Source organism: Mustela putorius, unplaced genomic scaffold (genome assembly GCF_011764305.1).
Source record: "Mustela putorius furo isolate JIRA1106 unplaced genomic scaffold, ASM1176430v1.1 tig00000421_pilon_pilon_pilon, whole genome shotgun sequence".
Taxonomy (NCBI): Eukaryota; Metazoa; Chordata; class Mammalia; order Carnivora; family Mustelidae; genus Mustela; species Mustela putorius.
Genome location: NW_025421375.1, coordinates 10,208,955 through 10,353,133, shown reverse-complemented (window position 1 = coordinate 10,353,133; position 144,179 = coordinate 10,208,955). Strand labels below are relative to the sequence as shown.

Genomic DNA, 144,179 nt, shown 5'->3' with positions numbered 1-144,179 from the left:
GCAGTGCTGACTCGGTCTGAAAGAAAAAAATAGAAAGAGTCAGGAAAAGAGAGGGAGGGGTGTTCTAGGTAGAAGGCAGAGCACAGAAGCAGAGGCACAAGTGTGTGATCTGATGGAGAAACCCAAGCTGGCTCACAGTGGATGAGGCACTGAGGGTACCATGGGGGAGGCAGTAGGAAGTGAGGCTAAGGAGATAAGCCAGGGCCTGGCTGCCGAGGGCCTGGCAAGAGATGTTAAGGAGCCTGACACTAATCCCTTAGGGCAGTGGTTCTTAATCTCAGCTGCACTTGAGAATTGCTCAACAGCTTTCAGAAACCTCCAGTGTGGAGCCTGAATTCCACCCCCATACATTCTGGCTTAATTGGTCTGGGCTGGGGCCAGGACACTGGCATTTCTCACATTTCCCCAGGTAATTCCAGTGTGCAGCCAGGGTTGAGAGGTATTGCCTCAGGCAATGGGAAAGCTTTTGGAAGGTTTTAAGCAAGGAAGTAACAAGATCAGATTCTTTCTTAACCACCTGCACATATTTCAGTGTAAAGTGAATTTTATGGTTGATGAGGCCTCCTTGGGGAAAGAGGCCCTTCTCTGTTCTCTGAGACTCAGTTTGTTCCACTAACTTCACTAAAATGAAGATACTCCTCACATACCTCAAGAGCCATTGTAAAGATTGCATTTCATCCCCGCTCAGAGCAGATGGGGAGTCTCAGTCCTTTGGTCAAAGGTGACAGCGACTGAAGAACTGTAGGTGGGGGCCCTTGATCTGCAGGGTCCCCGGCGGCCACGGCCACAGCCACAGCCACGGCCACGGCACTGTGTTCACCTGAGAAAGACGGAAGCAGCCTTCTGTCGGTGTGGCCGAGGCTTCTGAGCAGAGCGCCGGCTGGGGGTCGGCGGCTTTTCTGGCCTTGGCACTCTGCTGGGATCAGTCAGAGTCTCGTTTCCTTAACGGAAGACTTCCTGATGAGCAAGATGAATTTACAGTTTGTTTGACTGGAATGAAAAGTAAAAGCTGAGGCAGCTGTGCGTGATAAGGATGAAGGAGAGTGAGCGAGGATGAAGGAGAGTGAGCGAGGCGGCACCTGCCTGCTGACTTCATTGCGGGCTCCATGCTGTGGCAGCGGTCGTGTGGTGTTTGCTTGTTTCCATCTCTTTCTGGAGCACAGATCCCATAGCAGAGCCCTTCACCTGCTCCCTTCCACCGCTTCCCAGGAGCGGCGTGCATGACTGGGTTCAAATAACAAAGAATAAGAAACCTGATTCTGAGTTGTAGCTTTTCTTAAGGAACAACAGCCCTTAATTTTGGGGAGTGTGAGTGGGGGTGTCCTTTTTTCTTCGCCTTTACCCCCCTGAGGGCCTGAAATGTGTCTGTGGTCATTTTGCTCTTTGAGCCCATTAGGTGGACCAGAAAAAAGTGCATTTGGTTGCTTGAGAGCAGTTAGAATTGACTGAGCTAGGAAGGGAGAGGATTGAGGGTTACCTGAGGGGTCTTGAGACCGAGGGAGGAATGCAGGGGCATGGTTGGTCTATGTGTGTTTCACTTCTCCTAATGTAAGTTAAGAGAAAGATCTGGCTGTTGTCCTATGTGTGGGACCACATTATATGTTAAAGTCACTCCCAGAGGGGTGAAATCTCAGGCCTCTCCCACCCCATTGATAGTAGAGCCAAGCTTGATGTGAGGTGGGCACCCAGAAACACCAGCACCTTCGGAAGCATCTGCCAAAGTCTTGCTTGCATATCCTTGACATTCTGCATTCTGGGGTCACATGTACAGTTCAAATCTGCTTTCTTCATTTCTGTAAGCAGTTAAGTAATTGATGTCTGTTTGGTGGGGGGGTGCTTCTAGATCCAGTTGCCTGAATGTTAAAGGGTGCAGTGTTTTTGTTCTCTCCAGATTGGAAACCTCCCCTTGTTAGCTGGATTTATTTTTAGATTTGGTACCATTCTTTCCCAAGAAGCTGGTTCTCCGTTATTTTTAAATGACACTGTGGGGGGGCACCTGGGTGGCTCAGTGGGTTAAGCCTCTGCCTTCAGCTCAGGTCATGATCTCAGGGTCCTGGGATCGAGATCACATCAGGCTCTCTGCTCAGTGGGGAGCCTGCTTCCCCTCTCTCTCTGCCTGCCTCTGCCTACTTGTGATCTCTCGCTCTCTCTGTCAAGTAAATAAATAAAATCTTAAAAAAAAAAAAAAAAAGACACTGCGGGGTTAATAGTGCTTTCAGGGTATGTGTTTGAGCCTGTGGCTGTCCCTGGGACAGTCCTGGAGCCTTGGCCCGGGAGGGGACCCTGTGATTCCTAACCTCAGTAACAGGGCCTAGCCATGCATGCGTGCTCAGAGGACGGCCATCTGGGCCCTGCCTTGTGCCAACTCATAAAGTACTGCTCTTGACAAATTAAAGGTGAGGAAGCCTCGGGCTTCCTAGCTCCTTGTGAACGGGAAAGTGGTCCCTTTGAAGTCAGGCGAAGGTGAGGAAATAAGAGAAAGTGTACCCGACGCGCTCATCAGTTCCTTCACTGAATCCTTGTGAGAGAGGTATTTGTATCTGTATTTTACAAATGAAGAAATGAAAGCTTCCTATGACTGAGTAACCTGTCCAAGATCTAGGCTAGACTGGCGGCACCCAGAATTCAAAGCCAGGCAGGAGTGCTGGGCTCTTTGCCTGTGTTTCTTGAAATGTCAGCTATTGACATTTTGATAAGGCAATTCTTTATCTGCTCTGTGCCTTGTAAGGTGTCTAGCAGGATCCCTGGCTTGTAGTCTGGGTAACAGTAGTACCCCATCCCCCCCACCTCAGAAGTAACAACCAAAACGGTCCCTAGACATTGCCATTTGCGGGAAGTTGGTGGGCAAAATCATCCCATTCACCAGGTTGAGACCCACTGTCCTACGTTAATATGTGTGTTTTCTCAATTCTTAAAACAACCCTATACATCAGGTACTATTTCCTCCTTGTTTTTCGGATAAATGTTCAGAACCTACAGAATGTGAGTTGACCAAGGTCACACAGCTAGAATGAGTCGGTTGGGAACACACAGCATCTGAGTCTCTTCTTTATTCCTAAGTACAGAGTCGAGGATCCTGTAGTAAGACCAGGCTAGTGTAACACCAAAGTCTTTTGTTCTTTGCCACTTTACCAGGAATTTGGTAAGTTTAGTGTTTGTTGAAATAAACCAGAGATCTTGTTAAAATTCATATGCATGATAGATTGAAATCCAGTAGACCTGTGAAGAGGGGAGACACAGAATGTGTATTATAAAACACATTCACAGTGATTTGGGGGTGCTGTGGCTCAGGGAGCCTGAATTGAGATACACTGAACACTGTACTTGGCTGTGTTTGAAGTGACCCTAAGATAAAAACTGATGAGAAATAATGGAGATGATGAGTGGAAGGGTTTGGAATGAGACCTGATGTGTAAGTACTTGGCGGAATCTGGTTTAATTGCCAGACTTGGATGGTGATGAATGTGTGGTACCAAGTGACCGGCGGTGCTGGCTGGGATAAGGGATATCTTCTAGACCTTGAGATAATACGGCCAATGCTTTAAATCCTATCCGCCCCCCTAATGTTGAATCCCAAGGTTGAGTGGGCTGCCTGGTTTGGAAGCAGTGCATCCTGAAATTCTAAAAACGGTTACAGTTAAACAAAAACAGCTGTGTCAATTTCCAATTTCCGCTCTATTCAGATTCACACTCTGCCTCCTCTCTTCTCTCAGAAGCTCTGGGGGGGGACACAGGCACGCGCGCACATACACACTCACACACATGTCCACACACGCGCGCACACACACACTGTTGCCTTTCTCTCACTCACACTTGACTTCATTTCTCCATGGAGAGGGAACGTTTCTAGTTTTCCAAAAAGGAATCACAATCAAGAGAAGCCACAAGAGCCCAGACTACAATAAAATGCTACAATATGCTTTCAAGCTGGAGCAACTAAAAAGCTGGGAAGGGAAGGCAGCAGCATAATGCCTATTTTTGTCTTCAACTATAATCTACCCACTTGTGGTTTCATAGCTGTCAGGAGGCAGAAAAGGACACGTAATCAGTTCTCTGCTCACATCCTCCATCCGTGTGACACAGATGTGGTTGTGTGCGCACATACACACATATTTTAAAACAACTGTCAGAGGGTTCGATTGAACTCACACCTGAGGCCAAGGTTTGTTTGTTTGTTTGTTTTGAGAACCTGTCCTTTTGTCCATTATTTCTGGCAATTGGAAAGTGAAAAGCAGGTGGTTAAAACCCATTCTCTAGATGTCGAGGAATAATGGTTACTACTGGGTGGCCAGAAGGAACAGCGGGCACCTCTTTAGTCTTGATCAAGCTTGGCCAGACTGGGTCATGGGCATGGCCTAACCTCCTGGACACTCCTCACTGAGTCTGGAGATCACCTCTCTCCTATGGAGGCAGTGAATACAGACAGGTGGAAATGGTAGCTTAGGAATCAAGAGGCTGCCGTGTCCAAGCTCTGTGACCTCTAGCATGTCACTTACCTCTCTGGGACCTTAGCATCTTCATCTGGATGGAGGAGTGCTTGTACCTGTACCTGTATGGTGGGTAGTTAAAAGAAGTCAGTAATAAATGCAAACACCCAGGTGTTATCATGTGGCAGAGGCTCAGGAAATGCTGCCTACCGGTTTTATTATTTTGCAATTTCTGTTTCGTTTGTATTACTGTCTTAATAGTAGTAGAAGAGGAAGTAGTATTTGGGGGTTGATCTCTGCATCTGTTCCCTAGTCTTTGTTATTTTGGTGGTTACTCTCCTGTTTTATTTGCATAGGGTATTGGTGACATTACTCAGCATTCCTACAGCGTCATCACAGACAAGTCCCAGGAATGACCTCCTTTAAGGTATGATGGTAAGATATTTTTGAAAGTCTGATCCCCTAGCATTTTCCCTTTACTTCCTGGCAGATAAGGGACTTAAAATCTTCATGGGGAAGCTCCTTCCCCCTTAGGCTTCCTCCTTTGCTGTTGCTGTGACATCTCAGTGTAAATGGAGGAGCTGGGAGTACGTTTGGTGATAATTCCTCAAGCGCCATGACACCAGGAATTACACAGAGGTGGATCTCAGTGCCATCCTGCCTTTTATTGGCCACATGAACTTGGTGGTTGTTGTTGAATCTTTTCAGGTGACAGTCTCATCATCTGTGAAATAATACCTTTACTGGGTCCTACTAAAGTTCCAAGTGTGAAAACACTCTCTAAACTCCATGGTTCCAGGTATCCTCTAGTTGGGCTCTTGTGATCATTAAGGATGGCTGCGGGACGGGCCCACTTGCGCGAAAGGTGAAGTTGCAAGCATCATCTTAGCTCATTTGGGCCCCAAGCCAGTTTCTGCAAATGAAGTGCTGTGATTTTCAAGTGTGGTTTTCGGCCTGAGCTGTACCTACAGCCTGGGTGTGTGGAGCCCGCCCCACATGCCACACAGTCAGTTCTTTGTCCGAAAGCTCGTGAATGCAGGCACCCCTTGATCAGTTGGGCGCGTCTAGCTCACTGAGTGGGACACAGAGGTACCGCTGCTACGATTAAGTGTTTGCAAGATGACAGATTGCCTCAATGAAGTGTCCATGTGCTTCTCCATTAGAATGCCTCAGGTTGAGAGGTGGGGGCGGGGGAGAACAAACACCAAAAACATTCACAGATTGGCAAGTGCACCATTTGGGGGTGTTTAACACTTCAGCACATGCTCCGTGACTGTGCATTCAAGGCAACATGTCAGAAGAAATTAGTCTGCAGCAGGCCACATATGTCAGCCAGCCGGTGGGGGCACGTGCCCGACACTCAGGCTCGGGACTCCGAAGAAAAGGCTGCTTACGTTAAAACGCCCTCGTGTTGAGCGTGTTGGCAAGATTGTCCAGCATCTCCCGCTCTGGTCAGGCGTGGCTGAGGAGGAGCACGAGTATGGGTAAGGGAGAAGTGGGCAGTGCCAAGGAAAAGAAATGGAATCCTGTGTCCCTTACTCAGAGTTAGGCAGAGGGAGAGGTGCACCGTGCACACTAGCACACTTAAGACAACAGTGCTGCCAAGTGGGCGGAATGGATATCTGAATTTACACTGGGACGGTCAAAGCTCAGAGAGGTCGCGTGGCTAAAAAGTAATCTGAGAGTTCCCCCAAAAGAGGTCTTCAAATGTGGAGTGTACTGACCTTTTTTGAAGTGAGTGCCTGTAAAAGGGATGGGGTTGATTTCCTTTTTGGGCACATATACCAGCACTCACGGACTTGACTCTCATCCACAGTGCAGAAACTCTGACAGGTGCTACTCTGTGACTGGTGTTCACATTCAGACCTTGTTGGGTTCCTGTCCAGGAACGTTCTTCCTTATTCTGAAGAGTCAGTAATGGTTACAGCATCTTGCAGGTGGGTTTGGCAAGTGGTCACAAGTGGTCAAGAGAGTGATTAGGATTCTGTTGTGAAATTTTGGCCGGGATATGAGCTAAGGTCAAGGGCAGTGGTGGTGTAGAGGCAAGGGCACACATGAGGGAGAAGGAAAAAGGTGCAGTGAGCACTGTAATAAGAGAGGGGAGGGGAGGAGCGTTTAAGTGGTGTTGACAGTAGAGCAGCTTCCTCACTGAATATAGGAGGAAGAGGAATGGTTTCCTTGAGGGCATGCGGGGTTGGGTTGGAAAGGGCTCAGGCAGAATGTGCTCCATTTAAGACTACAGGCATGCTGCTGTAGGCTCAGAAGTCAGGAGGCAGTTCAGAGCTGCTCTTAGGGTTTGCAGTTGGTCAGTAAGCGATCAGAGGAAGTGTGTGTGTTGCATAGTGTTCTGTCAGCCAGACTGGGCAAAGGGATGCCCAGATTGCTGGTAAAGCATTATTTCTGGGTTCCTTTGTGAAGGTGTTTCCCGTTGAGATTAGCATTTGAATCAGTAGACTTAGATAAGGTGGGCATCGTCTAATCTGTTGAGGGGCTGAATGGAATAAGAAGGTGGGGAAAGGGTGAATCCTCCCTCTCTTCCTCTCTCCCTCCCTGTTTCTTGCTGACCTGGGGCTTCCATCTTCTCCTGCCACGGGCATTGGAGCCCCTGGTTTTCTGACCTTCAGATTCCAGGACTTAACACCAGCTGCTTGTACCCCACCCCACACTGTCCCCCTATCCAGGTTCTTAGGCTCATAGCCTCAGACTGGGAGTAACATATTAGCAGCCCCATTATCAGACCCCCATACTCTGACGGCATTACACCACCGGCTTTCCTGGATCTCCGGCTTGCAGACGGCAGAACGTGAGGCTTCTCAGCCTCTGTCATCACATGAGGCACTTCCTATAAAAAAAAATCTTCTCTTATCTATATCTGTATGTATCCTGTTGGTTCTGTTTCTCTGGAGAACCCTGACTAATACACCACGAGAGCAGATAAGATGGGGAGAGCAAATGGTGAAGAGAAAAGAACACTGAAACGTAATGCTGTTTAGAGGGTGTGAAGAAGAGGAGAGATGTTAGTGACTCCTGAGTAGCATCACTCCTGTTTCAAGCATATTGTTGCAGACCGCCAGATTGAACTTGACGTAAATGTGTAAGAAGAGGAAGAGGAACATGATCATATTGTTTAGGCCAGTCATCTCCTCCAGGCTTGGTCTTACGAAAATCATCAAAGAAAGTGGGCTGATGCTTAGTGACAAATCAGTTGCTGATAGGCCTGTGTGCACAGTGCACCTCTCTGCCACACAGTCAGCTGAGTTGGGCTACACTAGTTGAACTCTGCTTTTTTTTTTTTTTTAATTTTATTTATTTATTTTAGAGCGAGTGAGAGAAAGAGAGCAAGAGAGCCCACATGTGGGAGCAAGGGGAGGAGCAGAGGGAGAGGGACCAGCAGACTCCCTGCTGAGCACAGAGCCCAGTGCAGGGCTCAATCCCATAAACCCAAGATCATGACCTGAGCCAAAACCATGAGTCAGATGCTTAGCCAGCTGAGCCACCTAGGTGCCCCTGAACTCTGCTTTGGAGGATAAATTTGGGAGAGAAAAATTCAAGCAGATATTCCATCCTACTTTGCCTAGCTCCGAACTGGCCTCAGTTTATGGAAGGTAGGAAGGGAGGGTGTGATGTTGGGCATCAGGACAAGGTGTCAACCACGTTGACCACAGAGCCCTCCTCTTTGGCTCACTGGCGCCAAGGCAGCCGCTCAGATTAGAGTTCTTCTTTATGCTGAATTAATGGTCTCTTCCTTGGATGGGGATGTCATTTGCCTAAACTGTGGATTGTGTGTCTTATCAGGGGCTGGTGCTAAAGGAGCTCAGACAGGGGAAGACAAAGGCAGAGCGAGACCTCAGCAGCCATGTATGCTTGGGCAAGTGACTTCAGTTCTCTGCGCCTTACTTTCCTCCATGTAAAATGAACGCTTTGGAGTGGTTTCCTCATTTGACCCCATGGAGATGTCAGAAAATATGTGTGAGGCTTAGTAGAGCATGTTCATACATGCACACATACAGACCTCTTTATACAGCCGTTTCACAAATATCCTGTTCTCGCTAATGTGAGGTTACCTAAACAAGGTCTCAATATGGCACTCGTCTCTTTATTTACTGAGTCCCAACAGATCTTACCTCCGTCTGTTCCCCAGATTTTCCCAGGATCCCCCAGGCTTGCAACACTTGCGGGAAGGAGTTTCCTCCTTATTTGTTGCCTCCTTCCGGGAGAATTGAAACTCTGATGTGGCCCTCAAGGCTGCCTGCCATCAATGTGAACATCTCGGCAAGTAATGAGATTCATGCTGGAGCCCTGGAAGTACCAGGCCAAAGGCTCCTGCTTTCCCAGGGCCTTGCTTGAGTCCCTGGAGACCTAAGCATACCCCTCCACAGCTTCCCTCTGTGGACGTGGCCCTATTAACCATCCCACATCATTTCCAACCTCTGACCCCTTCACACACTCTCCTTCAGCCACCCTGGCCTCCTTGCTTTTCCTTGACCGTGCAAGCATACTCCCACCTCAGGGCCTTGGGACTTCCTGTGTATTCTGCACAGAGGGCAGATGGCTACTCTTGTCCAGTATCACATAGCAGTACCTTCATTTCTCTTCGGTCTCTGTTTACATGGCACTTCCTTAGAGAAACCTTTGCTGAAGACCCCATATGAAATACCAACCTAAGTATCTTTTCTTCATCCATGCCTTTATTTTCATCCTGGTATACCTGGCATTGTTTTGTTCGGTAATTGGCTATCTCTGCTTGCTAGAATGTGACCTCCAGGGGTTCCGGGATATTGTTCATTGCTCAGCACCTGGAACGGTACCTGGCCCAGGGCAGGTGAATAATTCATGTTTTTCAAATGAATGAAAGTGTAAACGAGCAAATAGGGTGCATGTATGGCTCCAAGGCTTGTCTTTCTTGGTGATATGCTCTTTTCACCTCTTTCCTGTCGTAACTGAGAAAGAAAAGAGTCCCATTTTCATGGAGATTATATTCTGATGGTAGAGGCACTACATTCTTGGAGCACGTGGAGGGCACAGTCTGGTTAAACGTTTGACTCTTGATTTCGGCTCAGGTCATGATCTCAGGACTATGAGATTGAGCCCCACATGGGGCTCCACGCTCAGCGTGGAGTCTGCTTAAAATTCTCCCTCTCCCTCTGCAATCCCCCCACCCCTAATGAAATAAGTAAATCTTTTTTTAAAAACCTGTACATTCTTTAATTTCGAATGTCGGTAAGTGCTTTAAAGAAATAAAGCAGAGAAATAGGAAGGCGTGGCTGAGTTGGAATGATGGAAATTCTCTTACAGGGTGAGGGAATGGGTGTAAAGCTGCTGAGTAGGAATAGGTTTAGTGTATTTGAGGAGCCCCGAGCCAGTGTGGCTGGAGCTTAGTGCATGGGAAGGAGGGCACTAGGCGCCTAGGTTGGGGGCTGGAGGTCCAGTCATTTAGGATCTTGAAGACCGTGGTAAGGAGGTTAGACTTTGTCATGAGAAGTCATCCCTGGAACTTGGTTGGCAGGTCAGAGGTAGTTCCCACTCCAGGATGCACAGCAGATACTTTGCCTTCAAGTCCACTGAACTTGCCATGGCAATTGGATTTGGTCACATAATGAAGAGCCCCACCCTCTGGAGAATTTCCTTTCTGAGGGTATATGATGTCCTTTTCCATCATCTGCTTTTGGTGACAAGAAGACAATCCATCATCGAGTTTTTAAATAAGTATTGTTGACATTCACCTGGAAAGAGTTGAGGGCCTAATCCTCATTCTCTCCTTAATACCAATAGCTAAGGAAAGAGTGATACTTCAGTGTCTATACAGCAGACCGTGCCCTTGAACTGCTAAAAATGTTAGTTCCTGCTCCTATAAAATGTCCCTAGTCTTTTTGGCTCTCTCTGGCTCTCTCAGCTCTAAATGTCTGTATGTCTCCTGCTTTTCTGGCAAAAGACCCTTTTTGCTTCCTGCATTGGGTTTCTGGTTTAGGATTGCATATATTTATCTACTGTTTCAGTGGATTTCCATGATTTCAAGCCACTGACAAGAACTTGCTGGCACAGGAATTCTAGAGATGTGCAGTCCATGGACTCTCAGGTTTGGAGACATCCTTAAAGATTTCCACCTTTAAATGCTGTTTCAAGTAGGAGCAGGTTATTGGTGTAACTGGGTAGCAAGCTATTACCATTGTGCTTCCTTCTTACAATCTTGCTAGGCCTCTACGTTCCTGCTCTTCCTGGTGGGTCATCCGGACCCATTGCTTTACAGCCAACTGCCCAGTGGAACATGGGGCTGAGGTGGCCTGGCATTCATCCAGAACAGTGGCACCTCTTTCAGAATCTACAGGGGGAAAAGAAACATTTTAGAGAAAATAGTTTCCTTAAAATCATCTCCCAAAATTCATTCTTAAACTCTGATGCCTGCGACCACTTGTCTGGTGGGAAGCACTAGCAGATGACCAAAGAAATGAACAAACAGCAAATGAATATTAATGGGAAAATTCTGAAACAGTTGATCATGCCTGGTTTGACAGCTTGTTTCTTTGTGGACATGTGGGCTCCCAGTTCCACATATAGAATTTTTCTCCTAGTAGAATTGTGCGTGTTTCAACTGATGGAGCTCTCACTACGGTGATATTTTAAGGTGGTTGGCAGAGCAGGGCGTTTTGCAAAGAGCATTCTTTATTCCGGGTTCTCCTCTTTCATAACTTTGAGAACCATTCTGTTTAAGGGATCAGCTGAGGTCTCTTAGGAAGTCCCCAAATCAGATTCTGCCTCTCAGCCATCAGAACTTTAGAGTGATTTTGCCAGTTTGTACAAGGCTATGTGGAGGTGTGGCTGCTTCACCGTGTCCAGAGGTTGAAGTGCATGTTCATCTACTCATGTATTCAGCAAACGAGGCCTCCCCTGTGTTGTGCTGATTTGTCTGTTGTCAGCTTGAAATCTCCTCCATGCACTCCTGAGGTCTTCTGGAGGAGAAACTAGGAACTGTACGTCTCAGGATCCCCTTCCCTATGTGGTTCCAAGTTGGAGTCTGCCAGTGAGAACTACCCAAGTGAGATTTAGGAGATTCAGAGAAAAAGAGACCAGGTAGGCAGTTTAGACAGATGCATGGACAGGTGGCAGACTCAAGCCTTACAGAAGCTTCTGGCAAGTTCCTGTGAGTTACCTGCTTTGTGCTCTAGCCAGTGGAGATAGTGTGACTATTTCTGAGTTCTTGATTGAGTGTCGCCAGCTGATCAAGGCAGCGGGGGCTTCCTGGAGGTTCTTGACTTTTGCAGTAGCTACTTGGGAGCCACCTGTTTTCACCGCTGTAGGCAGAGATCTTCAGCAATGCTTATCGGTTCTTTGGCAGCCATTGCAATAATTGTGCAAGCTTCTGAATACCCGTATTCAAACCCTTCCTATTTGGAACCCTCAGAGGTTGGCAGTTTAGAAACTGGAGTGTGGGGTTTGTCCTGTCAGCCATTTCGACTGCTGCTGACCTCCACGATCCCACCGGATATCATCAGAGGGGTCAGATCCATCCTTGGACCAGCCTAATAACCCCCTTTGACAGCACCATCTTTGTGAAAGATAGTCTCTCTCTTTCACCTATATCTCGAAGGACTGGAGAAGACACTAATCTGCTTAGATTTGACATCTTTGGGCTTATCAGACCCTCCTTGAACCTGTTTCCATTTTCAGTGTTACCAGCATTTGGGAAATAGTTCCACTTACCTTCGTTTATTTTTCCTTAAAACTATCGGCTTTCATGTCAAACTTGGCTGGTATCACTATAACAGTTCTTTGGAGACTCTGAGTTAAATAGATGAACATGGGCAAACCAGACTTTTCTCAAGAATATCCTTTTGCCCAGTATCTGGGTTAATTGTGGTACTTATACCCTGATATAACAGACATCCACTGCTGCCCCCAAGTTCACTCATCATGCACTTGATCCTATAAAAATATTGTCATTTTAGCTCTTTCACAGAGAAAAAGCAGCATAGAAGTTCAAACAAAATACATTTTAAAGTAGATGGAAGCAGACTGAGGGGTTAGTTCTGTCGCTTGAATACTTAATGGATGTAGGTAGGCTCAGAGCCATCTCTGCCACCAATGAATTCTGCTGAGTGGACCAAGGTCTCTGGTGAATCAGCGTCAGGATGGGCACTGGTATTGGCATTTACCTCTGCGGTCCATGCTCTGTGGCTAACAAACCCCTCTCCTGATCAACACACCCTAGACATGTTAAAACATTCCATGGAGTTGTATAGTCATAGTCCAGTCATGTTTTACTCGATATTTAGGGCCAGTGTTCCACTGTTGGATCACTTTTACGTCTCTAACAGTTTTTAAAATGTCGAAAAGCTTTCTTCCTCGTGGGTCGTCACTGCTCTGAGTCTTTATTGTGGTAGACTTGAGCTGCATCCTGTGTTGGCCGCTTCCGGCACCGTGACTGTGGACACTTGAATCTCCTTGGGTCTTAGTGCATTTGTTTCAAAATGGGGACAATTTTTAGGGTATTTGTGAGAAGCAAATGAGGCAAACATATATGCAAAATACATTATGCCAGATTGATAGCTAAAACCAAAACCACGGAATAAGCAGATTGCTCTTCAAATTTCATATCCTAGGCAGTGTGAAGATGTGGCTGAGCAGGTGTTACTGGCCAATGGCATTTTTATATTGTGATATTTTTCTGTTAGTTTTGGTGATGGCCTTTTTTTTTTTTTTTTTTTTAATGCATTACCATACTGACTGAGGGCCTTCATGTTTTATGAAGGTCATGTCCCAGGAGAAAGGAAATGAGATCCAGTGATTTCCTTTACCACTTCGAGGAAGAAATGGCCACGGAGAATGGATTTTTTTATTCCTATTCTGTGGCCTGGGACACCGCTTCCTTGGAAATTGTCTTAGGCTTCCTCAGTTTCCCAAGTGCGGCTGAATCCTTGCCAGTTCCACGGAGACACCCAGTAAGGCAGGTGTGAGTTGACCAAGTTTCCCCCTGTGCAAGCTCTCCCTCCAGTCACGAAGCCCTTCCCCATTCCCACAGGCTGTCTTCTGTGACTGTTTCTGGAACTCAGCAGGGGGAAGTGCTGCCCTTTTAATAGTGAAGGTTTCATCATGTGGTCTTCTGAGTGCCTCTTGAACAATAAAGTTTATTTCCTCTACTTGCATGTGTAGAATATATGATTCTTTATCTTTAAAGTCCAGGTTACTAAGAGTAGCCTCAAAGGCCAGCACAGGTTGCTTGGTAGAGGCTGCCCATTTATTTTGCTCTCTTCGGATTCTAAGGCTACAATTAAGGCTGTGATAGATGAAAGTATCTGTAATGGGTACAGGAAGGGATAAACACAGTGTACCTATAATGCAGTTTCCCACCCTATTTTATAGTCCCTTTGATTCTTGTTCAGACGGAAACGTTTTTTTTTAAGGTACAAAATGGCAGACTGAATGAATTGGAGGAGCTTTTCTTAAGAAAATGATAGATTACAAACTAAAGAGATTGCCATTCCTAAGTGAAATATTTTATGATTCCAGATTAGAGGGTGTATTGTCGTATGTGCAAGATGGGTTTTCTGGTGCTTATGTCAACAGGCAATGGAAAGAAAAATATGTGTTTAAATGTACATAATCAGTATGCCCTAGTTTTACCTCTATCTGCTTAAGTAGAGTATATATATGTGTAAAATTTTCAGTCTTTTTTTTTTTTTTTTAAACTTTCCTTGGGGGTGTTTACAGGGTGTTCTCTCCCACAATGGGATGCATTAATTTCTTCCTTTCCTTTTGTAAGCTGATGTGCTGGGAAGCCGATTAATGGTATCTTGCTGCTGTAGGCACTCATGGGAGAAGTTGGATGTTGGTAGCAAGGATGTCATCTCCTGATGCTCCAAAAGTGTAGGTCTTCCAGGACCGGTGGAAATGCTCCTCAGCAGGGAGACGGCCCCACCTTCTGTCTGTGTCATATTTTGTATCCTGGGCATTAAGGCAACACTGAACTTAACCCAAAACTTCTGCTTCTGCATGCTGACCCTATCATACGGGAGACTGATCACCCAGGGGACTGGTGAGGTCTAGATGCCAGGCTAGGCTTCTGTCTTTTGGGTGTGCCCACCATATTTCTTGCAAAACTGTTTGTGCAAATTTTCAGTTGATGGGTCTGTCTCCAAGGGACATTAGCACAGTTAGAGTTCTTTGATGTTTTAGATTATAAATATTTTGTGATTTCAGGTTTTCTTTCTAATTCCTCACAGCCATTTCACTTTCAAGTAAAATATGGGTTTTACATAGCATGCTAGAGTATCTGGACTAGCTGGGGTGTGGAGGAAAGGTTTGACATTTAGATCAGACAGTCTTCTTTCAGATTTCATTATATTCCCTTTTGTTAATTTGTACCATTTGTTAATTTTTTATTCATTCATGTATTCAACATTTATTGAGCTGCTCTGATGTCCCAGAGAATAATATTGAGTCTTGAACTGATAAATATGAATACTAAAATCTTTGCCTTCAGAAGGCTTTCACAATTTTGCAGAGAGTGGGAGATAAACGTGAACCTGAAATTCTATCGATGAGTGAAAAATGAAACATGAAAGCATTTATGTCTAGAGCATAGCCCTAGGGAGGAAAAGATTAATCTCAGGCAGATGAGGGGGAATAAATGACTAACTTTGCCACCCAGCCCTGGACACCAGTCTCTCTGGGCTGGTGTTGACTTCACCCAGCTCACAGAGGCATCATTAGCAAGCACTGGACTGCCAGTATGGTTTAAAAGCTAAAACAAATTTAACAACATCCTGAGCTGGAGGAAATCTTCACTGAAAACTGCAAGGAATAGCTGCCTTGGCATAAGCTGTGGAATCTTAAAAGGGAGCAGGTTTTGAGGCCAAGATTTATGTTCAACAGCTAATGCTTTAGAGACAGAGTTATATGTAGAAAAGCTGACTCTGTGATTGTCCCTCATGGATGCAAATAAGAGGCACATCTGTAATCCATGCTTTTTTAATTTATTTTGTTCCGATCCTGACCTATTATAAAAAGGTGAGCATCAGGCTAGTCCAGAGTACCAAAGGTCTGTCTGCTTACCCCATTGCAGGATGAAATATGGGAAGAGAGGAACAAGGACCATGAAAGTCGGTTATCACCTTGCTCCTAACTGTAGGGGTCGGTTAGCTGTAAATGTCAATAGTTCTAATGAAGACTGTGGAGTAATTTGTTAAATAACTGAGTGAGCATGCCAGTCAGAAGCTGCTGGATGAGCGTGCAGCATCAGTTAGAGGTTAGAGACAAAGGAAATCGCTCACTTTTCTCTGCATCGAGTGGGCCCTTGGAGGCTCAGAAGTAGCTGGTCCAGAAAAAGCAGAGAAAGCAGAAGAAGGAGTGGGGGTAGATGAGACAACTCAGCCTCCTGGAAGTCTGAGGGGCGGTAAAGAAAGAGACCCCTCAGTCACGCTGGGAAAGCACACAGGACCTGAGCTGAGGGTGGAAAGAAAGGCCTGCGGTCCCCAGGGAACTTGACAGAGCGCATCTGACAGCCAGACTGAGTGACCAGCCTCACCATCTGCTCCCACATGTCTCCCCCCAACAATGGGGACTTCTGCAGACCTTCTGTCCCCACCCCTCCCCCACCTGCAGCATGCATTTAAATGAGGCCCTGCAACTGGGGGTGGGGGAGTCACTCCCATTGTGATCTCTCACACTGAGGGAGCCAGCCTAGCGCCCAGAATGGGAGGCCTGAGGGGAGAGGTTAAAATCTCAGCTGCCCAGAGAGATGATTACGGAGCTGCTCCCAAATTAAGCTGCTTCACTGCTGGTACTTGGGCATGTGTTGGGATAATTGTGCTTGAATACTTAATGCTTGATTGACTTGGCTGTTTTGTGTTTGACCATATTTTGAAATGCGATCTCACTGTTGGGGTAGGCAATTAGCATCGAGCCCACGGGGTTGGAAAGAGTGAAACTGAGTTGCTTCTATGGTGATTTCTGCTTCTTTCCTGGATTCAGCACAGAAAGCGGAGTGTTCTGCTGGGGCTCGTTTGCCTATATTTGGATCATCTGGAATTTTGATCTTAAAGAGGAAGTCTCTTAATCCTGAACTTCAGTGTGGCTGCCAACTTTGATCTTTTGCGCCTTTAGTTACAGCCGAGTTTTGCTTCAATTCCAAGTGACCTTTGTTCCAGTTCAGCAGTGGAAGAATAGAATAGGAGAGGAGAGGTCAGGGCTCAGGAAAGGGAGATTCTTGCCGGCTATTAGAAAGGCAAAGACAGAATGTGAGTGATAAGTTATGACACAGGCTCCAGAATTTCTAGATGGCAGTCAGCTGAGTGGCTTTGGTGCCCTGTCTTGTTCAGTTCAGTGGGTATGTCTTAATCATCTTTGTATCCCCAATGTACAGCACAAAGCCTGGCTTTTAGTAAGCATTTGGTATTTATATTTGTGAAACAGGTATGTTAAAGCTAGCTCAGTTTTTAGGAAAACAGAGAAGGGCAATTAGCTAGTTTTAAAAAATCTGTTTAATTTCATTTTCAAATAGCAATCTTGAGCACCACTTGGGCTGTGTCTCATATTATTGGGATAAAGTGTTCCAGTTAAGAATTCTAAAAGGAAAAAAAAAAATTCTAAAAGGCAGACAGTGTATCTCACAGACTCAAGATCACTTTTGGGATATTTGAAACTACTGACTTCCTATTGTAAAGGAAGGCCAGGTTTCTATACATTTGATCCCATTAAAAGCAGCATCAGCAGATACTGATTTTTTTAAAAAAGAAGAAAGTTAACTATGGAATAGTCAGTTAACTTGATGTGTCTCACTAATTCTTTGAGGAAGATAATCCATTCCGTAAATGAATGCATCACAACCCATTTGTTGATTTTATGAGAAAAATAAGAACCAAGGACTAATTAAATGTATTACAAAACCTAAGTATCGGGTCTTTATAGGACAACTCCCTGAGTACAGAAACACATGGGCTAAGTCTAAGGTCAAATGTTGATACATGCATGCGGTTGCAGTCTCTGTATCACCTTGGACCTCTGAGGACTAGGTATTAGTGAAATGAAAGGAGTCACTGACTTGGCTCAACGGTGTGAAGTTCAAAATATCTGGGATATGCAAACTCAATTTATTTGTAAATCAACCATGAGCATCACTCAATCAAGGCAGGAGTCCTATGTTGGTCTTATTGTTGTCACTGTTTTCAATTAAAAACCAAGAACGATTCTTGGGTTTGTATTTGTTCCATGTTCTTAACCCATGAAAGATTTTTTCCTATCCTGAATGCTTAATCAACTCTTTCAGAATTAGTCATTGACACTTTTGTTTTTGTTTCCTCATCTGTAAAATGGGGATTTTAATAATATCAACTTTGTGGAATTGTTTTGAAGACTAAATAATGTATGGGAAATGCTTACATTGTGTCTGTGGCCTAGTGTTTACATATATTTGCAATGATAATATTTGCAATTATTTAATTTGAGCACCTTCTTACTTGTCAAGGATACAGTCTCATTCATATTTCTTTTCTGTTTAAGTATGTGTGAGTCTGCTTAAGAAGACTGTAGACTTCTCCAAAAGATAGTGCAGACAAATTTATTATAGTAAATACTTTTGTAAGGTCACATAATGAAGTATAATAATTCTCAGTCACTGCCCTAAATTTGAAATTCTAATTATACAATTATCATAAATTCCTAGCAGCTGGGGAGTCTGGGTTAAGTATTAACAAGGCTAAGTATTTTAGTGCCTCACGTAAGGCAGAATAGAGTAGTGAATAAGCAAGTGGGTTTGAATCTTGTCTCTTTCGGTTATTAACCTCTTTGAGCCTTGAGATTCTTGTCTTTTAATGGAGTAATAACACCTACTGCACGAAACTGGTGAAAAGATTGAATAAGAAAAAAAAAAAGATTGAATAAGATAATATGTGTAAAGGACTTAGCAGAGTGTTTGGCCTATATAGAGAGGACCCAATAAGTGAATAAGTGATGATGATGGTGTTGATGATGATGATGATGATGATGATAGCTGCTGTGATCATTACCTTAGGTCATAGAAACTGGAAGGTGGACCTTTTTTTACTCCTAATGGGGAAACAGCATTCAAGAGAAGCTTACTCAGGACAATCTGGCATCTTAGCGGATATGCTATGGTTTATTGCCAGGAAGCCAGAGGGCATGGATTGGAATTCTCAAAATGAATGCCAGGCTTCCAGTCCCTTCTGGAAGGCTCTATGGAGCTAAGGATGGCTTTGTGGCTATAGTAGCAAAAGGTGATCTCCTATGCCTGTACTCTGACCCAGTAATCACAGCTATAATCAGAATAAAGGCACCATTTATTGCCTTCCTTCTACATGCAAGGACTTTATTAACATTATTTTTAATCACTGTAAAAAATGCAATCTGCAAGCTAAGTAAATTATCCCAATTTACAATTGTAAAAAAAGTCATCTAGCCAGTGGGTAGCAGAACCAAGGATTCAAGTGGGGTCTTCTGACTGCTAAGCCTGAGATTTCACCATTGTTTTCTGGCACACATTTCCACCTTAGCGCCATCTCAAACTTTACCCTTAACAAAGGTCTCTAAAAACAGTTATAAAGAAACATTTTTGAGAATATATTTTTTTTCTCAACTTGAGTTGTGTTTCTCTTCCTCCCCTACAGAGTACAAAATTATCAGAATCCACACATATACACACTTGTGAAACTATGGTGCGAGTCACTACTCTGAGTGGTGTTACATGTAGTTTGGCTGCAAGAAAATGAAACTGCATCAGGAGATGGTTCCTAAGACCAGTATTTTTATTTTTTATTTTTTGTATAAAAGCAGATGCCAGCAAAAGAGTGAATCCAAAAAAAAAAAAAGTCTCTCAACCACAGATAGTAAATATGTATAATATTAGTTTAGGGTTCTAAAGAGGTTGCTCAGGGTTGGTCACACAACAGGTCAGTAATGAAATTGGAATTCACCCTTTGGATATTCTTTCCAGACCTTTTTCTTGACTCCTCAGCAGCTTCTCAGGTTTGGGGTTGTAGCACAGAGAACAACAGAGCAACTTTTTAAGAAAAACAGATTGTTGGGGAAAGTGGTTAACACACTCCAGGAATGTGTTAACTGAAGAGGGTATCTAATTTTTGAGCCCTTTTAGAGATTGCCCATATCCCCAGATCTGTATATCATGTGCATAAACAGTGTATTTAGCTCCAGGCCCTCGCTCAACCCTGAGCATCTGCTACACTGGGCATGTTGCAAGGACCAATGAAGGGGCAGGTGGAGATGTAGCGAGATGTCTCTGGTGGCCACCCTCTTTTTCTTTCCTGGTCCTCTTACTCCTTTTGATAAACCTACTAGCCCCCTGGTAGCCTCTGAAATCCTGTTGGTATGTTTTGTTACTGAAGAGTTTTTACTGACATGAAAACTATATTTTATAAAATTCTATAAAAACTTACCTGCTAAGAATAATCACCTGCATCTTAAGCTCATTCCACTGTATAAAGTATCCACAAATGCATTATTTTATTTTTCTTGTTCACTCTGCCAGGTGGACCAAAAATGGGGGTTATCCACATTTTACTACCATTATAAAAACAGGGTTGGAGAAGTGTTTTAAAAGACTTGCCCAGAGTCACATAAGCTACTCATCAGTGGAGTCACATCAAACTTAGGTCTTCTGAGACCCAACAGGGCATTCATCACTGAGGTGTATTTCCTCAGAGAATATTTTCACTTCTAGAGAAGAAGCCTGAGAAGATTGAAAAGTGCTTCATGTAAAGACTCCGGTTCGGTCATGGAATTTCAGACTTCATGGCAGAAATTAGGCAGAGACAAACTGGGTGGGGGGTGGGGGTGGGAGGGAGTCACCTCTTGCTTCATACCAGCGAAGCCTAAAACTTTAATGACAGAAGGTCATCGGAGGCATTCCCTCCCTAAGGTCTTATCCCACAATAAACGTCTGAGAAATGTCTATCTTTGGAAAGAACAAAATACATTTTTGTTGGTGTCAAGGTTAAACAAAAATCAATGTCAAGCCAAAAATACTCAGTATTTCTTCCACTTACCACGTTCTAGAGCCTCTTTATTAGAGGATTTAAAGTTCTGAAATAGATGTTAACCACCTAAATATATGCAATAAAATTTATGGGAAATTTCATAAGCAACGAACATGAAACACTGACATTAGCTACTGGTCATATGTTTGTTGTGCATCTGTTGGTTCACAAACTCAAGAATTTCCTGGGTGAAATCTGTAACTGGCACTGATCATGGAGATAACTAAAGAAAAAGGAGGCCACTCCAAATTGGTAGGTGGCAGTTTTAATAAGCAAGGGAACTTACATGCAAGTCTTGTCTTCAGCAGCCACAGATCAGTAGATCTCTACACCTGCCCTCTATAATCTTAATATAGAATTTATATAGAGACCTTAACTGTGGTCAGTTCTTAGGGTCTCAACAATACCTTACTCTCTCTAAGGCTGTGTCCTTGGAACAGCTCCTAGTGGGGGAGTGGTGGGTGGATCGCACATTCTAAGTACAGAGGAGGGGGGTGAGGAATCTCCAGTTGTTGGGGTCCAGTTCCGAGGTCAACCAGCAGTCATGTCCTTTCAAAGACCTCTTCCAACAACATCATGTTGGCTGTGGATCCCATAGAAGATTTGGTTGTATAACATTTCTTAGATTCTTTGGAAAATGAGGGCCAGTCCTATAAATACTCTCAAGTGGATGTGATACCATGGTCCTTACGGAGCAAACAACTTGTGTACCTTGAGGAGGGAAAGGTGACATAACCATAATTGCCAGTTATATAAAGTTAATAATGTAAGAGATAACGTTGTTAATAATTGTTTTCGTTTTTCATTTGGCTCAAGAGACTTTGTAATTGCTTGTAGAAGCATTTTTATGAAGCCTGCTTTAAAATTCTTGTCAGATAATTCTAATATCCGATTACTCTCAGTGTCGGTGGCTGACGATTGTCTACTCATTTAAGTTGTGATTTTCCTGGTTCTTGGTATGATGTTTTTTTAAATGTACTCTGGCCATTTTGTATATTATTTTATGAGACTTTGGATCCTATTTAATCTCTTTTTCTTTTTCTGGTAGGTAGTCTCCCTGTCGAGATGTAGCTTGAGGGCTGGATGGGTGTATATGTCTAGCTTCCTGATGGGCTCTGCCAGTAGCAGAAGTAGAAGGATGACTCACACTGCTTCCTTGCAGGAGCATAGGGTGGGAGTTCAGCTCCCCATTTAGTCCTACTGACACCTTCCTGGAGAAAGCAGGGCATCAGTGTGTGCTACCTCTTTTGCCTCTGTGTGGTATGGTAACATTGTACCCTGCTGTCACCGGGAGGTAGGGGGGTTGTGGTGGGCAGCTGGCTGACTCACCTGCTTTTTGCTGCCAAGTGGGGCAGACACTGGGCATCCTTGACTTCAAGGGAAGGGAAGGGGGGATAAGTGGTGAGTGCTAACTAACCTCTTCCAACCTCCCTCCACCTCACACTTCGTCTCACTGCCTCATGGATGACACGTGGGCATAGAGGTTCAGCTCTCCACCGGGGTCCACAGACACAGGGGTGGTGCAGTACTAAATTCACTACCCAGCAGTGGTGGGGGCCTTTGCATGTCACTGGACCTCACTGGAGAATCTGTGCGCGCCCAGTTACCGATGTGGGGAGAGTGGGGTGGAGGTGGCAGATCAGCTCCCTACTTAGCCCTCCTAAAACCACGGGGGTGGGAGAAACGCAGTTTTTCTTTTCCAGTTTCCCAGAGGGAGGCAGTATTGCCAAAAAGGTTTTCTGCTGATAGGCTACTATTTTCCTACTCTTTTGGCTAGGGAAAAATAGGCTTTTCTTAGAGTTTTTTGGGGTGTGTGTGTGTGTGTGGATAGTTTTTGTTTTATTTTGTTTCGTGTTTGGTCTGTGCATGTTGATGGTTGGTGGTTTCTAGTTAGGCTTCTACAGCACCATGTCTGGGATATATGGGGGAGGGGTGGTGCCATGTGGTTCCTCAAGGCCTGAGATTCCCAGGCAGGCTGTCTTCCTCCCACCTTTCAGAGTCTTTCAGCTTGTTTGTGGTGTTAGGTTCATGAATTCTTACCTGTGAAAGAGAGGACCTCTGCTTGTGTAAAAGGGAGAACTGGGGCTACTCCATCTTAGAACTAGAGTTCCTGGAACCATTTTTAAAGAACTCTATGACATTCAGTTTGGTCACAATATTTGCATGACCTTGCCAAAGGAGTCCTGTGTGTATGTGGGGTGGGGGCAGCACGTACAAATGCAAATTTGAATGACTGAAATTTCCCTTCTTCCAATACTCATTATATTTTGCCTTCCTTTCATACACACACACACACACACACACACACTCACATACACACACATTTTGCGTTGTTGTTAATCAATCTATCATGCAAGTTTACCTGCACTTTTGCCGCAACTCCAAGGTCATTCTAAATCTTGCCCTGTGATTCCGTGCCTTCGGTTGGATGTGAAAGTCAAGGGTATTTACTCGTGTCACCAAGTAATCCCAAGTATCTACCCATTATTTTACATCTGTTTGATCGTGTTGTCTGGTATTGTAATTTATCTTAGTGATGCAGGGAGCTTTAGCTCAGAACTCTTGACTATTTATCTTTGTATCTGTAGCACCTGGTCTCAGTAGCTGAGACTTCACAGGTTCTCAGTGACTAGTTGTTGAATACAGTGCCCATGTAAGCATATCATCCATTCACTCCTCTCCCTCTAAGGAAACCTTTCTTTGCACCTCCTAATTTGCAGCTTCTTAATGTATTTGAGAGTGAAAAGTATGGCCTACGAGATGCTAAATTGTCCCACTGTGTAACCTTGGGTAGTTCAATTCTTAAGTTATCTGTTGCTGTGTAATAATTGCAGTGTAATAAGCTTAGTAGCTTAAAACAACAACAGTTTTGCAATTTGAGTAGGGCTTAATGAAGACAGCTCATCTCTGTTCCATGTGCCATTGGCTGGAGTGTTTTGACTTACTCTGGAGAATATACGTCCAAGATGGTGCAGACTCATAACTAGCAAGTGAATGCTGACTGTTTGCAGGGAGCTCAACCGAAACTGCTAACCAGAGGTCTTGATTATTCTCCATGTGGTTACTTCAGCTTCCTTACAACATGGTGGCTGAATTTCAAGAGGTAGAAGCTGCCAGTCCTACTTAGTCCGTGGCTTGAAAGGTTCATAATATTTCCTTCTTTGCATTTTATTGGGCAAATCAGTCTTAGACCCAGCATAGAGTCAAGGGGGTAGGGAATAGAAACTCTACTACTTTATAGGAGTTGTAGCTTGTATGTAGAGGGAGAAGCTGAATTATTTAGGGCCATCTTTGGAGAATAACTTTAATTCTCAGCTTTCATCTTTATGTGTAGAGTGTCAAATGGGCATAAGAAAACATACATCAGAGAGTTGCTATGAAAATTATAAGAGAAAATGTATGTGTCAAGTTTAGAGTAATTACCAGCACATAGTAAGAAGTGAATACGTTTTAGTTACTTTAGCTGATTTTTCTTGATAGGAGAATGGAGAATTGCAACAAAACATACCTTTCCTCCATGGGGATTATGACCTATTCTCATAATGTCCAGTTAGACGATTTTAATATTTCCTTTGACAACTTCAGTTAATGCATTCTCTTTGATCTGCTGCTTCCTTTTAAACAACTGATTGAGATTTAAAAAGAGAGAGAGACCTCAAATCAGTAGCCATCAAGTGAAAGGAATAACCCACAGTTTTGTTGTCTAATGACTTTTGGTGTCTTTGTTGGAACCCTTTTTATTTTTACACTCACTTGTGGGTATTTTTGTTCTTGATATCATTTTTCATTTCCTCTATATGGCACTTTGAAATAGTAGTCCTCTCGAGATATAATGAAGGATACTGGAATGACAAGCCCTGGGAAGCTACTCTTGGTCCTCTCTTTGGAAGCACTCATGTGCAGAGTTAATCCTTCAGAAAAGTTATATGTAATCAGAGGTCATCAGCTGGATAAAATCCTAAGTATAACCAGATCACTTCCAAGTTAAGTCATCTCTGCATTTTAGCAATTCTGACAAAGTAAATTCTTGTTACTACAGGTAGGGATTAGTGCAATGTGCTAATATAATTACATTAATTCATTATTTTGGCAGTTGAAATGTTCTCCAGGTCAAAGTGCCTGGTGCCTTTGTAACTATCTTGATTTTCTATAAAAAGATCTATCAAGTTTGTGCTAGGTTCTTTTTTTTTTAAAAAAAAGATTTATTTATTTATCTGACAGACCGAGATCACAAGTAGGCAGAGAGGCAGGCAGAGAGAGGAAAGGAAGCAGGCCCCCCACTGAGCAGAGAGCCCAAAGTGGGGCTTGATCCCAGGACCCCAGACCAGGACCTGAGCTGAAGGCAAAGGTTTTAACCCACTGAGCCACCCAGGCGCCCCTGTGCTAGGTTCTAATAGCACTGCTAATCTCATTCTTTTGATTCTGTATGTGTCCATACCTGTAATTTTTCCAAGTGATTAAGACTACAAGTTATTTCTCCTACAGTTGACATATGTGATTATTCATCTCTTTAGTTCTTTTAACAGCCACAGTTTATTAATGATCATTTACCATGCAGTAATAAACTCTGTATCATTTAGTCCTTCCGGAATTTTCTGATCCTTGATTACAGTGTAACATATTGCCTGATTAATTGCTCATCATTGGTGTTTTCAGCTTCTGTGTATACTAGTTAAAGTTATTTCTTCCCTTTTTGGCTTTACTATTCCCTGAAGACTTTCATTGTCAACAGCCTTATTAATTGTCTTCAACTTCTCTCACTTCCTTCTTGTATTCCCTATTAGCACAGAACATACACTGACTCCTAGCAAATGGTTACCATTTACTCTTGTTCCAGTCTAGCATAGTGGTTCTTAGATTTTCATGTGCCTTAGGAGCACCTGGACGGCTTGTTAAAACACAGATTGCTGGATTCCTCTCCCAGAGTAGGTCTGGTATGGCCAGAGATTTTGTTTTTCTAACAAGTTCCCAGGGCTGCCCATGCTGCCTGTCCAGGACCAAGCTTTGAGAACCACTAGCATAGCAGATTAGCATGGTGATTATGAGCCTAGGTCCTAGATTCAGCTGATACGAGTTCAGGCCATAGTTCTGCCACTTAACTTTCCCAACCATGTGACCTTGGGAAAGATAAGGTTTTATAGCTTAAACTTTAGTTTCTACATTAGTAAAATCAGAAGAGGGCGAAATTCTAGACTCCTTGTAAGAATGAGATGAATTAATCTATATAAAGCACTTAGTATAGCAGCAAGATGTGAATGCTCAAGAAATGTAAGTATTGGTATTTTTTATAAGTGTGAGGAATTAATGTTTGAGCTTAATTATCAAAGTTAAGAAAATGTGTTTCTTTTCACAAACTGGCCATTTTTCTTTGGCTCTTGATTTTCTATACTGCTGAGTTAGAAATGGTTTTTTTTTTTTTTTTTTTTTTTTTTTTTTTTTTGGATTGGCCATGTGGACAGAAAGATGCAGTAGAGAGATCATGAGATTTGGAATCAGGAAAACGCCTGGGTTCTAGTCTAGACTCTGCTATTCCTGGCTTTGTGACTCACAGCAATTTGCTTCATCTCTCCGATCCAAGTTTCCTGTAAATATCTTCTAAAGTAGTGACATAAATGGTAAGAACTGTTACATGGTTCAAATGAGCTAGAGTATTTGGTAAATTTTTTTTTTTAATTTTAATGTTCCATACAAGTAGTTGTTATTGTTATTTTTGTTGAGCATAAGGGTCTAGAGCAATGTTTTATTCGCTTATTCATTATTTTTGTGAGAAATCATGCTTCTGCGGAGGGACAATTATGGGGAAAAAACCTTTTCTATTTGCATTATTTTGAGGTGGTAGAAACTAACCAGGAATTGCTGAACACTTGCTTGGATGTGTGGATGTGTTATTTTCTTTCCTCCCCCTCCCCCCAAGATTTATTTATTTATTTATTTGACATACAGAGAGAGAGAGAGATGCAGTGAGAAAGGGAACACAACTGGGGGGTGGTGGAGGAGGGGAAAGTGGGTTTTCTGCTAAGCAGGGAGCCTGATGTGGGGGCTTGATCCCAGGACCCAGGGAGCACGACTTGAGCTAAAGGCAGACGTTTAACAACTGAGCTACCCAGGCTACCCTGGCTGTGTTATTTTCTATTCATGATCTAATTAGATGTCCTTCTTATTGACCGAAATGCTAGCTCATCTTCCAGACTTTTTACCTGGAGGGAATTAACATCCAAATGGCCATATTTTAAAATGATGCTGAGGGAAAGAGAAACAATTAGTTATATCTGATAATGATTGGAAAAAAGCACACTTAAGAAAACTTTGTTCTCATAGTGTGAGTTGCCGAGTTTTTATACAGATTTCAGACAAAAATCAGGGACTTCTTTTTAGTTGATACTACAGGGTTCTTTCAGAAGAGGAAAGAAATTCCATTTAACCAAAAGTCTTAAATGTTTGAAGATACCAAAATGAACCACTCATGTTTCATGCTTTTGATGCTTTTTTCTCTTGAAAGAAGCAGAATGACATACAAAATGTCACTACATACGTCCCAAAGAAGGCGGAGTCGGAGAGCTGAGGGAGAGAGATTGTTTCTGGCTGGGAGATCAGCACCCTCCTGTTCTCAAGCCACGTGCTGAGCCACAGTAAGCCGGTGGTGTGTCTGAGTATCATAAGGAGCCTGAAAAGGACTCTGTGAGCCCAATTTATTGACCTTCACAAAGGATTATATTTAAACCATCTCATACAGATGAGACTCTATCCTCCATTGTGGGAAGAAATCCTTCCCTTGAAGGAGATTCTATAACCTTCCTTATTAACTCATTTCAGTATTTACCATCCTTTGCTTCCTGCAGAGAAACCTATTTCAGCTGCCACAGGAACATCAGGATTTATCCACTCTGGATTTGCTGAACACAGACATCTTTATGTAGCCAACCATCATAATATCTCCGGGGCCCCCATGTCTCTGCTTCATCAGTTGATTACACAATTAAATAGTTGAGGAATTGAGAGTAGAGAGGAAAAAGAAATGGCTTGAAAGAAAGGTAGTTTTTTTGTTGTTGTTTTGTTTTGTTTTTGTTTTTTTTTAAGATTTTTATTTGAGAAAGAGAGGGAAAGCACAGAGGGAGAATGAGAAGGAGAGGTAGAAGAAGCTCCCTGCTGAGCAGGGAGGCCCCTGTGGTACTTGATTCCAGGACCCTGGGATCATGACCTGAGGCAAAGGCAGACACTTAACCGACTGAGCCACTTAGGTGCCATAAGAAAGGTAGGTTTTACTGGGGAAGTGTCATGACTGGCTTTTTTGGGTTTGGAAGGTTCTTCTGGAGGTTTTGTAGAGCATGATGGGCAAGTGTGGAGACAGAGGGATGTGAAGCAAAGCTATTGAGAATCAATGTCAGCTGAACGCAGGGCAATAGCAGCGTACTTGAGAGCAGTTGATGGAAATGACAGATTGATGGTTTCAGAGTCCTAGTGATGGTTGGGCTCAGACAAGAGGTTGATGTACGTGGACTCATGGGTATGTGGCTTGGGCCCTGGTGGATGGTCCACTGTTACCTGAGGTACAGGAGATTGGAGGAATGGAAGGAGGAACCTGGGACATGCAGACAGGGTGAGAGAGAGCTGAGGAAATAATGAGTTGGGTTTGGGCAACCTTGCTGTGGTCTAAATGTTTGTGTCTCTCCAAAATTCATATGCTGAAGCCCTAATCCCCATGTGATGGTACTTAGAAGTGGGGGCTTTGGGGAGGGAATCGAGTGTAGATGAGGCCACGAGTGTAGAGCCCTCGTGATGTGATTGTACCCCTCCAAGGAAGAGGATGCCAGATCTGCCTCTCTTCCTTTGAGGACCCCGCAAGGAAACATTGCATGCAAGAGGACCTCACATCTCTAGAACCATAAGAAATGTGTGTGTTTAGAGCTAGACATGGCAACATTTATGGAGTGGCAAACACAGCTTCTGCCCTCCTTTTGTTATGGAGAGAAGTAAGGGGTCTGCTTTTCTGACCACCAAGATAAGAATGTATGGGAATCATCTCTGCTTTTCCAGGTGAGAATAGTTCTGGCCATTGTCAAGTGGTTGAAAGTGTTTTGTAATGACTTTGTAAAGCTTCGATTTTAGAATATTCCCCGCCTTTGGGAGAATCTCCTGAGTCAGGCTTATTAAGAGCCTAAGGGGCTTGAGCAGATCTAGGAGAGTTAGCCATGGAAGACTTGCCCATTACTAGAATTCATGTTGATCAGTAATATTGGTTCTGAAAATAGCTGACAGCTAAAAATATCTTTCAGAGAGAGAAAAATTTATAGGCCCATCAAGAAGGGAAAATGCGAGAAAAGGAAAATGCCACGTTTTTCTTGAGCTTTCTAATGGCATCAGCTAATATAAATCACGGATGAGTGTGGGAATAGGAAAAAGGCATGGCTGCTTGAGTCTTTTCAAAGAACAATCTCCCTGAGTCATATTGACTGATTACTATGTGTAATGAAAGATAGGAATGTCACTGATGATGGAGTTTCCAAGCCTGCCTAAGTGGGGAAAATGTTGGTGTTATTGATGAAGGAGAGGAATTTAGCATGCTGAGCCCAGTGTGGATGGAAGGAAAAGGACAAGCTCAGTTTGGCAAGTGTTCATTTGAGGGAAGAAAATGGAACAGCCAAGCAGGAGCGTTCAGCAGGAATCAAAGACAACACAGCAGGGGCTGGATTGAGAGAACAAGGTGGAAGGTAGAGATTGGGGTGTCATTTGTATGGACTTTATCCAAGAAGCAGACAGACCATTTGTAGCACAAGAAAGAACTCCACACCCAGGTTGAAATTTCAGAAATGCTCAGCGTTCAGAGTTAGGGGACAGGAAGAAGAAGTGAAGGCAGAGATCAAGCAAGGGGGTAGAATAGCTTATCTTGGAAGTGGGTAGAGGCCATGTCAAGGTTTCAAGACAAGTGAGCAATATATTCTTGAGCATCTTTTTAAGAAATATGTTTTAAAGGAGAAGCAATAAGATTACAAAACAAACTGAGGGTTGCTGGGGGGAGGGGGTTTGGGAGAAGGGGGGTGGGATTATGGACATTGGGGAGGGTATGTGCTTTGGTGAGTGCTGTGAAGTGTGTAAACCTGGTGATTCACAGACCTGTACCCCTGGGGTTAAAAATATATGTTTATAAAAAATAAAAAATTAAAAAAAAAAGATTGTAATGTTGCGGGGAATCAAGAATTCATTTTTAAATTTCTTTTTGCTATACAAAAAAAAAAAAAAAAAAAAAAAGATGGTAGCTAGAACTGACACCAAAATCATACTGAGATTTTCTTTCAAGGTGAAGGAGAAACACACAGGTTGGGTTGAAGTCTATGGGGAGGGAAAGTTTGAAGATGCCAGGGAGAGGAAATATATATAACGACTATATCTCTCATATGGGATCTAGCTTTAGAGAAAAAAGGAGGACACAGATTCCTTTGAGCTGGAAAGGACAAAGGGTTAGTAAAAATGAGGGTTGAAATAAATTTTTTTAAATGACAGTGTTCGTGGGGGCACCTGGGAGGCTCAGTAGTTGAAGTGCCTTAATGCTTGATTTCAGCTCAGGTCATGATCTCAGGGTCATGGAATCAAACCCCACATTGGGCTCCATACTGTGGGAAGTCTGCTTGAGAGTTTCTCTCTCCTTCTGCCCCTTCCCCGTCAAATAAATAAATAAATCCTTAAAAAGTAAATAAATGGAGATGTTATGATAAAGAAGGAAATCTTTGGAGTTGCTCACTAAAAATGAAATGGGGTGTTATTTATCAAGTAAGAATGCAGATCTCAGAAGAATCAAGAGATTTTGAAGTAGCTGTTGGTAGACATGTGAAGTTATCATCCCCAAAATGAGGAAAGAACTTAGAGCTAAGTTCTAAGTGGTGAATGCTGAATTTGAGTAGCAATCACAAAATATTTGTTCAGTTCCTTCTGTGTGCCAGGCACATGTACTTGAAGCCACAGTTCAGGTTTACCTCTCTCATTAGCAGTTCTCTGGGACCAAGGCTCAGAGATACAGAGTGGAGGGAGAGGAGTTTTAGAGTGCAGGAGAGGACCACACTGAAGAACAGGCCAAACAGGCAGCCAGAGAGCCATGCCATTCAGAAAGCACTGTTCTCGAGTTGAGTCTGATAGTTGTTCTTATTTCATGCTGACTGAACTTACCACCTTCAGCATTCCTCAGAAATTACATCTCGGTATTCATGAACTCGAGTCAGGAAAAAGGAACAGTTCTCAGAAAGGGGGACGAGAATTCTTGGAAAAATAAATACATGGATAATTTTTATTATTTTTTAAAGACTTTATTTATTCATTCATGAAAGAGTGAAAGGCAGAGACAGAGGGCGAAGCAGGCTCTCCTCTGAGCAGGGGACCAATGGGGAACTCCATCTCAGGAGCCCAGGATCACGACCTGAGCTGAAGGCAGAGCCACCCGGGCGCCATAAGTGAATAAATTTTAATAGGTAGCTTTGATCTCCTCAGCAGTTTTATGATTCACTAGGTATGGGTTTCTTTGTATTTATCCAAAACATTCATGAATCAGCAGAATGGTAAGTTGTACACGGTGTTTACACAGTGGGATATTATACAACAAGGAAAATGAACCCATTGTAGTTATACACAATGTAGTATAATATGTATACATTGTGTGTATACACAACAGCATGGGTGAAGCTCACAAAGGTAATGTTGAGGGAAGGCGCCTGCATGGCTTAGTGGGTTGGGCCACTGCCTTAGGCTCAGGTCATGGTCCCAGAGTCCCAGGATAGAGTCCCGCACTGGGCTCCCAGCTCTGTGGGGAGTCTGCTTTTCCCTCTGACCTTATCCCCTCTCATGCGCTCTCTCACTTTCTCTCTCAAATAAATGAATAAAATCTTAAAAAAAAAAAAAAAAGAGAGAGAATGTTGAGGGAAGAAGACTTACACAAAAGAATTTATACAAATTTCTTTTCATTTAGAAAGTTAAGCTGTGATGTTAGAAGTCAGGGAAGCTTCACTTTTGACTCAGGCGAGAGAGTACCGAGGGCTGGTAATGTTCTGTATTTGATCGAGGTGGTTTCCCTTGGGTGTGTGTCCTTGTGCTAATTCATTAAGCCGTATACTTCTAAGTTGTGTGCTTTCTTTGGTGTGTTAAACTTAAATAAAAAGCTTTTCCTACAAAAATGGTTGTTACCAATGGGAAAGAAAAAGAAACCCATTTGAGTTTAGTGTGAAGAAAGCAAGTTGAGCATCTATTGAATATCACCGGTAGGATGGTCCATCCCTTATGTTACAGGCTAAGAAACCAATATCTAGATCTATTAAATACCTGATTCTAGGTCTCAGAGAGAATTCATAAAAGAGTTAGAATTGAAGGCTGTTCTTGAATTCCAAATCAAAACCCAGAGCTTTCCACCAGTCCGTCATATATAAACATAATATGCATAAATTCTTCTAGCTCTGGGACCAAAGACTGCTTTCATCCATTCATTCATGTGACATCTATTATGAGCCAGCCCTTGTGCTAGGCTTGGGGGTCTGGTGGCTTTTGCCCTGCAGCCCAGTGAGTACTGTAATGCAAGATAAAACAGACGCTGAGGAACACATGTAGGGAGCTGCGAGATCCTAGGTGGATCGGGTGTCATCCTAGGGGTGTATCCGTGTGCAGACTAGATATTCCGAGAGGCACATGTTTGGTGGTGAGGGGGGTGAATTGGTGTAATACTTTGGAATTACAATTTTGGAACTGAAACCTTGGGCCTACCATCTAACTGTAAGGCAGTATGACCAAGCTAGATGACTTCAGGTTGGTCCCATAATCTCTCTGTGCTTCAGTTCTCTCAGCTGTCTAATGGGGTTCAGTTACGGGAGTTGATATATATAAATGCTTAGGAAGGTCCTGGGCACAGACAGCATGTACCAAGGAGGAAAGGGAGCTCAGCGGGGAAAGTCTGCCCTAGCGGATAGGAGTGTTTTATTACTGACATTGTTTGGAATTGCCAACATATGGTAGTCAGAAAAAGCAGACTCGTTTTTTCGCTTTATCATTGTTTTTAAAATCTCTATCAACCGGGCAACTCCTTATTGCTTGGATCTGAAGCAGCTCCTCCCACTACCCCACCCTCTACCATATGTTAGGGAAGGCCACAGAGGAATTCCCCAGAATGGGGTGGGGTGGAGGCCAACTTGGGTAGGAGGCCTTCCTGACAGAGGAACTCTGCTTGCAAAGGCAAGTAGGTAAAGAGATGGTGTTCATTAGGGCTATCAGTTAATACTCAAGCCAGGAAGAGGACAGGGCTTTCCTGGGGAGAGTACTCCCATCATTGGAAAGGAAAGAAAATCACTGTGAATCTTTGACAGGTGTCATTGAAGGCTACTCACCATTTCACATGAGATCCTTCTGCCTTCAGTTCAACATTTTCCTCACTCCTGGGCATTGTACATGGTTGCCTTTCGAGAGTCAAGGATGGCTTGAAGATATTCGCCTTTGAGAGTGTAATTCTGCCAACAAGCTATTCCTGTGCAGTGCTTCTTATCATACCAATGTGAGAGCCTACTTTGATGATAAGAATTATCAACTGCTTTGTCTTCTAGAGGGTTCTTAATGCCAACAGTCTGCACTTCTCTCAGAGTGCAATTAAATAAAGGGAGGGACAAAGCCCAGTTAAATAATTCATAAAAGCACAACCATAGAAAGAAAAATTGAGCTTGCTTTTTCCGTCAGTCAGTTACTGGGCCATTACCAAGGTAAGGGACTCCCTTACGCTGAGACGGTCACACCATCATAGGAGTCCACATCAGAAATGTAAGACATCTTACTGAAGAGTCCCAGGAGGACTGGCTTCACCCGCTTAGGCTGCTATCACAAAACACCATGGACTGTAATACGTGTTAAAATGGCTGTGACCAGTTAGAGAAGAAATAAATACTGGGAGAATGTGGAGACAAACAAGGCCTTGGGCACTGTTGGCACTGTTGGCAAGGATGTGGCCACTGTGGAAAACAGTAGAGACATTTCTCAAGAAATTAAAATGAGACATACCACGTGATCCGGTAATTCTACTTCTGGGTATACATCCAACGGAAATGAAAACAGGATTTAGAAGAAATACCTGCACTCCCAAGTTGTCTGCAGCATTATTCATTATAGCTAAAATAAATAGGGAAACAGCCCAATATATGAAAACATTATGTAGCCATGAGAAAGAAGTACCTTCTGCCATTTGTGAGCATGTGGATGGACCTTGAAGGCATTAGGATAAATGAAATAAATCGGAGAGGTAAAGACAAATACTGTGTGATAGCACTTCTATGTGGAAGCTAAAAAAAGCTGAACTTATAGAAACAGACACTAGAATTGCATTACCAGAGACTGGGGTGGGGGAAAAGGGGAAGGGGAGATGTTGGTCAAAAAATTACAAACTTCCAGTTATATGATGAGTACGTTCTGGAATCTAAAGTACAGCATAGTGATTATAGGCAATAATACTGTATTATTTACTTGAAAGTTGCTAAAATAGTAGATCTTAAATATTCTTACTGCAAAAAAGAAATGATAATTAGGTGACATGATGCAGGTGTTAGTGAATGCTATGGTGGTAATTATTTTGCAATATAGAAGCATATCAAATCAACACATCATACACCACACACTTACACAATGCTGGATGTCCATTATATCTCAGTAAAGGTGGAAAAAGATGTAGGATTTTGATAAAATTGGTTATTACTTTGACATATTGATAAGAGAAGTTGCAGGGAGCACTGTTATTCCAAATAACTGGTTCATAGCTCCCGAATCAAGTGGAACTTTTCATAACATCTAGAACATCTGGAAAGGAAGCACACTCCCATTTGCATAATGTCATTGCTTTCTTTCTGAAAAGCACCCCTGTTCCCCAGGGATATTATTGAAGGTGGGATATTATTGCATATCCTGTATTGGAGGTGGGATATTACTGCAGTGGGGGCTGCTATTTGAGGATATCATGAAATCTTGGCAAGTGTGAGAAGAGATTTTTGTCTTTAAAAGGTTGTGTAAAAATACCTTTTCTGGTCTGGGCTTTGACCATTGTCTTGCCATCTTCTGTGGTCCTGGCAGGCACTGTGATGCCTCCCCACCTTCCTGAGGCTTTATGAGTCCAACAGCTCTCAGTCCTTATCTTTGTTACCTCCGTCCCCAGGGAGGCCACAGCAGTGTTTTATTTTTATAGTAGAGATTCTTAGAACACTTAATCTTTGGAACAACCCCAACACCATGGGTATTACTAAGACCGGTTTTCACACTGAAGGAACAGACTCAGACATTGCACAACTTGGCCAGGGTCTTGCTGCCAGGAAATGATGAACTTGGGATTTAAACCTCCATTGATCGATCAGCTACCAAAGCTTATACATGCTGTTAGGTGGCAGCATTCAGCAGTATCCCTATTTGGGGAGATTGCGTTCTCTGTTTCTAATCTGTTATTGATTAGCTTAAATTGTTGGAAACCTATTTCAGATACTGAACTAAAATCTGTTTCTTTTTATTTCTGTATAAAATTGCCCTGTAAGAGCTATCCAGAATGTCCACTTTTTTTTTTTTTTTTAATTTTCCTCCTGACAGTCACTTTCAAATACTTGAATGAAGCTCTCGAATATATTTAGAGACAGATTCATAAAGAGATGGAGTCTGAAGAAGAGCCATAGCATTTGAATTGATGGAAATGAAAGAAACAGACATTATAAGTAATCAACTGAGATAACAATAGAATGATTTGTTGAGGGCTTATTGTGTCCAGTATTATGCTAATCACTGGCTATATGTTATCCCAGGTCATCCTCAGGCTGATTGTGCAGAAGGTGGATGGTATAGTGATTTTATAGATGCAAAAGCATACTCAAGAAATGTGCAGTAATCTGGGGCACCTGGGTGGCTCGGTTCATAAGCAGCTGCCTTGGGCTCAGGTCATAATCCCTGAGTCTGAGATGGAGCCCCACATCCAACTCCTTGCTCAGCACGGAGCCTGCTTCTCCCTCTCCCAGCTTCTCCCCTCCTGCTTGTTTTCTCTCTCTCTCTTTATTTAAACATAAATAAAATCTTTTAAAAAGAGAGAGAGTTGTGTGGTAATCCACTTCATCCAGGTATTAAGTGACAGATTTGGAACTGGACATATGTGATTCCAAAAGATACGTTTTCCTCACTAGCCTCGGCCTGGGTCTTGGCTATGTACATTAAATTACAAAAACAGTGTAATCTGTTTATAAGTCTGAATTCAGTGGAGTAGAAGCCTGGGAAGGCATTCTTTTTTTTTCAGTCACCACCTTAAATACACTCTGCCAATTTGCTCCATTCTTGTCCTCTGTTAACATTTTAAGAGGATTCCATTGCATTCCATTTTAGGCCTTTTTAGTCAGGACAAAGCCCAGCACATGTAAGTCTCAGATTCCGATCTCATTTCTTTCCTTTTGTCCAGCTCAGACCCAACATCCTAAGCCAGGTAACCTGCAGCGAAGAAGTGCATGGTGAACTCATTTAATCTTTTCCCCTGCCTCTTTCACAGGCATTTCAGGCAGGAAGCAGAGAAGTGGTGGCCAAGTGACCATTAACTGATGATGTTGGAATCATCTTTGACAGCTGCTGCTTCTCTAGGTAAATCTGATCAGCTACCGATGCTGTCAGTAAGGCCAGCATCCACCAATGGGCTGGATTTCACGAAAGGAAGGACAAAGGGGAAGCAAAATTAAGGTTTGGATGACAGGAAAGATGACATTTATGGAGATGGTCAAGCTGGAAGAAAGTAAAGATAGGCATAATCCAAGGGTAATCAGGATAGGCATAATCCAAAGGGCGTGGTTCTACATGGTGACTTAAATTAGAAGGAGAGTTTTCTCTCCCTTTATGGAACTGGTGTGTTACAGCTGTTCTAAAATGAACCCAACTGCTCGTGTTAACTGCTATTAGAAAATCAAGGATGTATCCCCACAATGAAAAAAAGAAAATTCTCAATAGACTTAATTAAAAACTTCTGGTGAAGATGGAGTTAAAATGGTGGCCAGCTTCCTAGCCCCTGTGGGATTGTTGTCCCACTTAGTGGTTTGCTTCTCCTTGCTGTGATTTTTCGACTCCTTGGTCTCCCTTCGGCTGTGAGTCCTAATCCTAATCCCTTTGGGATAGAATGTAGTGTGGTTCTATTACTGGAGAAATGGCTGCACAATCCTAAAGCACCCCAAGTTTTCTGGCTGGTTGTAGAAGATGTCACATTTGCATTCAGGTTTTTTACATGTTTGCTGCCTACCATTTCTTACCTTTGGAACATCTCTAAAAATAACAACCTACTGAGAGCACCCATGAGGGTAATTGTGACCTGTTTCCCTTTATCTTTCCATGAACAAAACTCCTCCAAGAAAATGGTCTGTCGACATGGCATCTTCTATTTCATCAGACTTTTAGTTGTCCTGAAGATTTGACATTCTCTGTGTCTGTATAACATTTATTGGTCTATTATGAGAGAGCTCTCTTTTGAACCAGTTATAAGAAAACCCAATTTGGGAAATGGTAAGTTATGTCCCTACCTCTGCCCTGTGAGTGATTTGATGTCAGGCACCACAGGAAGTTGTGGAGGTTTGGAATGTGAGCATGAACAGAAGACACCAGGAGATCGAAGAACTTAGGAACACCTTGGGAAAGAGAAGAGGCATAAGGAGGGAGGAAAGGGCTACTGGCAAAGATGAAATTACTTTAGAAATATTTCTGCACTGGTTTCTATGCGGGAAACCTATAATACCAATCCCATTGAAAAGACTGGGTCAATAGAGTTACCTCCTGAACTCTCAATTTATAGCACCAACATTTTCTCTAACTTTGTTACAGCTGAAGGCAGGAGTCATGTTGATACAAAACACTATTACAGCTCTTCTTGAAAAGAAGAAAAAGATTTTCACAAATGCTTCCCTTCTCATTTATTGTCACTACCATTTTCCCCCAGACTACTCTCATTCTCGGCCCACATAGGAAATCAGAAGATAATCTAAAATTAAATGATGATAGCTCAGAGCTTAAAGCACTTAAAAGAGAAGGGGGGGGCACTGCATCACATCTTGACAAGGCTGGGAATGAGGTCTGGAAGATTGCTGAGGAAGCCCAGAAGAGCTGTTGACCAGTGGGCCTTTGGTACTTTGTGTGACCAGAGAGGACCTGTCAGACATTCTCCTTCCTCATTCCCTGGGATGGTGTTTGAGGTCAGAAAAGCTAGGGGAGAGTTGAGAAAGAATGGAAAGCAGGTATACACAGAGCACTAGTGAGTTAGGAAAACCAAGCTGAACACTTGATTTACTAGTTACCATGTTGTAATATAAACCTACTCAGCATTTCTTTCTGTTCCTAAAATGACATCCTCATAGAATATGAAAACCAAATTATATATATGCACACACATTTATCTTTTACATATATATACCTATATATTTGTGTGATACAGATACATATATATACACACACACAACCTGTGTATTGCACGCTCCACATGCACATAATTTGTAATCAGTACAGGGGTTAACATGAAACACTTCTTATAGTAATGCTATTAACTATTTTTATTATAGGATATAAAGCCAGCTCTTCAGCTTACTTTAGCTTTAGTCCCACTTGCCCATATGTGATGATATGCAAATCACAAAGAGGGCCCTCCCGTTTAGCATCTTCCGTTTCTTGTCAAGGTTCTCTGACTGTTAGAATGTTAGAAGTTAAAAAAAAAAAGGTATAGGTGTCAGAATCTGACAAATCAGAATTCAGATGTGTGCTCTGCCACTCATGAGCTATAAAAACTGGGACAAGTTACCTTTCTGGGTCTCAGAGTCCACATCTGGATAATGGCAGTATTTATTATTTCAACAACATGGCTGGGAAATTTAATGAGGTGAAAAGTATGTAACAGTGCTGAGCAGATTGCCTGGCATGTAAGATACACTAAATCAGGGGCTGGCAAACTTATGCCCAAGACCAGATAGTAAATATTTTAGGCTTTGCAGGCCTAACTACTCAAGTTAGTCATCATAGCATGAAAGCAGCCAGAGAGAATATGTAGAAGAATGAGTATGGCCATGTTCCAATAAAACTTTATTTAAAAAAGACATGTGGGTCACTTGGGCCTTGTGATGCGTAGTTTGCAAATCCAAGCTTTGTTTCTTCCTCTTTTCCCAATTTGAGATACAGGTTTTTCATGTGTGTAATGTTGGAAATAGCACCCACCAAAACCTTAGTTTATTTATCGAGCATCTGTTGTGTACAAAGGACTGAGTAAAGTGTGATGAAGAACAGAGTGAATAAAATTTGCTTTTACCCTTCAAGGGCTTAAAGAGTAACAGAAAGTGTTTAACTTATCTAAGTTTGCTCCTCCTTCTTAGCCAGGAAATGGTTTAAGAGTATTTATTTCATGGAGTTATTATGAGGATGAAACAAAACATCATCTTTAAGTGTAGATGCAGTAGCAACTATGGTGGAAAATGGTTATGGGACTGAACCTTTCTGCTATGAAGAACTAGAATGCTGGAAAAAGTGTATGAATAAACTGTTTTCTCATGTTGGGCAACAGAGAGCATGGGGCTGTGATACTTGAGATCAGGAAGATACCATATTTCACTACAGCTTTCTGCCTGAGACCACCATTCAAACTTCAGCACAAGTAAGTGAAGCCCAATTGAAAACACATTGAGCCTAATTCTCTTTTTTTCTCAAGTGTGTTTCTTTTTCAGGTAGTGGTTTCACTGGGTGGAGTCAGGAGAGAATAGAGTTTGGATGCTGATGTTGCAGGGAGTTTACAGGTCAGGTTACTGAGGAGCAGACAGAGACACATAAGATGGCTTCAGAAAGTTGCATCAGGGTCCCTTGGAGGGTTTGGGTGACTAGAAAGCTGTGTCACAGAACTCATAGATCAAGATTCAGGAAGATTAGGCCAAAAACAGCTATTGGATAATGAACTGAACAAAATTGAGGAGGATGCTTAGGAGAGGAAGATGGAGTTACAGCTGTCCACCATGGAGGGGCCTCATGAACATTCGATTGAGATCTCAGAAAATGAATATCTTAAGAGTAAGGTTACCCTAGCTCTAGAAAAAGGGCTACTCTAGAATCATCATAAAAAAGCTTAAAACCAAGCCTTGATAAGATAAAGCTGATCTCTCAATAAATTAAGTGCCTGCCAGAGCAAAACAAAATTAATTAGTCTTAAAATTGAGACTTATATAACAGCATTGAATCCACAATTGAGTATATATAATGTGTTTGAAGACATGTGAGGGAGTAGGAAAATGTGGCACTTAACCAGGAGAAAAGTGAGTCAATAGCAACAAAGCCAGAAATAACACAGAGCTTGAAATTAGCAGACTTGTTGCTCTTTTTCTTGGCCACACCCACCTCTCAGACTCTAGTCCCTGACCCATAGCAACCACTAATCTATTCGCTATGATTTGTCATTGCAAGAATGTAATAAGTGAAATTATGCAATCGTCAGTCTTTGGGGATTGGCTTTTCTCACTCAATTCACCTAATTCCCTGGAGAATCATTCAAGCTGTTGCATGTATTGACCGTTTGTTCCTTTTATTACTGAGTAGTATTCCATGATGTATATGTGTCATTGTTTATTTCACTGTTCATCTGCTGAAGGACCTCTGGATTATCTCTCCATTTTGGCTATTACAAATAAGTCTTCTGTGAACATTTGTGTACAGGGTTTTTTGTATGGACATAAGTTTTCATTTCTCTGGGAAAAATGCCCAACGGTACAACTGCTGGGTTCTATGGGAGTTTCATGTTTAGTTTTATAAGAAACAGTCAAATTCTTTTCCAGGGTAGCTTTATCATTGTATAATCTCACTAACAATGTATGAGTGATCCAGTTTTTCTGCATCTTTGCCAGCATTTAATGTTGTCACTATTTTTGTTATTTTAGCCATTCTAATAAATTATGTGAGATGCATTTTAAACATGAAGGCATAGATGGGTTAAAAGAGGGGGAAAAAAAATCATTGACCATAGTAAAGATGCAGTAATTGTGTCAAGGATAGGCAACTTAGAGTTCAAGGAAAAGAGTATTACCAGAGATAAAGAAGAAGATTTAATAAGGATATAAATAATGAATTATTATTCATTAAGAAGACAAAACAGTCTTAAATGTGGGTGCATCTATAACAGAGCCTCAAAACATATAAATCAAAAAGTGATAGGACTGAAGGCAAAAATAGACATATCCATTATCAGAGTTGGACATTTTAACACTTCTGCTCTCAGTAATTGATTTGACAAATAGACTGAAAGCTATAAAGATAAAGATTTAAACACTGCTATCAGCCAACTTGACCTAATAGATAATTATAGCACACTGTTCAACAATTGTAGGACACTTTCTTTTCAAGGGTACATGGAATATTTATCAAAGGAGACTATTTGCTGGACAATCTAAGTGTGTTTATAAATTTAACATTATTGAAATCTTATAGAGTGTATTTTCTGCCCATAAAGAATTAAGCTAGACATCAGTAACAAAATACACAGTTCTTAAATATTTGGAATAAGAAACACTTCTAAATAATATATTGACCAAATAAAAAGAATTACAAAGGTAATTAAGAAATACTTCACTAAATGGTAATAAAAACAAAGTATCAAAGTTTGTGACGTGCAGGTAAAACGTTCAGGTGGAAAGTTATGATGGCAGATCTTATATTAAAGGGAAAAGTGGTTTGTCTTTGTTTTTGTTTTTGTTTTCTAAGATTTTATTTATTAGAGAGAGAGCACAAGCAGGGGAAGCAGAAGAGGGAGAGGGAAAAGTAGACTCCCTGCTGAGCAGTGATCCTGGGGATCATGACCCAAACCGAAGGCAGATGCTTAACTGACTGGCCATCCAGGTGCCCCAGAAAAATGCTTTTAAATCAACCATGTGTATTTGCACCTTAGTTAGAAAAAATCAAAGGAAACTATACCCAAAATGCACAGAAGAAAGAAAATAATAGAAATTAATGAAACAGAAGTTGAGCAAATAATAGAAAAATCAGTGAAACAAAAAATTGATTATCAGAAAAGACTAAAATTGAGAATTTATTTTTCTCATCTGGGATTCTGCAAGAGAATTAGACTTAAAGAATATTATTGGACCGTTTTCTGTTTTCTTCTAAGTAAGTTGCATAGCCAATTCTATTTTAGATAAATAGAAAAAAGTATTTCTTTTTATATAACAGTTGCTTTAGAGCATTAGGGTTTGTTTCTTTTGTGGAATCCTAGTTGAGAACAGTTGCCTCCTGGCTAGTAATAAAAATTGTATTCATTTTTTTTGTTCATTTGTTTTAGAATGTTTATTTTCTTATTTTAAAGAGAGAGAGCTGTGGGAGGGGCAGAGGGAGAGGGAAGGGACAAAATTTCAAGTGAATTCCCTACTGAGTGTGGAACCTGAAACCAGGCTCTATCCTTTGACCCTGAGATCATGACCTGAGCTGAAATCAAGAGTTGGATGCTTAACCGACTGAACCACTCCTGCACTGATAAAAATTTTAAAAGAAAATAGAAATTGAAAATTACCAATATCAGAAATGTAGAAGGGGCCATCACTACAGATGCTGTGGACATTAAAAATTAGTAAGGAAATACTGTATTTATGCCATGAAATGAGAAAATAATAACAGTTCAACTGTGTTGAATTTAAGTAAGTTAAATATATAATTTAAAACCTTCCTGTATTCCAGATGCAAGTTATTTAACGGGAAAACTTTAACTTGCATTTAAAAAAGAAATATTTCCAGTTTTACAAAAACTTGTTCAGAAAAAGGAATTAGAAATGCTACTCAACTTTATAAGGTACACATAGCTTTAATGTCACAGTCCAGTATCATTCATTAATATATGTATGTATGTGTGTGTGTGTGTGTGTGTGTGTGTGTGTGTATGCAGAAATTTTGACAAAACAGTAGAAATCAAATCTGGATATATATAGTTGGATAGCATATATGACAAAGTGGATTTATCTCACAAAGAATGCAAGGTTGTTTAAACATTTTTAAATCAGTGATTTAAATCAATTTAATAAAATTAATGAATCAAAGCAATATATTAACAGATTAAAGAAGAAATATTATGTGATTATCTAAAATGCAGGAAAAAGCAAAATTCAACACCCATTTGTGATAAAAACTTTCAGCAAAGTAGGAATAGTAGAGGGTCTCTCAGTCTAACATTTAATGGTGAAGGACTGATTGTTTTCCCTTTGATTTTGGATCAAGACAAAAAAGGTTACTCCTGTTACTTCTGTTAAACCTTGTGCTCAAAGTAATGGCTAGTGTAATAAAGCAAAAGTTAAAAAACATATAAAAGGAAAAATGACAATATAAATGTATACATAGAAAATTTGGGGGGATTTATCAAAAAAGATCCTAGAACCGACATTTGACTTTAGCATGGCCACAGAATAGAGGATTGATATAGAGAAATTAATTGCATTATATGTAATAGCAATACATGATATGAAGATTGAATTTAAAAACCTACTGCTGGCAACAGCATCAAAATATTAAGTTACTAGATGTAAGTATGTGCAAGAACTTCTCCCTGAAAACTAAAAAAGTTACTGAGCAAAACTGAAGATCTACATAAGGGAATAAATAAACTATATTCATGGATTGGAAGATTAAGTATGTTAATGTAAATTTAATATAAGATGTAAAATTCCCTAAATTCTTCCTAGAGATTTTCAGTGTAATCTCATAATTCCAACGCTTTTTTTCTTCTAAAAATTGGCAAGCTGATTCTAAGATTATTTGGAAATACAAAGGACCTAGAAAAGGAAAGAAAGAAAGGAAGGGAGGGAGGGTGGAGGGGAAGGAAGAATCTTAAAGAGGAGAAACAAGTTAAAAGGTATATACTACCTGATTTCAGAACCCATCATGAAGTTAAACGAATGAAGAAAGTGTGATGGTGGCTAACAATAGATCTTTAATGTTTATATATATTTTTATTGCTTTTTTTAAAAGATTTTTTTTTTAATTTATTTGACAGAGATACACAGCAAGAGAGGGAACACAAGCAGGGGGAGTGGGAGAGGGTCAAACAGGCTTCCCACTGAGCAGGGAGCCCTGTGTGGGACTTGACCCCATTGTCTGGGGATCATGACCTGAGCCAAAGGCAGAGGCCCAAGGGCTGAGCTACCCAGGCACCCCCTGGATCTTTAAGGTTTATGAAACCGAATAGAGAGTTTAGAAATAGACAAAAGTTATAAAATCAGTGTGATTTTTAACATGAGGAAAATACATAAATGGCCAATAAACACGTGAAAAATTACACATTATTAGTCATCAGGGGAATGCAAATTTATATGAAAATATCATTATACTTCTGAAATGGCTTAAATTTAAAAAGCCTGACAACACTAAATGTTGGCTACGATGTTACGCAATTAGAATTCTCTTCTGTTGCTGGCAGGAGTATGAAATGGTACAACCGATTTGGAAACTGGCCGTTTCTTTTAAATTGAAACATGCTTTGACCTTATAACCAAATAATTCTACTTCTAAGTATTTAATCAAGACAAATGAAAACATATGTCCACAAAAGACTTTTATACACATATTCATTGCTGCTCTATTAATGCCCCGAACTGAAGGAATCCAAATGGGCACCAATAAGACAATGCAAAAACTGTATCGTAGCCATCAAAGGAAACTGTCCTTAACAGTTTAAAGGAAGTATTTGAAGCTTAGTGGGATGGATGCCTGCTTAGTTAGCTTTCTCTTGCTTGGGTTGAGGGGGTTGGGGTTTAGATGCACTATTGTGAGTGTTCAGGAATGATGGTAAGAAAGGAGGGGCATCCTATAGTGCTGCATGTCACGTCCTTCGGGAGTCAGTCATCACATTCCTTGAGTTATTTTCTGTAATAGAGTTGTTTTCTTCTTTACTGGTGGGTGAATTTCTTGAGGATAATAATGGCCTTATTCATCATCTTATCTTTCCTCCCTGAAGTTTATCATAAAGTGAGGTAGCATTCGATGAAAAGATGCTGAAAGAGGGAGCAAATTTGCCTCTGGAGGTTTTATTATCACTACTTCTGCTGAGATACAAAGTTTTGTTATTAAAAACAACAACAACAAATGTAAACAACAGTTACAAAGTGAATTTTTAAAGAACTTTACTCTCAAGAGAAGGGGACATAAAACAAGCCCAGTATAAAAATGGAAAAAACCTTGACTAAAAGTGACATTTAAAAACCAGATTGAAAAGATGAGAGAAAAAGGAGAGGGAAATCAGATACCCAAGCTTTCTGAACTTAGAAAGGAAAAAAGCAGAAGAGATAGATCAAAAAATCAAAACTCCATTAAGGGAAACAAATGGGAAGTAAAGGGAATAGAGTGTCCCTGCAAGATACAGAAGCGTTTTGATTGAGCTGTTGAAACAGAGGAAGGTTGCAAGAAAACAGGGAGAGGTCGTAAAAAAACAGAGGGAGGTTACCTGAAAACGGCCCACTGGTACTGGGCAGCGAAGCTGGGATTGACATTTGCTTTGATCTCACCGTCCACTTAATGATCTGCTGTCTAGATTATGCACCTCTTGATATTTACCCATAAACTGTGATAAGCAGCTTAGAATAATGCCTGCCTGTGAAGGATCCATGCTACAACTCAGCCACCTTGCATTTTTCTAGCTACAGTCATGTCCCGTCAAACTCTTTAACACTGACCTTGAGACCACATGGCTTCACTGTTGAGTGTGTTCTCTTCAAAACGTGCTGTAGGGGCACCTGGGTGGCTCAGTGGGTTAAAGCCTCTGCCTTCGGCTCAGGTCATGATCCCAGAGTCCTGGGATCGAGCCCCGCATTGGGCTCTCTGCTCAGCGGGGAGCCTGCTTCCTCCTCCTCTCTGCCTGCCTCTCTGCTTACTTGTGATCTCTGTCAAATAAATCAATAAAATCTTAAAAAAAAAAAAACATGGTGTAAATTCTGGTGTCTTCCACATCTGAGAGGATCAGTGTGAGGTGTATTCTTTCGCGTATACAAGAATGAATAGGAAGGAGGAAAGTAAAATAATGACTACTTTGATAGCAGAATGTGTGGCCCTCTTCCTTGGATATTATCTGGCATTTGAAGGCCTCAAAATATTTACTGTGGTCTGAGGGGCAAGCTGCCTCTCTTCCACTGTCCCCTTCTACAAAATCAAAATCGGTTTAGATTTTATTTTTAAATATAACATTCAAAGAGAGTTGATAGCTTTGAATGAAGGATGGTACATGAACAAAATGCTTTCAGAATGAGGGTGTCCTGAATCATATATGAAACATGCAAATATTTCAACAGAAGCAAAAATCACCTGAACCTGGACAAATCATTGAGGGTTTGGTTGATCTATAAACAAAACTTTGGGTGAAGAAAATCTGGAAGAAAAGAGGCAATTATTTTATGCTTTTGGAATTTGGTTATTCGTTTCACATTTGCTGCTATTAAAACAAAACAAAACAAAAAGCCTATCACAGATGTAGTGGCTTCAAAACCCACCAGCGTCTTATCTTGTAGTTCTGTAGGTCAGAAGTCTAGCATGAGCCTCACAGGGCTAAAATCAAGGCGTCTGCAGGGCACCGCTCCTTTCTGAAGGCTGGAGGGAAGAACTCATTCCCTTGCCTTTTCAGCATCTACAGACTGCTCACACTCCTTAGGTCTTGGCCCCTTCTGCCTCCTTCTTCCAAGTGGGCAATGGTAGGTGGACCCCTTCTCGCCTCCCATCTCTAACTTCCCCTTCTGTCTCCTTTGACTGCTTTTAAGAATCCTTGTGATTACATTGGGCCCACCTGGATCATCTATTTTCAAGTCAGTTTGATGAGCAATCTTCATTCCAGCTGTGACCTTAATTTCCCTTGTGATGTAACATAACATACTGGGAATTAGGGTGGGGACATCTCTGGAGGATTATTATTCTGCTTGCCAGGGCTGGCTTGTGATTTCTGCCTCTGACACAGCATGCTATATGATGGCAGTCCCTCCTGAACTTGGACAGTCCCCGCTACATTTGCTTTAAAAATATACATGTTCCAGCCCATGTACAGAATCGACCCTGGCACCTTATAGGAAAACATTTGAGGCTATTAAAATAGGCAAAGTGTTTGTGAGCCTCCTTTTTAAACTTTTTGGGTCTTTACACACCAAAACTAAGTTATGAAAACTTGATAATCCTGCTAATCCAAAAAATTATTTAGTAATTATGCTTATAGTTAGTGCATGTAAGGGTCCGGGTGCTATGTCCTGTCATCAAAGAATCTTTAGACCTTATAAAACAGTGAACCAGTCATCCATCTACCCATCCTTACATGCTTCTAAATTCTATTGCATGTTCAGTATGGGCAAGCCCTGTGCTGGGCCACAGGTGATTACAGTGGTTCCTGTACCCAGAAGCTATTACAGATGCAGATTCCATTTCTACCTGAGCTCCAGCATATCGCCAAGTGTCCCTTACACTACTTCTAAAAAAATCATTTTGCTGCTGAAATGAACAGCTCTGCATTGCCTTTGCACTACCCAATCAAGGTAGCCGGAAATCTGTTCACATATGAATTTTAGGAAGGAGATATTCTGTTTCAGCTTATATGGATTTAATTTGCCACAAAAATGATTGGATATACTCTTTGAGCCCTTATGGCCACTTGAAGATACTGACTATTGCCAACAGTTCTCTGCAAGACACCTTTGATCCATCAACTCCTAAGAAGAAAAAACAGAAAACCTATTGTTAACATGATGAACCAGCCTTGTAATAAAAGAAATTCAAGCAACGTTTTACCAAATGGTGCCCTCCATAAAAAGAGTATTTTTTTTTTCTTTCTGTCACAGGCAGCAAGAAAGCATTTGTTTGAATGACCATTTCCTTCTCTTGCTTTTGTAGGGCAGCCAAAGCCATTTTAGGATGGTGAGAGACATGCCGCCAGCACATTGGAAATGCGTCTCTGGTGGACAGGAAACATTATGAGTCACACTCGAAGTTCTCTGTTGTTCGGAAGGGGTGAAACCACTTTGACTTCAGGAGGACTGAAGGTGTTAGGAGCTGCTTGGCATTTTGACTGTGTTTTCTGAGACGAATATGTATGTACGACTGCCTGGGGAGAAACCACACACAACAGAGCCTGAAGCGACTAAAGACTAACACCAGGTGATATATTGCCCTTACCATTAGTCATATGGTATGCAGTGTAAACAGAGTGAAGCAATTTGCTACTTTCCTGGGTTCCATTATGTATATGTGTTTATTTAATCAGGACTAAATGATATTACGTGAAGTTCCCCTTGCCCTCCTGAGGAATCCAGATTCAACACTTTCAGCGCTGTTCAGTGCTGGAGAGCAAAGAAAGTGTAACCATAGTGATGGAATGGAAATGATTTTCTTTGTTCAGAGGCTTCAATATCCAACAGACATTACAGTTTTCAAGGTCAAAAATATATTAGGATGAGATAAAAATTAAAGAAAAATGTGCTGGCTTAGCTACAAAAGCTAATTTAGTTTATGCATTATAAATTATGTTAAAATGACTAAAATGAGATTTCTCAGCAAGAACTAAATGTGTGGTTTCACAAAACTAATTTCCAAAGATGAACATGATTACAGAATTTAGCTTTAAAAGCTTTTCAGGCCATCAGAAAAAACAGCAAAGCTATCAATTATCAGACTTTAGTGGTGCCTCTGTCAGAAATATAATGGTATTTTTAGCATTCTGCTCAGCGTTTACTAAATTAAGAATGTCTACAAACAAATCAATTAATTGGGACATTATTTAATTAAGTAAAACATGTGATCTGCCAAAGAACCTTAAGCAGACGATTATAACAAACATCCCAGTAGCCTTCTCCTATTGAGGGAGATAGCAGGCCAGCAGTAAAAAGATGGAAACTACAGGAAATGAAATGTTGATCAAACAAGCAAACATAGCCTCATGCTTTTCTGATTCATACTGCATACTTATGTAATTTTAAAAAGTGCTTGTTTTGAAAATCTGTGATTTCCTGGGAGAAGGTCACTGCTATCTGTCAGTCATTCCAGTGCTATTAGGTGGATGTGTGCAATATGTGAGGTGGATATATATATATATTTTTTTGGTAGCAATGCATATATAAACATAAAATAATCTATATTCTCATACATGGCACACTTAAGTCCCTGGGTGCTAGGAAGTTACTGGGTTCCTGTTTTTTGCTTTCCGTAAACAGTTCAGATCCAGAGAAAGGTTATTTTGGACCCCACTATCAGCCAGACACTTTCCCACCAACCATCCCATTCAGCCTTTCAGCAGTTCTGTGAGTTAGGTATCAAGACCTTAGTTTTAAAGATGTTATTTATTTATTTGACAGACAGAGATCACAAGTAGGCAGAAAGGCAGGCAGAGAGAGAGGAGGAAACAGGCTCCCTGCCGAGCAGAGAGCCCAATGTGGGGCTCCATCCCAAGACCTGAGCCGAAGGCAGAGGCTTTAACCCACTGAGCTACCCAGGCGCCCCTCAAGACCTCAGTTTTAAAAGGGAGTCTGAAGTTCCAGGAGATGAAGTACTTTGCCAGTACTCAAACACCTGGTAATTTCAGAGCTAGGATTTAGATCGTGATACTGATACTGAGTCCTGAACACTTCCTATTATTCCAGTATGGACTAACACAGATTGAAATGCAGTTGCACAAGAAGATGCCACCATGCTGGCCAACAGAGTCCTTAAAATAATACTGTCTCCAAAGAGAGTAAGCAGTGATTTGGTTGGGGAAGGAGTAGGTGAGCCGTGGATTACTGTTTGGGAAAATCAGAGTATCTAATTGCCTAATTCCATGAGGTAACATGGGAAAGGTAAGACTGCCCGTTCACCTACAAACAACCCAGAGTAATGTTCTATCGTTATTTGAAGTAATTGCAAGTATGGACCAAAAGGAAGTTAAATGAAGTAAGTTGGAGAGCAGCGTCGTGATACCAGGAACAGATGTTCAAATAGCGATGTTATGACCTGTTAGAAATTTTAAGGTCGAATTCCTCCCTTTTTGTTGGTGAATATTATCTTCTGGCACATAACAGAATAATGAGCTTGCATATTGGGCAATATTCTCATGAACTCTATCAAACACTTTAAAATAATTTTCAGAACTCATTTGATCCTGAGCCAGTATTATTGGTCCTACCCAGGTGATTGTCCCCATTCAGGCCACTTGGTCTTCTGGTGCCCTTTGTTCTTTCTTTGTTCCCTTTTCTCCTCTTAGATCCGGGTGTGTCCCTGTTATGATTATGCATCTGAGCTTTCTTCTCCTGCTGGGTTTATCTTTCTGAAAATTTCTCGCACAAGACATGAATGTAAGTCTGCAAATCAGGGACATCTGATAATCTGCGAGTGATCAGGAAACCAGGAGAACATGAAAGTGCTTTCAAATTCTTGTCTCCCCTAAATATTAATTTTTAAGTCAAAGCTTTGTTACCTGTTAGTATCTGCATTTTTATTACTAAGTAATAGATTAAACTTTTAATGAAATGCCATTTGAGAAATTGACAACTTTCCACTCAGTGCCAAGAATAAAAGAACTTACTATGTCTGTCATCAAACTGGAGAGAAAGCATCTTATTGCTCAGCCCATCCCTGATGACTGGGCGGGTGTTGGCTGTCCTGGCAGGAGCTATAGGAAGGAGCTCAGACGGACTTCACTCTCTGCTCAGGAGAGACTGTGTGTGACCAAAATGCTTTGCTCTAATTAGGGTAATTTTGTATGCGATGGGGAGAAACAACCCCTTAAATATCAGTGTGGGATTCAATAGCAAAATATGTCTAGACATTTGAAGCCTTCCATACTGAAAGAAGTTATTGAAAAATGATTCATTTTTACATCCTCCACCTGCTGCCTGATTCTTCATAATATTGATTTGTGAGAGAAAGAACTTTCCCAAATGATAGTACTGAGATGGGTTGCTAATAAGATACATAATTTTAAGCACTCAGCCGAATTGAGCATCAACTATGTGTTAGATGCTGTTCAGAAAAATCCGAGTAACTGTCTTTATTGTCTCAATTCCATTTTCATAACATTTTCTTTTGTCCTTCATACCATTCAGAGTTTAGGATCACTTAAACATGGATGATGTTTTATTTTTTTTTTTTACCCCAGAGCAGGAAATTATAACCTTGAAAATGTGCTTTTCATTTAAAGATAGATATTTATTATCATAAAATTAAAGTTGTTTTTCTCTTATCTCACTAATCTGGATACTTTAGAGACAGTGTTTTAGATATTCTTCTGCATCCATTGGTTGTTTTTTTTGTCGTTTTTTGTTTTTTACCTGTAATTACAAGAATAAGGTCTAATAGTGTTTTAAAAAAATACTTTGTTTTTCTCACCCATCAAGGAGTCAGAATGTAGTTGGCTACTCTTGTTCGTGCAGCTTGATGTCAGGGGCAGCATCTCTGTGATTTTCTTTACCTTTTCCTGATCATCACAAGATGGTTGCTGCTGCTCCAGACATTAAGCCTATATTCATGTAGAAAGTAGAAGGGCAGGTGTAGTGCTAGAGATGTATGCTTCTTTTATCCTACAGCAAAACTTTCCAGATACTCTATCTAGCAAACTTCAGCTTACCCAAATTATTTGGCTAAAACTCAGGCATCTGGCCCTTCCTGGCTTCTAAGAATCTGAGACAGTGAGTAGGTTGGTCTTTTGGGAATGGGTCTCAGTTTACCTATCCAATAGTGCCTTACATCTCTTACAAACTATTCTATTTTAACGAGTAGGATTGATGCTGGGACTGAGGGAAATAAGCTGTAACTTGAGGCTTTATTGTATCGGAAAAGAAAATGGACTTAAAATCGTATCATCTGGGTTTAAATCTCAACTCTGTAGTTCCCAGGTTATGATCCTAAGCAAGCTACTTACTTCTACAAGCATCAGTTTCCTCGTCTATAAAAGGAGATAAGAATTCCTCTCTGGAGATATGCTGAGGATGAAATGAATAAGATGTCTTAGAGTATCAAGTACAGATTTGAACAGACAGAAATTCACAAATTCATGTTTTCATTATTTCTTTCATTCATGTAATCAGTTGGCCAAAATAAATTGTATTTCAGAAAAGCAATTAAGAAGAGAACCTCACTGGTCAGGTTTGTGTCTGTAAGGCCAAAGATGCAGTAGTTGCTCATTTCAGGGTCTTGTTCCTGAGGTGGGGTGTGTGTATGGGGGGGGGGTTGGGTTTACTCCTGCCTCTAGATGGTGATGAGGCAGGGAAGGAGGGAAGAAGAAAATGAACTTTTATTGACCATTGCCTACATGTCTCTCTTAACTTCACATTGTTTTTTACCCGATGAAGCAGATACTCCTTTTCTCCCATGTTAAACCAAGCTATTAAGCTACAAGCAGAATGGCTTTGACCTCTCATCTTTCTAAGTTGCATGTATTATACCATTTTTCCATGTTATTCAGCCTCTTACATCCCTGGGAACCCATCGTCAGTTCCTGGAGGCTGGGCGGAAACACGAAGACAGTTTTATTAAATACTGCTCAGGGTCGCACACCAAATCTTTCCTTACTTTCAACCTCCAACTGATATTCCACAAATAGTTTGGTACCTAATTATCTCTCTCCTGAGAGTGTATTTCTTTCCTATCTTGACTTCTTCCATCCAGTTCCTATCAGAGGGAAAGATAGCCATTTCTCAAGACTAATTTGGAATCTGAACTTTAGGAACTATTGTCCACTTCTTCAAGTGCTGCCACCTCTCTGAAGTTCACTGTGCCATCTTTGCTGGTGTCTCCAGATGTAGCCAACATGGCATATCTACATTTGTTTTGGGTTTATTCCTCAGACCTGTGATCTGGAAACCTTGCCATATATAGGTTATAGAACACTGTCATGGACAGTCATTTCTAAATATGAACATGTGAACATAAATATGGCTTCTGGACAAGGAAATACAATCTCTTTTGTTCTGTGCTCTTCCCTCTATCCATCTCTTTCTTCCTCCATCCTTGTCTCTGCTTTTCTCCTCCCTCTCTACCTCTCCCTCTCCTGCGTATCTGAATAATCTGCAGGAGAGGGGCACTCTGAGAGATGAATGGTAATCTGTATGTACCACACTGATGTATCACAGACTGCAAAATGATCCCTCCTGAAGAATGGTACATGCAATCAAACCCGTCATTACGTTGTTGCCAGACACACTCTGATCAGCTTCTGTAAAAGATCAAAATAGGCATGATGATTAAAGCTAAATACAATTCCTGGCTTTCCTCTAGGGGGAGCTGGTGGTCAGGCTAGAGAAAAGCAACTGTGCGATTGGTCAAAAACTAGTGAGAAAGCTCTAAATGTCGGCAGCATCACAAGGCTCGGTGGAGCTGAGCAATTCATCCTAAACCTGTGGAATTAAAAAAATACCAGAAACTCCCAGGAAAATACCAGAGAAACAACTGCTATGCACCTTATCTAGATGCTATTTGTTCATGCTACAGTGCTAACATCTTGATTTTGGTCCTGGAAATATTTAAAAATTTTATGAATTTTCAACCACCCATTTATTTATCTGTCCACCTCCCATTAAAATTTGCTGGGCTTATATTATGTACCAAATGTTGTTTCAGGTATTGGGAATGCAGAATTAAATGGGTATTGTCCCTAACCTCAAGGAACTCAGAATCTAATGGAGAAAATACCTGTAGAAGCCAGATAGTCACACTTAGTGCAGAAGTACTAATTTGAAGATATATATGTGACATGATAGTAAGGAAGAAAGCATACATGATAATAGGGAAGATTAGCATGAGGAATTAATCAGCCTACCTAGATCCATGTCAGAAAACCAGCGGACAGGTTGACAATTAAAGAAAGAGGGCCACTGTGAAACTCTTGGGTCAGGAGCTTCACAGCACCAACCATATAACTTCTTTGGCTGATAGGCAAGGCTCACTATTCCATAGTTGGCTCTCAATTCCAGTTGATAGTTCCCAGAACATCTCTTATTGTTTTATATGTTCGTGTCGTTGCATACACTGTTTTTCCCACTTGATACCTTCCTTCTTTCATTTGTCCTATCCACCTGATATCTAGAGTGTACCACCCTAGGATGTGGGATTGACTTCATTCTTCATTGGGTGTCAGCTCAGTTGCTCCCTATTCAGGGATATCTTCCTTTCGCACTTGGTCTAAAGTGGCAACTCCATCTGCATTCACCATCACATCATTCTTTTTTTAATTTTCATCATGGCACTTTTCTTATATTTTCTGAATCTGAATTTCTAGTTCATTTATTTCTTTCCTATATGTGTAGACCTTGATTAACAAGTAAATACCATGACACAGGGGCTTGGACAGTCTCAGTCACTGCTGTATTTTATGGTCTAGAATCAAGTCTGGTGTGTAACAGGTGCTTACTAAATATTTGGTGAATTGATGAAATAATTAATGAGCAGACCAATTTTTCCCACTAGGGTGCATGCCTCTTGGGAGAAGGGCTCATCACTTTTTTCCTGCATATTCTACATACCTGGCATACTCTCTCACACATAGTAGATGCTCAATAAATATTTGTTGCCTGGATGAATGGGTGCCAAGGAAATTCTTTCCATCACCAGTCAATTCAGTCATTTCCTCCCAATACAATTAAAGATTATTCGACACTACTTGGCACACAATTTACGATTCCTGCTAGAAAATCAAAGAGAATCATTTTGGGCAAATCTATTTTGAGGAGACTTTTTATTGTTAGTATCTTTATCAAACAATTTCACCTTTGTATCAGAGAGAGGTCATTTAGTATCAGATTTCCTGGTGGAGGAAGCTTCACTGTTCCGACCTCCTTTCTCCAAAGGCTCAAGGGGAGAATGGGAAAATGGGAGTCATTTTCTCTCTTAAAACAACACCAAGGTGTGAAACCTTCACTTGAATGGAAAGTAGTAAACAAATTTTGTCCTCTGGCACTCTTATCTCCTCAGAAAGAACTTTTCTGACCACCCTGTTTAAAGTGGGTACCCCCTGCCACCGGCTCAGCTCCTTGTTTTTCCCCCATAATAGTATTGCTAATGTTTCATTATGACTTACCTTCTTCTCCACATACCCCCAAAGCCTGCTGTTTTGTAATCTTTGTGATGGCGGGTATATATCTTCTTTCCACTCCTGCAATGCCAGCCCCTAGCACAATGTTGGATACACAGAAGTCAATAAACATTGGTTGAAGAAGTAAGTAATGCTCTGGTATAGGGCATACCCATTCGTAACATTTGCCCTCAGGCCACAGTACACATATAAATGTGGTAGTTTGTGATTTATGCATAATCTCCTGTGTACAGATATAACTCCACATCTTTTTCACTGATTTAGCAGTTTGGTGTATTGAGTCATCATAATAGCAAATCATTTGGATATAAGGTACAGTTTATGAAGGAATGTAGGGATAGCATGGTTCTTTAAGACTGAATATCTCTTTGGGAAGGTGTATGTAACAGGCTCTGAAAATTATGTATGTTGATAACTTGTGGCTTACTGTTGCGATTTCTTGGTCACCCAAACTCTTCATGCATTCTTCTCTTTCTCAGCATATGGTTCATGGCTCAGTAGTGTAGGCATCCTCTGAAAACTTGTTAGAAATGAAGATTCAATCTTGCTGAATTAGAATCCATATTTTAATGTGATCTTAGGTATGTGTAGAGTACGTTCAAGTCTGAGAAGCATTCCTTGATGATTAGATTAACTTCCTACTTTCTCCCTGTTATTGCCACTAAATTAGCTTTCCCCTCTCCAACCACTCTCTCCTGCCTCAGTGCTCATGAATAACTGAGTTTCTTAGTGTCTTAAAGGTCTTAGTTCTCTGGATAGTGGTAAGTCCTCTGTGATGCCTGTGAGGCTTCCAGGTACACAAGAACTCACCTGAATGTGCACCAGACCTTTTATGAGCCCTTGCATTAGAGCTTTGGTCCTGTAAAGTATAATTAAAGAGAAAAATGGTAATACCAATAATAACACATGGGTTAATATTTCCATGATTTTTTTTCCCTCTTTTCAGAGCACTTAATTTGTGATAGTCGTTGTGTTCCCTAAAAACTCAGGGAAGGGGGTAGAATTGGTGTTATTATACCTTTTTTGCAGGTGAAGAACTGAGGCTCATTGTGATGAGTCTAGCTCCCAGACAGCATACCTGGCACATCTTTTGACTCCCATTCTCCTCATGCTGCACCAACCAAATCAAGTAAAAAATGAACAGGGGGCATGTGATGATGCCCTCAAGACAAAACATGGCAGCTGTTTAAAGGTTTATCAAGTCATTGGGAGGGGCCGATTCTAAGCTTTAAGGCCCCAAGAATATATCTTCATGCCTTGAGGGCTTTTCATGCTAAAATATTTTATAAAACAGAAAAAAATCAACTGAGAAAAATAAAATATCTCAAATGAGAGATACCATCAGAAAGCCCCTGAAAGCAGTGTCACCAACATTGTGACATGTTTGTTTGGGTTAAAGTCATCAGTCACTGTGTTCTGCTGTTGTCTTTGAAAATGTTCAAGGAGGGCCAACTTTGCGTTTGCATCTCTTCAGTTTATGGACTCGAATGAGTTTTAGTTCAAATGGGATTGTTTTGGAATGAGGTGTTTTATGCCAGCTTTGGAATAAATCCTCAGGTATAGTTCTAAGGCGGCTGTAGTCTTTAGTGATGAGGCCGACTATTGAGTGGAAACCAAGACATTTTAAATTCCTACTCAGAATAAGCACAAGATGAATTGTTCTTATTTTTAAAAATCTTCCCTTTCTCAAGGAGAGATCGATTGGGCACCTTTGGAAAGGACTAAATGTTCTTATGTTTTCTTCAGAACTTTGGCTACTTTGTTGTGTTGGAATGTAATGAAGCTCTTCCCATGTATGGGAAGGGGCACATGACTGACCGCTCAGGGTGACGCAGAGATTCTCTTGGCTGTGAAAAAACAGGAGCCGAATGACAAACTGGGCCCTGGCTTAGCTGGCAGATATTCCTTACTGAGCTGTCTCTGCTCTGGATACCCTGATGCGACTACCTACAGTCTTCCTATTCCCAGGCCAGATCTTACTGCCTGCGTCGCCAAAAAACCTGCACACTCTTCATTTCCAGGTGCTTTGGCCTCTTTTTGGGTCCCTTCCTTTGGCTTTCTCGGCAGTGTCCCTAATTTGCTCTTTAGACTTCCAGAACTATGAAGCATTTCTTTCCTTTCAGTTTTTTTTAAACACTCATTTCATTTCCTAATCCATCTCCCTTTCCTTTTGCTTTACCTCTTCTAACTCCTCCTCCTCCTTTCTTCTTTGTGACAGTCCTTCTTTTGGTTTCTCTGATCCATTTTTCATTTGAGATGAAGACCAGCCTTTTCCAGTGAAATCACAGAAGTGCCAGGATATTAATTGAAATTCTGAAGCAATCACTGTAGAGCGTTATACTAGAGAGCAGCATAGTTATTTCATTGACATCTAGAGGTTGGATACCATCTGTCTGAAACCTGGACCAGCCCGCCTCTAAACCAGGTGCCTAGCACGTCATCATGCCTCTGTTCTATTCATGACAAGAATCCTATACCTTCTCATCTTGTTGTTACACTGGTTCAGCAGTTTTACTTAGCTGCAATTGTGCAATTACCTATGTCTTATAACTTTCCCCCACTGTTTTTGATTTCACCATGATAATAGATTTTGTTTCTGTGATTTTTGATAATTTGGGATTTACCATTTAGTTCCCTTAGTTCCCTCTGTAGACAACATTGTTAGGTCCTGGCCCTGTGACCCAATCCGGGAGCTGTTTGATAGGGTTTTCATTCCTCCTGCCTTAGCCTTCAAAAGGTTCTCATTTGACAGACCCAAGCCTTAAACTTCTGTTTCATAATTAAATACAGCCAGTAATCCATGTTCAAGAAATCCTGATTAGGGACGCCTGGGTGGCTCAGTTGGTTGGACGACTGCCTTTGCTCAGGTCATGATCCTGGAGTCTCGGGATCGAGTCCCGCATCGGACTCCCAGCTCCATGGGGAGTCTGCTTCTCTCTCTGACCTTCTCCTCGTTCATGCTCTCTCTCACTGTCTCTCTCTCAAGTAAATAAATAAAAAAAAAAAAAAAAGAAAGAAATCCTGATTAATGCAGTGAAGGACAGGGCTACTTCAGATATAATGAATCTGATTTTCTTATAAATTCTCCACCTCTTTATCTCTGTTAAGTATGTATTAAAATTGATATAAATGAAGAAGGCAATAGGGAAGATATAAGCTTGTTTTCTCCAATAGGTGTATTCCCAAAAGGATGTATAAATAGAAAGCCTATGCAAGAATTCCTATTGATATATCTTAGGAGATATTTAAATAAACATCAGGATAAAACTTTTACAAAGTGTTTAAAAAAATAGTTTTTGTAGTCTGTATCAGACAGGATAGGCTGATTTATGCTACAGTAACAAATAACTCCCTAGTCATAACAAACATATTTATTCCTTATACTTTTTGTCTAAAATAGGTCAGTCAGGAAGCTCTGGAAGTTTGATGGAAACTCATGCAATATGAGAAAGACTTGACCAGCTATGGCTAACTTTGAAAGTGGAAGGCGTCCAGGAGCCAAGGAATATGGGCAGCCTTAGAAGCTGAAAAGGTAAGAAAATGGATTATCCCCTCAGGCCTCTAGAAGGGAACACAGTCCTGCCAACACTTTGATTCTAGCCTAGAAAGAGCCTTTTAAGACTATAAGAACTAGAAAAGTAAATCTGTATTATTTTAAGCCATCGAGTTTGTAGTAATTTGTCACAGAAGCAACAGGAAATGAGTACACATGATAAATCTACTCCGAGCTTTTATCACTAGCTTTTAACACTATTGCCATATCCTTAATTTAGTTTTATCTGCAAGGCAGAGTTTTAATCAGCCTTTGTTGTTCAAAACTCTTTCTTAATTATGTATTTTATAGTTTAAGTATGAGGAGTAGTAATTTCTTATAACACTACCACCCCTTGAATTAGAGGACTCTCTATTTCCTTTTTATTCTAGCTTGTAAACCAACCAGTTCATTTTTCAGCTTATCTTTACCATAAGCTTATCTCACCATGTCATATAGAGCTGATAGTGGTCAACATGTTACTAGCGTTCTGTTTTCCAGCTCACTCCCCTAGTTGTCCAATTTTATCAGTATGGAGTATGCCTTCTACAACACTGCACATGACATTTTACCAAATATTCTACATAACATGGATCACCATTCTTCCAGCTCCATGGGCCGTTTTCTCACTACAGCTTCTAATTAATGCTATATTTTTGTTATAGTGGGAATTCATTTCTCTGTATTAATTTCTGTTGATTAGACGCTATATCCAGGGGCGCCTGGGTGGCTCAGTGGGTTAAGCCGCTGCCTTTGGCTCAGGTCATGATCTCGGGGTCCTGGGATCGAGTCCCGTATCGGGCTCTCTGCTCAGCAGGGAGCCTGCTTCCTCCTCTCTCTCTCTCTGCCTGCCTCTCTGCCTACTTTGTGATCTTTCTCTGTCAAATAAATAAATAAATAATCTTAAAAAAAAATTAAAAAAAAAAAGAGAAAAAGAAGCTATATCCAGTCTACTCATGATGGAGATTATGGGAGAGGTTACTCGATGCAATAAATAATCCTAAAATCTTGGTGGCTTAAAGAAGGAAGGTTTAGTTCCCATTCATATTATGTCTCTTCTAGGGGCTCTGCTACCTTGTTATAAACAATGTAAACATAAATGCTAGAAATTGCTCCCAACCTGACATTAATTTGAGAAGTAGAATATAATACTGCACATATAGTTAGAATCTCCAGATTCTAACTCAAGGGCACAGAGAAAGAAAATCTCAAGATATATCTGTAAAGAGAACAGCAAATATTTGGTGAACAGAAACAGTGACTACCCCATCTTTTCCTGACATTTGTAAATTCAGGTTTATTATAGTAGGCCACAAGTATACTCAGAAATGGGAACCATACCCTGAGAAAAGCTGCCTCTGCAGAAGTATGGTTTTTGCGTATTTGCAATGGAATTGTATTTATAAATGTGATTATTCTGATTATCAAAATGGATAAAAGACCTCAGCATGAGACAGGAATCCATCAGAATCCTAGAGGAGAACATAGGCAGTAATCTCTTCGATATCAGCCACAGCAACTTCTTTCAAGATATGTCTCCAAAGGCAAAGGAAACAAAAGCGAAGATGAACTTTTGGGACTTCATCAAAATCAAAAGCTTCTGCACAGCCAAGGAAACAGCCAAGAAAACAAAGAGGCAACCCATGGAATGGGAGAAGATATTTAATTTTTAATTAATTTTTTTTTCTGACTTCATATTTTAAAAGCCTATTAATTTACAAGAATATTTTAGAGTATAAGGAATACTTAAAAAAAGACTGACATAATACCTCAATTTGACACTTCAGAAAGAAATCCAAAAAGAAATCCAAAATACCAACAAAGTAAAAATATGTAATTCAGTGTTATTTTATAGTGAGAAATTTGCAATACCCTATAGCCTTTTTTAAAATACAGTCACTATAATATTATGTGGCAATTATACAAACAATGTAAACATAAATGCTAGAAATTGCTCCCAACCTGACATTAATTTGAGAAGTAGAATATAATACTGCACATATAGTTTGAACTTCAACTTTTATGAATATGTGCAGAGAAAAATGAGAGAAAAATATGAATACTAATAATGACTGTATATAAGTGATGGGATTATGGTTGATTATGATTGATTTTTTCCATTTTTATTTTCCAAAATTTTTTTAAAGATTTTATTTATATATTTGACAGACAGTTATCACAAGTAGGCAGAGAGGCAGGCGGCGGGGGGAGTGGGGGGATGCAGCCTCCCAGCTGAGCAGAGAGCCAGATACAGGGCTCGATCCCAGGACCCTGAGATCATGACCTGAGCTGAAAGCAGAGGCTTAACCCACTGAGCCACCCAGGCGCCCCTATTTTCCAAATTTTCTACAGTAACAACATTTACATTTATGTCCAAACCAGTAAACAAAGAAGAATAAAAATATATTCCTTTCTAAGAATTATTTATGATGCCTTTTATGAGGGCCTGTCAATAAAGCTGTTGAAATGGAGAACAAAAATTAAAACCGTGTTTGGCAGGCAAAGTTATAATCATGGCCCTCCAAAATCCCAATTACCTGGTATTTAATTAAACACTCATTGGTGTAGGCTGTGAGGATATTTTGATGGTGGAATTAAAGTTCTGAATCCACTGACTTCTAAATGGAACAAGTATCCTGGGTTATCCACATGGGCTCGGCATAATCACATGAGCCCTTAAAAAGAGAAGTGGCAGGGAGAAGAGTCGGAGAGATGTGGTGGTCAGAGTTACTTGAGGCACAAGAAGGACGCCCACCCAGCCATCGATGGCTTCCAAGTCGGAGGAAGGGGACCATGCTTCAAGGAATGCCAGGTAAGGGATTCAATAGCTGAGAACAGCCCCTCACAGTTAGCAAAGGAACTGGATAAGCATTAAATGGAGAAATCAGAAAAGCCAAGAAAGAAGTCCATGTGAAATAAGATAATTATAAAAGTAAAATCAGCAGGATGCCCGAGTGGCTCAGTCAGTTGAGGGTCCGCCTTTGGCTCAGGTCATGATCCCAGAATCCTGGGATCAAGTCCTGCATTGGGCTCCTTGCTCAGTGGGGAGCCTTCTTCTCTCTCTCCCTCTGCCTGCCATTCTCCCTGCTTGTGTGCTTTCTCTCTCTCTCTCTGACAAATAAAATCTTAAAAAAAAAAAAAAGAGGTAAAATCAGCAATTAGGGAATACAAAACAGTAGAATTTATTAATGTTTTTGAAATCTGATCCTTTTGGGGAAGAAATCCATCTTTTAAACAGTTTAATGCATACATAGCATTTTCAGTTAAAAAAATGAGACAAAAAGACAGAGTGAATGCAAAACTCAGATCAAGTAAGCACATAAAAGCATAATGTCAACTATTTTCAGAGAAATTATGAATTATCAAAATGATGATAGAAGAGGTAGCAAACTTAAGTTCCTAAAAAGCCATTAACAAACAGGAGAAAAAAAAATTTGGCCACAGTTTTATGAACAAATAGAAATTCTAACTTTTAAGGACCATATAATTCCCATGTTTTTGTACTATGTTAGAAGATAGAAAAATTTTGCTGTTTGCTTATTCTTTGTCACTAATAATTCAATTTGATAAAGGTGCTCTCTTCCCACATAAGCACACTGAACTATACATATTTTCACTCATGAATAAACACAAAACAAAAGACCTAGCTAAAACACTAGCAAATCATATACAGATATATATAATAGAATAATAAATTATGACCAAATGGAATTGATTATAAGAATATAAGAAATACAGTGTTGCCTGAAAAAAGAAGAGTGACCCCAGAATTGTGACCCTGAAAACAAATCTGAAAATATACAAGGATTTGGTATACAATAAAGTGATAAAAGTAAACAGAAGGAGGGCATGGAGTTATTCAAAGAATAGTGACTACTAGTGGTAAACTATTTTGTAAAATAGAAGTGTTGATCCTTATCTCATGATTTATGTCAAAAAGAGATAAAAGTTAAGTAATAAAAGAATAAAAGAGAGAGGGAGTGAGAAAGATAAATGATGGATAAACAGAGAAAGTAACTGGAGGAAGGCGCAGGAAAGAATGGATATCTAGAAATAATTTAGAAATGGAGAGTCCCAGTTGCTCAGTCAGTTAAGCGTCTGCCTTCTGCTCATGTCATGATCCCAGGGTCCTGGGGATCAAGCCCTGCATCAGCTCCCAGCTCGGTGGGGAGCCTGCTTCTCCCTCTCCTTCCCACTCATGTTCTTGCTCCCTATCTCTGTCTGTCTCTCAAATAAATAAACAAAAATCTTAAAAAAACAAAACAAAACAAAAACATAGAAATAACTGAAGATAATGTGGGCAGATTATTTCTCTGAGAGATAGGGAAGGACTTTCTAAGCATAAAAGCAATGGGAAAAAGCACAAACCTATCCACTGCATGCCTGGGTGGCCCAGTGGGTTAAATGTCTGCTTTCAATTCAGGTTATGATCTCAGGGTCCTGGGATCAAGTCCTGTGTTAGGCTCCCTGTTCATCGGTGAGGCTGCTTCTCCCTCTGCTTACCACTCCCCCTGCTTGTGCGCTCTCTCTTTCTCTCTGTCAAATAAATTTAGAAACCTTTAAAAAAAAAAAAGAAAAAAATACCCATTCATTTAATTCTATATATATTACACTTCTATATAAACCATCTATATAACCCATCATTGTCAGTGTCAAGCAACAAACCCATTTTTAAAAAGGTGCCACAAATAAGAGACTGGGTTAATGTCCTTGATGTGTAAAATATATTCAAATGGAAAAATATATGAATTAAAGAAGAGATACAGGGGCGCCTGGATGGCTCAGTGGGTTAAGCCTCTGTCTCAGGGTCCTGGGATCAAGCTCCGCATCCGGCTCTCTGCTCAGCGGGGAGCCTGCTTCTCCCTTCTCTCTCTGCCTGCCTCTCTGTGCTGTCTGTCAAATAAATAAATAAAAATTAAAAAAAAAAAGAAGAAGAAGAGATACAATTGATATTCAAGTGTGTGAGGATACTCTTGGTAGCTTTTGTACTAAGCAGAAAAACTATGGTCTAGGCAAGAATGTCCTGGAACCACAATATCAAACCTAGAACAAGAAAGAATTCATTTCATGAGCAAAACAAATGAAAAACACTCATTACAAAGTGTTTTTTTGGAGTGAAATTGCATTTATTATTTTTACTTAAGGAACTCTCAGGTGAAAAAATACAAATAAAATCTGAGTAATAAAAAAAGAAGAATTTGAGATGATAGACTCTAAAAAATAAAACATGATTTAGATGCATTTCTAAATTATTACATAATTCTTGCATCAGTACACCTTATGTAGGTAAAGCTCAAATTATTTTGTAAGGCAATCTCTGGTTACTGGTTCAAGGTGCAGCCAGAAACCCAGAGATTCCAAGTGCCAAGAAGGCCAGAGGGGCTGCTGAGATCGCTGTGCTGGCAACCCTCTCTGTTCACTTGATATCGTTGAGTTATCCTGGGCTGGTGATTTAATATCTGCTGATATTCATGTTTATTCTTTTGAAAAATAGACAACTATGGTTGTTGAGAGAATCAAATTATATAACCCATGCAGAATGCTAAGCATGGTTCTTGACAGTTAGAAATTACTCAGTAAATGGTTACCATTATCATTCTAGCCACACCAGACACAATTCATCGGGCGATGTAATGTGGTCTTTTCTGAATAGTTACAGAAAAGAGACAAAGTGAAACTAGCTGAGATGCTTTGGGACCCAGTTTGCGCTATAGAATGAAGCCCTACCTTGGCTGAGTCATGTCTGTAAGCCATCTTTAGTTTCCTTCCCTTTAAAATAGAGTTATTACCTGCTTTTCCTCTCTTCGAGAGCATGCTAAAGTGCTTTGGAAAGAGAGTGGAATTTGCTACTACTAACAAGTCACTGCCATTTCAATGGCCAGGGTCCCTCTTCTTCTTTTACTGATGCCATTTCCCACCCTGTGAAGGGAACTCATGCAGTGATCTCAAAAAAGTTTGGCGTGGTATCTCCATAGTGTGTGGTCTAGCACAAGGTACCGTACCAGGCTAAGGAAGGTAGGCTATGAGACAAGAACCATGCCTTCAAGCAGAAAGACTGGTTTGCTAGCAGTGTTGATAGAGAAGGAAGACCAGAGTTAGGGAGACCAGTCTGGAGTATTTTGCAATAACACAGGTAGGAAATAATGAGGCTTTGCTCTGGGATGGTGGCAAAGGGAAGTGGTTGAACCCCTTGGGTCATATTCTGAGCATGGGGGTTTGGCTGGTGAGAGTTTTAGCCTCCATGGCTATCCAGGCCATCTTTGCTGCTGAAGTTTAGCATGTTCTCATCCAGTCACTTCCTGTCACCTCCAAATCCTGGGACACAGATGCTGTTGACAGTGATGATGATAGTAATGATACTAATTAATATTTATGGATTGCCAACCAAGTGCCAAGGAAAAGTATTAGTTTACTCACGTTGGCTCCTCAGAGACATCTGATAAAATCGGTGCTGTTATTACCTCTGTTTTTCAGACAAGCAGAGGCAGAGAAATGTTAAATAATTTACTTAAGAATACACTGTAGTAAGTAGTGCTTCCTAGACTTAAACCTTAGGCAGTCTGACTCCAGAGTCCAAATGCTTACCTACTGTTACCTAATGATAATAACCATGATGGCATTAGAACAAATATTGTGGGTTTTCCCTGTTATACCCTGTGCCGAAGGCCATATTTGAACTCTCCACTTGATTGATCAAATATTGACAGTCTGATCCCACAAATTCTTTTCAGCAAGGCATCCACTCTTGTATTAAAGAATGAAACCAGGCCAGTGCCGCTGACTGCAGCTACAATTCCTTTGAGTGTATGGTCCACATCCAGGCCATGGAGCATTCAGGGGTGGAAATGGGTCTTGCAGAAAAGCACATTTCTATTCTCTAAAGTTTCTCCTGCTGCCAGAAGCACTCCAGGTCTCATTCATTGACTCCATCCAGAAGGAAGCTTGCCAGTACCTTGACCCGTATTGTGACATCCCTAAATCAAGGGAGTACCCTTACGTCAGGGCGGAGAGGCTTCCAGGCCACCAGTTTGCTAAGATGAGGCCCTGGAGTATATCCCTTAACTTACCGTTATTAGTAGTAATTCCCCCTCAAAAGCATTGTTTCTCTTCATTTTCCCTTTTCATTTTTTTCCCCCTGAATTTTGGCTACCCCTCTCTCTTGGGCAAGGTTAATGAATTTCTGTGGGCCTTAGTTTCCTCATGTATAAAATGAGGATAATTGTTGTGGGGATTAAATGAGATAGTCCATGCATTACGGTACTTACCACAGCATTTGACCCACATAGTAAGTACCCCGTAAATGTGAGCTGTGACATCATCTTCATTTTCGACAGCCCCACCCCATGGGGAAAGATGTGTCATATACTCTGGCATAAGTGAAAAATACTAGTAAGTATAAAGATTTCCCCAAAGAGCTGCCTTATATTAAAAAAATACAGAGAAAGATGGGGTTCTGGTTCCCTATCACACACTTCACGGTTACAAATAATTCAGGAATACAAGCTGATAGGAAACCAATTAGCCTTCTGAAACATAACCTAAAATGTTAACAGAAAAAATGCGGCATGTATCCATGCCAAAGGCTCAAGGGGGAGCTCTCATTATTGAGATATTAAGTCATTTCAACTTTGCCCATCCCCAACGTTGTCACTTTTGTTTTAGAGAAAAAAGGAGGTTGAATCTTGTGTGGCTGGGGACTTGGAGGATAATGAAAGGACAGGGAGAGTTTTCTAGGAGACCTTCCACCATGTAGTCTAAGAATGCTGATAGAAAGGAAACTCCCAGGGCCAGAAGGAACGGAAGTTGCTGGTGGTTTAGGAGCAGAATCCCAGAGCCCTCGGTGCACTGATGATGAGAACGCTGATGAGGAAGGCGGTTGGAGGTAGGAGTTAGAGCCTTTGGACCCTGGCTCCCAAAGTGTGTGAAGGGGAAATCTTTGCTGGAGCAAGATAGAAAGAGTGAGAGGAAGCCACAATGCCTGTCACTGCTTCACCTTTGGAGTCCTGGTGCCCGTGGGGGGGTTGCCTTGACTGTGGGGACTGAGAAGTCCAGCGGTGGGTGGTAGCTGAGCCTGCCTAGCGCCTTTAGACCCTCACATCTCCCCTGAGGTTATACAGCCAGAGGCAGGGACAAATTCAGCTATCACTTCAACTTTTTCATGGCCTCCTCCGTAATCTACTGATTCTGACCCGTTTTGCTCTCTTGAGTCTGAGCACTTTCCATTCTCTGCTTTTAGCTACATTATTCTGGTCAGTAATGACTTTTCTTTGCTCTTGGACCCAGAGCTTTGCTTTTGGCTATGGATTGGCACCTCCTCAGTTCGCGTAGGCCTTTATTCACCCCAGTCCCCAGGGGACCTGGTGACTTTGGGTGAGTTACTGGTTGAAACACTCCTGGGCTTGTTCTGGCCCTGCAGGAAGGACCAGGACAGGTGGAAACTGTTCTTGTGTTTCAGACAGAAAACAGAGAAGGGGAGGAAGGGCATCAAGAAGTTCATGCCAGAGCACTGCTTTTCTTTAATCATTTGCTGCAAACGGATCCCCCCTCCCCCTGCCCACGTTACAGTTGCTCCAATTCTTTTCACATCTATATGGTTGGTCATCTGTGTATTTGAATTACTTTAGTGGCAAAAAAAATTTCAAATGAACAAACCCAATAAAGTAAAGACTTCCTAAACTGGGCTGAGAAGTATTTTGAAAAATGAATACAAATGATTTCACTATATATATATTTGTTAATACATAATACACTCAGCCTGGAATAATTTTTAGCTTCCCAGGGAACACAGAGTTTGATTAAAGAAAAATATATGCGTTTATGAATCCAAAAGGAACACAAGTTAAATGTGGTAAATGCAGACATTCTTACGAAAGAGGAACAAAGAAAACAGAAGTCAAATGAGAAAATAGCCCCAGATATTAACATATGAAGAAATAAAAAAGAGGCTTTTTCGCTTCCAACTTTTCTTGAAAAGTTTTTTTGGAGTTAAGAGCGAAGGAAAAATCCTGAGCTCATTTGTATGACTTGATTACCTTTTCAAATGTAAAACAAAGAAAATCCTTGAGAGTAGAGAAGATACTGGGAAATGGGAAATGTTTCCATGCAGCATTTTCTATTTTCGAGAGAAAATCTCAGGCTCGGAAAGAAGTATGTAAGCGTGGATCAATGGCTCTGATATTTACCTTTCCTTGTGGAAAAGATTACAGCAATCTCCAATATCCGATTCATTGTCTAGATAACACTCTGGTTGCCAGTGCTGAGACAGCAGCATGTAACCCTATGCAGGAGTGACTTTCTAAAGGAAGAAAAGGCCAAAAAACCTCTACACAACAACAGCAGCAAAAAACACACCAAAACCCCCCTCTTGTACTCTAAAAAATATCCCCGGCCTTGTCCTCATGAAAACAACATGAAGATTATTGCACAGGAGCAAAAGTGTCCCTTGACTGCCCTCGAATATAAGAAATGTAGAAATTGAACTAAAAGATTAGATTGCCTAATAAAACAATTGATAAACACAATCCAGTTGGGATATATACGAAGAATGGACTATGACAAGCCTAGAAGATTGTTTAATATAATGTCAAATGCTACCAATATAAAAGATTCCAATTTACTCCTGTCTCCAGATGCTGGAAAAGCTTTTGACAGTTAATTGGAAGCTTTTATTTTTGACACTGAAAAGCACGGACTTGCCACAAGAATTCATTTCATGGGCAGAAACATTATCTGATCATCCAAAGGCCAAAATTAAGGCTAATGTGTATAATTGGAGACCTTTTCTTTCTTTCTTTCTTCTGTTTTTGACAAGGAAGCAGCCATAGGCCATCCACATTTTCCTCTATTATTTGGTTCATCAATAGAATCTCTGGCAGGCAAGATGAAGGAATAAAAATGGGGTACTTAAGGCCCACAATTTTATTGTGAGTAGATAATGTGGCTCAATTCTGGGTTGCATGTAGACTCGTGAAATCCACTTCTTTGGAGTCAAGTGGGAGGCCGAATCCCCTCTCCTAGTGGAGGGGCCTATTTGGTTTAGCTCAAGAGGTATTTTCCTCTTAGGAACAAGATCTTTATTGCTAAATAAAGATGTGTGTTACAGACGGTTCCTTCTTTGTCCTTGGAAGCAGTAATCTCTTCCAATGTTAGCCTATTTCTCCAGTTTCTTGCCCAGTTTTTTTTTTTTTCCTGGAATAATTTCTGTGCAACAGAAGAGCAGAGCTTCCAGTAATCGCCATATATTTTTGTAATTTTCTTTTTCTTTCCTAATTAAATATATAAAGAATTTAGATTATCTGATGAAGAAATAGGTACATGAGAACTATGCATGTTTATATAGAAACAAAAGTTACAAATGTTTGACAAATCACAAAGGAAGTATGGTAGAGAATTGCTGTAAAGCTAGTTGCATCTAACTGTAAAAAATAGTGGGAGGTATGGGGTATTGTGCATATTATCCTCGCTTTTTATTTTATTTTATATTTATTTATTTTAAAGATTTTATTTTATTTATTTGACAGACAGAGATCACAAGTAGGCAGAGAGGCAGGCAGAGAGAAAGAGAGGAAGAAGCAGGCTCTCTGCAGAGCAGAGAGTCCGACACGGGGCTCGATCCCAGGACCCTGGGATCATGACCTGAGCCGAAGGCAGAGGTTTTAACCCACTGAGCCACCCAGGCGCCCCTATCCTCGCTTTTTAAACAGGTTTGTTGAGCTATAATTCATATATAATACAATTTGCTTATTTAAAGTGGACACTCCAAAAAAAAAAAGTGTACAACCCAATGGTTATGGTATAATAGCTTTATGAAACTGTCAATATAACCACTTGTAGAATATTTTATCATCTCTAAGAGAAATCCCATGTGGTTTTGTGGTTTTGGTTTGCATTAATATCAAGGCTAATGAAGTTAAGTAATAAGTATGCAGTAATAGTCACTGCGTACTTCTTCCCAACTGTGAAAGCCCTAGGCAAACACTAATCCACTTTGTGTTTCTATGTATTTACTCCTTCTGGACATTTCATATACATGGAATCATACAATATATGGCTTTCTGTGTCGGGCTTCTATTCTTTAGCATAATGTTTTCAAGATTCTTGTTTGTCATAACATAAATCATAACTTCATTTTTATGGATGAATAACTTTTAATTGTATGAATATACCATAATTCAGCCATTCATCAGTTGAGAGACATCTGAGTTTCCACCTTTTGACTATTATGAATAATGCTACTGTGAACATTTATGTATAAGTTCTTATGTGAACGTGTTTCCATTTCTCTAGGATTTATACCCAAGAGTACAATTCTTAGGTCATTTGGAAACTCTGTTTCACCAGACTATTTTTCAAAAAGGCTGTACAATGTTAAATTTCTTCCAGCAGAGTATGAGGGTTACGCTTTTTTCAGATCCTCATCAATGCCTGTATTTATCCCTATGATTATAGCTGTCCTAGTGGGTATGGCACGATATTTCATTGTGGTTTTGGTTTGCATTAATATCAAGGCTAATGAAGTTAAGCATCCTTTTAGTGGCTTATTGGTCATTTATATATCTGTTTGAGAAATGTCTATTCTTACCTTTGCCCATTTTTAAGTTTGATTATCTCCTTACTACTGAGTTTTAAGAGTCCTTTATATATTCTAGATACAAATCTCTTATCATATGTATGATTTACATATCAAATTCCCCATTCTATGGATTATGGATTGTCTTTCCATTTTCTTCATAATATTCTTTAACCCACAGAACTTTTTAATTTTCGTGAAGTCCAATTTACCAGTGTTCTTTGTGCATTAGGATGTATCTCAGAAACCAGTGCCAAATCCAAAGGCATGAGGAGATAAGCACCTATGTTTCTTTTAAGAGTCTGTAGGTTAACTCATATTTAGGCCTTGATTCATTTTTGAGTTAATTTGTAAATGGTGTGAGATTGGGGTCCAGCCTTGTTCTTTTTCATGTGGCTATCCAGTTTTCCCAGTGCCATTTGTTGAAAAGACTGTTATTTTCCTGTTGTATGGTCCTGGCGCTCCTGTCAAAAACCAGTTGACCTTAGGTATATGAGTTTATGTGTGGGCTCTTGATTCTATTCCATTGATCTGTGTGCCCATTTTTTATGTCAGTACCACACTGTCTTGAAGCCTGTAGTTTTGTAGTGCATTTTGAAATCAGGAATATGAGTCTTCCAACTTTTGTTGGTTCATCAGCATCCAACTGATGTTGATTCATCCAGGTGAATCTTAGGATCAGCTTATCAATTTCTGCAAAGAAGTCAGCAGAGCTTTTGATACTGTTTAACTCTATAGATCAAAGATCTAAGGAATGTGCCATCTGAACAATATTAGGTCTTCTGATCCATGAAACTGGGATGTCTTTACATAGACCTTTAATCTCTTCCAACAACATTTTGTAGTTTTGCAGAACATAATTTTAGCCCTTGATTTATTAAATTATTCCTAAGATTGATGGGTTGATTTGAGGAGGGAAGGGCCGAAGGAGAAGAAGGGAGAGAATCTGACTCTGCCCTGAGTTCAGAACCCGATATGGGGCTTGATTTCATGTTCCTCGGATTGTGACCGGAATTGAAACCAAGAGTTAGATGCTAACAAAACCAGCCACCCTATCCCTCCTCCCACCCTTCTAGCAACCAAGTGAGCTACCCAGGCACCCCAGTATTTTATTATTTTTAATCCTATTGTCAGTGGAATTGTTTTCTCAAGTTCATTTTCAAATTCTTTATTGTAAGGGTATAGAAATAGGACTGATTTTCCTATATTGATTTTTTTTTTGTTACCTTGCTAATTAATTAGTTCTGGAAGATTTTTACTGACTTAGAGACTTAGGATTTTCCTACGTACAAGATTATTGTCTACAAATAGTCATAGCTTTGCTTATTCTTTCCAGTCTGGATATTCTTGCCTGATTGCCTTAGTCAGGACATCCAGTACAATGCTGAATGAAAGTGGTAAGCTCAGACACCCTTGTCTTTTTCTTGATCTTAGGGAGAAAGCATTTGTCACTCATTATTGTTTTTTAATTTAATTTAATTTAATTTTCATTATTAAGTATGGAGATTGTGAGGTTTTTTTTGTAGATGCTCTTTTATCAATAGAAGGAAGATCCCTTCCGTTTGTACTTTGTTGAATGTTTTTATTATGAAAAGATTTTATATTTTGCCATATACTTTTTTTGTGTCTATTGAGATGATTTTGTGGGTCTGTGCTTTATTCTCTTGATATGTTATGTTACACTGATTTTTGAATGTTAATGCTACCTCCCATTCCTGAGCTTAATGTCACTTGGTCATGATTTATATTCCTTTATGCATATTGCTAGATTCAGTCTTTTCAGTATTTTAAACATTTTTGCATTTAATTAATAAGAAATACTGGTCTATAGTTTTCTTATCTGTGGTATCTTTGTCTAATTTTGGACTATGAATCTTTCCATTTAATCTAAGGTATTTAATATTTTGGTATATAGTTGCTTATAATATTCTTACATAAACCTTTTTTTTAAAAGATGTATTTATTTGAGAAGGAGAGAGCACATTAGTGAGTCTGCATGAGCAGAGAGGAGGAGAGGAAGAGGGAGAGAATCCTCAGACAGACTCCCTGCGGAGCTTGAAGCCCAGCGTGGGGCTTGATCCCAGGACCCTGAGATCACGAGCTGAGCTGAAACCCAGAGTAAGATGCTTAACAGACTGAACTGCCTAGGTGCCCTGTTACATAAACCTTTTTATTCCTGTAACATCAGTGGAAATTTCTTCTTTCATTCTTAATTTTAGTAGTTTGAGGTATTTTTTCTTTTAATCAGTTTAACAATAGGTTTGTCAGTTGTTGATCTTTTTAATCTTTTCAAAGTATACACTGCTGGTTTGACTGATTTCTCTGTTTTACTGTTCTTCACTTCATTAGCTTATATCCCCTATTTTAAAAATATTTTCTTTCTGGTTGCTTTATGTTTAGTTTACCCTTTGTCTAGCGTCTGAAATTGAAAGGTTTTACCTTTGAGTGGCGCATCTGGTGACTTCTTTTTATATTTGGACATTGATTTTTTAAATTATGTAAGTAATAACATTTATCTTGAAAAAAAATATTATAGACATACCATCTTTCTCTATGCCCCCAATCTTTTTCATGTCCACCTGCTTCTTCTAACCCTATTACACCAAAATGTTTGCATCCATTTACATACGTGTTAATTGTATGTACATGTATTTGGGAGTGTGTTTGTTTTTATTAATATTATTATTTAGTAAATGTTTGGGGGCAGTTTGGTTCTACTTCTCAATATTGTAACTATGATCCATATTATATCTGATCAAAGAAGTTTACTTTTGCTATTGCATATGTTTTATAGGTAAATTGGCTATTTGCTTATCTGTAAATTACCTATTTTTTCCTTTAAACTATAAGTCTGTTGGTTTATTTTATTTTATAGATGTTATTTATATGATTACTAGTCTTTTTTCTGTTACACAAGATGCAAATATTTCTTCTGGTGAATTACTTATTTTTAATTTGTTTGTGGTGTTCTCACTTTTCAGTAGATTTTAGTTTGGATGTTGCCAGGTTTGTTAGCTTTTTCCTTCATGAGTTTTTCCTTTGTGTTTGCCTTTTAAAGGCCTATCATATCCTAAAGGATTAAGTATTCTTCAATATTTACTTTAAATATTTTGTAATTTTCTTTATTTATGTAATTTATTTGAAACTGGCTTTTGTGAATTCTGTAAAGTGAAAATCTAGCTTTACTCTTATATAGCCAATTACTTTCATAATTACATTGAATATTTATCTTTCTCTTACCAATTTGAAGTGTTAAATCTTACAGTACTAAAAGGGTTTGAATATATTTTAAGTATGTATTCTCATATATCCATGGGTTGGGTTTTGGATCTTTACTTACTTATTTTTAATTAATAACCAAAATGGTAATATTCAAATTACAGTAGTATTATACTATGTCTTGATAATTTGCAAGGAAAACATCATCCTTTGATTATTTTTTTTCTTTTTAAACATTTTTTTTCAATTTTTAAATTTTTTTATTAACATATAATGTATTAATTTGCTTCAGGGGTACAGGTCTGAATCATCAGTCTTACACAATTCACAGCACTTACCATAGCACGTGCCCTCCCCAATGTCCATAAGCCAGCCACCCTATCACTCCCCCCACCCCTCCCAGCAACTCTCAGTTTGCTTCGTGAGATTATGAGTCTCTTATGGTTTGTCTTCGCATCCCCCGGTCCCATCTTGTTCCGATTTTTCTTTCCCTACCCCCCACAATCCCGTGTGTGCCCTACTTCTCCAATTCCTCATATCAGAGAGATCGTATGATTATTATCTTTCTCTGCTTAACTTATTTCGCTTAACATGATACCCTCTATTTCCATCCACATTGTTGTAAATGGCAATATTGAGGGGTTTTTTGGATGGCTGCATGGTATACCATTGTATGTATATACCACATCTTCTTTATCATTCATCTGTTCACGGACATCTAGGTTCTTTCCATAGTTGGCTCTTGTTGACATTGCTCCTTTAAACATTCGGGTGTACATGACCCTTCAGATCACGACATTTGTATCTTTAGGGGAAACACTAAGTAGTACAATTGCTTGGTCGTACGGTAGCACTATTTTCAATTTTTTGAGGAACCTCCATACTGTTTACCATAGTGACTGGACCAACTTGCATTCCCATCAGCAGCGTAGGAGGGTTCCTCTTTCTCTGCATCCTCAGCAACATCTGTCATTTCCTGACTGTTTAATTTTAGCCATTATGACTGGTGTGAGGTGGTATCTCACTGTGGTTTTGATTTCTATTTCCTTGATGCCGAATGATGTTGAGCACTTTTTCATGTGCCTGTTGGCCATCTGGATGTCTTTTTTGCAAAAAATATCTGTTCATGTCTTCTGCCCATTTCTTGATTGGATTATTTGTTCTTTGGGTTTTTGACTTTTGATAGGTTCTTTATAAATTTTGGAGACTAGCCCTTTATCTGATAGGCCATTTGCAAATATCTTCTCCCATTCTCTTGGTTGTCTTTTGGTTTTGTTGACTATTTCCTTTACTGTGCAAAAGCTTTTGATCTTGATAAAGTCCCAGTAGTTTATTTTTGCCCTTGCTTCCCTTACCTTTTGTGATGTTTATAGGAAGAAGTTGCTGTGGCTGAGGTCGAAGAGGTTGCTACTTGTGTTCTTCTCAAGGATTTTGTTGGATTCCTGTCTCACATTGTTGTCTTTCATCCATTTTGAGTCTGTTTCTGTGTGGGGTGTAAGGAAATGGTCTAGTTTCATTCTTCTGCCTGTAGCCATCCAGTTTTCCCACCATTTGTTGAAGAGACTTTTTTCCATTGAACATTCTTTCCTGCTTTGTCGAAGGTTAGTTGACTGTAGAGTTAAGGGTCTATTTCTGGGCTCTTTATCCTGTTCCATTGATGGTTTTGTCTGTTTTTGTGCCAGTACCATACTGTCTTGATGATGACAGCTTTTTAATAGAGCTTGAAGTCTGATGCCACCAACTTTGGCTTTCTTTTTCAACATTCCTCTGGCTATTCAGCCTCTTTTCTGGTTCCATATAAATGTTAGGATTATTTGCTCCATTTCTTTGAAAAACACTGATGATATTTTGATAGGGATTACATTAAATGTGTAGATTGCTTTAGGTAGCATAGACATATTACAATATTTGTTTTTCCAATCCACGAGCATGGAATGTTTTTCCATTTCTTTGTGTTTTCCTCAATTTCTTTCATGAGTACTTTATAGTTTTCTGAGTACAGATTCTTTGCCTCTTTGGTTAGGTTTATTTCATAGGTATCTTATGGTTTTGGGTGCAGTTGTAAATGGGGTGGACTCCTTAATTTCTCTTCTGTCTTGCTATTGGTGTATAGAAATGTAGCTGATTTCTGGGCACTGATTTTATATCCTGCCACATTCCTGAATTCCTGAGTTCTAGCGTTTTGGAGTGGAGTCTTTTGTGTTTTCACATAAAGTATCATATCATCTGCAAAGAGTGAGAGTTGGACTTCTTTGCCAGTTCCGATGCCTTTAGTTTTTTTGTTGTCTGATTGCTGAGGCTAAGACTTCTAGTACTATGTTGAATAGCAGTGGTGATAGTGGACATCCCTGCCATTTTCCTGGCCTTAGGGGAAAAGCTCTCAGTTTTTCTCCATTGAGAATGATATCCGCTGTGGGTTTTTCATAGGTGACTTTGAGGATATTGAGGTATGCACTCTCTATGCCTACCCTTTGAGGAGTTTTGATCAGGAAAGGATGCTGTACTTTGTCAAATGCTTTTTCAGCATCTATTGAGAGTATCATATGGTTCTTGTTCTTTCTTTTATTAATGCATTGTATCACATTGATTGATTTGCGGATGTTGAACCAACCTTGCAGCCCAGGAATAAATTCCACTGGGTAGTGGCGAATAATCCTTCTAATGTACCGTTGGATCCTCTTGGCTACTATTTTGGTGAGAATTTTTGCATCCGTGTCCATCAAGGATATTGGTCTGTAATTCTTCTTTTTGATGGGGTCTTTGTCTGGTTTTGGGATGAAGGTAACGCTGGCCTAATGAAATAAGTTTGAAAGTTTTCCTTCCATTTCTATTTTTTGGAACAGTTTCAGGAGAATAGGAATTAATTCTTTAAATGTTTGGTAAATTCCCTGGGATGCTGTCTGGCCCTGGACTCTTGTTTGTTGAGAGATTTTTGATGACTGTTTCAGTCTTCCTGGTTATGGGTCTGTTCAGGTTTTCTATGTATTCCTGGTTCAGTTTTGGTAGCTTATACATCTCTAGAAATGCATCTATTTCTTCCAGATTGTCAGATTTGCTGGTGTATGGTTGCTAATAATATGTCTTATAACTGTTTGTATTTCTTTGGTGTTGGTTGTGATTTCTCTTCTTTCATTCATGACTTTCTCTTTTCTTATTGATAAATCTGGCCAGGATTTATCAATCTTATTAATTCTTTTAAAGAATCAGCTCCTAGTTTCATTGATTTGTTCTACTGTTCTTTTAGTTTCTATTTCATTGATTTCTGCTCTGATCTTTATTATTTCTCTTCTCCTGCTGGGTTTAGGCTTTCTTTGACATTCTTTCTCCACCTCCTTTAGGTGTAGGGTTAGGTTGCATATTTGAGACCTTTCTTATTTCTTGAGAAAGGCAGGGATTGCTATATACTTTCCTCTCAGGACTGTCTTTGTTGTGTCCCAAAGATTTTGAGCAGTTGTGTTTTCATTTTCATTTGTTTCCATGAATTCTTTTTAATTCCTCTTTAAATTCGTGGTTGACCCATTCATTCTTTAGTAGGATGCTCCTTACACTCCATATACTTGAGTTCTTTCCAACTTTCCTCTTATGATTGTGTTCTAGTTTCAAAGTACTATGGTCTGAATATATGCAGGGAATGATCCAGTTCTTTTGGTACTGGTTGAGACCTGATTTATGACCCAGGATGTGATCTATTCTGGAGAATATTCCATGTGCACTAGAGAAGAATGTGTATGTGTATTCTGTTGCTTTGGGATGGAATGTTCTGAATATATCTGTGATATCCATCTGGTCCAGTGTGTCATTTAAGGCTTTTATTTCCTTATTGATCTTTTGCTTGGATGATCTGTCCATTTCAGTGAGGGGGATGTTAAAATCCCTTGCTATTATTGTATTATTGTTGATGTGTTTCTTAGATTTTGTAATTATTTAGTTTATGTGGTTGGCTGCTCCCATGTTAGGGGCATAGATAATTTAAAATTGTTAGACCTTCTTGTTGGACAGACTCTTTGAGTATGATAGAGTGTCCTTCCTCATCTCTTATTATAGTTTTTGACTTAAAATTTAATTTATGTAGTACAAGGATTGGCACCCCAGCTTTCTTTTGATGTCCATTAGAATGGTAAATTGTTTTCCAACCCCTCACTTTAAATCTGTAGGTATCTTTGTGTCTGAAATGAGTTTATTGCAGACAGCATATGGATGGTTCTTATCTTTTTATCCATTCTGATACCCTGTATCTTTTGATTGGGGGAATTTAGCACATTTACATTCAGGAGAACATTGAAAGATATTAATTTAGTGCCATTGTATTGCCTGTAAGGTGACTGTTACTGTATATTTTCTCTGTTCCTTTCTGGTCTGTTACTTTTAGGCTCTCTATTTGCCTAGAGTACCCCTTTCAATATTTCCTACAGGGCTGCTTTGGTGTTTGCAAATTTTTTAGGGTTTTTTTTTTTTTTTTTTTTTTTGGTCCTGGAAACTTTATATCTCCTATCTTCAGTGACAACCTAGCTGGATATCATATTCTTGGCTGTATATTTTTCTCACTTAGTGCTCTGAATATATAATGGCAGTCCTTTCTGGCCTGCCAGGTCTCTATGGATAGGTCTCCTGCCAATCTATTATTTCTACCATTGTATGTTACAGTGATGTTGAGACCTCTTGTCCCAAGCTGCCATCAAGATTTTCACTTTGTCACTGAGAATTGTAAGTTTTACTATTAGATGATGGGGTGTTGGCCTATTTTTATTGATTTTGAGGGGAGTGCTCTGTGCTTCCTGGGTTGATGCTTGTTCCCTTCACCAAATTAGGGAAATTCTCTGCTATCATTTACTATAGTATACCTTCTGCCTGTATATCTCTTTCTTCTTCTGGGATCCCAATTATTCTAATATTATTTTGTCTTATGGTATCACTTGTGTCTCCAATTCTTCCCTCATGGTCCAGTAGTTATTGTCTCTTTTGCCCGACTTCTGTATTCTCCATTATTTAGTCTTGTATATCACTAATTCTCTCTTCTGCCTCATTTTTCTTAGCAGTAAGAACCTTTTTTTTTAATTGCACCTCCTTAATAACTTTTTTTATTTCAACTTGGTTAAATTTTATTTCTTTTATTTCTCCAGAAAGGGATTTCAATTGCTCTAGAAAGGGATTCTTTGTATCCTCCATGCTTTTTTTTCAAGCCCAGCTAATGCCTTCATAATCATCATTATGAACTCTAGTTCTGACATCTATAATAATGTTTGTATTGATTAGATCCCTAGCCATCAGTACTGCCTCTTGTTCTTTTTTTGTGGTGAGTTTTTCCTTCTTGTCATTTTATCCAGATAACAATAGATGAATGAGAGAACAAAATACTAAAAGAGTAGTAACAACCCCAGAAAAACATAAATTACCCAAATCTAAAGAGACTCAAAACTGGGGAGAGAAGAAAGAAAGGGTGAAAAATACATATATATAAAAGTATATATATATATTTTAAGTGAAAATTTTAAAAGATTTTTTAAAGCTATTAATAAGATAAAATAGTTTAAAAACATTAAAATAAGAAAGAGGAGGGAGGAAGAGTCAAGATGGCGGAGAAGTACCAGGCTGAGACTACTTCAGCTAGCCGGAGATCAGCTAGATAGCTTATCTAAAGATGGCAAACACCTGAAAATCCATCGGCAGATCTAAGAGAAGAAGAACGGCAATTCTGGAAACAGAAAAACAACCACTTTCTGAAAGGTAGGACTGGCGAAGAAGTGAATCCAAAGCGACGGGAAGATAGACCCCAGGGGGAGGGGCCGGCTCCCGGCAAGCGGCGGAGCAACCGTGCAAAAAATCAGGACTTTTAAAAGTCTGTTCCGCTGAGGGACATCGCTCCAGAAGCTACCCGGGGCAAAGCCCACACGGGGTCAGCGTGGCCTCAGGTCCCGCAGGGTCACAGAAGGATCGGGGTTGTCTGAGTGTCGCAGAGCTTGCGGGTATTGGAACGGGAAAGCTGGCTACAGAGACAGAGCCGACAGTAAGCTCGCAGCTCAGGGTGACCTTGAACCGGTCGCAGGCTCAGTGAGCTCAGAGCGCAGCCGGAGGTCAGGCAGATGGGAGTGACTGGGCGCTGTTCCCTGAGGGCGCACTGAGGAGTGCGGCCCTGGGCTCTCGGCTCCTCCGGGCTGGAGACCAGGAGGCCACCATTTGTATTCCCATCCCCTGGAACTCTACGGAAAGCACTCAGGGAACAAAAGCTCCTGAAAGCAAACCGGAGCGGATTACTCACCTAGGCCCCGGGTAAGGGCGGTGTAATTCCGCCTGGGGCAGACACTTGAGAATCACTACAACAGGCCCCTCCCCCAGAAGATCAACAAGAAATCCAGCCAAGACCAAGTTCACCTACCAAGGAGTGCAGTTTCAATACCAAGGAGAGCAGCAGAATTCCAGAGGAGGAGAAAGCCAAGCACGGAACTCATGGCTTTTTCCCTGTGATTTTTTTTAGTCTTGCAGTTAATTTAATTTTTTTCTTTTTCATTTTTTGTTTTTTTTTCTCGCCTTCGGGAAAAAAAATTTTTTTTAACTGTTACCTTTTTCTTTTTTAACGATTTTTTACTAGTTTATCTAATATATATATTTTTTCTTTTTTACATTTTTCTTAGGTGTTTTCTCTTTTTTAAATTCTTTTCTTTTTTTTTTCTTTTTTCTTTTTTTTTTTTTTCTTCCTTTTTGAACCTCTTTTTATCCCCTTTCTCCCCCCCTCACGATTTTGGATCTCTTCTAATTTGGTTAAAGCCTATTTTTCTGGGGTTGTTGCCACCCTTTTAGTATTTTACTTGCCCCTTCATATACTCTTATCTGGACAAAATGACAAGACGTAAAAATTCACCACAAAAAAAAAGAACAAGAGGCAGTACCGAAGGCTAGGGACCTAATCAATACAGACATTGGTAATATGTCAGATCTAGAGTTCAGAATGACAATTCTCAAGGTTCTAGCCGGGCTCGAAAAAGGCATGGAAGATATTAGAGAAACCCTCTCGAGAGATATAAAAGCCCTTTCTGGAGAAATAAAAGAACTAAAATCTAACCAAGTTGAAATCAAAAAAGCTATTAATGAGGCGCAATCAAAAATGGAGGCTCTCACTGCTAGGATAAATGAGGCAGAAGAAAGAATTAGTGATCTAGAAGACCAAATGACAGAGAATAAAGAAGCTGAGCAAAAGAGGGACAAACAGCTACTGGACCACAAGGGGAGAATTCGAGAGATAAGTGACACCATAAGACGAAACAACATTAGAATAATTGGGATTCCAGAAGAAGAAGAAAGAGAGAGGGGAGCAGAAGGTATACTGGAGAGAATTATTGGGGAGAATTTCCCCAATATGGCAAAGGGAACGAGCATCAAAATTCAGGAGGTTCAGAGAATGCCCCTCAAAATCAATAAGAATAGGCCCACTCCCCTTCACCTAATAGTAAAATTTACAAGTCTCAGTGACAAAGACAAAATCCTGAAAGCAGCCCGGGAAAAGAAATCTGTAACATACAATGGTAAAAATATTAGATTGGCAGCTGACTTATCCACAGAGACCTGGCAGGCCAGAAAGAGCTGGCATGATATTTTCAGAGCACTAAACGAGAAAAACATGCAGCCAAGAATACTATATCCAGCTAGGCTATCATTGAAAATAGAAGGAGAGATTAAAAGCTTCCAGGACAAACAAAAACTGAAAGAATTTGGGGCGCCTGGGTGGCTCAGTGGGTTAAGCCGCTGCCTTCGGCTCAGGTCATGATCTCAGGGTCCTGGGATCGAGTCCCGCATCGGGCTCTCTGCTCAGCAGGGAGCCTGCTTCCTTCTCTCTCTCTCTGCCTCCCTCTGAGTGTACTTGTGGTTTCTCTCTGTCAAATAAATAAATAATAAAATCTTAAAAAAAAAAAAAACTGAAAGAATTTGCAAACACCAAACCAGCTCTACAGGAAATATTGAAAGGGGTCCTCTAACCAAAGAGAGAGCCTACAAGTGGTAGATCAGAAAGGAACAGAGACCATATACAGTAACAGTCACCTTACAGGCAATACAATGGCCCTAAATTCATATCTCTCAATAGTTACCCTGAATGTTAATGGGCTAAATGCCCCTGTCAAAAGACACAGGGTATCAGAATGGATAAACAAACAAAACCCATCTATATGTTGCCTCCAAGAAACTCATTTTAAGCCCAAAGACACCTCCAGATTTAAAGTGAGGGGGTGGAAAAGAATTTACCATGCTAATGGACATCAGAAGAAAGCAGGAGTGGCAATCCTTATATCAAATCAATTAGATTTTAAGCCAAAGACTATAATAAGAGATGAGGAAGGACACTATATCATACTCAAAGGGGCTGTCCAACAAGAAGATTTAACAATTTTAAATATCTATGCCCCCAACGTGGGAGGAGCCAACTATATAAACCAATTAATAACAAAATCAAAGAAACACATCAACAATAATACAATAATAGTAGGGGACTTTAACACTCCCCTCACTGAAATGGACAGATCATCCAAGCAAAAGATCAGCAAGGAAATAAAGGCCTTAAACGACACACTGGACCAGATGGACATCACAGATATATTCAGAACATTTCATCCCAAAGCAACAGAATACACATTCTTCTCTAGTGCACATGGAACATTCTCCAGAATAGATCACATCCTCGGTCCTAAATCAGGACTCAACCGGTATCAAAAGATTGGGATCATTCCCTGCATATTTTCAGACCACAATGCTCTAAAGCTAGAACTCAACCACAAAAGGCAGTTTGAAAAGAACCCAAATACATGGAGACTAAACAGCATCCTTCTAAAGAATGAATGGGTCAACCGGGAAATTAAAGAAGAATTGAAAAAAATCATGGAAACAAATGATAATGAAAATCAACGGTTCAAAATCTGTGGGACACAACAAAGGCAGTCCTGAGAGGAAAATATATAGCGGTACAAGACTTTCTCAAGAAACAAGAAAGGTCTCAGGTACACAACCTAACCCTACACCTAAAGGAGCTGGAGAAAGAACAAGAAAGAAACCCTAAGCCCAGCAGGAGAAGAGAAATCATAAAGATCAGAGCAGAAATCAATGAAATAGAAACCAAAAAAACAATAGAACAAATCAACGAAACTAGGAGCTGGTTCTTTGAAAGAATTAATAAAATTGATAAGCCCCTGGCCCGACTTATCAAAAAGAAAAGAGAAAGGACCCAAATAAATAAAATCATGAATGAAAGAGGAGAGATCACAACTAACACCAAAGAAATACAAACTATTATAAGAACATACTATGAGCAACTCTACGCCAATAAATTTAACAATCCGGAAGAAATGGATGCATTCCTAGAAACATATAAACTACCACAACTGATCCAGGAAGAAATAGCCTGAACAGACCCATAACCAGTAAGGAGATTGAAACAGTCATTAAAAATCTCCAAACAAACAAAAGCCCAGGGCCAGACGGCTTCCCGGGGAAATTCTACCAAACATTTAAAGAAGAACTAATTCCTATTCTCCTGAAACTGTTCCAAAAAATAGAAATGGAAGGAAAACTTCCAAACTCATTTTATGAGGCCAGCATCACCTTGATCCCAAAACCAGACAAGGGTCCCCTCAAAAAAGAGAGCTATAGACCAATATCCTTGATGAACACAGATGCGAAAATACTCAACAAAATACTAGCCAGTAGGATTCGCAGTACATTAAAAGGATTATTCACCACGACCAAGTGGGATTTATTCCAGGGCTTCAAGGTTGGTTCAACATCCGCAAATCAGTCAATGTGATACAACACATCAATAAAAGAAAGAACAAGAACCATATGATACTCTCAATAGATGCTGAAAAAGCATTTGACAAAGTACAGCATCCCTTCCTGATCAAAACTCTTCAAAGTGTAGGGATAGAGGGCACATACCTCAATATCATCAAAGCCATCTATGAAAAACCCACCGCAAATATCATTCTCAATGGAGAAAAACTGAAAGCTTTTCCGCTAAGGTCAGGAACATGGCAGGGATGTCCATTATCACCACTGCTATTCAACATAGTACTAGAGGTCCTAGCCTCAGCAATCAGACAACAAAAGGAAATTAAAGGCATCCAAATCAGCAAAGAAGAAGTCAAATTATCACTCTTCGCAGATGATATGATACTATATGTGGAAAACCCAAAAGACTCCACTCCAAAACTGCTAGAATTTATACAGGAATTCAGTAAAGTGTCAGGATATAAAATCAATGCACAGAAATTAGTTGCATTTCTCTACAGCAACAGCAAGACAGAAGAAAGAGAAATTAAGGAGTCAATCCCATTTACAATTGCACCCAAAACCATAAGATACCTAGGAATAAACCTAACCACAGAGACACAGAATCTATACTCAGAAAACTATAAAGTACTCATGAAAGTAATTGAGGAAGACACAAAGAAATGGAAAAATGTTCCATGCTCCTGGATTGGAAGAATAAATATTGTGAAAATGTCTATGCTACCTAAAGCAATCTACACATTTAATGCAATTCCTATCAAAGTACCATCCATCTTTTTCAAAGAAATGGAACAGATAATTCTAAAATTTATATGGAACCAGAAAAGACCTCGAATAGCCAAAGGGATATTGAAAAAGAAAGCCAACGTTGGTGGCATCACAATTCCGGACTTCAAGCTCTATTACAAAGCTGTCATCATCAAGACAGCATGGTACTGGCACAAAAACAGACACATAGATCAATGGTACAGAATAGAGATCCCAGAAATAAACCCTCAACTCTATGGTCAACTAATCTGCAACAAAGCAGGAAAGAATGTCCAATGGAAAAAAGCCTCTTCAATAAATGGTGCTGGGAGAATTGGACAGCCACATGCAGAAAAATGAAATTGGACCATTTCCTTACACCACACACAAAAATAGACTCAAAGTGGATGAAGGACCTCAATGTGTGAAAGGAATCCATCAAAATCCTTGAGGAGAACACAGGCAGCAACCTCTTCGACCTCAGCCGCAGCAACATCTTCCTAGGAACAACGCAAAAGGCAAGGGAAGCAAGGGAAAAAATGAACTACTGGGATTTCATCAAGATCAAAGCTTTTGCACAGCAAAGGAAACAGTTAACAAAATCAAAAGACAACTGACAGAATGGGAGAAGATATTTGCAAACGACATATCAGATAAAGGACTAGTGTCCAGAATCTATAAAGAACTTAGCAAACTCAACACCCAAAGAACAAAGAATCCAATCAAGAAATGGGCAGAGGACATGAACAGACATTTCTGCAAAGAAGACATCCAGATGGCCAACAGACACATGAAAAAGTGCTCCATATCACTCGGCATCAGGGAAATACAAATCAAAACCACAATGAGATATCACCTCACACCAGTCAGAATGGGTAAAATCAACAAGTCAGGAAATGACAGATGCTGGCGAGGATGCGGAGAAAGGGGAACCCTCCTACACTGTTGGTGGGAATGCAAGCTGGTGCAGCCACTCTGGAAAACAGCATGGAGGTTCCTCAAAATGTTGAAAATAGAACTGCCCTATCACCCAGCAATTGCACTATTGGGTATTTACCCTAAAGATACAAACATAGTGATCAAAGGGGCATGTGCACCCGAATGTTTATAGCAGCAATGTCCACAATAGCCAAACTATGGAAAGAACCTAGATGTCCATCAACAGATGAATGGATCAAGAAGATGTGGTATATATACACAATGGAATACTATGCAGCCATCAAAAGAAATGAAATCTTGCCATTTGCGACAACCTGGATGGAACTAGAGCATATCATGCTTAGCGAAATAAGTCAAGCAGAGAAAGACAACTATCATATGATCTCCCTGATATGAGGAAGTGGTGATGCAACATGGGGGCTTAAGTGGGTAGGAGAAGAATAAATGAAAGAAGATGGGATTGGGAGGGAGACAAACCATAAGTGACTCTTAATCTCACAAAACAAACTGAGGGTTGCTGGGGGGAGGGGGTTTGGGAGAAGGGGGGTGGGGTTATGGACATTGGGGAGGGTATGTGCTTTGGTGAGTGCTGTGAAGTGTGTAAACCTGGCGATTCACAGACCTGTACCCCTGGGGATAAAAATATATGTTTATAAAAAATAAAAAATTAAAAAAATAAATAAAATAAAAAAAAAATAAGAAAGAGGAAAAAATTTAAAAAATAGAATAAGAAAAAATAAAATTTAAATATTCAGCTTTGAAAGACTAAAGAATCATGAGAAAAAAGCCATGAATTCTATGTGCTCTATTCCTGTGGCTCTTACCTTTTACAGTTCTCTTTGACTGGTAAACTTGGTCTTGGCTGGATGTTCTTTTTGATCTTATGGGGGAGGGACCTGTTGTAGTGTTTGTTAAGTGTTTTTGCCTGAAGCAGAATTGCACCACCCTTGCCAGGGGCCTGCTGAGCAATCTGCTTGGTTTTCCTTTCAGAAGCTTTTGTTCCCTGAAGGCTTTCCCTGTAGCTTTGGAGGAGGGAAATGAAGATGGCTGCTTCCCTATCTCCAGCCCATAGGAGCAGAGATTCAGGGGCCCCCTCTTCAATGGGCCCTCAGAGATATGCAGTCAGTCCCTCCCACCTCCCTGGTCTTCAGCCACACTCCAAGCTCACCCGGCCTGTGACCAAGTGTTTTTGTCTCTGGTGCACAGCAGTGTTTGACGTTTCCAAACCCAGCAGATTCCTTCAGCACACTTCAGCGCCGCTCTTCCTGGAGGAGGGAGGAGGGTGTCTCTCTGAATATGCCATTGGGTCCATGCTTGAAGAGTGGCAGTCCAACTGTGCCACGGATCACAGTTTAAGGTAACCAGAGCCAACTCCTCAGCTCCATCTTTGCAGCTGGCTTCTCTGCTCTGATTCCTGGACGCTCTGCCACACTCAGGCAGCACCGGTCTTTCTGTGACCCCAGAGTCCCTGAGACCTGTCCCCACAAGCGCTACATCCCTGTTTAGCCTGTGGCGCGATGTCCCTCAGTGGCGCAAACTTCTAAAAGTTCTGATTTTGTGCTCTGCTGCTCCACTGCTTGCCAGGAGCCGGCTCCTCCCCCCAGGTCTATCGTCCCATTTTTTGCCTCAGATTCACTTCTCCACATGTCCCACTTTCTAGAAAGTGGTCACTTTCTGTTCCTAGAATTGCTGCTCTTCTATCTCCTGTGGCGTTTGTAGGTGTTTAGAATGGTTTGATAACTATCTAGCTGAATTCCTGGGACCAGATGAAATTATGTGTCCTACTCCTCCACCATCTTGCTCCTCCTCTCTCTTTTTAAATTTTTTGACTATTTTTACAAATTTTATTTTCCATATGAATTTTAGAATAGACATGTGAAATTATCCCTGAAAGATCTTATTGAGATATGATTTAATTTGCATGAATTTAAAGATTAATTTGTACAAATTTGACAGCTAGACACTGTTGAGTCTTCCTACCCAGGAATGTGACATATTTCAATATTCAAGTTTTATTTTATTTTTATTTTTTACTTATTTAAAAGATTTTATTTATTTATTTGACAATGAGAGGGAGACAGAGAGGGAATACAAGCAGGGGGAGTGGGAGAGGTAGAAGAAGGCTTCCTCCCTCAGCAGGGAGCCCAGTGCAGGGCTTGATCCCAGAACTCTGGGATCATGACCCAGGCCGAACGAAGGCAGAGGCTTAACCGAATGAGCCACCCAGGCACTCCTCAAGGTTTTTTTTTGTTTATGTCATTTAATAACATCTTACCTTTTTCATTATGATGTAAATATTTCTAATTTTTTATTCCCAAATATTTTATGATTTTTATTTTTATATGAATGGGTTTCTTTCCTACTATATTTTGTTATTTAATCAGTGTGTACCTACTTTGGTTTTTGGATACTGATTTTGATACTGTCTCTTTTCTTAGTTATCTAATTTTTAAAATATATCAGCAGTTTAACTGATATTTATAAAGACAGTCATCATTTCTCAGCAATGAGTTTTGTCTCTTGTCTACTAAATTTTCTTTTATATCTTTTTCTTTCCTTACAGTACAGTTTCTAACTGTATCTATAACAGCAGGGGATGTCTTATCCCTGATTTTAAAACAAATGCTTCAGTGGTTTACCCTTATACTATATTTGCTATAGATTTTTGATGGATAGTTGCTGTCCTTTGTCAGATTAAAAATTTACATACACAACATATGTGGCTGTGTTCACAGACTATTATTTAGTGTGATTCTTTTCCTACGAAGTGGGGTTTTAGTGATTTTTAGTCCCCTCCCCCTATTGCAATTTATTTTAACTTTTTTTTTATTATCTTTTTAAGATTTTATTTATTTGACAGAGAGAGAGAGAGAGAGCAGAAGGAAAGCTATAGGCAGGCTCCCCGCTGAGCAGAGAGCCTGATACAGGGCTTAATCCCGGGACCCTGTGATCGTGACCTGAGCCGAAGGCAGACTCTTAACCCACTGAACCATCCAGGTGCTCCCCCCTCATTGCAGTTTAAAGAGGTTTTAATACTTTTGCAGAGTAAAATGCTTTTTTGGGGAGAGAAATAACATGTAAAATTTACATTATTCCTCCCAAGCTAGCAGAAGAGAACCAAAGTTTTAGTAGTATAGTCAGTCTTTTTTTTTTTTTTAAAAAAGATTTATTTATTTATTTATTTATTTTAGAGGGAGACAGAGGAGGAGCAGGGGAGGAGCGGAGAGAGAGAAAGAGAATCCTGAAGCAGACTCCCTGCTGAGCTCAGAGCCTGATATCATGACCTGAGCCAAAATGAAAAGTGGAACGCCTAACTGATGAGCCACCCAGGTGCCCCAGAATAGTCAGTCTTTAACTATATGTTTTATAATAAGGGTTCCCAAAGTTTGTTTCTTAAGATGTCATTTATTATTCCTTGTAGAAAGTTTTTTTGGTCCATTAAATTTGGAAAACGCATAAGAGAAAGTTAGTATGACTTTTTTTAATGTAAGATTTCTTGGAACTTTTAATATACATGTGTGAATAGGGAAGTTCCAACAGGAGAAGGTAGAATCTAGCATATTATCTTCCTGGAGCCCCTCGTGTAAGCAATGTGTCAGTGAACTCTGTTGTTCAGTGAACTTCTTGTCATTTCTGCTCTCATAGTCAGGGTTATATGTGCCTGGTTGGGCACAGTTTCCTTCAGAAGTGTACTGGGTTAGACTGACTTGTATCAATCGTTCTCTTTATAGCGCTTTACACTTAACTTGCCTTAGAAAGCAAATCAATTAAGCCAAAAAATTAATCAACTCTCTTCTGCCCCCTAGAGTATTGGACTAGATGAAATGAACAGGGGAGGATGCACTGGTGTTCACAGTGTTGAAGAATTAGTGTGATCTTCAAGGAGTTTCCAGTCTAATAAGATCTGTATCACGTGTCTTCCTTTTGACCCAAGGGAGTAATAAAACTACAGATATGAGTCATTTATCAGCTAAGAACACACACACAGATAGGTTGATGTCATGAGTCCAAAGTCATGCAACGTGGAATATCAGTTGGGAACAGAACAGATTCATCTGACTACACTTATCAGCACCTTATTTAATTGATGTGACTTCCTCTCCTACATAGTAGATATAATGATTAACTCTGTTGGAGTGGGAAAAGTGAGTGAGTGGGAGCTAAGCATTTTGGAATATCAAAATAATTTAATTGGATCCCAAATGAATTAAGATGTGTGGGAGTCCAAATTATATCCCAAATACCAAGTTTGCATAAAGCCAATTTAAAAATAATTTAAATTAACGAAATAGAACGATTGTCTCATGCTAATACAAAGAATGCAAAAAATTACAATGAAGGTACTGAAAAAAATTTTATTCACCTCACACCATAATTATTAAACTTGTATTTCAACAAGGAACCTTGAAATTAAAATCAACTTGAAGTATGAAAAAAATGAGTTCTCTGTATCTGCTTTGAAATATATGTAGTATAAGTATTACTAAACAGAGAATAAAGTGTTGGTTTTGTTCATTTTGATGACCAGTATGCTTTTGAAGTACTTTTTTTCCCCCAAGTAGTAGGTATGTACACATAGAATTCTGTAGGGACCATCTATCTACAAAATTGTGGGTTGGCACCTTCTATTTATTAAATTTAAATGCAGAAAGAGAATGTCCAGTTTTCTTTTTATTTTCTCTCTCCCTAATCTGCTTCTCTCCCAACCTTTAAAGCTCTCTGGTGCCTTCTAGGAGCTCTATGAGCCATTCTTTTGCTCTGACTTCCACCCTCTTCTCTTATTTGATCCATGGGTGCTGTCATCCAGTATGACTTTTTACTCCTCCCAAGGGAGCTGGTACTCGGAGTGTAAAATTGATCATATCGGCATGGATGCTGTTCTACAGATTCTCCATGGCAAAAACTGACTTTGGGGATGCATAGAACTGAAGCCACCATACAATTGCAATCTTTATCTGGAAGGGAAAGAGGGGAGAACCAGGACAGAGCAAAATGATGTGTTGGTTTCTCTCATGATTCCTAGGTGTCTTACTTGGGCAGTTAGATAAGGTTTTCTTTTAGTGCAGGATTTCAAGGCTTAGTTCCTCTAGAATTCTCTAACCAAGAGTTTAATCTACCTCTGGGAAAGTTAACGTATCCAGGTACCTTTCCAATTCTTGATGCTGCAATGGACTTGCCTGTCCTTTCTTCAACCATTGAATGCCACCCAGGTGTGGGCATTTGGCACCCAGATTTGGGCTTCCAAAAGGAAGTCCATTGCAGAGATTGATTGGTGAGAGACAGTTAAAACAATGACCAACTTCTTCCCATTATTTTTTGGGGCAAGTGATAGGGTTAATGAGTGAACCAGCAAATGGATAAGGAGGACATTTTGTGACACTGCTCCTGTCACACTCTCCTGCTCCTGAGAGTGCAGGATATTAGATGTACTCGCCTCTGAAAAACTTCAGCTCTTGATTAAGGAGTCAGGCAGAGTACCTTCCTTCTTTGCTCAGCCTTTTCTCTTTTCCCTCAGTGGGTCTGAAGAATGGTTTGCTTGGCTTAAATAAAAGTAGTATTACTTACATTTGTTTATGTTAACTGTCTGACTTTTATGCCCAATGAACTTACAACACTGTAATAATTATTCATCTCATTAAGTATGAGTTGGATTAGCTTTGTTATAAATTACATGTGATAATGGTGCTGAGTTTTATTTAAATGAAGTTAATGGTGTTTCTCATCAATGTAATTATTTGACTTTAAGTTTTAAAATTTTAAGGAAATTTCTGAAGTTGGTAATAAAATTGTTGCATGCTGAATACAATTATGACTAAAGTATGAATTCATTTATTCATCCATTCACTTATTCATGCATTCAGTTAACATTTTAGCCAATGACTAATACTGTATTAGGAGAATGAAAGCCGTGGCTCCACCATCTAGGAATTCACCATTTAGGATGGCAGACAAGTGAGCAGACAATTGTCTTTAACATGATGTGACAGATTTTCAGATAAGGATATATGAGGGGCCCCTTATCCACACTGAGGGGCAAGACTAGGGAGCAGTCAGGGAGACTTACTGAATTAGATTATACTGGTACCAAGTCTTAGGTAACATGTCATATTTGCTGAGGTAGAGACACAGAGAAAGGCGAGATGCAAGCAAGGGAATAATAGCATCAGAAGCATAGAAGCAGGAAAGGGCATGATATATTTAGAGAACTCCAGATATTATTGTGACTATACACTCAGGTGTGGTAGGGCATGTTTAGTGTGATTGCAGACTAGTGTATGATGGAGGGATGGAGGAGATGGTGTTAGAGAGAGGCAAAGGTCAGATTGTAAGGGACTTCAGCCATCTCTTCCTTAGAGAAGAATTGTTCATATACATGTATTTCAGTCTCTTGATCAGGTGCTAGTCTGTTAGGTAATGCTTTCCCATTGCAACAAACATTTACTATGCTCCCACTGTATGTCTAGAATTGCACTCTGCTCTGTGATGAATATGTCTGCTTTCCAGATGAAATTATTACCTGAGCTTGGTTTTTCACCTGTAATACAAAATTTAGGAAACTCTAACTGGTAAAGTATAAAACATCCTTTTCCTAATTACATGTTTTATACTTTTAAGCAAAATCTATTGATGAATCAATTAAAAAACATCTGAGGGCTTTATTGAAACTCATCAGTGTCTTGTATTAAGTTCTTGTAGTTCTGCTTTTTAATGAATTGGCCAAAGCATAGATTCTCCAAAATGCCGAAGGAAAGATGGAAGACCTTAAATCACAGTGGTATTCAAGTTAGGAGTCCCAGAGATAGATAGTCATAAATTAGGGGGGGAATGACCTTTCCGTACTGCCATGTGATAGGGAAGAAGCAGTACCTTGACTGACAAGTTCCATGCACTTTCTTCTGCTACCACAGTTCTTTTCATTTTGCCTTGATGGTCATTATGCCCTGGACACCAGGGAGGTGATTTGCTGGCCTCGAGGATTAGGGAAATCTCATCCTCGCTGGGAACCTCTCTAGTGTAAATTCTGTAATATTCTTCAGCAGTTTTTTTGAGGATCTACAATAGATGATTTATGTGTTATTTCTAAACTTCATGTCATTGAAGGAATCCAGATTTTCATGTTAGGAAACAGTGGGCATGTAAGGCTAAGTGATAGCATGTTTTATGTTGAAACCAATGCTGTTCCTCCTATGTCTTTGCACTCTCACAAGGAACACTAATTCTATGCAGGTCAGGCTCATCTTTCTCCACTAAAGGATTTTTCTCCTTTAACTATTTAAAAAATTGATATATAGTTCACATACCATAAAATTTACCCTGTTAAAGTGTCTAATTTGGTGGTTTTTATTATCTTTGTAAGGTTGTGCAGTTAATACTGTTACCTAATTTGAGAACATTTTTATTGTCCCCAAAAAGAAATCTGGGACCCACGAGCCGTTCATTCTACAACCCAGCCACCCCCCCATCCTCCAGCCCCTGGCTGTCCTTGATTTGCTTTCTGTCTCTATGGGATTTGCCTATTATGGGCATTTACCTAGATTGAGTGGCTTTTTGTGTTTGACTTCTTTTATTTAGCATAATGTTTTCAAAGTTCATCCATGTGGTAGACTATATCCACATTCCATTCCTTTTCATGACTAAATAATATTCCCTTGTATGGATATACCACACTTTTTTTTCCTTGATTCATCAGTTGATGGATACTTGAGTTGTTTCCACTTTTTGTCTGTTTTGAATCAGGCTGCTATATCTTCATGGGTTTAGGCTGCACTGGGTGATGGTGTGTTTCCTAGTATGTGTCACATTATTTTATAATGATGATGTATTACTATTATATTGTCTCTTTCCCCTGCCATTCTGTACACTCTGCATGTATGAAGCATATTTGTCTTGTTAGCCATTATATCAAACATAGCACACCCATGTAAGAAACATGTGAGTGAATAAATTAAAGAAGGCAGCTCTGTAGCTCTAGGTGAGAACTTTGAACTGCTCATCTAGCCTGCCTTCTGTCACTTCACCAAAGGACTGTGTCCCTCACTCTGTTTAGAGTGTGCGTTAGTGGCTGAGGATCCTGCTCTAGATTTTTCCTGACATTTTTTATCGTTGGGCAAGGAGAGGTTACGTTGATACAGCAGCCTTACAATTTGTTTGGTTGAGTTGAGTGTTACCTCCTATCTGCAAAAGTCAGAGGAAAGCTAGATTTGTTCTGACAGTTTGTGCTGGGAGCACTTGGGACATTTATTAGCAAGGGAAGTAGACCATGATCCCAAGTTTGTCTGTTGTCTTGCCAATTAAAACTGCCTGCCTGGGCATGTGTCATGTCCCCACCATGGGATTCCTCCCACCGGGGACACTGGGAAAGCCCATCAGTGTTAAACTTATTGTTTCCTTTGCTTTTATCCCTCTTTGTCTAACTCTTCCTTGATCATCTCAGAACTCCTTCTGGCAGATTTTCTGTGGCTGGTAGAAAATGTTGCCTACCTCCCAATTCTCTTTTTTCAAAGGTAATAGAATTTAATCAGGGCAAAGTCCTCTCATTTATTTCTTGCTTCAAATAAAGCCCTGGGTTTTGGGGGCCTTCCTTTCCGCTGGGACATTTTGCTTGGGTACTTAGCCCTATTTCTCGGTCTTGAACCCGCCAAGAGATCCCGAGGAACGCCAGGCACTGGGGGGCCCTGTAGTGGCAAGTCTGAATGTGGCAAGTGCTCTAGCCGCCTCTGCTTTCCCCCTCCCTCCTGCATCTGCCTGCTCCTTAGCCTAGTGAGAATGACAGGAAGGGAGAAGGAAGCTGCCAGGTTTCCTGTATGCGTGTCTGTGGGAGGGAGACGAAGAGGGCTGGCAGCCATGAACTAAGTGGGCTCCATTCCATCTATCTTTTCTGATGAAAGTGAAGCAGATTCAGGCTGCTGCCTGTGAGCTGTGATGGGAGCCATAGCTCAGAGACAATTCCTGGAATGACTGTTCTAGATATTGCACCCATTTCCACCCTGGAGCAACTTACAGGCTGAGGGGGTTGAGAAGTCTAAAGCTGTCGGTAGTGTGTGGTTGGTATTTGGATGAAAATCTCCATGTGCTATTATATAAACTTCAGAGAAAATACTGTGAAAATATAAATAAAGATGTCCTTAAAAGTATGTGTTTTTGGTGTAGCATCTTGTGGCTTCAATCTTTATGCTATTTTATGGCTGTCAATCTCTCCCATTTGGGGTAAAATGGGTTTGGCTTCCAAATAGTTCTCATAAAAGGTTAAGGTTTAGAGACCCAGTGTATCCATTGTTTCATCAAGATCCAGTGAATACGTTGTTTTATTTCAACGTTTGTGCCTGGTTACTGCAACAGATTCCAGATCCTTCTGGATGGTTCTATAAACATTTATCCATTTTTGCATGAATTCGTAATTTCTCAGACCAGTCTAGGGGAGGACTGTCAAGAATGTGGGTAGCAATCGCAGGACGATAAAATCCCATCTTGGGCCTGAGCCTCCCTGCTGGAGTGTCAGGGACGTGAGGCCCCTTTCTCCTTCCTCCCATGCAGTATCCCATGTGCAGACCTGGCACAGTTCCATCAGGTCTTCCTGGGGAAATAAAATTCTTCTGTGGGCTCTGGGGTTAATCTCTACTCTGGCCGTAGAAGGTGTTAACAGCTGACACCTTCCTGCAGCTCATTTCATAAAGATGTCACTTCTGTGCACGTGAGAACCACTGCTCTTCGTCTTGCTGTGGGTATCAGACCTTCTGTGTGCCCCGGTCTCCGCTGTTGCTTCCACAGTCACTTTAGGAACTGCCGAAGTCACACAGGATGCAGCAGTAATACTGTTCTGCTCTCCTTTTCTTCTCCCCTACTCAGAGGGCCTCTAGTGTTATGACTATTTTTTTTTTTTAATTGAACTGTTAGGTTAGTGTCCCACTTTTTGGAGAAACTTGAAATAAATTCAAGTTTATGTGGAGGCATTATGTGTAGCACTTCGAAGGGATCTTCTTTAGTAATCGGGGTCCTGGGGTAGTTACCGTGCACTTCAGCTCTTTCATATCAGTGTAAATCCCTTCATCGTTTAAAAATGTCTTAATTTCTCATTAGACACAGCAGATGCCCTCGTACTATTTTTCCAGGCCGGGGTGGGGCAGGGGAGGGAAACTACTAGGTGCTGAAAATGGGATTTATTGTGGCTTTACTCCAGATAAAATACATCGTGCTATGGTAACAAGCAGCCCTAAAATCTAGTTTCTGAAAACATTTTTTGCTTATACTCCATGTCTAAAGATAAATAGTATCAGTGTAGTTATTTAGAAGCTCAAGCTGATAGAGACTTCAGCATTAGGATGCCTCCATCTCCCCATGACATTTGGGGTTTGCAACAGCAGGGAAGAGAACAAGTAAATACAGCTCTTAGATGCATTCCCTGGGAAATGATACGTGTCACTTTTGTTCACTTCGATTGGCCAAAGAAAGTCATTGAACAGGAATCTTGGTGAATTCTGAAGTAAGGGGATGGACTTGAGCCAGCAAATAGCTTGGGAAGAGGTTTGAGTGGGTTGGAAGGTATACATGATAAGCCCAGTGCTCCCACAACTGATTTTCTGCTGATAGCATTTATCATTTCTTTCCAGGGAGCCTAAAGAAGATGAAATCAATTGGCACGGATTCTGCAACTAAATGATGCTTTCGCAGGGGTAAAGCTTTTTGGAACTGCACTGCTTACTAAGAGCGTGAAATGCCACAGGAGTGGCTGAAACATTGGTGGAAGTCAGCCATTCTGCCACGCTTCCTCTATACTTTGCCACCGTCAGGGGATCACTGGAGAGGATGGGGGTCATTGAGTGCACGTGAGGTCCCATTTGCTGCCCCTCGCTGGTGAGCATGCATCATCTGCCCAGAGGAAGGACAACGCTGTCTATGGATTTGCAGTGTGAGTCACTTACACAGGTAGTTTGTGAGAGGCATATGACACAGCAAAACTTGCTTTGAGTAAAATCAAAAACATCAGAAAAATGCAACTCTTTAAATGGTATAGAGTTTTCAGCCTTTGCCTTGTACTTTTCTAAGCCCTTTTATGACAGTATCTCAGACAGTTCTTTAAAAGAATAGAAATCAGGGGCACCTGGGTGGCTCAGTTGGTTAAGCATCTGCCTTGAGCTGAGGTCATGATCCCTGGGTCCTGGGATCAAGTGTCGCATCAGGCTCCTTGTCAGGCAGGAAGCCTGCTTATCCCTCTCTCCCTACTCATGTTCACTCTCTCTCAAATAAATAAAATCTTTAAAAAATATATAGAAATCAGCCTCCTTAACTCCTTCACATCTATCACCACCCAACATTCTAAATATTTACCTATTTGTTTTATTTGTCTGGTGGCTGCTTTCTGCCTTGCCTGGGTGTAGGGAGGGACAAATTTCGACACATTGTGGAATCACCAGTCACTTCTATGACCAGACTCCTCCCTGATACTGCGTATCAGAGACCCTGTGCAGAGACCCTGCCTCTCTTCTTAGCACTCCACGGCCCCTTGCACTTCGTTTCATACCAAACAACAGCACTTATTGAAGGATTGTGGCTCGAAATTCATTGGAATTTTCAGCCTTTACTACTTGAATTAATATAAAACGTGTGCTCTTTCCTTTTTGAGAAACTTTAGGCATCACTAGCAGGAAAGGAGGGTCTTAGAGCCCAACTGTTCTGCATTTTATCAACAAATACATCTTATCTTTTAAGTTTGGACCCTCAAGTCACAATAGCTGCTCCATAGGTGAACCTGGAAGCACTCCTGATAGTGTCTGTGTGGTGTCTTGGGAGAAGGGTTAGAAGGGTGAGCCTAGGGGTGCCCTGTGTTTTAGGAAGGGGACCTGGACAAGGCCAATTTGAGGCTAGATGTTCGTTGCTCTCTGGACCTTTCCCTTCAACCTGTTTACATCTCCACCCCCCACACTCCTTTCCCTTCTTCTGTCTTCTTTCTTTCTTTTCACTCACCAGGTAAAAAAACAACAACAACAACAACAACAACAACAACAACAAAATAATCACAAAAAACGCAAACCTTTCTAATTGTCTCATCTTAAGCACATTAATTCTCTTGAATACCTTTGAGGCCCTACTTCTTTGGAAGTTGGTATTTTTCTTAAGCAAAGATAGTTTCCTCACAAAAAAAGAATTCTGGTGCCAGGCATTATCATATTATTCATTGTCACAAAGTTTTTATAATCTTATTACATCTGTCACCTAAGTAATCTTTTCTTGTGTGTGTGTGCGTGCGCGTTTGGTGAGGGGTTAAGTGATGACTCAGAAATTAAGAGTCTTAACTAAGTTCATAAAATCATTTAGTAGCAGAGTTGAGATGATAAAAGTCCTTTCTCCATTCATGTTCTTTCTTTATTAGAATAGGTTATCTACAACGTTGAAGATCTGTAAGTCTCCTTTGTGGGGCACAGTCAGGTTATTCTAAAATTAAGACAGGAAATGTTGGCAGTCTGAAGGTGTGCTGCTGGGATGGAAAGAGACATGGAGACTTTAATTACTAGATACTGCATGTTGGGACATGGGACTCACTTCTAAGTGCTATCTTCTTCTTTTTTTTTTTTTAAAGGATTTTATTTATGAGAGAAAGAGAGAGGTGGGGGGTGGGGAGCGCATGCACAAGTAAGGGGAGCAGCAGGCAGAGGGAGAAGCAGATTTCCGCTGAGCAATGAGCCTGATGTAGGACTCCCGGATCATGACAGGAGCTGAAGGCAAATGCTTAACTGACTGAGACACCCAGGTGCCCCTAAGTGCTATTTCTTTTATGCAACACTTCTCATTTGGCAAAATTGAATGGGACCAAATACAAATTTTCAGGTATGTTACATATTGTGATAAAATCACTTCACACTCCTGTCTGCTTTGTGCACAGATGGACCTGCTTTTTCTTGTGGTTTCTGTAAAAAATTACATCAGCTTCGATTGCATAAAACAATGATAATTTATCCTCTCAAAGGTTCAGAAGTCCGTATTCTGCACCCCAGGTGTCATCAGGACTGGGGGGCAGTCTGGAGGCTGTGGGGGAGAATCTGTAACTTGGCCTCTTCAGCTTCTCGTGGCTGCTGGCAACCCGTGCTGTTCACCGGTTTGTGACACAGTCCAAACTCCAAACTCTGCCTCTGTCTCGTGTGTGTGTATGTGTGTGTGTGTGTGTGTGTGTAATCTCCCCCTACCTACCTCTTATAGATACTTGTGACTGCATTTAGGGCCCACCCAGATCTTTTAGGATCATCTGCTTATGTCACAAAGCCCTCAATTTAATCACGTCTTCAGACACCCTTTTTCCAGACGAGGTAGCATTTACAGGTCCCTGGGATGAGGGCCTTATTCTCTGGGGGCTGTTACTCAGCCCACTGCCAGCCTCTACTTCAGTGCTGTCTTCTCATCTCTTCACAAGTTTTAAAAACATGTAGTACATTATAGTCTATCGCAATTCACCTTATTTACATAAATATGTACCTTTTAAAACTTACATAGGCTTTTTCTTTTTTTTTTTTTAAGATTTTATTTATTTACTTGACAGAGAGAGACACAGGGAAAGAGGGAACACAATCAGGGGGAGTGGGAGAGGGAAAGCAGGCTTCCCACGAAGGAGAGAGCCTGACGCACGGCTCAATTCAAGGACCATAGGATCATGACCTGAGCCTAAGGCAGATGCTTAACGACTGAGCCACCCAGGTGCCGTATTTTATTTTTCTAAAGTGGGGTAGGTAAGCTCTTTCTGCAAGCCTTCAAGGCTGGTGCGCCCTCCGGTTTCCATTGCAACTCTTCTTCTCTGCCCCAGAGCGTAGGGCAGGCAGGGCCAATAGTCAAAGAATGAGTGTGCCGTGTTCTAGTAAAATCAAAACCAGATTTGGCACACTGGCCTCAGCTTGCTCCAAAAACCTCTCTGCATCTCTTTTATTATTTCTACCTCTAAATTTGAAGTTTTGATGTTTTACTTTAGTCTTCTTTGCTCTTAGAGATAGTACCAACCACTTATTTGTTTTTTTTCCTACTGCCAAGCTAAGACATTTGCACAGAAATGCAGTGCATTGCAATTTGGTACTGCCTGGATGCATTTAAAAACGTTCCTTTTCTTTTGGCTCTGCCCTCTTGCATCTCCTGTTCCATTATGCACTCAATAATACAACGAGTGTTCATTGTGAATGTACCAGATGCCAAGTATTGTGTCGAGCACTGAGAGCCATGTGACCTGAGGTACATTGTGAAGGAATTTCAGAGTGGGAATTGTTTGGGAGATTTAGGGGACAAAGTCCTCAAGATTTAGTAGTGGGTGTGATTTGGACACACGAGGGAGAAATATCTCAAAGATGACTCCTGTGTTTCTGACTTGACAATAGCTAGAGGGTGTTATCACTCATGGAGATGAACAATGCTGGAAGAAGTAGTTTTGGTGAGCTTGTAATTTGATATTGGAGGGGCTGACTCTGAGACATCTTTGGGGTCTGTCCCCGAGGCTTTTGCTCACTACCTACCTACGTAAGCATGTCTTACTCTTAATTTACTATAACCATTTTCCATGTAAGTAAATATATGTATGTGTGTATGTATACATAAATATGTGTATGTACAAAGGTAGATGTGTGTGTACACCAAACACACCTACTACTACTAGCAATCTATTATGACCAGAAATTCTGGTAAGAGATAAGATAGCTATTCTCACACCAATGTATGCGAAAGGAAAGAACTAAACTAGTAAGTATTTCCTGAGCACCAGCTGTAGATACATTTTTTTTCATTCTTGCCATGAATTTATGATAGATGTACTAATGTTTTTTCTGTTATGCTTTTATGTAAAGGGAGGCTTTGAAAGGTTAATAATTTACTCAACCTCTGAGTTAGGATTTGAACCCAGTCAGTTGTTTATTCCTGAGTGAGCTGATAGACTTGTAAACAATTTGCTTATAATTTCACACATTAAATGAGACTTCGTGGGCTGATAGACTTGTAAACAATTTGCTTGTAATTTCACACATTAAATGAGACTTTACCTGGGAGGTCTTCAAAGAATACCTCCTCCCCAGCCCTAAAATTACAGTCTAGATGCCCCCCCTATAAACTCCTGAAATGTTATCTTTTTTTTCTTTTTTTCCATAGCATTTATTGCATGACCTTTTTAAAGACAAAGTTTTTCAGGGGCGTAGACTCTTATTTTTTATATTATCTCCTTTCCTACAATACTCAGCCAAAAATCAGTGTTCAGCACATGCTTTCTGATTAAGAATTTCTTCTCTGCTGAAGAGTTATTAAACTGATATGGTTTAACTTTTGTAGGGTCTTGACTATACACCACCACTGAACGGTTTGTTCGTTTGGGACATCCCCATTCCAGTGTTACAGAGATTTTGTTCTTGAGAATTCTTGCCTAAAAAAAGAGCAAAGCAAGCAGAGCAAAACAAAACAAAATGTAATAAAATAGCAAAACCCTAAGGAGTGAACCTCAAATTCCATAAAGTCTGATAGGAGAAACATTTTGAGGTAGTTGGTCCTTCATCTAAAGGAAAGCCAGCTCTTAAGTTAAAGACTGTACGTGACACAAAGTTGCCTTCATCAGCTTCAGGTATTGGCTAAAGCTGAGCTCGGTGGGCATTTGACAAAAAAAGGAGCTTTCAAAGCCTCTTCTCACACTTTGAATCTATGACTTCAAATACCTACCTACTGCGGCCCAGTTTTAGGTTACATGTTTTAGATCCATTGTCTCAGTTAGTCCTCAAAGTTTTGTGATAAAGGTTTTATTATTATTTTATTAAACCTGGGAGGAAATGAGAGCCAGAGATGTTATATAATTTGCCCAGTGACACACAGCTGCTGGGTGGTGAGCCCAGGAGCAGCTGGCCGAAGCCCATGCTTTATGATGCCTCTCTAAGTAATGACATTCCCAGGTGACATTCCCAACCCTTTTCCAGATTTCCCTAGAGCACTTCTCAAACTTTAATGTACATCAAACTCACTTGGGGTTCTTATTAAAATGCAGCTTTTGAGTCAGTGTGAGGACTGCTTTTCCACATTTTTAACAAGTTTCCAGGTGATGGCAACACTGCTGGCCCTTGGCCCACACTTCAACGCCGACGTGAATCTCCACCGTGAGAGGGGAAATAGGGTACAAACTATACCCAGACAGCCACCAGTGCCGAACCGTAGGTGGAGGGAAAGTTGCTGTGGGAGTGAATGTCGGAAGCTTGTCATGTTTGGTCCTGCTCCTTAAGACAGGCTGGCTTACAGGTGAAGGGGAGATTGATGACACCGTGGAAGAAGAACAGAATAGAAATAAAATGAAGATTTGTCTGTCATATCTCCCATCAGCAGTAACTGCCTGTGGCACGCTGGGTTCATTCCTCAATGCAGGTTCACTGAGTTAGCTGGATCTGTGAGAAGAAGGACATTTAAATTTTCCTTTCATTGTGGTCGTTACCGGAGATGTAGTCTTTTGTCAAAGCTTTTCCTCAACACAAGACTCTGGTGAGTTAGAGGCGGAAGAGATGAGATGATGGCCTCCCTTCTCCCGAAGTTTTTCTTCCCCATTCAGAATATGAGAGAGACTGGGGAATCTTAACAGTCTCGGGGCTAGAGTGGAACCCCAAAGAAAAATGGATGCGAGAGATGGCCCAGAGAATCGCACAGCTTCTGACTCTCCCAAATGCTTACTGACATGTGCTGGCTCTTTCCTTATGGATCAGGAAGTAGTGGCACAGCTAAGATTTCCCATGGTCTCCCGATAATGGTCTTGGGGGCTTGGGAAACTGAGCATCTCCCATGGAGCAGTGAATGTTTACTGACAAGAAAGAGAGGAGGAAAGTGAGGAAAGGGAAAAGGAAGGAAGAAAGAACAAAAGTAACAGAAAAAGCTTATTTATCATTTATCTTTGCCATTTCAATTGCTATGCAATAGTCTATTCTATAACAGGTGTTTGAAGGTGTCTTAGGTACTTTAAAAGCAAGTTTCAGTTTAAAGGGCGTTCCTTCCTCTTTTCCCTATCCTATCCATCTCTTTTGTTCTTTGACAGTTATGTTTTATATAGCCTGTTAGAATGGATATAAATAGGAAATAGAATTGAGAGGTAGCATGAAATCGTGGTGCAAAAACTGACCTAGGGTCTAAAGCATGGGATTTGGGGTTTTTCTCTGCCATTAGCTGTTTCCCGTGGAAGTCAGCTGGGAGTCCATAGAATTTTCAGATTGACTGAAGCCTTGTTCCAAGAACTGCAGAATTGCAGAAGGCTGGAGTCCTGGAGCCCTTCCCAAGATTTCCTTCATTTCCCTAGGAGCCAATACTTTGATCACCTTCGCCCCAATTTTCTGCTGCCGCTGAATGTGTGTTTTCTTTGCTCAATCTTTTATGCCCAACTAAATGAGGGCCCCTCACAGCGGTCACAGACGCAAGGCTGGTGCAGATTGCATATCCTTTGCCTCTCTGTCCATCATATCCCACATAGCTACCCACAACTATGCCTGGCCACTGCAGCATCACCGGCGATCTCTCCTGGGCACTGCTTTTCCTCTCCGTTAATCCCGGAGCTTCTTGCCGCCGTGCTGATTGCCTGTTCCTCCTCTTCCCTTCCTTTCTTCCCTTGCCTTGTAACTCACATGCACAGAAACAAGAATGAAAACTCGACTTTTCTTACAGAGAGCACTTTACCTCTAATACTGTTAAGGTCTCCTTTTCTACCACAATGAAGTACTTTTTATAAAGCAAAGAAGGATTCTAATGCCTGGTATTACTGTAATACAGTTTTGATCACATTACACATGTCACTTAACATGAAGCAATCTTTTACATTTTTCTTGTAGATGACGGACCAGGAATTAAGTGAGTTAATTAAGTGGATGAGTTGCAGAATTGAGATGCCACAGAATCCTGTGGTTTTTGTTTTGTTTTAAGTTAAGAATAGATGTTCTATAAAGCCTAAGATTTGCAAATCTTATTTGTAGAGCAGATAGGTGAATATGATCACAAGGAGCAGTGTCTGGGATCTGAAGGTGTGTGATTAAGAGTGGAATAGGCATGATAACTTCTGAATCCTTCTCCATGAGGCTCAGGAACTAGGATTCCTTCCCCAGTGCTATTTCTTATGCGACAGCTTCTTTATTGGGCAACACTGAATATGACCAAATAACAAAGTTATATTGTGATGAAATAGTTTTATTGAAATCAAACGGCAGTTAGAAATTCATGAATGAGTGTGAGAGCTTAAAAAAATGCATAGGTTCTTCAAATTATTGGAGCGATATATTATTACTGGAGAATATGTAAGGATAAGAGAAACAGAAAAGTAATTTGGAATTTCAGTATCTAGAGAGAATAAGCACTGTTACTTTATACTTTCTTGTGGTCCTGATATGCAGCTAGTTTTGTACCTTGATTTATTTCATAAGCATTTTCTGAGTCCCATGTCGTTTTTGTGTCACTGTTTCATAGGGTTATAAAACAGAGCATCCGATGATTCTCTGGTTTGCAATAAAGTTGTGTGTAATTTTGCATTATTAAAAATAATTATGGGTTAAGCCGCTGCCTTCGGCTCAGGTCATGATCTCAGGGTCCTGGGATCGAGGCCCGCATCGGGCTCTCTGCTCAGCGGGGAGCCTGCTTCCTCCTCTCTCTCTGCCTGCCTCTCTGCCTGCTTGTGATCTCTTTCTGTCAAATAAATAAATAAAATCTTAAAAAAAAATTATGATGTGAAAAGATGATCTATAAATAGATAGAATATATTTTCTTAGAATAAATTCCCAAAGGTTGAATTACCGAGCCAAAGCCTCCTGCTAATACTTTATGCTTCTGCTCTGTGAGAATAGGCTTTCGTATACCTTTATCACATAGAATATTCTAACTTTAAAATGGCTGATTTGATAACTGAAAAATGGTATCTAGTTTTTTAATTTGTCCTTGATTATTAGTGAGTAGAACATGTCTAGTTTTACTTTTTTCCTTTGAGTTTAGTATATTTCCATCCTGAGCATGTTTGTTCTGTTGTCCTTTTATTGTTTCCTTGCCCATTTGTGGCTATCGAGAGGCTTTTTAGAATGACTAAGCTAAGCAATGCTTTGTTTAAAGCACTAGACTATTTCGGACGAGAGTTTTTTGCTACTAGAAGCAAAGGGGTGTGGAATTCCATTCCATCCTGGCATGTGCTGACTTTTTTGGCAGATTTCAAAGCTGTCTCTGGGCTTCATGTCAGTGTGACCTAGAAAGGAATGAAAGCTCAGCCAGCCCAGGTCACTGTCAGAGCTGTAACCTTCACTCTGATTTCCTGTTTCCCTGAGGTTGGCCTCAATATAGATTCTACGTTCTCCAGCAAAGTGCAGCATTAGATTTATTTTCTTTTTGCTTTGTCAAGGCGGATTAATGCACATTGAGGTTAGAGGCTGCCCAAGAATAAACGGTAAACAGACAAAACTCAGTTTGGGGGACACCTTCCACCTCACTGACCAGTGATCTCATGCTGCCCCTAGAAGCTCCAGGATCTGCTTGCTGTTACCACATGTTCTGGATCATTTAAAGGCTTCTCCTGACCATTGAAACCTCCCTGTCAATTACCTGATTTCCTCTGAATCCTGTTGTCTGGCGGCTGTTTGCAGCACTGTTGTTAGGTGAAGTTGAATCCATTTTGGACTGCCCGTTTTGAAAGAAATGTATAAACAAAGGAGAGGTCTCTACTTGCATGTCTGTGTCTGTCTGATTTGTATGCTCTGTCACTATTTCCTCCGTTAAAAATCTATCTTGTAATATTCTTTGCACATATACTTTTGTCTAAGATTTTTCCCAGTTGCTTTTCCAATTGATTTTCCCATTTGGGTTATATCTTTTTCAGCTTTGATCCTCCCTAGTATATTGCTTGCGCTCTTCTGTGGGCACATACTGAATTAGAGTAATTTCCATATGTATCCTTTCCCACAGTGGGTTATATGCCCTATAAAATAGAGATTGTGTCTATTTTTCTTTCTTACTTTCTCAATTAATCAATGTATTTTCCTTATATAGTGAGTTGCTCATAGTTTTTTACTTGAATAATTTGAGTCATATTAATGGCTAGAAGTTTAGGTACTATGGCAGGCTGAAGCAAAAGGAGACATTTTTTACCTCATGTTATTTAATATAGTTGAATGCCAAACGTGGCTAGCAGGAAGGGCAGCCATTAGTTAAGTAAGGCAGTTCCTCAAGGAAAGTTAAAGTCAAGTTTTAGGTTGGTTTGGTGATCCTCACTCAGCAATATCCTTAAACATCCATCTTCTATCTGTAGGTTGTAGGAGACAAAATTGTCTGTCAAAATGAGTAGGGGAAGATGAATACTTCCCCAACCACTAGGATGTAATTGTTCAGAAATTCACAGAGTAAAACACTGTGCTCTTCTGCCACAGGTTTTTCTTTATGTCATTTGGTGTTACCAGGACAAGCAGTGATGCTGTGGGGATAGCATAGGGGTTCTGATTTGTTCTTTGGGCTCTTGGCCATTGTGAGAGTAAAGAGCTGTCAAGCCAGAGCTCCAGTGTTGGCTCTTGAGGGAGACCCTGCTTGACTTACACAGGTAGGTCTCAGTACGCTCATATACGAAACTTGATTTCTGGAAGTGACCCTTTCTGCCAGAATTGCTACAATGCTAATGTGTCTTGATTTTTCACTGTAATAAATACATGACTATTTCACAACCTTTACTCTGGCAGTCCTGGTTTTTCAGTGGGCAAAGGATGAAACATTAAGGAGTTAAAACTTCTGCTTTAACATATTTCAAAGAAACTTTCTAGATTCATCCCTTCTCTATATTGTTCAGTAGAGCACACGATAAATAATTTGAGTGTATTCAACCGTTTTTCAAACCAAGCAATTGTTTTTCAATAAATCAAAATTTATACCTATTAGCACTATTCCAAGCCCTAGGGAATGCTGGGACAATAAGGAGATCTTATCCTTTTTTAAGATCTGTTTTGACTGTGCTCGCTTCAGCAGCACATAGACTCAAATTGGAATGATACAGAGATTAGCATGGCCCCCGAGCAAGGATGACACGCAAATTCATGAAGCGTTCCCTATTTTTGTGAATTGTGTAAGATTTATGAGTCACAGACTTATACCCCTGAAACAAATAATACATTATATGTTAATCAATAAAATAAAATAAGTTTAGACCCTATTCTTCATAGTACAGGCCAGTCTGTGAAAAGCCACATCATAGAGGTCATGCTCCTAGGAGGTTTGTTAGCAGATGAAGAGAGGTGGGACAGAGACCTACCCTGCCTCTCGCCTGTTGGCCTGTTGAACTTACTTTTCAGTGAAAACTTTAGGTCTTAGTTCACTTTTTAATCTCTGGGATTCTCTTAGAGATAGACATGACATTTGGAGCAATGAACATAACTGATTTTCCTCACTTTGGGTCAATAAAACAAAGGCCTACGGCATATTTTTCTAGTTTTCTCAACTTCCAGAAAAATATTGTCTTACTTGTGATTGGTGCTTTTGACTTGTCAGCACTATAAAATATCATTTCTAGTGCCTACATCACCCACCCAGTAGACCATGGCAACCTCTCCCAAGTTTGTCCTCCCCTGTTCCTAGTTTCATTTTTGTGGTCTGACACACTCAATTGCTTCTGAGTTTTCAGTTACCATGAAGGCCGATGTATGGGAAACTGGCAGTCATATGATAAAACCTTTTAGACCCAACAAAATTCAGATGCCGCTGTTTACCTTGTCTTTCTAATTCCCCTTTTCCCTCTCTTCTTTTTCTTATATTGAGATCCTTGCAGCTCAAAGCGGCAAAATCTTTTGCAGGAAGAAGGACACCATGACTGAATTTGAACCAAAGTACATTAAGGATACAAGGTCAGACTGACATTTAAGTTTTATTGGGTTCAAACTATAAGAAAATCTTCATTTTTGCTTGGGAGGTCCTGCCTTCTCCTAAGTGACTAAAAGATAGTGTCTGTTGTCTAAGCCAGGCATCATTTACACAATTGCCTTTGACAATTACTGGGTTAGGAAGGAGTGTATGAACTTATTCTGGCCAGTGACAGTTGAGAAGATTGCTGGCAAAAATTATCAAATGTTTTGTCTCCGATTATATATAATACATACATTATGACATATATATGACACAATATTTGCTGTATATATATTTGCTATATATATAAATATAGGACACACATATATATAGATCTATCTGGGACATAATATTTGCTTTTCTTCTGGACATAGTTGTGTCTTCGTGGGATGCCTGTAACTAGGGTTGGCATCTTGGCAACATAAGAAAGGTTAGCTGGAACAAGTTGGGGGACAGGCTGAGTTGGACATGTAGAGACAGGACAGCCTTGTGCCTACTTAGTGCTTGAGACTTCTTATGTGAGATAATAAATACGCCTATTGTCTTGACCATTCAAATCAGAGATTAAATTACTGGCAGTCAAACCCACCCTCTCTGATAAAGTGTGGTTTGTTGGAGTTAGCCTGAAAGACATGACTTTACAGCTCATTTTCTTCCCATACAGCTGTTTTTCCTAAAATTCTACCAACAGGTTCTTCTGTGAGTAAAACCATTGAGGCCTCTGTTAACTATAATTCTGCTTTTTGGAGGGTGTAACACATTCACATTTTATCTCAGTATTGAGTAAAGCTCTCTCATTTATCACCGATTTCCTGAGAAAGTAGCCAACGAAACAGCAAGGTTTGGTGAGAAAGGAGCCAGGAAAGACAGGGAGTGTGGGATAATGCCAGGAAAAGCAGTTTGAGAGGATGGGCTACAGAGCGGGTGATCTGGGAGCAGCGTTGAGACATCGCAAGGGAAGCAGTGGGGAGGCACCGCGTGAAGAGCAGGGGCCAGGATGAACACTAGGGACAAATAGGGCTTATATCCCAAATGGAGTTCTACCATCCAGGGCCACTGCAAATGGCGTAGTTCTGAGGACACCAAAAACTGCAGGGTTTCTCACTTAAACTTGCAGATTCTATGTTCCTGCATCTCCCAGTGTACAGAGATGCTATCAAGTTTTACCTGTCTCGGTTTTTCCGGTTGGCTGAAGAAACTCAGCCTCTGCGACATAATGGGATTTAATCCTAGGGCAAAATATTTATTCCTAACAAGTAGACTCTGGGTCTAATGACTTTGGCGTATACAATTTGATTTGGGTTTGATAAGACATTGATTTCAAGTCTTGAAAAGAACATTTTCTTCTTGCCTTTCTCCCCTCCCTCCAACTACCTGCCATCCTCTTAAAAAGATAGAATCTTTTCTCCTGTGTGTTTCAGAGTAATAGAAAGTTGTATTTTTTTTTTTCTTCTTCTTCTTCTCCTGTTGGTGGACATGGAATGGAAAAAACCCAACTTGAATAGACTTCACATGAAGAAATATATTCTGTGGAGGCCGAGGACAGGTGCAGCTTCTGCAGTCATTCTAGATCTCATTTTCTAAGCAGAAACTTCCCAAATCTGCATTTTAGTCTGAAGCTGTTGTATTCACCCGTCGCCCCCCCCCCAGGTGCTGCCCACACGAGCAGACCATATGGTTCTGCTAATGTGCAATAAAACTTGAGAGAAACCATTGAAGCCTGCTCTCTTCTGGGAACAGAAGATCTTTCCAATCAATTCTCCAATGATCTACCCATGTCCTCTTGGCACCTCCCTTCTGGGTCCTGCCAAGCATTCGCTCCTGGCTGCATTTCATCTCTGCCTATTTGCTCCTAAGAGGCTAATCCCTTGTATTCCATTTGCTGCTTTTAGAAAGGGGAGGAGGAGGAGGTAAATCAAGAGAGGAAGTTGTTTTGGAGATCACCTTAAGGCAATTTCAATAATAAATAACTGCAGGGCTGAGTTTCACATCCTAATTATAAATGCCTACTTGAGTGGATGGGCTCCTCTACAAAGTGCTTGGAGTTATGGTTTTGCTCTTAGCTTGGTCCTATTTCAAAAATACGCCTTTGCTTTATTATTCAGCCCACGGAGTGACCAGTATAATTAAGTTGCCAAACAGCTCCCCCCGCCTCTTTATCACCTTCTCTTTTCAATTACGATAAAGTTTCTGAAAAATTCAGATTAGTGCCTTCAATTTCCTACTTGATCCAAGCAGACGGGGCCAGGGTAAACAGATGGTACCACCTCATTCAGGCAGGCAAGAGGCCCCAGAGGCCGCTGGACAAAGACAGGCACGGACTGGGCTTCGGGCTCCATGCTGTGGACATCTCTTCCTCCACAGTTCAGAATAGAAAGTCTTACGGTCTGAGCAATGGGAGCATCTAGCTGAGCTCTGTGAGAGCGAGCACCCAGAAGTAATGTTTAAGGGCGTCAACAGTGGAATTCAAAATTTTAATGAATAATTACACATTTATTAAGGTGAAAATTAGTTAATCTGGCACTCTATCCACTGAACTCTCAATTAAGTAGCAATTTTGCCCAATTATAGTAAAATACAATTAGTGCCTATAATGAGGGCCCTGAGTCCCTGCAATTATTGGAATGCCTTCTGAACCTTCCAAGAGGGATGCCACTGTTAATCAGCACAGTTAGTGTGACTTTTATTATGCATTCCATTTTTTAAAGCATAGGGTTCTGTCCCCAACCTAAATGGTAACTCACAATCCAATGAAACCCTTCTGTCGAGGTATGGTTGAAGGAATCCTCCTGTGTTACAAGGAACCCTGGTTATGAGGATTATAGGAGAAATTGTTTTAGATCTTGCTGATTATCTGACTTAATTAACTTGTGTAAATCGTCATGTTTCTTGCTTTGCTTTGGCCTCTTGGAAGCTTATGGACTCTGAGCTATTATTGCATGCTTGAGATGGGATGCTAATCCTAATCCTTGAGTTTATTCTTTTAGCTATTTGTACTTATTCTCTTGTTCCCCAAACCATTTCTTTTATCTTTTTTTTTTTTGTATGTATTTTGGTTTGATGTTTCTCTTGTTTGGAGAATGATTGGAAATAGAAATGCTGTTTTCCCTTTCCTGGGTCATGATTAATTACATAAGGAATGGAGTATCACCTAGTTTTAAACAGTAAATATCTGCTAAAAGTAAGATTTTATGAGTAAACTCTGAGATGGGACTTTTTTTCTTCATCTAATTTCGTGAGTAGGTATGTGCTTGTTTTTCTAGATGTATGTCTTTAAACATGTGAAAATGATTTACAGCTCATGAACGGACACCGGTCACTGCAAAACTGGGAGATTCGAACTCAGTTTTCGTAGGACTTCTCTGTTCCATAACATACACCCTTATGTGGCCTTATGTCATAGCACTCTGATTCCAACACATAGAGTTGGATTTTCATAAGGCATTGTAAGACATTCTATAAAGAACAGAATAAATTATGCAGCTTTTTAAACCTTGAGTGACCTGTCTTGGTTACAGTCTCATTATCTACTTTTCATGGAGCATTATACAGTATTAATACTCATTTTTTGAGTCTGTATCCTTTCTGTAAAATGTGTTTACGCAAAAGGCTGAGGAGGACATTTTTTTTCCCTATTTAAACTGATGATGACTAAGTGGGTCATACACTTGTGGCGGTGTGTTTTGGGGTGAGAGAGAGTGAGAACAGGGTGAGAAGAACAGGGGTGTCCGGGTGAAGGCTGAGCCCTCCCACTTTCCCATGTCTCCCCGGAGCGGTAATCCCCGCTCCATTAGCACAGAATGAGAGGCCATTTGGGTAAATATAGTCACATAAATATATCATTAGGCAGTTTTGTAAAATTCACATTATTTACTCAAGCAAATATGTAATTAGAACATTTTTTAAAACACAGATTATCTACCAAAGAGACTCAAACTGTTCCTTTGGAGCATTTAAGCCTATTGGGTAAAACTGTAATTAGGCCATTAATTAAACCCAAATCATATTATTTATTTAAAGGTGCTTTGCTGATCTGATAAGCATTTTCTTTGCTCTTTTAAGGCATTTTAATAATTGATTATTGTAAACCCCTTGGCTATCACTTGCCCTTCATTCATTCCTTTCTGATTTGCTTCTTGTTTCATTTTATGATGATGGTTATAGATTTAGATTTCCCTGTGGATAATATGTGCAAAAATGCCTGATCTAGCATTGCCACCCTCTTTCCCTATACACCCCTTCAAAGATGTGAGGATGAAAAACCAGCTTACTGTTTTTTTAAGCTATATCCCTTTTGAATTTTTTTTTCCCCAGGGAAGTGGTTAGTAGTAATTGTCCTTTTATTTTCCTCATTGTCACACATGGACTTGATCAGATAAAAGTTTTTTCAAGTTCTGAAGCATTGAGATTGTCTGAACTTTCTGGAAATGAATTTGTTCTGAACCCCGTCAGCTTCCCTTGTTCGGCCAAAGCGTGTATATTTGTAAAATGCTTAATTCAATGTACTTCTCTGTTTGCTGTCTTGAAAAGCAGTGGTGACCCACACAGGGAGCAAACCTTCATTCCGTCTCAGGTTTGTAGAGAGCGGTATTGGCTTATGGTCTTCCAAGGAGTTTGTGTCCCAGAGGATTGTAATGGTGGATGTGTGGAATGGGTAATGTGCTTTCAGCCTTGCCTTGTTCCAAATCCTGTCTCCATCTTACAGAGAGTGGTATTTTCCTTTCCTTCTTTCTAAAAATGCAATCTGATCTATTAGTTTCTGAAAAGTCTAGAGTTCTTTTCTGCTCAGTCTTTGTTTTTGCTCTACCTTTTGTCTGGAATTCTGCCTGTCTCTTGAGTCTCTTTTGCTGAAGCAACTCAGAAACAGTACAGTGTGAGTTAAGAACACGGAAGTAGGAGCCAGACTGTCTAGGTTTGAATCCAGCTCCCCTTCTAACTAGCCGAGCACACTTGGCAAGTCACATATGTTCTTTGCTCCTCAGCTTCCTTCTTTACTTCCTCTTAGGTGGAGATCAGTATGAGTTAATACATAATACATTAATGCGTAACATGATACACTAACACAAACACTAATACATAAAGTGCCTACATAGCTATCACTATTATTTAGGCCTTTTGTTCTGGGAAGCCTTTAACCCTCCACAGATTGGTTTTCCCTGGAACGTCTCCTGTTTTCACCCCGACTGCACATTTCTTTGTACCTACTGATGGATTGCCTTTCTCTTACACTAGGCTAGAAGCTCTATCAGCAAAGAGACACTATCCATCTTCTTTAATGTTCTATCAACAGTACCTAGCACACCGCTGGTAAAAGGGCTCCCTGTCCAGGGGCACCCACATGATTCAAGGTGCTGTGTTAGCTGCAAAAGATGGAGTAGGGAACAGAAAGAACATTGCTCCCCCTCATGTAGCTTACAGTCTAGTAGGGAGGATAGATATTGAGCTCCCCCTCATGTAGCTTATACTCTAGTAGGGAGGATAGATACTGAGCCAATAATTATGTAGAAAATATAAAATTATAAGTAAGGCATACTATAGAAGATAGATATATCATTTCATGGTGGTCTAAAATAGATCTCTCTGAAGGAATAATACTTGGATACAATCTTAGGGATGAGTGGCTACTCAGTAGAAGAGAAAGGGAGAGAAACACATTCCAGTCAGAGCAAATGGCTTGTGCCAGTGTCCAAGATATGAACCCCGCAAGTGGGTGAATTGCAAAACGTTCACATCTTCCAAATGAAGACATTGAGGACAAAAAGAATTGCTACATGAAGCCAGAGAAGTAGATCAGGATGATGCATGGAAAACATTGGAAACCACCTTAAGAGGGTTTTCTCTATCACAAGTTTAATGAGAAACCACTGATATGTTTTAAGTGGAAAGGGGACATGATTCTATTGGCATTTATAAAATACCACTCATCTGGACATGTTGTTTCTAAGGGGGAGAAGAGATGAGATGAGCATCGCTGATGGAGAGGAGAAGTTCATAAAACCAAGTTCTATGTTGCTGCCAAGAGTCTAAGAGAAAGACTTTGGTGACGTGGAACTAAGCTTGTAGTTTAAATAGAGAAAAAAAAATGCATGGGTATGAGAGGCATTTAGCTCCAAAGTCAGCAGGATCTGATGATGATTGGTTATGGGTGCTAAGGAAGAGGGAGTCACAAAATGAGGTCCTGGTATTGGTAAGCAAATGTATGGTTTCTTTCTACCATCTTCTGGAAGCAGACTCTATGAAAATGATGACGTTTGGGAGGAAGATAACAAGCTTTTCTTTGGACATGTTGAACTTAAGAAGACTTTGGAACCCTGTAGATAGGATTTCAAATAGGAAGTTGGAAAAACAGTTCTGGAACTTAGAGATGAAGTCTGGGAAATTGACCTAAATCTAGGCATCGTCAGCAAATAGGTGGATAGTGAAGCAGTGGATGTAAATGCAATCACCTAGGTAGAAACTCTCAAGGAAGATGAAGGAGCTAGGGAACGAGTCCTAACAAGTCCCGAGAGTTGTGGACTGGCAGATGGTTGATTAACTGGTAAAGAGTAATGAGAAACACACAGAAGGAGGGCGACGAAAAGCTTTATAATGCAGAAGCCCCTCGAAGAGCGTGTTTCAAAAGGAGGGCAAAGTCTATCCTGTCTAGAACTGCTAAGAAATCCTTGGGATTTAGTGACCCAGAGGTCACTGCTGACCTTAGCAAGGATGAAGCAATGAATGAATTCACTGATGGAATAAATTTAGTAGAATCTGGATAATGAAAGAGAGAAAGTTTTCTTTAATGAGTACATTCTCAGAGCCTATAATATATGATGTATCATGACTTTCACAAAATACGATATTCGTATGTAAGTTTTTAGACTTCATGGTCCTTGGAACTCTTCTTTTTTTCTGGTGCATCTAATATGACAGGATGTCCTATGGAATCCCAGTTTGGGAAATGTTACACTAGAAGTATTATTTGGGTGACAATTCATGATCCTGCCCAGTTTCTCATTCCACAGGGGATGGATTTTTATCTACTTTCCTCATCTAATATTAGACTAGAGTGCTAGAATGTTGTGGTGATTAAGAGAGAGATGTCTGAAGCTAGACATCTAAAGTTTAAAACCTCTAGCATACTGGGTGAACTTGAGCAATGTGATCCTTAATTTTATGTGCTCACTTGACTGAGCTAAGGGATGCCCAGATAGCTGGTAGAACATTATTTTGGGTGCTTCCAGTAGAAATTAGCATTTGAATCAGGAGACTGACTGAGGAAGGTTTGCCCTCACCAATGTGGGCAGGCACCATTCAATTGATTAAGGGCCCAAATGGAACAAAAATGCAAAAAAGGGCCAAGAAACTAGTTATTTCATTCCTCGTTACAGTAAGAAGAGCTAATGGCTCTTCTGATATTCTAACCATCATCATTAATGGTTTTAAATTGCTCCTAAGTGTTAGACTTCTAAATACTTTATACACATTAACTCTTTTAATTTTGCATAACTGTCACCATCTACATTTAATAGGTAAGGAAACTGAGTCACAGAGCACTTAAGTAACTCACTTGAATTAGTATTCTCCAGAGAAACAGAACTAGAAGATTGTGTGTGTATATATATATATATATATATATATATATATACATATATATATAATATTTTATATATATATTATATATATTTTTTATATATACCTAGACACCCCTCCACGTCAGCTTTTTTTTTTCTTCTTTTTTTTTTCCCCCACTTTTGCTTTTTAAAGCAAATGTTTATTGGGTCTTTCTGGGAGAGTCTAGAATCAGCTTGACTCTGTGCCTGTATTTGTTGGGCATCTATTCAGGTGTGAATTGGGTAGGCCCCTTAAATTTCACAAAAGGGACTGGCCCTCTCTTCCATTCATTTGATTAATGAAGTCTGCAGCTTCCTCGTTCACTTGTAATCCTTATTTTTGCCAGGGAATATTAATTGTCTGCTGCTGACCTTTTCTCAAAACCTTTGTGAAAAAGAAGTGACTGATATTCTTGGAGAATTACATAAAAGATAACCCGTTTGACATTTCCCTCAAGTTCCTTAAAATTGACCCCTAGATCGTCAGGCTGGGAGACTGGTAGGTAGACCCCATTACTTGTGGCCTTGTAGAATTGTTCTCCACAGCTCTGTGTCCTGAGCCCTGGGTGCACCTCCAGGCATGTCACCAGAAGGAAGTCCCTGAAAGTCACTCTCTGCCATTACCGTGAGAGATTTTTATCTCAAGCCTCTGTGCCTTTTCAGAAACCCCTGATAACACTATTAATGATAAATGCTCTGAGGTTTGGAACTAATTATGTTTCTAAGTTTGTTCTGGCCGGTGGCTAATGTGTCTATAGTAGAATATACAAGCTGATGCTGTGTGTTGAATGTCTTCTTACCCCTACTTTCTGCACGTGGCTCAGGGCTCTGGAACCTGATCCATATGTACTGTATCAAGGGGATTCTCTGCCCTCAGGCTTCCATTGGATTTGGGCCATGAGAAGTGTCAGAAGGAGATCTAAAGGCAAGGAGAGAATGAAGCTCGGTACTTATTCCCTGAGCTCTCTGCAGCCTAGCACCGCGGGTTGGCTCCTTCCTTTTGTAGGTCCACAGTCCTGTGGAGCATCCCCTCCCTGCGGAGCTCTTTCTCTGGGTACTGGTAACCACTCCCTCACCTTGCCCTTCAGGTCTAGATTAGTAAAAAAAATTCCTGGCAGAGGTTTTTTGGTTATTTTCCCAGAGGCACTCCACTTACCCACTTTTTTCTTCTCTTAAATCCTTCCAGCACTTTTACAAATAGTCCCTTTATTAAACTCTCCTTAATGGATTCCATTTGAATGTGCCACAGATTCCTGCTGAGACCCTGACTGATAGACTCTAGCAACTGCTGGGCACCAACTAATCACCTCTTATTTTTATTGTGCTCTATTTTATTTAGGGATTTATCTTTTATTCCTCTGAGATAAACCCCTCTGTTCTATAAAGCACCTCAAAATATTTTTTAGCAAAGAGTCAAACTGTAAATTAAAAAAAAATGCATCTGCAAATAAATATGCTACATCCTCTACTTTATGCTGGGAAGAAAAGACAATTAAGGCTCAGTCCTTGAGGAGATCTCTATCTGTGAGGAAGACATTCAAGGAAGCAAATAATCGCAGTGCATTGTGCTGAGTTATAAAGAAGATGTAGGCAAAGTCCTCTGGAGACCTGCTGTGTTCCTTACTGAGCTCAGAGAAGGGGACAGAAACTGGTCAGAGAGACCAGAAGCACAAGGGCCGAGGTGCTCACAAAAGGTGGGGTTGTTAAAAATCTCCCACTAGAATGGCAACAGGCACCCAACATGGAGGGCTGGTTATTTATCTCTCTGAAACATCCATGATCTTGCTTGATATGTTGGGAGTTCCCATTCATGTCCTGTGGGATGGATTATTTATTATTTTTAAAGTCTGTTCATTTTCACGCCTTGATTTAGGGGGAAAAAAAAACTTAGAAAATGCAAAATACTTTGTTATTCTCCAAAGATTTATGTTTAACTCAAATGTAACTAATGAGCCTCACAATATGTGTCTAATTCCTTCCCCCTTTCATGTACTATACAGTTACATAAATCACGTGCCGGCTTCATCAAAAGTATTTCTAAAAAGTAAGATAGATTATGACTGGGAATATGAGCAGCAGGTAAGTCATGTCTAAGTAGCAGAATACACATATTTCGGTTTCAATAAGAGGTGAAAATTGTAACAGTACTTTAAAAGGAAATTGTGATTTACTATCTGATCTTGGAATAAGCCTAAGAATGGTCCATCAAGAGCCTGCAGGCAGACACAATGTGTCCTGCTATGTGTACTAGAGATGGCTATTTATTATCTGTCACATATGTTTAAAAAAAGAGACTGAGTGATCAAAATCTCTGAATTGTTTAATTTTGGATTAATCAGAAGATGAAACACGGGCTCTAGGTCTTTCATCAGCCTTCAAAATGAGTCCTGACCTAGTCTGCTAACTTAAAAATAAAACCGAATGCAAACCTTCCCTGCTGTGTGAAAAGGTTTGGCTAGCGGGCCTCCTGGACGTTTTTGTCTGTTGGGTTTTTAATGAGGACCAAAGTCTGGGTTCTGGAACATTGTGAATTTTGATTACAGTGGGGTTCCAGCCTGGTTGGAATGGGGGAAATGTCAGAAACCTCGTGAGCTCACCAGCCAGCCTCTAGATGAAAGGCATGGGAGAAAGCTTCTCAAATGCTGCTCAACCCTTGGTTTTTATCCAAACCCAAACTCTAAGCCCACAAAGGTTCAGTAAGCACAAAACTCCAGCCAATCATTGGCTTTGTAAAATGCCAATTCCTCTTTTAGCAAACAATTATAAGGCATAATTGCTAGTAGAGAAAAATCTATCGACCTTCATAGATTTTTAATTGCCCATTTTATTTTGCTTCCTTATAAGTATCAAGAAGATGACATTGGATTTAGTGCAATATTATGTTTCTGTTAAAATCTTGACATCTCGAAAGCGAGGAGGAGCCTTAATGGTCTCCCATGATCAAAGTGCCCGTTGACAGCTCTGATCTCCAGGGAAAGCATGCTTCAAGAGTATACTGAAGCTAGAAAGTGCTCAGTTTCTTAGCTTTTCTCCGGAGACTTCTGCAGATCATGCCAATTAGTGACTTGATGGTTGGTTTGCATATATTGATAGACATCAAGACATAAGGATCATTCCAGGCAGTGATCACTGAGCCACTCAACTATAAGATGTCTGTAATTAATCCTAACCCTCATCCAATTTAGAGTAGATAACCCTTGGTCAAAATAAATAGCTAGATGGTACTACTGTGATCATATATGTTGATGCTGCTGTGATAGGGCAATGGATCTCAGAATCTTAAATTTTTCAACCTATGTGGTGAGACAGAAGTTCTCTGAGCCAGTTTGGTTTTGTTTGTCCCGACAAGGTGAAGAGACAGGGTATATCAGCAGTGTGTGGTGGGTGGGGGGAGTAAATATTCTGTTTTTTATTTGAGTTTAGTGGACGCACAATGTTACATTAGTTTCAGGCATAAAACTTAGTGATTGGACAAGTCTATACATTATGCTGTGCTCATCGTGAGGGTAGCTCCCATCTGTGACTATACAACACTGTTACAATACAACACTGTTACAATATCATCGACTGCATTCTCTATGCTGTGCCTTTCATCCCCCTGACGCGGTCAGTCCATACCTGGAAGCTTGTACCTCCCACTCCCCTTCATCCATTTTGCCCGTCTCGCCACCACCACCCCCTCTCTGGCAACCGTCAGTTTGTTCTCTTTATTTATGGGTCTGTTTCTGCTTTTTTCATCACTCTTTGTTAGAAGATAAATGATAAGGCATTAGAAAAGATAAACTGAATTGATAGCTGCTTTTTATTAAATATAAATAAGCCACTTATTGTTCTTTCATTTTTTGAATACTTATTGACCCTTTAAGCCCTGTGCCAGGATTCTGAAACAAAGGTTAGCTCTTGTTCTTAATATAAATACCCTGAATGGTAAGCACAAAGTACTAGGGGAGTTCCCACAAGGAGCCTCGACCAGGGATCAGAGAGAGGGAGTATTCCCTATATCTCCTTACATTCGGCTGGCTGTGTTCCATCATAGTCCTGGCTTAGCTGCCTAGGTTTTGTTTTGTTTTGTTTTAAGAATTTTATTTATTTATTTGAGAGAGAGAGTGAGACAGCACAAATGGGGGAGCCATAGGGGGAGAAGAGGAGGGAGAAGCAGGCTCCCCACTGAGCAGGGAGCCCCACCTGGGACTTGATCCCAGGACCGCAGGATCATGACCCAAGCAGATATTCAATGCACTGAGCCACCCAGGCACCCCAGCTGCATAGATTTGAGTATGACCCTGGGATACCCAAATTCCCAGACAATGATTGAGAAAAGACAGCAAAACAGATTCAAAAATAGGAAGAAAGTATGAAGTTGTGTTTTCATAATTCCCCTTTCCCCGCTTTGTTAAAGCACTGAGGTTTACTTGGATTAAAGTGCATTTTAAATAGGGAGGAAGACACATTGCAAACTGTGACACACCTCAGTTTCACTCCTAGCCTCTGAAGCCTGAAATCTGCTTTTTAGAAAAACACACCATTCTATTATTATGAAACTTTGTTTTTCAAACTGGCATGTAGGGTGAATTCTTTTTTTGTTTTTTTTTTTTTTTTTTGTTGTTGTTGTTTAAGATTTTTATTAATTTATTTGACAGAGAGAATGAGAGACAACGAGAAAGGGAATACAAGCAGGGGATTCGGAGAGGGAGAAGCAGGCTTCCTGCTGAGCAGGGAGCCCAATGTGGGGCTCCATCCTAGCATCTCGGGATCATGACCTGAGCCCAAATGCAGACGCTTAATGACTGAACCACCTAAGTGACCCTAGGGAGACTTCTTTCCCAGGAGTACACCAAGGCTTTGAGGACTGAAAGTTTTATAATTACATTTTCAAAATCATTTTAAAAATTAGTAAAATATATCCTGGCTTATTTGATGGCTCTTTTTTTTTCACCTTCCACTTGATCTGTGACCCGATTTGCAATTGTCTTTGCAATGTCTATTGTGATTGCCTAAAGAGACAGCATTCTACTTTTAGTACTGTGTTGTTGTTTTTTTAACTTAAGTGCTCAGGTGGCCACTGATGTATTTCAGTTCACCAATGGTTTTCCCCACCCCCCTCTTTTAAATGGTGGAGGAGTATTTCTTGGTTTTGAGAACCACTGCTGTAAAGTATTTTGGAGTTGGTATAATGGAATTTGGGATCTATGCAACTGAGTCCTGTGAAGATTGACCCAGAGGGCACATTTCAAGTCATAAGAACAAGAGATGCTTATTTTCTGTATTCCTCAAGTGAAAGGTGGATGTGTGAGTATAGATATTGAGCACTGAATGTCTGCCAGCCTTTATGCCAAGAATTCTACATACTTCCCCTTGCTGAATCCCCAAACCTTATGAGACAGCTATTAACCCTATTGTGATGAGGAGGAGTTCAAGTTCAGAGAGTTTTAAGTCTCTTGCACAATGTTACATTGTCAGGATTAAAATTCAGCCTCTGACCCAAAGGGCACGGTTTGCCATATGGAAGTGATAGATATAAAGGACAGAAAGCAAAGGGAGGGCAAATAGGTCTTTTAGATTTCAAATATTAAGTTAACTTTGCATTATCATCTAATTCTTTGTAATCTAAATAATACCTATATTTCAAAGAACTATATTTGTTCATTGCTATAGTTGGCAATGAAAACTATACTGTCCCACATCAGTGGGGTCTGCATATTTTCCTACTGCCAACCTCTTAGATGCTTCCCAGTGTAGCTAAGAATGTTGTTATTTCCCCATTTGTACATTGTTAATTCTTAAAGAGATAGTGTATTAAAAGGTTGCTAAGACCTAGATTTTTTTTTTTTTTATGTTTCTGAGACATCTTAAACATTTCATGGCTCAGCTGCATTTTAATAAATTTGGCCTATTTTCCCGACTTCTTAAAATTCTGCAAATGTTTAGATAATTAATTCCTGCCACGATAAGACTGCTACTGTTCTCTGGATAGCATTTCTGTGATTTATTGTCATACGGTCTCCCAAACTTTAGGTTGATTTAATTTTGCTTGGGACTAAATAGGAGAAAATGTTTTTGAGAAAACTCTAGACGTGGATGTAGTGCAATATTCTTATTAATTACTATAATAAAATGAGGAAAAAGAATATAACTTTATTATTTAATTGCAAAGCTCAGAGTTTTACAATGAGGGTGACTTTGAGTATGAGAAGCCCTCCAGAACAGGGATCAAAACCTTTATTAGTAGTCGATGGATGTCTCTGTATTTACTTTTGGCATATCCAGAACACTTGACGGTCTTATTTATTTGACAGCTTGTTTTGGATTTGGCCATATGACAACTATCCCCTGAGGTATGAGTTTTACCAATTAGGAATTTTGAGAGCAGAGGATTCCACAGAGAAGTGCAAACCCATGTAGCCATCTTGGCTTCAGTGTGGGAGAAAAATACTCACTGCTAGGAGATACAGAAGGTGAAAACTAGCTTGCCATGGAGAGGCAGAAGAAAGAAGAAAAATCGAAATGCAAAAGATGAGACATTTCTGTAAAATCAGGAAAGAGATAATCAGAAGCTACCACAAACTATTTGGGTCTTATTTGTTAAGTAATTGCTTATGTGTATAATTGTTCACTCACCCTAAACCCCCAAAGCAAATTAAGTGAGTGTTTTCACCCCTCTTTGTATACATTATGCTTTGTTCCGATTTTACACTTTCTTTGAATTGAATCCCCTGGAAATTTGTCTAAATAAGTAATTCTAGGTTTTCACACATAGTTTTGAAGTAGAAGAGACTTATGGCGTGAAGAAAGAGAAACTGAAGAGAAATGTGTTGAATCCACATGTAAAGAGGGCATCAACATGAAGACTTGGGGAAAATTAAGGTGTTTGTGGGGTTTAGAATGACTAGTAACATGGAGACACACAAGAATTAACATGTATTGAGCATCTTCTAGATGTCAGGCACTATACTGAGCTGTATGGACTTAGGAGAAAACAGACTTGGACCCTGTCCTCCTCATGAGGATATTAAGAAAGAGAGACAATGGCCAAGTAATTATAATTAGAGAGTTTTGGAAGAAAAGTACAGGGTGCTAAGAAAATACATACAGAGGGAATTTAGCCTCATCTATGAATTCTGGATGGTGTCACTACAAAAAGGATGAATGCTAATTAGTCAAAATAATGGAGTTGTGAGGGGGTAAGGGAGCAGTGGAGTTGTGTGTCCAGGTAGGCATATCCTCCACCTCCGTGAAGGAAAGAGGTAACAAGACACATAAATACCTAAGTACAAACTGAAAAGAGCTATAAAGAACCAACGGACCCTTGACTAGAGGACCTATTTGATAAAGGGGTCTGTGAAGACCTCCTTGAGGAAGTAACAGTCCAGATGAAATCTGAAGAATGTGGAAAAAATCAGCTATGGAAAGAGCAGGGAGCAAGGTGATTCAGGTGGAAAAGACAAGACGTGGGAAGACCTTGAGAGGAGACAGTCCTTGGTATATTTAGGGAACAGAAATTAGGTCAGAGTCCCTGAGCATGGTGTGTTAACGGAAGAGAGTAGCTTGAGATAGAATTAAAGAGGAAGGCAGGGACCAGATTTAGCAGGATTGGTCGACTCTGTATAGTTTAGAGGGGGAGTGTTTGGGGAGTTGTTGACAGGTGGCTTGACAAAATGCATAGAGACCTCACAGTAACTGAAAGATGAGGAAATGGAGGCTATGAAAAATAAAATAGGTCTCTAAATGTCGTTTTGTAAACAACAGAGACAGCTTTTGAACCTAAGCTTACTTAACCACAAAGCTCCTGCTCATTGGGAAGTTATATGTGAGTGAGTCACTTAGACTAATAATTGACAAGGAAGTGCCCTGAGAGAAAACTGTTCAGAAAGAACTTTGGGATTTTTCACAATTCCCACTCCCTAGAGAAGGACCCCATAAATGGACACTCTTAGATGTTTTGGAACTGGCTGCACCCAGATCAAATGCTAAAGGAAGAACAAACTCTATATAAAAAACAAAACAAAACAAAAACTAAAAACCCTTCAAAAAGTCCATACACAGAAGATCCATTTAAGGTCTCTTTATTTATTTAAATATGTGAAGGCAAAAAGGACATTTTTTTGGACTGTGCAGTGTTCTCATATTTTAGAAATGCAAGTGAAATAGATTCTTCCCTCCTTTCTTACTTCTTTGTAGTCCACTTGTCACTTGTTTCTTTTTCTTTTTAAGTGTCGTGTCTTGGCTTTTGGAGTTCCCCTAAAATTATGTTGTGTCCTTTATTGATGGTGACAGTCCAGTACATAGGAACTGGCACCTGCTTCCCAGTTCCCCATCTCTGTTGGCACACAATGGTGTCTTCCATGGGGCACCTTGGAATAGTGATCAGCCATGGAGTGGGGTGATGGCCAATGAAGAGCTTGATTACTCTAAGGTGGTTTTGGCTGTTTTCTCAGTTGTCTTCTTGAAGAATCTCCCTGCTTAAGAAAATACCACTGACCATTTCCCAGAGTCTTTAAAGAAAGAAGAATGAATTAAATCATGCGGTAGGGGCAAAGAGCTTGAACTAAAAACACAGCCTAATCATTGTGGTGAACACCGTCTGTTCACTGGTGATCTGGGCAAGTGAGGGAGTCCTGGAGACCTGACAGCTGGCTGGCAGATTTCTGAATGAGTGAGGAAATTTTCCAGTTCATCTGTGTAGAATTTAGTCCGACATTACAACATTAGGCTACCCATCTGCAGCCTGCAATTGGTATAGACAAGAGAATCACTATGACTTTGTGGAGACAAGCCACAAATCTGGAACGAGACAGACTGGCATGCCTGTTTGGGGTTGGCAGGGCCGAGGTTTAGTCTATTGTTGCGGGCCTGCTTGCCAAAGGAGAGTGAGAGTCCGATTGCATCAGGCACTCATCACACACAATGTCTTCGAATGGACAGAATGTGGGGAATGAACTGAGAAACTCTGACTTTATGAAGGCGGCTGTTCACACTCGCTTGCCGTTTGAGCCCTTCCTAATGGGCTGGTGTCTTTTCACTCCAAAGGCCATTCATTACTGGAGTTGGATAGCTCTGTTTGGATGCTGATATCAGTTTATGGGTTATTATATCCATTTGCAAATCATGACTCAAAAGAGGAAACTCTGGGATGCGAAACACTCCATATGCCCATAAATCACAAATTGAATCAAAGTTGGCATCATGAAAGTGATTGTGTTGGGAGTTGGAAAGCCTCAGTCAGCCAACCTTTATTGAACCTCTGATATTATAGGCTACAGTACTTGGGGGACTGCAAAGGAAATAAAGACTATGGAAGGGTATGTGCAGAAAGGAACTTGGAGGTCATACAGTACAAATGCTTATCTCAAATAGACGACTTGGTTCTTTGCCATTGGGCTTGTTTTTTAAATGGGAGTATAACTTAAAAAAAAAAAAAAGGACCTGTGTGTTGGCTCAAAAAGAACAAATAGAATCTTCTTTTTTTGCATTTCAGCAAAGCTGATGGGTTGATTCTAAAATGGTTATACTATTAGTAATATTAGAGAAAAAATAGTAAAAGCAGTTGCAATTTATAGAGCTCTTACCAAGTGTCAGTCACTAAATTTATAAGCATTGTATCATGAATCTTCACAAAACTCTGAGGTAAAAATTAGCATTCGTTTCCATTAAAATGTGCAAGGGTTTTGAAGTGCACCTAGATTTTGTGACTTGCCCAAGGTCAGAGAGGAGAGCAGTGGACAGAGCCAGCACTTAAATCAGGTGGAGAGCCTCAGCTTATCTCTACAGTGGGAGGGGAAAGTCAACGTGGAGGCATAAAAAGGAGATGAATACCTTTTCCAGCACTTCTGAGCAGTGTAAGCTAGGACAAACCTTTTTGACTCTGAGTCTCAGTTTACTCATTTTAAGTGGAAAAAATAGTGGCCTCTAAATCCATACAGTGGTTGGAGGCACATACAGAATAATGTATGTGAATTTGTTTAAAAATGCAGAAGCATTAGTAACATGATCTTTGATTTAGGCAATCCACGTGAGTTGAGTGCCTCCATTGTGGTCAGCACTTGCTAGCGCAGCTTTAGAATGATGAGATGTGGTGCAGGCCACGGAGAACTCAGCTTCGGCTGGGAAGAGGTAAGTAAGCACATGATTGCATTGTGGTAATTGCCCTGGCATCAAGCGCAGAAACTAGAACACTGTCTGGAGAGGTTGAAGATGACTTTATAGAGGAAATCTTAGCGTTTTGACAGATGGAGAAGTAGGCTTATGTCTGGCCAAGAAAACATCATAACGAGAAGGAAAGATAAAAGCAACATAATGTTAGCATAAGAGTGATGCATATATATATGTATATATATATATATATATTGCATTGAAGTATAGTTAACAGACAGTGTTATATTAGTTTCAGGTGTACCACATAATGATTCAACTAAAATATATTTTTAAACAGGTTTTTTATTTTAGACTTAGAGAAGAATTGTGAAAATAATATAGAAAGCCTGTCTCACGCTAGTGCAGTGAGAGGCGCTGGGGCCATGTCTGCCCAGCAATGGATGGTTTTGAGGAACTGCTCCAGCTTCCTGACCGAGAGAAGCCGACAGACATACTGAGCCCAGTAACCCGAAGTCTCACATCTCCTTCTTCTCTAAGGGGCTGATTCACTGCAAGACTGTGGGTATGGAGCCTGGTGGGCAGAGGGAAATGTGTAGTGGTGATCTTGTAGTGCAGATCCCTCCAGGGAAATCCTGCCACCTCCTACATGCAAACCGCCATTAACAAGACTGCTCGGGCCACCCTCAGCAACATCGGACACGTGATCTACAAGAACAATTACAGCCCAGACCTGTGCGTGGCTGCAGTTTACAGAGCCAGTGCCATCCGTGCAGCCAGAAGCCTGTGAAGTGAAGTGAGGCCCAGCCCCACCAAAGGCTCTGGAGCTCCTGCCTGCCCTCCCCACCTTCAAAGCAATAAATATGTCAACCACCTAAAAAAAAAATAGTACAGAGATTCCACATGGACTCCATACCCAGATTCCCAGATTCCTCAGATTATTATCTTACATTAGTATGATAAAAACACTGCAGTTAATGAAGCAGTATTGACACCTTATTAACTGAAGTCAACCCTTTATTCCAGTTTCCATAATTTTTACCTTATGTCTTTTCTGGTCTGGGAACCAATACAGGTTACTACTTTGCATTCAGTCATAATGCCTCCTTAGGTTCCTTTTTGCTGTGACAGTGTTTTTCTTTGTTTTGGATGACCTTAAAAGTTTTGAAGCATACTTGTCAGGTAATCTGTAGAATGTCCCTTGTGTAGAGTTGGTCTGTTTTCTTCAATAGATGTTTGATGATATATCTATCACTTTTGATGTTAACCTTTATCACCTGGCTTAGACAATGTTTGTCAGATTACTATACTGCTACTGTTTTTCCCCTTCTTTTCATCCTGTTTTGGATGTTTTTGTAAGAAAGTGGCCATTCACAGACCTCGTCAAAGAGTAGGGAGTTATACTCCAACTCCTTGAGCATAAGGTAGCTACATAAATAAGTGCAATTCTCCTGCATGAGCAATTTGTTTATTGTCACCATTTTTTATTCAATTATTTATATATATATCGGTATGGACCCATGGATCTTTATTTTATACTTCGTATTATAACCCAGTACTCCTTTGTTCTGTTGCTTAAATTATTCCAGCCTTGGCCACTGAAAGCTTCTTCGGTTGATTCGTCTGTCCCTTTGACTTACTCCTTTCATTATTATTTCCCCTCCCCCTTACTTTCTCGCACACTGAATGCTTCAGGTTCATCCTGGTTTTTTGTTTGTTTGTTTGTTTGTTTGTTTTAATATTTTTAAAAATTTGTTTATTTGACAGAGATTACAAGCAGACAGAGAGACAGGCAGGGTGGGGGGAAGCAGGCTCCCCACTGAGCAGAGAGCCCAGGACCCTGGGATCATGACCTGAGCCGAAGGCAGAGTCTTTAACCCACTGAGCCACCCAGGTGCCCCCATCCTGTATATTTTGTCTTTTTTATTTTGTCCCAGAATCTGTCCTTTCTCCAAAGATTCCTGGTTCCTTGTTTTGGAGAATGGTATTAGAAATCAAGATCTGGAGGCTAGGTGTACTTGTTTCTGCTGCAGTGTCATTGCTTGCAGGCTTGATGGAGAAAGGAAATATGTATGTATAAACTAGACAGTATAGATGCATATATAACAACTTGTATCAATATTGAGCTAAACATGACTTTGTACTCAGATGGCCAACTTCAGTGCCATTATACCATGAATCATTCTAGATTTCTTCCCTTGCAGATTCTTTGGGATTTTAGACATGGTAGTTATGTCAAGTAATCGTTGCATTTCTTCCTTTTCACCATGTATAGCTTTTATATTCAGGTTATGTGGTACTAGCTAGGGCTTCCATTAGGTATTGAATAGGAATGATGAGAGAAGACATCCTTGATTTCTTACTGATCTTAGGGAAGAAACATTCAGCTTCTCTCCATTAAAAATGATGCAGAATGTAGGTTTTTGTTAGTTGTTCATTGTCGAATTGAGAAAGTTCTCTTCTATTCCTGGTGGGATTTTTTTTTTTTAATCATAAATGTATGTTAGATTTTGTCAAATGCTGTTTGGGTGTTGATTGATAATACCATATAATTTTTCTTTAACCTGTTGACATGATGGATTACATTAACTGATTTTTGAATGTTGAGTCTTTCTTGCATACTTAGAATGAATTTCATTGGTTGTAGCATTTAATTGTTTTTAAACAGTAGCAAACAGAATCCAATAATATTTTAATTGAGGATTTTATATCTATTCTTATGTGAATTAATCTCTGTAGTTGTTATTATTATTTTTTTGGTAATGCTTTTACCTGATTTTGTTAATAGGACAATTTTGTTAATAGGACAGTCTTTATAGGATGAGTTAGGAAGTCTTCCCTCTGCTTTTATTTTCTGAACCTGATTATGAGGAATCAGTATTATTTCTTCCTCAAATGTTTTGTAGAATTCACCAGTAAAACCATTTGGGCTTGGTACTTTCCTTTTGGGGAAGTTTATTAATTGAGACAATATCTTTAATAGAATTTTTTCAAGTTATTTATTTCTACACCAGAGTTTTAGTAGTTTGTATCTTCCAAGAAATTGGTCCATTTCATCGAAATTATCCCATTTGTGGACACAAAGTTGTTCATGATATGCTTTCATTATTCTTTTATGTCTTTGAGATCAAGAGTAAAGAAAACTCCTTTCTTATATTGTTAATTTGTGTCTTCTTTTTTTTCTTTGTCTTTAAAAAACAGCTTTTCTATATTGTTTGCCTGTTTTAAATTTCATTGATTTCTGCTCTAATTTTTTTTTCAGCTTGCTTTATGCTTAAATTACTCTGATTTCCTAAAAAGGAAGATTATATTATTGGTTTTGTACCTTTATTCTATTCTAATATTCAATGTTATAAATTTCTTTTTAAGCACTGCTTTTGCTACATCCCACATATTTTGATAAATTTTATTTTTATTTTCATCTAGTTCAAATATTTAAAAATTTCTCTCAAGAATTTTTTGAGTCATGTATTATCTAGAGTTCTGTTGTTTAATTTCCAAATATTTGAGGGATTTTCCTGCTATCTTTCTATTATTAATTTCTAGTTTAATTCCGTTGTGGTCTGAGATTATATTTTGTATGGTTTCTGTACTCTTTTTGTGGAGTGTTTTATGGCCCAGAGTGTGGTCTGTACTTACAGGTATGAGTGGAGAAGAGTGTGTATTCTCTTGTTGTTGGATGGAATATTCTATAAATGTCAATTAGAGCAAGTCAAATGATAGTGATGTTAAGGTCAACTATATGCTTACTGATATTCTGGCAGCTTGATCTATCTATTGCCTACAAAAGTGTGTTGAAGTCTCTGACTATAATAGTGGATTTATCTATTTCTCATTGCAATTCTATTGATTTTTGCCTCGTACATTTTGATGCTTTCTTGTTAGATGGTTAAGATTGTTGTATCTTCTTAGAGAACTGATGACTCTATCATTACATAATGCATTTTCTTTATCCCTGATAATCTTTTTTTCTGAATTTAGATTTGTCAGATTGTTACTATACCAACTCCAACTTTTTCAATTAGTGTTAGCATGGTATGTCTTTCTCAATCATTTTTACTTGTAACTCATCTCTGTCTTTATATATATATATTTCTAAAGATTTTATTTATTTGACACAGAGAGAGCAATCACAAATAGGCAGAGAGGCAGGCAGAGAGAGAAGAGGAAGCAGGATCTCTGCTGAGCAGAGAACCTGATGCCGGGCTCAATCCCAGGACCCTGAGATCACGACCTGAGCTGAAGGCAGAGGCTCAACTCACTGAGCCACCCAGGCGCCCCTCTCTGTCTTTATATTTTATGTGGGTTTCTTTAGGCAACATAAAGTTGGGTTTTGTGTTGTTTATTCACTTTGACAATCTTGGTTTTTAATTGGTGTATTTAGATCATTCACATTTAAGTTGATCATTGATATAGTCATATTAATATCTACTGTGTTTATTTTGGTCTTCTCTTCATTACCCTTACCATTTTTTCCCTTTGTTCCCTTTTTTCTCTGGTCTTAACTGAGCAATTTTAATGATTCCATTCTATCTTCTCTCAGCATTACAATTACCCTTCTTTTTTGTTTTTTAAAGATTTTATTTATTTATTTGTCAGAGAGAAAGAGCACAGAAAGGCAGAAGGAGAAGCAGACTCCCCGTTGAGCAAGGAGCCAGATGCAAGACTTGATCTCAGGACCCTGGGATCATGACCTGAGCCTAAGTTAGACGCTTAACCAACTGAGCCACCTAGGCATCCCTATTCTTGTTTTTAAATTGTTTTTTGCCCTAGGGATTCCTGGGTGGCTCAGTCCTGAAGCATCTGCCTTTGATTCAGGTCATGATCCCAACATCCTGGGATCTAGCCCCACATTAGGCTATCTGCTCTGCGGGCAGTCTGCTTCTCCATCTCCAGCTCCCCATGCTTGTGTTCGCTCTCTCACTCTCTCTCTCTCTTTCTGTCAAATAAATGCATAAAATCTAAATAAATAATAGTTTATTGCCCTAGAGTTTACATATACAGGTCCAGGAAGTTCAAAAAACACAAAGCAAAATAATTGCAAACCACATCCCCCTATATGTGCGTGTGTACATATTAAAACTGATGATTTTTTTTTAATTTCTTCAGACTGTTTTTTTCTCTTGGATGCCTTAATTTTTTGCTGCTGTTGTGTTTTTGTTGAAAGCCAAATGTATTTTATCAGAAATAGTATATAGGTATTTATGTAAGCTGGCTAGGAATTTGGTTGGGTTTAATATTTGCTTTAGCTATAGGTGCTAGAGATTTCAAATCTCTCTAGTATCTGTGTTTTTGTCTTCTTATTTGACCTTGGACTTCCCTAAGTACTTTTCCCTGTGGAGTTCCTGCTCTTTCAGCTGCAGTCCATTGTTACTATCCTGGAGTCTTGGTCTGGTGATACGTTATGGGGAGGAGGAACACTCTATATAATTCTTTGATTAAATCTCTGTTTTATACAGCCTGAGTCTTGGGGGTGTAACTTTGGTGTCTTTCCAGTAGTATAGCTTTCCCCCAGGCCTCCACCTTCTACTTCTTTGCCTGGCTGCAGTGTTCCCAGTCTATTTCCTTGAGATCTGGACCCCTGTTCACTATGTTTTCATCTTCTTAGATGAGACCAGAAGGCTAGAGGAAGCTGTAGTGGGAGAATGCCCTTTCCCAGTAGGGAAAAGTTCTGAAAAACCCCTTTCCCCTGGAGTGCAGACCTTTTTTATGAAGGTCTCTGCTCATATTTCATGATAATTACTCTTTCCCTCCCCCAACCAGGGCCCTTGAGGGGATCTTTCTTAGATCTTCACCGTGAGAACCTGGTGAGTTTCTTAGTGGTAAAACCCATGAAAGTGTATCCCCTAACTCCTAAGACTACAGCCTTCAGGAATTTCTCCCTCTCCAGCTAGCCCACTCTCTAGCAGCTCATCAAAATTACCATTTAACTCTTGCCATTTAAGTATTCCTACTGGTTTATGGCTCCAGTGGGCTTCTGTTCCAGGTAAGATCTTGGTCATGTTTTTCTGTTTCTCCACCTTTCCACATTATAGCTTGCCCTGAGTAGTACCTCAGTTCTCTGATGATTCCAAGAAAAATAATTTTCAGTTTTTTTCAGGTTTTACTTGTTATAAGGACTGGAATGGTGACTTTAAGGCTCTTCACTCTGTTAGGGGTTGAATTGGAAGTCCAAGGAGATAATTTTCCTGTCCCTCACACATAGGAAGTATGAAGGGGGGAAAGGAAGCGAGACTGGGGAAATAGGTCTGGTCTCACTTTCCAAAGTCTTTTGTGCCAGGTTCAAGGTTTGGACTATTTGCTGCAGGCCAGAAATGGGCAACTGTGGAAGAATTTTAGCTGGGCAGTGACACGGCCGAAGGCTCACTCTGGTGGCAGCATAGGCGTTACTTTCCTGGGGACTGAAGGCCAGGGACAGACACGATCTGGTCAGGCTGGGACAATTGTATTACACATTCTTTTCCCATTTGGGTATCTGGAGTGGATTTAATGCTATTGTTCAGTTGTGATTTCAAGAGGGCACATGTCATTGTTTACTTTAATTGAACTAGAAAGAAAGCCTTTCGTGTTGTCTTGTTGCATGCTGCCTTCCCAATGAACTGGGGCATAGCACATGCTGAAATAGTAATTGAACTGAGTGAACTGAATCATTCAGGAGTTTTAGTGCAATTTCAGCCCAGACTACCTACAGCAGCTATGTTGGTGGAAATACAGGTTAGAGGTGAATTGATATATTATTTTCTATAAGCCTTACAAAGTCATTTTAATTTTACACTTATGGATGTAAGGAAGGCGACAAGAGATAGTCCCTGTCCTGCTACCTTCTTTCAAGGATTATTATGTGCAAAGTTCTAAAAAGAACAATTTATAGCACCATATATATTTATATGGTTAAAGTAACTCATGTTTTGGTGTCTTTGAGTCAACAGTTGTGATACAGTGGACATTCTCAGCAAAGCTCAGGAAATCATTGCATCAGATGCCGGTGGACTTCTACTCAATGAGCAGTACACGGGCAGCGTTGGTGAGTCAGGTTTTGTGCTCAGCACCATGGACAGCGATGTGAAGCTCACTTGGCTGCCTTTAGGGACTGAAAACCTCATGGGTTAGGCAGGCATTCCATGACCTATAATATCAGTCAGATTGTGGTAAATGAGCAAGTGATGATAAAAGTAAATACCTTCCTTCGAGTTTTTACTATAATGGAGCCAAGACCTATGCACAGCATTTTGTACATGTAATCACAGTTCGTTTTTATAGGGACCCTGATATGTTAATACTATTATACCCACTTCATAGATGAGAAATATGAGGCTCAGAGATCTTCAGTGTTTTGCCCAAGGTCACAGCAGGCAGAGGAACCAGGAATGGAAATGAGATCTTTCTGGCTCTAAAGCTTTCCCTTCCATCTGTTCACTCTACATTAAGGTATAAGAACCCAGAAAGTGTGATTTAATTCTATCTGGATGAGTCAAGAAAAGCTTCACAGATAAGGTGGCATTTAAACTAGATTTTGACAGGAGTTGGATCCTGCCAGGATGGAAAGGAAGAAAGGAGCGTATACAACTGAAGAAAGAGTAAGAGCAAAGGTATGCAAGGGTTCGGGACTGGGGAACCCTGCAGAATGGCAGGATGATGGTACACAGATGGGATATGGGGGTAAAGGAGATGCAGATGAAGGAACAGTGTTTGAATTCCACTGGAAGGCATGAGTCCCAAGCCACGAAGGGATTCTGGAACAGAAGAGTCAGTGACCTAATCAGATCTGAGTTTTAGCAAGGATATGCTGGAGGTGTGTGGAAGTTGAGATGCAGGGAATCAAGGCTGGAGGCAGGGAGATCATGTTGAAAGCTGTCACGAAGTATGGGGAAAAGAAGTTAAAGACCTAATTCTTAATACCAAGTTAAAAATTTTTTATACAGAGGATCAGAATATTTTAACTTCCTTTACAAGAGAAAACTTTGATTCCCCCGAGATTTCTAGACATTTGATCTTGACGGTTGTCTTCAGACTCCTATTATTGCTTTCCTTAAACAACGCCAGGGCTCAGGAACCTGAACTTTCTTGAAAGTTAAAACATGCCTGTTCATCGTATCTGTTACATCTGTTTTTGTGAAAACTTAAATGGATTATATTCACCTAAAATGTGTTTAGAAAGAATAGTTAATAAAGCCCATTTCTGTAGAAGAAGGAAGTCCAAACAGTTCTCTTATGTTTAACTCGTGTCTTTGAAGTTCTTTACAAAGCATGGACACATTTCTTTGTCAGTGATGAAGCTAGAAAGGGTCTGAAAATACAGTGTAGCCTGGAACCGGGATGAAATGTTTGGGAGAAATCCAGGCCTCACAGTAAGTATCTGTGGACTGTCCCACAGAACTGGCCGTGAGGGACCTCTTCCTTTCTGGAGAGGGTGACGATGGAGCAGGGCAGTGGGCAAAGTCTGAGAAAAAAGGCCACACTGATTCTGTGTCGCGGGAAAGGACAGGTGTCTCTTAGCCAGGACCTCTTTTAATTAGCAACCAGTCTGCTTGGGATTGGAGCGGTCTCTCCTCAAGTGAAGACAGACTGTCCTAGATGGGCCATCTGCTCTGTTTCCTCAGCAATGACCCTTGTTCAGTTCTTACCTTTAGAACCAGCTCCTCTTGATGAGATAGACAATATGTTTGAAGCACCAGAGGTGCTGGGCAGCTTAGCAGAGAAATGATGTTTCATGAAGTGCCATCCTGTGCAGCCATCTGCAGAGACCACGTTTGACCATTCTTGGGGACTATTCCAGTTATCCCAAGGTTCTGATGCCATCCATTGGAAACTGTCAGGATTTTTTGGTTGGTTTTTTGGTTGTTTTGTTTTGGTGTGCTTTGGTTTAAAGACGAGCATACCCCACGGCCCCTTTTTTTTAGAGGGGCAATGTTTTTCATTCTTATACAATGATTTATGAATTTAAGAGTTACTAGAGGTGAATTATTTAATGGGAATATGATACAAAAAAGGATCATGCATCACATCCTAACAAGAGTTACTTGTAAACCTGTTTCCTGCCTCCTGTAAACTAATTATTCAGAACTATAAAGTACCCCACCTCAAGATTAGCTAGAAATTGAGTCAGTGTAAATAAATACATCATAAAAGAATTATATTTATATTAGTCATTAGCACATAATTTAAAACATTTTAAAATTTTAATTCATTCAAAACAATGTGATGAGACTGACAATATTTAGCACTGACGATAACTAGAACCTATTGTTTTAATCCATTTCTGTATATCTTTATTTTTTAAAATCTGTTCTCTCGGGGCACCTGGGCGGCTCAGTGGGTTGAGCCTCTGCCTTCAGCTCAGGTCATGATCTCAGGGTCCTGGGATCGAGCTCCGCATCAGGCGCTCTGCTCGGCGGGGAACCTGCTTCCTCCTCGTTCTCTGCCTGCCTCTCTGCCTACTTGTGATCTCGTTCTGTCAAATAAATAAATAAAATCTTCAAATAAAATAAAATAAAATCTGTTCTCTCACAGAGCCACAATACCATTAATATACCTAACAAAGTTAATGATAATTCTCTAATATAATATTCACTTCATGTTAAAATTTCCTCAGTGGTATAAAAAATGTGTATTTAGAGTTGCTCTTACTATATAAGGTCCACTCATTGCCTATGGTTACTGTGTCTCTTAAGCATCTTCTTAAATATTTAGTCTGGAATAGTCCTTCCTTCCTTTCTTTTCTTTCTCATGTGCTATTGACTTGGAGAAATCAGCCCAGTTGTCCTGTAGAATCTCCTATATGCTGGACTTGCTTCTTGTGGCATAATCTTCCTCATTCCCTCATGCTCTACATTCCTGAAGAAGGGACTCTCTCTAAGACTTGCTAGACCACAGTAAATTTTTTTTTCTCTAAACTTCATAGATGTGTATTTGAGTCTCAGTTGGAGGCATAGAATGTCTGTTTTCCTCACGTTTGGTAATGCTGAATGATCACTGACCGCTTCAGCTTTTTTCCCAATACTGTTCGTGTACATTTTGACAGTAGCTTCAAAAAATTTTTTCATTAGACCTTGTAAAATGATGAATTTCTAATTCTAACATTCTTCATGCATTTGTGAAGTATAATTACTCAGGACAGAAAAATTGCAAGTCACTGGCTAGGTCAAAAAAGTTATCATCTGTGGTGGACTTGAGTTCAGCTGTTTTCCCTAAGAACTCCCCTTCGTTTTCAAAGGGAATGGGAATCAGAGATTGCATTCTGGGTTCTAGGGGTGCTCAGGGCTCCAGACTTGCCACCACTTCCAGGCACACAGTAGGTAGAAATAGTCAATATGTATTTTTAAACAAGGGAGATAAAAGAATTTTACATTAATATTTCTAATGCAATTTTAAGATGTAAGTTTGTGTGTGTGTGTTTGTTTGTTTTACTTCTTGAACTTTTTTTTCCCCCTGAAGCCCAAAAATCCTTGTTCCTGCTGACATTAACAGAATTACTTGCTCACTTTATCCTACAATATACTGGTAATGGTTTAAAAATAGAAATACTAGTGTTACTACTAAAATTAAGTCTACAGAATATAGTTTAAGATTTCTGCTTCCCTAATTACGAATGAGAAAGCATTACAAACACACACCTCAGATGCATCTTTATTTATTTATTTTTCTGTGCTCTCTCTTCCTGTCTTTTGCCAGTTTTTGTATTAGATATTTGATCATTTTCTTCTCAATTATGGGGAGTGTTTTAAATACTAGGGATATCCAAACCCTGTGCTGTAAGTTGCAAACATCTTCCTCAGTTTGTCACTTACTTGCTTATTTTTAGAAGTGAATGTAACCTCGAGATTTTATTGTCCTCATAATAAAATAGAAGATGAAGCTTAGAATTGGATCTCTTAACTTCTCCCAGTTTAAACATCCTTTAATGGCTTCTCTTCCATCTGTGTTTGGGCTCAATACCTTCAAGCCTCAACACCATCTTCTTTGTAGTTTCAGCTTCCTCCCAAAAAACTGGCTTAGTCTGTCCACCATAATAACCACTCTGTTCCCTGTCATCATGGCATTTTTCTCGGGCATGCAGAGAATTCTTGCCTTTCATGCCCTGTGTTACTTTGTGATGCTGGTGCTTGCTATCCTTTTATAGACAGTCCAACAAGTTTTGAGAAGATCCACCATGTTTTGTGGAAGTGTTAGTACTAAAATTAAGTCTACAGAATTCAGCATGAGGAGAAAGCTCATTGATTCTTTTTTTTTTTTTTTTTACTTTGTATATAGTATTTTGTGATGCAAAATTTTTTGTCTTTAATTTTTATGTAGTAAAAAATGTCAAGTTGTTTCTGACCTGCTTCAAGATTTTGAATTAGAGGAATTTTTATCCACACGTGGCTTATAAAAGAACACAGCTGTGTTTTTTCCTGCTATGTTTGTGGTTTCTTGTTCTGATCCACTTGATATTCTTACAGGTGCGCAGTGTGAAGAGGAACAGATTCAGTTTTCTCTTACTCCATATGGCTTCTCAGTCGGCAAAACACTATTAAAAAATTTACAGTAGACCCTGACTTCTGGATAGAATGGACTAGCTTGTGTATTGATAAGACAAAGTAGAAACAATAAAATAAAAATGATAATTGTACAAAATGAATTGTTTGCAGGTACCGCTGAGCTGTCATGTCCTTGGGACATGTAACTTGGGACGCAAGGGTCCCAGTTACTGGAAAGCAGGGAAGTGTACTGAGATGAACCAGATGTTCTCTGCCCTTCTTGCCCTTGAGGAATCTGCTGGGGTAGAAGTACCCAGGACTGGGGGCTGAGAAGCTGAGAAACTCAGCATAACACAGACTAAAATACTGAGAAGACCTTGGGTTCGCAATTTAATAAGTTTTGACAAATGCATACTACCTTATAACCAACACTCAAACAGGATATAGAATATCTCATCACCCCAGGAAATTCCCTTGTGCTTTGTTCCAGTCAGTACCCTGAAGAAGCTACTACTGTTACGATTTCCTTCACCACAGATTAGATTTGCCTATTCTCAAACTTCTTATGGTGGAATCATAGAGCATGTACTCATTTACGTCTTTCTTATTTTGTCAAACATACTGTTTTGATACTCATCTATGTTGTTTGTGTCAGTATGTCTTTTGTTTTTAGATTGGCTAGTTTACTTTTGGGGAATAAAGGTCCATCCTAAACTGTAACCCAGTTGCCCAGGTCCTTGGATATCTTCTATGCCTGCCTTACTTATTTACGTCCCCTCTGGGGCCAGACTTTTCCCTGTGCCGCCACTTGGCCTTATGTATACTTCTGTGATACGTACATGGTTGCAGGCAGAGACGAGGGCTTAACCATCTTTATCTCCAGGTTTAGCACAGTTCCTATTACATGAGAAATGGCCAGTATATGAAAGACTTGACGAGGATTCTGCTTTTGGTGGATTGATCGCCTATAACTTTGGCACTGCCACTCCACATTTGGTCGCCTTTGAACCTCTCTTGTCTTGAACAAATTCTCAAATTTATTGTCTTAATTTGATCTTTTGAATCAATGCCCAACATTATAAGTGGAAATCTAATCTCTAATAAAACTGTAAACGGATTAACATACTACTTGGCATGCATTAGTTGCTTAGTAAGATGGCGAAAAAAGACATGGGGAATCCAAGCACAATCCTTCTTGGGCCAATCATTGACATCTCAGTTCTAACCAAGGCCTGCAACTGAGCCTGGCCAAGTTATAAAACTATTCTTATTATTTCCAAATAACAGCAAATTTGGTTTTCTTTCTTATTTTTCATTAAGAAACCTATTCTGTTTTATGTGCACCATTCCTGTCTTCATCAGAAAATAAGTTCTTTCCAACAAGGAGCTATATCTTTCAGTACTTTTTTCACTTGCCCTAGGACTGAGCTATGGTTATATACACACTGCACACTCAAAAATATAGAGAAAGTGGTGATAATGAGTTCAGAACAGAATAATGAATAGATCTAATCCCCGAGGTGCTTGATAACATACAGTGCCACAGAAGAGCTTACAACAACTATCACTCCTGATAGCAGAGCAAAATGAACAAAAAGATAAAAATCAAAGAGAACATCTGGATAAAAAGTGAGAGGGAGCAACAGAAGAGAAACTTAGCCATAAGAATGTTCTGTAACTGTGGATTGCCAAACTCAAGGGAAAGGTTTAGAAAAATATGATAGGCTCCACTTACAGGAATCTTAGTTTCCTTAGCAAATGGATTTGGTAATTGGAATTTTTGTTCCTTCTTTTCCTCTGGGAGTGTGTGGATGAAAGTTAATGAATGTGGTAAAATTGCACAGTGTCTTTGAAAATTTCAACTTCTGAAAGACCCATTGCACTTCATCTGTGTGATTTGCATGACGGTATGGGGATGGTAAAGAGGACCCAAGCCTACCAGATGTTTTCCCTCTGAAGTTTCAGACTCCAGACTTAAGATCACATAACTGAGAAGGAATAAAATGGAAGAAGAAAAAGCCTCCAGGTTTATAGCAGATGATTGCAAGCCAAATTGCATGGCTTTGTGGATAGATCTCACCTGTTAGTCTACTGGGGCAACTTTTCAGATTAGCATACTCAAGTTGCATACCACTGTCTCTAAGTCTCCATCCACTTCATTAGCTTTCCTTTCTTCTCATGTTTTCACAAGTTGTTCAAGTAACTACTGCTGAGCAATAAATTACCCCAAACTTAGTAGTGTAAAGCAGCTATTTTATAAAGCTTACAGATTCTGTGGGCCAGAAATTCAGACAAGATAACACAGGATGGCCCATCTCTGCTGTGCAGTATGTCAGTCTTCATGTTCACCGGGGTTTAGTGGAACCATGGGGACAGGCATCTAGAGGGTTTGTTACTTGTTGTTACCTGATATTTAGGCAGGGGTGACTCAAAGCTGCGCCTGGCCGGGACTGTCTTTATCACTTCTCTCAGCGCAGAGCTGAGTTCTTAGAGGGAGAGCCTTGAGGCCCAGCATTCCGAGAGAACCAGGCAGAAGCTCCTGGCTTTACTACCCAGCCACACAAGTCACATATATTTACTTCTTTTATATTCTGTCTTCTGAGCAGCTTTAAGTGCTATCAGAATCTAGGGGAGGCAGACCACATCTCTTGATGAGAGAAGTATCAAAGAATTTGTAGCCATAAAACAAAAACAAAAACACCCCAGCTATGCCTGTACATTAAAGAGCAAACACAACAACAACAAAAAAGGTATTTTTTTAGTCAACGCTTTCTCAGACTTGCTCAGAGGACAAGTTATGCATTTGTTTCTGGTGCTTTTGCCATGAATAATAGTAAGTCTTGGGGTGCCCGGATGGCTCAGTGGGTTAAAGCCTCTGCCTTCGGCTCAGGTCATGGTCCCAGGGTCCTGGGATTGAGCCCACATCGGGCTCTCTGCTCAGCGGGGAGCCTGCTTCCCCCTCTCTCTCTGCCTGCCTCTCTGCCTACTTGTGATCTCTCTCTCTGTCAAATAGATAAATAAAATCTTAATAAAATAAAAATAGTAAGTCCTGTGTCACAGGGTTCTAGATTGGATTCTGACAATGAAGCATGTGCATGATATTTGGAAATTGGAAAAGAGGCCATTTTTAGTACCTGACGATGGTGGGCAGGTGGCAAATCTCATCTTCACTGCTACTGTCAGCTGAATTCATTCATGGCAATACCCTTAATTGTCCACAGCTTCCTAATTTCCTAAAACCCAGCAGTCTTTTCCCCTCAGCCCTTCCATCAGTTCTATAAGCATTATTTCCCTGTATTAAATTCCTTCTTCTTTGAAATGCCTAGAGAAATTCCTCTGCTTTCACAACTGACCCTTCAATCTATCTAATTCAATTATGTATATTTCAGTGGATCAGAGAGTTATTTTATAAATATCAGTTTCTACAAGTCAGACATATTCCACCTGGGGATTTGCAAAAACTGCCTTTGTAATGTAATAGCTAATTTTATTTACTTGACTAATTTATATTTAACGTCTCCAAATAATTTAAAATACTTAGGCAAGTAATTTTGGCAATCAAGTCATTTAAATCTGACAATTTTTAGTACAAAGAAAAAGAATGTTTTGACAATACCCCATTCTGGGGTAAAATGCCATGAATACATAAGGAAAGCCTAAGTAATTTAATAAACTCTTAAGTGATATAATACATACTGAATAAGTTATGCTAAATGCCCACAGACAAAAATACATTTGAAATAGTAAAGAAAAAATAATTGAGTTTAGTTTAGTCTTTGTTGGTGTTCTCTTCCAGTTAATAGTATTTATCAGAATGTCTGCATTACACTTAGCAACATAAATATCTATGGCACTGCTCAACCATAAAAGTGGTAATGAGATATATCATGTGTTTTATTTTGTCAGTAAATGTGCATGGAACATAATACACAAGGACACTATTAGTTCTGTCAGAGTCAAAGATGGAAACAACACTGTCTTTCCTCCCGGAGGTCCTATTACTGTTCAGTAATTGTAAAGACAATAAATAGGTTTTAAAAAGATTCAAGCTCGAATCTAACTGAGAGTGGGACAAGGCCAAAGATTTTGGGCAAAATTTCTGACTGCTTGAAGGGAGTTCCAAAAAGTCACCCTTTATTCTTTTTTTTTTTTTTTTAAAGATTTTATTTATTTGTCAGAGACAGAGGGAGAGAGAGCGAGCGAGCACAGGCAGACAGAGAGGCAGGCAGAGGCAGAGGGAGAAGCAGGCTCTCTGCCGAGCAAGGAGCCTGATGTGGGACTCGATCCCAGGACCCTGGGATCATGACCTGAGCCGAAGGCAGCTGCTTAACCAACTGAGCCACCCAGGCGTCCCACCCTTTATTCTTGATCCTCCTTATATCTCGACCCAAATCTGGACCCTGTGCCTGGAAAGTACGTGCATGTGCATGTGAGAGAGATGTTAGTGTGTCGACCATCGTGCATCACACTGCTCTGCTGCTGACAACATGGGGTTAGGACTGGATCGTGGGTCTCCTAGACCACTTGGACATGCTTTGCTGCTTGACCCCATTCATAATCTTTGCCAAGGACCTGAGTAATGAATGCTTTTGATCACTGGGGGAATTGAACAGAGACTATTAATGGTTGGGAAAAATATACTTTAAAATGAGTATCTGATATTTAAAAATGAGTACGTTTTGGGGCTGAAATAAGGGGAGTTGTATTTATAGGGAACAATAAATGCAAGGCATAGGCCCATTTGGGAACTCAAGTAGCTTGGTGGTGTTTGAATATATGTGGTAAGCAGACCCTGGGAGAAGGGGCTCCTGAGAAAGGAAGGGGCTTGAGAAAGGGAGAGGATAGATATGGAAGAGCTTGTGCTTATCTGAGAGTTTCACTCTGTGTAGAAAGGGGAGTCAGGAGTTGAGTCATCCTTGTATTGCAAGACCAGAGCTGTGCTTTGAAAAAGATCACTCTAGCGTTATGGAGAATGCATCAGAGACAATTTGAGAGAACTTGAGTAGTCTACACAGTGATGTAGACTTACAAACAGCCTTCTCAAAATCTGGTTGGGAGTGGGGCTACCTTCAGGGACTTCTCTACTACATTTTCCCTTCCATTGTGTGTGGGGGTGTATGTGTATCCTAGGAGAAAATGGTTCAAGCATCGTACCATACCTGTTGCTGTTACTCTCTCAAGGAAAGTTTATGGCTCTGATGCCTATTGCTTCCTTTTACTGCACAGAGCAGACTAGAGCTACAAGAACAGAGAGGAGGGACAAAAATGAAGTATTTAAAAATAAAGTCAAGGTTGTAATAGTCAAACAGGAATTATACAAGCGTAGCAATCTCCAGTTTTGGTAATTCCTAAAATTCAACAAAGGGCTCAAATGTTTATGAACTAAAGTTCACCAGAAGACTCTTTGTGGAAATAAATCAATAAATGTAGTAGGATCAGAAAAACAATCCACAGCTAGGAAGGAAAAGCCAAATATAATGATGCCTGCTGAGATAGGTCAATTTTATTATGTGATGTCTTAAAGAGAGTTTTTAAGCAATAATCTGGAAAGACAGGAGATTTAAGAAAAAAGAAGAGGTCATTAGAAATATATTATGCTTGCTAGTGGGAAACATTGCATTGATTTCTCCTAAATATGTTAATGGGCTCCTCAGAAGAGTTCTTGGCTTAAAATTTTGGGGACATGTTAGACTTTTTGAAGAAACTGAGACTTCTGCAATTTTATCAAACTCCTGGCAAAGTAAAATAACCCAGGACTTTAAAAATGCAAATACTAGCTATAAATGAAGAACTCAAAATGGATGAATTCAAAGACATTTTCATGCGGAAGTGCCAATGAAAGTAATAGAATACTCATTTGTGTGTGCCTGTGTATAATTTTGTGGTAATTAAAGTTAAAAATGAGACTTAAAGGACCCAGGGGCCCAGCTGTGAGTTAAGGAACTCCCAGGAAAATAGTGGAATTGAGCATTTAACCCTAGTTTTTTTCCTGAGTCTCTAAAAGTCTGAAATTGGAGCCAAAATATTTCATGTTCAGAAATTTGAATGTTTATATATTTTTTTGAAAGTGATGTTCTAGGGGCTGAGCTACCTTAACCAGACTCATATGAGAGGGATGAGCCAACCAGAGTAAAGCATAAATTTGTAATGAGAAATTTTGCTTCCAAGCACATTGGTATACTTTATTCAGCTGATCTACTCAGTGTGGGAAAAGCTATGGAAACAGGCCCCATTCTGACAACTTCGTAGTAAACTGGAATAGGAACAACCAGAAAAAGCGATATAATTCAAATGGCTGGAGTCTGGAGGGCATGATAACTTGGGGGTTCTCAAGTGATACAAATCAATGGTAAATACCCAACCAGGCTCACTGGCTTTTTCCTGAAGGAGGCTAACAGCTGTTTCTAACTGTCCTCCCTTTGTGTACTTTTTCTGGGCACTGTATAGACTATTTTTCTTTCAAGTTCAGGCAAATATTAGGATAGAAGGACAGGAAATCTAAAACACTTTTCATGAGTTTAGTACAAACGAGAGAGGGAAGAGGTAGGAGTTTCCAAGGGCTAGAGTTAAGGTAGGCTTGAGGAGTGGAAGGAAGTTATAAATTGAGCAGTTTTGACCTGAAGCAAGAATGATGAATTAAGTCTCCAGGGACAAGCATCACAGAGGCTAGAATTGCTAAGAGCTGAGGGCCCTACACACTCGTTGATGGTAGACAGCTATGATGTCAGTGGTTTTCACCTGAAGCCAGCAGGGTAGACATGGGGGAGAAAGTCTTTTTCTGGGGAGAGCAAATAAGATTAAGGATTAAAGAAAGATGAGTAGATGGTGTAACAGCCTGGGGCAGAAAAAAAGAAGGAAGGAAACCTTGAGTGAGGTAACATCTGTAAGGTTTTGATTATAGCTGCTTTTATTTTATTATTTTATTTTTAATTTTTTTTTAAAGTAGGCTCCACGCCCAACATGGAACCCAGTGTGGGGCTTGAACTCACAACCCTGAGATCAAGAGTCAGATGCTCAACGGACTGAGCTACCCAGGAGGCCCTATAGCTGCTTTTAAATTCTGAATAATCCGGACTATTTCTAAAAGTCCTTAATGGCTAATAATCCAAGCATTGAACTTCCTCAAGGAAAGAATGAACTTGGGCAGGAACTATAAAGTCAAAAACTAAACTCCCTAGGAGAGTTTGGACCCAAGTCCGAAGTTCACAGAGAATTCACAGGTGATGGGACAAGGTGTGGCTACCCATATGTGCTGGGCCAGGAGGAAACAGCATGTGTGCCCATATGTGAAAACTGCTTTTTTTTGCTTACTGTGTTCCTGTGGGATATGAATGCCGAGCCCCATTCACTATTAGAGCTAGGTGGCACAGGGTTCTGTCTGTTGGATGGCAGCCACAAAAGTTGGGGTGCTCAATGTATAGACAAGCCCCATCCAGGGAGAAGCTGGAGAATTGGTTTTATTATTGAAATGAGCCGGAAGGAGAATTGGTGTGGATATTAATGATGGTGTAGAGATGAAATTATATTTCATCTCTAAAGTGAGTGAGTCCATCCCAGAAGGTCTCTGTTAAAGGCATCATGCAGAATTCATGTCCAACTGTAGCATCACAGAAACAGCATGAGGACCAATTAGTGGCAGATACTCTTCAGAGTGTTTTGAGGAAAGTAAAGGCTTTTTAGAAACACAATTATTAAAGCCAGTATTTAACTCAGAGCAGTTTTCATGACTATGAATAAGTGTGGTGATAAAAGTAAACATTGTTTCAGCCTAGGCTGGAACCAATATACGCAACATGGGGCCCATAAAAGGGGTTTAGCAGGGACTATATGTTGCAAGGAGAGGAAACCATGCTAGATTAGAGCTGAGATGACTTTTTAATGCCCTAACAAAGGATTTTCATTAACCTTTTAGTGAGAGGAACTGCCTATGTATTCTAGTCCTCCCGCTATAATAATTGCATGTGAGTATACTCAAGTTAGCTCTACAATAAATTGCATATACTTTTCATTTCATAGGATAAGTAAAACATCTTTAAACAAGTATTTTCATCCTTTCACAAAGTCTTAGTTAAAAGAAACAATAGCATAAATAATAACCACAAGCTTTGGGATTGATATAGATGGGCATTTGGGTCGAACAAACTTGACTGATGGAAATCAAGGCTTTGGATCTCAGTGGGATAAACTAGGTGGGCTCTAGTTTTTGTTCGTTTGTTTGTTTTTTTTAACACTTTTTTCTTCTCAGAGAGCTACATGCTAAAAAGGTAGAGATATTAGAAGCAGCAAGGGCCCAGTGCCAAAGCTGGGGACCCGTGAAGGCAGATGAAAGGCTGGCACGGATTAGGATTTAAGTCAAGGTCATGGGTTGAATGGTGAGTCTGCTATATTGGGTACACATGCTGAAGGTCATACTGTATTTCCAGGACTTTCCCAGGACACTAAAGAATAAATTCCTGCCTCAGCCCTAGAACATCAGCTTTGGAACTGTTTTCAGATCTCGCTTTGTACAGGTAGGGAAGTCCAGTCAGCCTTGGGAAAGTTTGTACCCAAGGTGGCCAAAAGTTCCTGGCCATTGTCCTAGGGGACTTCCTGGTTCTTCTTCCCTACCCCATTGTCGCAGGCACCTGAAGTACCACATGTGCGGAAGTAGAAAGGTATAAATTATCCTTCCTCCTTGAGCTGGGGGCTCAGACCTTTGGGGAACAGCCTCTTCTGAGCCCGCTGGTGTTAAATCTCCGGTCCTCCAAAACCTCCGAATGCCGCTTCGTTCTTCCGTCAGGATCCAGTCCAGGTTCCATAAGAGGCTCAGGTGCTAATTTAAAGTCGTCACATTTTCCAGCTGAGCAGGGTTGGGAAGGTTTGGTCCGACAGCAGATGTGAGCATCCTGTAAAAACTGCCAGCCGATTGCAGCCGACAGAGGACGAAAGTGCTCGGAAACTGATTCACTTGTGCTGTCAAGGACTTAACTCCTTGCTATTTATTATTAATTGTACTCC

General features: G+C 40.2%; 1 long non-coding RNA gene and 1 other non-coding gene across 4 annotated transcripts; both read left to right on the top strand.

Annotated features, from left to right (window-relative positions):
- Nucleotides 1-25,876: 25,876 nt before the first annotated feature.
- LOC101671867 lies at nucleotides 25,877-104,773 on the top strand. 3 transcript variants are annotated; one of them, XR_006606663.1, is made up of 5 exons: nucleotides 25,877-26,046; nucleotides 47,288-47,551; nucleotides 57,853-57,984; nucleotides 94,834-94,896; nucleotides 104,590-104,773. It is a non-coding gene; the product is annotated as an uncharacterized LOC101671867 (long non-coding RNA). The 3 variants fall into 3 exon arrangements; XR_006606661.1 differs by lacking the exon at nucleotides 104,590-104,773 and having other exon boundaries at nucleotides 94,834-95,376; XR_006606662.1 differs by lacking the exons at nucleotides 94,834-94,896; nucleotides 104,590-104,773 and adding an exon at nucleotides 71,508-71,564.
- A 386-nt stretch (nucleotides 104,774-105,159) lies between these two features.
- Nucleotides 105,160-105,263, top strand: LOC123392013. The gene has a single exon (XR_006606692.1). It is a non-coding gene; the product is annotated as a U6 spliceosomal RNA (small nuclear RNA).
- The last annotated feature ends 38,916 nt before the right edge of the window (nucleotides 105,264-144,179 follow it).